The sequence below is a fragment of the Anthonomus grandis genome, chromosome 5 (assembly GCF_022605725.1).
Source record: "Anthonomus grandis grandis chromosome 5, icAntGran1.3, whole genome shotgun sequence".
NCBI lineage: Eukaryota > Metazoa > Arthropoda > Insecta > Coleoptera > Curculionidae > Anthonomus > Anthonomus grandis.
Genome location: NC_065550.1, coordinates 25,123,182 through 25,228,135, shown reverse-complemented (window position 1 = coordinate 25,228,135; position 104,954 = coordinate 25,123,182). Strand labels below are relative to the sequence as shown.

General features: G+C 30.9%; 6 protein-coding genes across 7 annotated transcripts in view; 4 read left to right on the top strand and 2 right to left on the bottom strand.

The window, feature by feature from the left end:
• LOC126736306 (uncharacterized) overlaps window positions 1–9,578 on the top strand; it is a 15,097-nt gene extending 5,519 nt beyond the window's left edge. The window contains exon 2 of the mRNA XM_050440598.1: window positions 7,455–9,578. Coding sequence (XP_050296555.1) covers window positions 7,455–7,901 — 447 coding nt within the window. The 3' untranslated portion in view covers window positions 7,902–9,578. The remainder of the gene's footprint in view (window positions 1–7,454) is intronic.
• A 12,548-nt stretch (window positions 9,579–22,126) lies between these two features.
• On the top strand, window positions 22,127–26,021 carry LOC126735953 (uncharacterized). Its single transcript, XM_050440077.1, has 2 exons — window positions 22,127–22,952; window positions 24,440–26,021. The coding sequence occupies exons 1-2, from the start codon at window positions 22,164–22,166 to the stop codon at window positions 24,878–24,880; spliced, it is 1,230 nt and encodes a 409-aa protein (XP_050296034.1). The 5' UTR covers window positions 22,127–22,163; the 3' UTR covers window positions 24,881–26,021.
• Window positions 26,022–27,774: 1,753 nt separating this feature from the next.
• Window positions 27,775–35,280, top strand: LOC126735954 (uncharacterized). Its single transcript, XM_050440078.1, has 2 exons — window positions 27,775–28,957; window positions 34,400–35,280. The coding sequence occupies exons 1-2, from the start codon at window positions 28,172–28,174 to the stop codon at window positions 34,829–34,831; spliced, it is 1,218 nt and encodes a 405-aa protein (XP_050296035.1). The 5' UTR covers window positions 27,775–28,171; the 3' UTR covers window positions 34,832–35,280.
• On the bottom strand, window positions 34,937–77,530 carry LOC126735952 (cartilage oligomeric matrix protein). Its single transcript, XM_050440076.1, has 16 exons — window positions 77,315–77,530; window positions 51,218–51,388; window positions 43,781–44,004; window positions 43,486–43,723; window positions 43,177–43,431; window positions 42,947–43,114; window positions 37,754–37,854; window positions 37,490–37,705; window positions 37,182–37,436; window positions 37,023–37,127; window positions 36,805–36,970; window positions 36,573–36,750; window positions 36,341–36,516; window positions 35,968–36,283; window positions 35,312–35,733; window positions 34,937–35,257 (listed from the first exon to the last, which is right to left on the bottom strand). Exons 1-16 carry the CDS (start codon window positions 77,394–77,396, stop codon window positions 35,148–35,150), a joined length of 3,183 nt encoding a protein of 1,060 aa, XP_050296033.1. The 5' UTR covers window positions 77,397–77,530; the 3' UTR covers window positions 34,937–35,147.
• A 3,482-nt stretch (window positions 77,531–81,012) lies between these two features.
• On the bottom strand, window positions 81,013–85,005 carry LOC126736297 (venom acid phosphatase Acph-1-like). Its single transcript, XM_050440587.1, has 7 exons — window positions 84,852–85,005; window positions 84,690–84,794; window positions 84,406–84,639; window positions 84,171–84,356; window positions 82,376–82,496; window positions 81,255–81,460; window positions 81,013–81,198 (listed from the first exon to the last, which is right to left on the bottom strand). The coding sequence occupies exons 1-7, from the start codon at window positions 84,942–84,944 to the stop codon at window positions 81,043–81,045; spliced, it is 1,101 nt and encodes a 366-aa protein (XP_050296544.1). The 5' UTR covers window positions 84,945–85,005; the 3' UTR covers window positions 81,013–81,042.
• Window positions 85,006–93,973: 8,968 nt separating this feature from the next.
• Window positions 93,974–102,532, top strand: LOC126736524 (uncharacterized). Of its 2 annotated transcripts, none has more exons than XM_050440913.1 (2): window positions 93,974–94,775; window positions 102,011–102,532. In XM_050440913.1, the coding sequence occupies exons 1-2, from the start codon at window positions 94,017–94,019 to the stop codon at window positions 102,455–102,457; spliced, it is 1,206 nt and encodes a 401-aa protein (XP_050296870.1). In that variant the 5' UTR covers window positions 93,974–94,016; the 3' UTR covers window positions 102,458–102,532. The 2 variants fall into 2 exon arrangements, with proteins under 2 accessions (XP_050296870.1, XP_050296869.1); XM_050440912.1 differs by having other exon boundaries at window positions 102,008–102,532.
• The last annotated feature ends 2,422 nt before the right edge of the window (window positions 102,533–104,954 follow it).

Below are 104,954 nucleotides of genomic sequence, written 5' to 3'. Positions count from 1 at the left end.
AGTAGGCATACCGCACTCCATAAAAATTAATAATTATTAGATACTGAAATATTGCATTTTTTAATTTTCCTATTCTAATATTGCTTAACAGATCAAATGCCAGCAGTATATATGCATAAATGACCCTGGTCCAAGCCAAGTGCATTCCAATTTAATGTTTACCCGTGCAGCTTATGCATATATAAAATAGATTCAGGAAATGATTTCTATTAACCTTGGTTGTAAATTTTCTCGTTAGTTACAACGATGATAGATATTAGGAAATGTACACATACCGAGCAAAACATGTTAAATTAATACAAATTGAGTGTTTTTTTTTTGTAGTAATTACTAATAAATTAGTTATTACAAGCATTACGAAAACCTATGGGGTGCTATAACTATAACGCAGTTTCTTACTTGGTTCTTTCACTTCACGAGTTTCGACTAAGAGAATTTTGACTTTCATCTCAAGGGCAGCAGAACCTAATACGAGTAGTCATTCTATTTATCTCAGTGTTGCATCAAAGAGGTTAAGGGAAACAAAAATATTTACTGTTTCAAATTTTAAAAACACTGCTAAGATCAATAAAAGTCACTTAGTATTAGTTATACAGGGTGTCCGGAAAAGGGGGCCAATCCGCCGGCCACATATAGGGTGGACCAAAATAATGCGACTTTCGTTATGCAATTTTTTAATTGGGCGCTCGGTATTCAATATACAGGGTGTCAAAATAAGAAATATAAAATCGTTTTTTTTTTAAGTAAGTGATGTGTTTCATAAGATATTAAATTAAAATTTGGTGTGAGGGGGTTTTTTGGAACGATAAATTGAAATCCGTTCACGGATTTGCTATACTGTTATGATATTTGTTTAGTAAAAAATTCTAATTATCCAAACTTTTCTTGTAAAAAAAGTATTTTTAGTAAATGTTGGCCTGAGAATCCGTTTATTACATATCTTAATTTTAAAATCTAGATACTTCTTTCTAAACAAATTGGTTGACCTCGGGCACCAGTAACTTTTTACGTACTGTCAAAGTGACAAATTTAAACGCTTCTGACTCTCTTAATAAGCTTCTCAATTACTCCTAAAATAAATCTACATTTTTTAATTACATATTTGAATTTGGTGTGTTTTCTTACAACTTATAAAACCATAATGGCTCATAGACCAAGAAATGTACCCTTTTCCGAAATGGCGGATATGGTTTTGATGTCTGGTAAGTTTTAAATATTATTGTAAACAGTAAACACCTGTCAATTCTCAACTAGGAAAATGTGACTCCAATGCTAGTTTAGCCGCTAGACGCTATGCCCAGACATTCCCAAACCGATTTCATCCCAAAAGAAAATATTTGTTAAATTTGATTAACCGCCTAAGAGAGGCTGGAAGTTTCATCGAACGACGGAAGGGTAATTGCGGCCGACCTCGTGCGGTTCAACCAGGGTAAGAGGAAGAATATTTAAGAATTGTCGAAGAATCACCAAACATTAGTACTAGGGTTTTAGCAAAACGGGTGAGAAATAGTGGAAAAACCGAGACACATAATATTTTACGGAGTCAACAACTTTATCCATTTCATCTTCAAAAAGTACAGGGTCGTTTACCCGACGATCCTGATGCAAGACATGCTTTTTGTAGATGGTTATGTGAAATGAATAATAGAAATGTGGATTTTATAAGGGCGATTCTGTTTACTGACGAAGTCACGTTCACGAGAAACGGCATGACAAATATCTATAACGCACACATATGGGCTGAAGAGAATCCTAGGGCCATAGTTGAGACACATCATCAAGTAAATGTTAAAGTCAATGTGTGGGTAGGTGTTGTGGATAACTTTCTTTTAGGACCTGCCATCTTACCAGGTAATTTGACTGATGATTTATTTCTGTTGTTTCTACAAGAAATACTGCCCAATTTGCTTGATAATTTGCCTCTTAATGTAAGACAAAATCTTTGGTTTCAACTCGACGGTGCTCCGGCTCATTTTGCCATAAATGTTATGAACTATTTACATCAAGTATTTCCTAATCGCTGGATTGGTCGGGGTCGAGATGCTCCTGTTCCGTGGCCACCCCGTTCGCCCGACCTTACCTCTTTGGATTTTTCAGTCTGTATGTATGAAAGACTTTGTGTATATGGTTCCGATTTTAAACGGGGGTCATGTAAGGGAGAGAATCATTGCAGCTGGAGAGCATTTCAGGTTGAAACCAAATATTTTTCAAAGCCTTAGATTTTCTTTAATAAAGAGAGCTCGTATGTGTATACAAATGAATGGAGATCACGTAGAACAAATAATTTAGGGTCATTATTCTATGATTTTTATTATACTAAGTAATTTAGAAAAAATAATTTACGTTTATTTTGTAAACTTGTTAAAATGTATCTAGATTTTAAAAATAAGATATTTAATAAACGGATTCTCAGGCCGATATTTACTAAGAATACTTTTTTTACAAGAAAAGATTGAAAAGTTGGAATTTTTCACTAAAACTTTATTATACAGGGGTACAAAAAAGTTTTGATATTTTTAACACATGCAATATACCGCAGGTGGCACCCTCTGCAAGGTATAGTGAATCCGTGAACGGACTTCAATTTCTCGTTCCAAAAAACCTCCTCATACCAAATTTTAATTTAATATCTTATGAAACACTCGACTTACTTTAAAAAAACGATTTTATATTTCTCATTTTGACGCCCTGTATATTGAATACCGAGCGCCCAATTAAAAAATGGCATAACGAAAGTCGCATTATTTTGGTCCACCCTATACGTGGCCGGCGGATTGGCCTCCTTTTTCCGGACACCCTGTATATTGTGAGATCGTGATTGTGTATTTTCGTTAATTTTGTATGTTGGTCTTTTTATGAAAAATGGATGAGTTTTTTGTATACCATTTAAAAGTTACTACTTCCCAGGCGGTGGGAAAAACCGTAAGGGTCTGCGTAAATCACATGTTATCATTAAACATTTTCTCCAAGACAGTAACTAAGAAAAATATCGATTGATAAAATTTTAAAATCACTGATAAGATACAAATTCAGTATCATTTAAGTAAACAAAAAAAATTTTAATTTTTTTCTACTGGTTTCCAGTGAATAAACACCGCTGTAATAAATATGTTATGGCATCTCTGTTTTGATATTTTTGTAAAATTTTATGTCTATCAGCTTTAGCAAGTCTTTTATAGTAAATTGGTATAAAAAAGGTATCATTAAGTGGTCAAAACATAAAGTTTTCAGGGATAAATAAAAATATAGATATATCGTTTTCTACTTTTGGATAGGCAAATTGTAGATGACATAAATTTTAAATGACGTATAAGTCGGTAAAGAAAATAAACACAACTTAATTACTTTGAGTTAAAATCACTGCTGAGATAAATATATTATTGCATCAATGCTGTTGAGAGAATAAAAGTTTTAAAAATTTTCCCGGGTCAATAACCCTCTAAAAATATTGCATTATCATATGTCATATAATCGATAAAACCTTAAAATTACGCACGTTATGCATTTACAAACAAAAAATGTTCCTATAATACTCGAATTGATAAATCATTTCAAATTGTTCAGATAAATCTGTAATTAAATCAGAGTCTATAGGGAAAAAAAACAATGTATTTACTGGTTAACAAATGATGAATTCTTTAAAATCGCTGATGAGGTAATTATTTAATTAAGTAATTTTTTAAATAAGTTTTTATTAGTTTTAATTCAGAAAACAACTAAAATGCTTCTAAAGAAAGTGTATTACCCTTAAGAATTTTTTTTAAATATAGGGTTATTTTTTAATCCAAATTAAAATTAAAAAATTAATAGTTTTCTTTAATAAAGATATCGGAAAACTTTAATACCGTCTATGAGATTGGAGTTAGCCTAGAGGCAACATAGGGCCTCCTAGTTAACATACTAAAAGTTCTGTTCGATCCCGCCATGCCAAGTTTGAACAAAAAAAACGCCATTGTGTTTTTTTCTAATTTTTTAGCATAAATTTTTCATTTATTAATGTATAAAAAATATGTCAAGACTTTATTTTTAAGGTTTAATCGCATCCGTTGGGACTAAAAAAAACGCAACTTTAAAAATAATATAGTAACAGATTTTTTAGATAATGGATATTTTAATCACAAATCAAAAATTATAGTTTAAAGTAACTAGAGTTACAGATTATAGTTTCTTTTCTGAAAAAAAATCAAAATTGTCTACAACTCTTTCATCTATAACTACCAATCCGGCATTAGCATAACTTATTCGAACCTTGGCCGTACTTTGGAGAGCACCTAATGCCTAATTTCTTGCACGAGCAATTTCTCCCACACGCACTTTCTTTGCAATTACAAAATATTTGTTTTAAAAGATCTGCAGGTGCTATTTCTTGTACTGTTTTTACGGAAGATCACCATTATCACATTTTATCCAATCCCATTCAGTAGGACATTAACCAGCCATTCTTGAACCTTAAAAATGTACAACTAAATTAATAATCGATAATAATTTTAAAATAAGTATTATCGATTTAGTCCTATGGTTGGAACTTTTGGTCTGACTCTCAAATTACGAAACAGTTTTACCAGTAGTCCAAAACTCTTTATTTTTACTTTCGACACATGTTTCGCTAACGATATTAGCATCTTCGGGAGAAGATTAAAACTAAACTAAAACTACTTACAAATGGCTTTATATACTAATGATGTAGCTAATAGAGTGGAAAACGCAATGAAGCATTGCCGAATAAATCTTAAACACTAACTAAACTATATAATTGACTATAAGGGACTGGACCTTTACCATATTTCACATGAGCTACATGTTCTTTAAATCTCACATTAATTGATCTACTGGCTTGTCCTATGTACTTTTTATCACAATCATTGCAATTATCTTATAGATCCCAGACTTTTTATTGGTCTTTATTTTATCTTTTGGGTTTCCTAAAAAATGTCGTAACTTGGCCGAACTTTGATAGACCATTCTTAGACCTAAGTCTTTAAAAAACCTATCAAGGCCTCTTGTCAATATTTTACCCGACAGTTTTAGAACCCTTATATTTTACGAGACAGTTTTACCACTAACCATTTAGTTAGAGTTAGTTAGTGCTCAAGCAACAGCGCCTTGCTCTAGTCTGAACTAAGGGTCTAGAGTATTTCATTGTGTCTTGAATATAAATTAATTCTGTACATCCAGTAAATATGATACCAGTTCAGTAGATGTGGTTCTGGCTGTGAATGAACAAGCTGGGTAGCTCTATTAGCCCCCTCATATCCGTATGCCATGACTATTCTGCACCTAATAAATTCTTGTTACGTCAGAAAAAAAGTGTTTCAAAATTCTGCAGGTAAAGCCATATGCCATTCTGCCCTTGTGACTGTAGTCGACAAACATTGTACTCAGGTTGCAGTCGGGGACACATCAAACCTGATGTCAGTATTTGCGTCCGCAATGTAGAGACCGAAACTCCCAAAGGATCACGCATATCTCTTTGAAGTGCTGGTATTGTCAAAGTTGGGTTTCTTCTGATGGTTAAGTAAATATAACGGTTCTGTTACTGATTAATTACACACCTGCTGCTACTACTGCTTTTCAGTCTATCATGAAGAGATAACTATTCCGAGTGTTCACACATCACTTTACCAAACCGCAACGCTATTACACACGTATCTTTTAGAGTGGGCTTCTTCAAGTAAAGCCACTATTCTTGCATGGTCAATCTCACTTATGACTTGTCCAGGCATCTTTTTATGTGAACTCGTAAAATATAAATGTATTGACTCTAATAATAGAACCAAAAATGAAACTTGAAAAAAAAATTGTTAACATTTTTGTCGCAACAAATTTGCGATCAATACAAAAGATAAACATTTACAAATAAGCCTACAAAAAGTTACGGACGCTAAAGAATTTTCTTGTATAAAAGTAAGGTGATGCAAAACTGTTAACTCTATTTCTATAATTTTTTGCTAGTTACCAGTAGGTAAAATCAAAAAATCACAAACTGTGTTAAATATGTTTATAACACATTTTGAAAAAGTTACTTTAATAATTTTATACCAAAAAAATCTGTCTTTTACCTGACATAAATATTTAAAATCCGTAAATTAAATAGTTTATATTTTGCTAATTTTAATAAACTTTTTTAAATCTTTTCTCTATAAATAGATCTTGAAAATCACTGCCAAGATAAATATATTTTGTAAGATTATATATAAATAATGTTGGTGAGGTCTAAACATTAAATAGTGGCTATGATAAAAAGGTATTAGATGTACTCAATAGTTTGATTTTCGTATTGATCCCTTTTTTTAATCACCGCTGTGATAAATATTCTTATCACAGCGGTGCTCATCTAAACCAACAAGAAAAAAAAAATCTTGTCTGGTAAATAATTCTTAACAATCACTACTGAGATAAATAGGGTAACCAATCGATGTTTCTTTAAATATTATTATATTTATCAAGATATTCTCATACTGTATATCTATATGTAAAAATTCTATTAAAGTAACGAAGTAAAAAAAAAACAATTAAATTAATTATATAAACTGTGATTAATAAACAAATATGTATTTTTTAAATCGCAGCGTAGAAAATAACATCGTGACATACATCATAACCATTTTTAACGAGCTATAATTTATTTAGTATTTACTTCTCCATAACGATATATTAACTTTTAAATATAAGTATAAAATATAGTTTTACTGAAACTTTTACTTTTTAAATATAGTTTTACTGAAAAAATTACAGGGCATTAAATTCGGGGAGCGTGCAAGCCAAAAAGGGATTATCTTAAATTCTGTTGTCAAAGCCACTGACAGAAGGCAACTGTAAGATAATTTTCAGGTTATAACGTTTGTACCTGTTAAAAATTATTAAGATAACACTGTTCATGTCGACTTACGTCCAGACTTTCTTATGAGAAACCTTACATGTTAGTTTAGTTGCTAAGGCTATAGTACTAGTTTTTAGATCGCCTTTATTATTTTGAAAATGTTTTCTCAAACTTTTAACATTTCAGGTCGAACCTGTTTTCCTGCACGACTTTCTCTTTATTCTTTTAATTATGCTGTGTAAACTTTACTTTAAACCACATGTCTAACTGAAAACCACAATAACGCATAATGCTAGCCATAACCTTAATTAGCCGTATAATTCTTATTGATTGAATTCCCGTTAATTAATTAATATTTATAATTTCGCATATCATTTTTCGCGGAAATAATCACACCTCAGGATAGAAATTTGCATATTCTATATGTTAACTGTAATTACGTATTAACTATATAATTAAACTCAGGTGGTACTGTATATTTTATGTTTCATTACATTATAATATTTTTTGCTATATCATAGGTTCAACCATCATTACTTGTGAAGAATATTATTCAAGTTTTCAAATGACCATCATCCTAATTGGTAAGCCCATAATTAAAACAAATATTAACACGCCATGTGTTTACTTTCAGGACAAAACAAAGAAGATACCATCTAACGTATGTTTTATTGACTGGCAAATATCCAAGTTGGGATCCCCGGTCCTCGATCTATCTTACTTTTATTGCGCGTGTGCCTCTCCAGATGATTATCAAAATTTAAAATCCAACTTAAAAACTTACCATGACACTCTGTCACGATATCTTCGAGAGTGCGATTGTGATCCGGATGAAATCTACAGTTTCGATCGTTTTATGGATGAATGGAAAAGGCTTGTTAAACATGGTATATTTTTGGCATTTGTAATCATTAAAGTTATGCTAACTGATTCTGAAGATGCTCCGGATATCACACAGAAAAGGGAGGACGGAGGAGGCATCATGGACACCTTTATGAGTTTTCAATCGTCTCAAGAGGATGAATATAATAAGCGCATTTGCAAGTTGTTGGAGTTTATGGATGAAGAAGGTTATATATAAAATGATTTATTAAAAAATTAATTAAATACATAAAAATAAGATTCAGCTATAATTTGACATATAAAATTACTAATGATTATTTTATACAAATTTTTTTTTTTTAATTTGGATAATTTAGTGATAAAAAGTATTAAGATTTTTCCAATTATTCTTGTGATTTGGTGACCAAAGATTGTAAATTAGATATTGTGCTTTATAGGTGATTTGGTCAAATGCAAAAAAAACGTTTCGAATTATATTGAGTTCATCTTCAGGACTCAAATTTTAGGATTTAGAACACCATCTCGATCTATCTGTTGTAGAGCTCTGAATATTAATTAAATATAATTTAAAACGTTGGCAAGAAACAAATAGTTTTCTTCAGCATTTGATCAATTTACCCACGAAACACAACACCTAACTTTTTCAATTTTCATGATTTTGCAGAATTTTTTTTTTGTTTTATTAAAAAAAATTGGCAACTATTCTAATGGATTATACAGGGTGACCCAGTACAATCTACAGACTCCGATTTCTCCCAAGATACTTAACCTGTAAAAAATTATTTAGACATAAGTTGTTCATGACGCTTGAGTCACCTTTTAATGTCATTAGATTTGGTTTCAAATATGAGTTTTTTTTTTCGTCTAACTTATTTATGAAAAACATTTTATTTATGAAACAAATTTTTGAGATTTTTTTAGCCTAAAATTTATCAACAAGATTAATAATTGCAAGGTTACAAACACGTTTGCGATTAATTAAATTAAGACAGAAACTTGCAGCACTTGCTTAACTTAGAATATCTCTAAGATTTAAAATTAATAACATCTAGAACTTTTTAAAAATTTTACTTTTTAGTTGATCTCGAACATGGAAAATAAAAAATAAAATTATTTTGCATGTAAAATTTTCCGCTCTTTCCAAATCTTACGGCAGAAATAAGGATTTTCTTTTTTAAAAATTACCTTGGCTTTCAAATAATCTTTAAAGTTAATTTCAGTTAAATCCAGTAGTACCAGAAGGTGACCTCCATCGTCTTAAGCCACTTATGTCTGAACCATTTCTTTGCAGGTTAAGGATTTTGGGAGAAGTCGGGATCCATAGATGAAATGGGTTTGTAGTTTAAAAGCTAATAAAGAGTTGGCAGCAAACAACGTTTAGAATAAGAATCAATATTGGCAACTTTTTCCTAAATTAGCCGTCCTCCTATCATTTATATTTGTCCAGATAGCAATAGTGGCATATGATATTTTACGGTTCTGTCACCGTATATGTTTATTAAAAGTTTTAATTAAATAGATTCACACGTTTCAAAACGTGGCAACATTGCTTTTTATTAAACTCCACCTTATGACGTCCGTCAACCAATCCGCATGCATTTGAAAGTCTGAATGGTTGCCTATCTTACTTGGTAAATAGATAAAACCAGTGGTGCCGTCTTCGTTTGCCATTAATAATTAATTACCACAGTAAAAAAAATTATTTCTTACGTGAATTTATAATTGTATTTTTAAGTATCTAAATAGCAAATTTTGTAGTTTAAGTAGTCGTATGAACTATATAAATATATGTTTTATATGTATATAATAATAAAAATATTATATTACTTTATACCATTCCATTTTGCAATGTAGTCATTAGCTAATAAATCTTTTTTAAAACTATATTAATAATAGAAATATTAGAAAATATAAATTTTAACTTAAAAAGGACATTTAACTTTATAATGGAAAATTTATTACAATTTGTATATATTCACATCTACATTTTTATGTATACTTGAAACAAAAATGTAATATATTTTAAATAATTACTGACTATATATATATAGGTATTTTTTAATTAAGTGATATTCAGAAGTGATAAATTAAATATTTTGTGAATAATATTCAAAAATAAAATATTATTGTAAAATACACATATCAAATTAATTGTCTTTTTCAAGAGTGTGTACGTTTTATTTATTGTTTATACGAAATTTTGATTTTTCAGGGAATGCTTTTTATTTTATGAAAAACAAATATCAAATATTTCAATTAAAAAAATAACCAAATATTATGTTTTGTCCCGTTATTTTCACATATATGGTTTAATTAATATGTTATGAATAAACTGTTGTATATAATATTTGTTTAATTATTTGAATTATAAGCGTTAAGCAAATAATTAGGATTTCATGTAGAATTAAAGATAAATATTTTGCTTCAGGTGAAATGTATGAATATAAAATAAATATTTTTAAGGTTTTTTTTTATTTTTCGAGCTGTAAGAAGCAAATTATAAGAAATTGTCCTTTTGAGGTTAAAAATTTAAAGTTTTTGCTTTATTATGTGTGTACTAGAAGGTTGACAGACCATTGTGTAAAAAAATCCTTATAATCCTATTCAATGTTATGCGTTTTCTTGAAACAGCAGATCTAGTCAACTGATTTGTTATGCCTACGCACCAGTCACGCATATTCTTCAACCACATAAGTGACGCCGTCTTTCGACACTTCTTCCTTGAATGTTCTCCTGTAGTATCAGTTGTAACAAGCTGTATCTTGAAATGTCTGCTCATGAAATGTCCCTCATGAAATGTCCCAGATACTGTATCTTTCGTTTTTTAATTGTCAGATTTTTCTTTTTTCATTCGCCTTAGCATTTAGTAGTAATTAGTTATTTTTTCTATCCAGGTAATTTTTAGTCTTCTGCAGTATGTCCAGTGTTAGAAAACCTCCAGTCTTCTTATATCTACTTTTTCAGGGTTTATGCCTCCATGCCATAAAGCAGCACACATAGCACATAGCATCTCAGCAATCTGATTTTCTAGGCAAACTGATATTTCTGACGCTGATCTTGCCTTTTTTATTCAATTTTTTTATTTCCTGGTATCAGTCGTTGTCTTTGTTGATAATGGTATCGAAGTATTTCTATTTTTCTACTTATTGTACTCGTTGGTTGTCTATGTAGATTTATCGGACATTGCTTATTCTTTTGATGCTTGATCAATATGAATTTAGTTTTTTCACGTTCATGGTCAATTCATATTCTTCTCTTTGATCATTTACTTTGTTCACAAGTATTTTTACATTTTGGAGAGAATTGTATCATCAGCATACCTCAAGTTCTTAATGATGTCATGTCTAATTTTTTTAATTTTAAAAGTGTAATGAGATAATGCATCGTGGTTCCGGTAAAACGGTATAATGCTTCTCTTGTGCCTAAACCTTCTCGAAAAACATACTGCGTCTCGCTGATATCTTGTTCCAAGTTTCTATACTGTATACATTTTGATCACCCTTCTTCCCATCTTGGAAAAGGTACTATAACACTTTATCAAAAATTAGATTTTAGATGCTGCTGAAGATAATGGGGGTTTGCATCACCAGAATCAATTTGGTGATGTTCGGAAAAACATATTAATGAGGTGGCTCTTGATGCATTATTAGATCACATATTAAGATAGATTAGATAAACAGAAATATAAAACTGCTATATTTTTAGATATTAAGGGAGCTTTTAATAATGTTTAGTGGACTGTCATTGTAGAATATCTTAAGAATCAGTATTTTCTATTAAAGCTAATTTTCTGTTAAATTAATTTAATATGATAATTAATTATTAAGATAATAGAATGGCTCAGTATAAATTTGATAGTAATATACTAGGTGGTCCTTAGGGTATAGAAATTTATTCAAACCTTGGTATAAACTTGTGAAATCTGTTGGTAGATATAATCTTAGATAAATTTCATAATGTTGAAGACGCCTTACTTTTGGCGTACATAGATGACCTGGTCTTGCTTACTGCGGAATGGAGCCTCATAATATGAGGCTATTATTATTATTATTATTTTATATTATAGAAAAATCGATTGCCGGCTATCGTAAAAGAATGGACTTTAACATATAAAATAGAATTATTTTTAAATAAAAATGTTTACATGAGTTTTGGGGCTAAACTAGAAATCCTTTAGTCAGATTGGCTAAAACGAGTTAAAAATTTTAAATATCTGGTTATTACAATAAATAAAAGTTTTACCTTTAAAAGGGATATTAATATTATTTGTAACAGAGCAGGTAAATGCTTTGCCTGGCATAAAAGAGCCTTATGAAGAGCTTATAAGTTCGAGACAGAGACTTTTATAAGGAGTAAACGTAACCTTTGTAAGGACTAAAAACAAGTTCGACGAAGTAAGAAGTTGGATCTGGAGAACTGTCTCTGGTGCATACTCTACAACATCTATAGAACCAGGGGAGGTTTTGACTAATAATGTTCCATTAGAAGAATTCATTACTGAGAACCTAGTTAAGAAGATACACAAAAAGGGAGTAGATATTGTTAGATATGATTAGCAAATTGTGGCTAATTCGACGCTTTCTAAAAGAGTTCTAAATAGTACTCTCAAAAATCGTACTATTAATAACCGGTAAATGATAACGAAAACGACTTTAAAGTTTATTTATTTATTACCAGATTTTATTTATGAGGGTGGGACTTTTCTCTTTGTTTCTTCTTATTTCTATACATTTTGCTGGAAAATTGGAACTTTTGGGGATAACTATAAAGAGTGATAACAGCCATTCATCTGGTATAATTCCTCTAATATATATTTTGTTAAATAAGTCCAGAAGAATACCTGTATGTTTGCATTCTATCAGTTTGATTATTTCGGGAGGTAATTCATCCAGTCCTAAAAATTTCTCACATTTTAGGGTTTTTAAAGTGTACACGACTTCTGAGTTTGTCATCAAGCGTCCCCTTTTTACTTTTATTCAAAGTAGAATGGTCCTGCTTAGCCTGTAGTAATTCTGTTTTTTTTTTGTTTTTGTACCACTTCTCTTTGGCTTGCTTTATTTGTTTGCAAATTATTTTTTAGATATTGCGGTGATGTTTATTCAAAAGTTTATTCCCGATTTATCTTCTTGGACACAAAAGTATATTGTAACATTGGTTGTCACGTATTCTCCACAGTTTGGCCAGCGTGTATTACTAATTCTTAATGCTCTGCTTCCCAGGTACATGGAAATTGCTCTCTGGACTAATCGTTTTATTTGGACACCGTTCCACTTTTCGGCTTAATTTTATTTTCTATATTTTAGATAAAAGATTGATACATGCCTAAAACTATATGAGAAGTGTAGTAAAATATAAGAAATATATGAATTTTTCACTTAAAACATAATAATAAACCTGACATCATATTTTAAAGTATTTTTAGGCATCCATCAAACCTTTTTTTGTAAATTGGTACAAAAAATACTTTAAAAAAATTACATTAAAAAAAACGATTATTTCTAGACACATTTTTAATCACCGCGATGTGGCGTCCTCTACAGATTATTTAAGTACTTGGTTTTTAAGGTAGCGTTTTAGCGTTAGTTTCAAGTTTTTAGACCCGTATTATATTTTATTTAAAAGATGCTTTTTTAAGTAAAATAATGATGGTGAGGTCAAAAAATTTCAATTTAAATATAAACATTTTCTTAAACAGAAATATTTATTTGTACGAATATAAAGCATTTTACTAGTGTGTATTTAAGTCAATCGGTTTTCGAGAAAAAAAATTGTTCGTGTTTTTTGTTTAAAAGCAGAGGATAATAATTGTTTATTTCTCAGCCATTTTAATTCCTAAAAAGCTCAAATTCTCAACATTAGTTTAATAGCTCAATTTAATTAGCATTATAAGGGGTCGTCGAAAATTCAATTAAAGTTCTTCATTTACTAAAACAGCGACATTATTATTAACTACTCAAATGAAGTTTTAATGGGACTACTTATGTTCCATGGAGAATGTGCTCAAATAATAGCAAGAACATAAAAAACTTAATTCATTGTATCTAGATTTACAAGCAATAGATAACGAAAGCTTATTTATACTACAAAATACTTGGTTAGTTATACATACATTAAGTAACAAAAGGAAAATGTATTATTATAGGAAATTTTTGAAATGACTATCATTATTCTCCTAAAATTTATAAAATCGTTTTCTGGTGGATATATTTGTCGCTCTTTTAATATCAGCTTTATCTAGCTGTTCAAAACAGGTAATAACTTGCTGACGTAGCTCTTCTTCACTATTTACTGGTGTTGTGTACACACTTTCCTTTAAATTACCCCACAAATAAAAATCAAGGAGTGTCAGATCTGACGATCTCGCTGGCCAATCCCATGGTCCCATATGCCTAAACCATCTATCATCAAACAACGATTGTACCAATGTCTGCCACTTTTAAAAACAAATATATTTTAGGATTAACCTATGGATATTTTTTTTAATAAATTCATAGAAAATAGCTTTTATATAAAGAACATATTTTGCAACATTCCAATTTATTCTGCAATTTTTATAGTGGCAATAACATTTCGAACATAAGGTGATATTAAATATATAAAATTTATGTTTTAAACCAAAAAAGTCGTAAAAATAAATTACTTTCATTCTAATGAATTATGTTGTTTAATAATTAATGTTGTTGAATTATGTATTGTTTAAGTTTACGTTGCAAAAAATATTGTATTTTATTTAATACAGATATTTCATTGTAAAAATATGCATATTTATATAAATCTTTATGTATGCCTAAATCGAAATATAAAATAAGGCTAACAATAAAAAAATAAAAATTTATATTTAAATTATTTTTTACGTAATTGTTTCTAAAAATCCGTTTTGTGCCTGTCATTATTTTTTAACTAAAACTACGGTATCTGAAATTATGTTTATTATAATATATTTTTCTAATCTTAACATTTTAAACGTAAATACAAATGTTTAATAAATTGGATTATTTACTTAATAATAATTTATTTAAATAGGTAAGAATAGCAAAGTTGTTTTTTATTTAAATCTAGATTTTTAAATAAGTAACTGATTTATGTTATAAATGCTTTTAAACATTTGCTTATCAGGTGTCAATCAAAATTAAATTAAAGTAGTTTAAGCAGCGAACTTATGAAAAATAATTTAGAATATCCATATCAAATCATAAATTTAAAATTGGAATAAGGATTATATTTTATACTTAAAATATTTATTAAAATAAATATATAATGTCTTCTATAAAATAATTATAAAAATACTACGAAATTTAAAAAATCTACAATTCTGACGACATCAGTAAGTTATTTTTTTACAATTTATATACGTTTAATGAATTTATATATTTTATATTGTAAAAGGAAAATAAAATATATTAAGTAGTAAAAAATTTAAAATAAATTTTATACTTGTTTATTTTATTAATTCTCAAATCCTAAGTTAAAGTTTCAGGAAAACATTAACTCTATATACTTTTTATATATCTCTTTACTTAAAAAATTGTAGTTTTAGGCAAATATGTTATTTTTATTTATTTTTTTTAACTAACTGGTAAAAAAGTTATGTATAACCATAAAGTAAATACAATTGAAATGCCGTTAAATATGTAAATTAGTGTTTAAAAATGTTGACTATTAGATATAGAAATTGCAGCATAATATGGATCAGGAGAATAAAGGATAAAGTCCAATTTTTAAAGCTTGGTAATTAAAGGAACTGATAAGAAATTTTCCAAATGAGTTGCAGATTTCTACCAAACATTACGTGCATGTTGATTATCTTAACTAGACTAAAGATAATATAAATAAAAATCTACTAATCAAAGATTAGATAATTTTAAGTTTATTTAAACGTAAGTCAACAAAGTATAATTATACTTAGTCATGCTGAAAAAGCCTATTTAATTTAATAATAAGCATCATTATCATTATACTAAAATTTTAGAATCCCGTTCAGCCCGTTATTTAATCGTAACAATCGGTAAAATTTTTGTATAAATAATAGTACAGTAGTTTTAGACAATTGTTTTAACAAAAAATGTCAAAAAGCTGAAATCTGCTTGAGTTGACTGTCTAAATTCATATGTTTAGGAACTTACTACATAATTGTAATATTTATTTTTTGTTTTCTTTTTAAGAAATTGAACACTCTTAAATTAAAATAAATAAAAATTAAGAGGTGAAAAATTCTTCCACATTCTTGGTAATTTCAAGACGTATTTTTAGTATGATAATTTACCATGTTAATATTTTACACTTTTGGGTATGTAAAAGTTTCTTAAATGTTTCTTTTATGTTGATTAACAAGCAAGAGTTTTTCTGTAATTTTACTATGTTTCACAGTAAAAAAAACATAGCAAAAATTTTAATTTATGTTTATTGCTATTATTCACTAAGCTAACATACTTGTTCATAAATAAATTTGAATGCCACGATAAAAAGGGAAAAATTTCCAATTTTTTTTGTGGTAAATTAACTCACACAATTAAATATGTATAAAATTTACATTACAGGTTATGTAAACATTATTTTATATAATTGTCGCAAATGTAAATGTTTTATTATCTAATTAATATGTAATATAAAGAAAATGAAAAATTTTTTCACTAAAATTAAAACCTCAAATTATCTTTGCCAAATATCGTCACTATAAGAAATATGCTTCAAAACAAAGTTTTACTTTAAATATATAAGCACAAAATATAAAATATAATATTCATGATCAACGTATATCTGTATACTATGAAAAATAAATTGCTTTCAAATGTTGACTGTAAATTTACCATAATGTTACCTATCAAAAAATTGTTATTTAAAAGTTTTTGTAATATAAATTTACATTTTCATTATATTAAATATAATTGTAATTTACAATTACATTTAATATAGATTTACATTTACAATTTTACATTTTATACCACATATAAAAAGAAAAGTAAAAAATATAAAAATGGCATGCCCTATTCACAATTAAAAATGAAAATATTTCTTTTAAAATATTTATTTCAAATGTTGGCTTTATTTTATATATAGGCTAAGAAAGAAAGAAGGAAAGAAAGAAAGAAAATGTGCTATATTACGTAAGAATAATCTTGTGTACAAGCATCCTACAAGCAAAAAAAAACAAAACAAAAATACAATTCCAAAAATTTACAAAACAATGAACAAAATTAAACACAAGAAGACAAAACTTTTTGAACATACTTGAATTAAAGATAACTAAATAAAACAATCAATTACTAGATAAAGGCAAACTTGTTGACAAAACTAGAGAAGAAAAAAGGGGAAAAAAAACTTTCTAACATGTCCAAGGTTAAAACCTCATTATTAAAAATCATTAAAAAAGTCATCCAGGTTATAATATGCCTTAGCCAATAAAAGCGTCTTTAATTCTCTTTTAAATTTCTTAACATCCGATATATGTCCAACACATAGAGGAACATGATTGTAAATTTTTTTACTTATGTAAATTAATGAGTTTTTGGTAAGGGAAGACGTAGGAATAGGTAGGGGAACATCATTTATACGACGAGTCAAATGGCCAGTGTCAGAGGGTAGTTTGGGAATTTTGTGAATAAGAGCAGCTGTTTCTAAGATAAAGAGTGAAAAAAGAGTTAGGATTTTTTCAGAAATGAAGAGGGGTTTGCAAGAATCTCTTAACTTAGCAGAACACAGGTATCTAACTGCTTTTTTTTGAATAACAAAGACAATGTTAAGTAGCCCCTTATTAGTTAAGCCCCAAAAAGGCAAGCAATACCGAATATGAGATTCAATAAGTGAAAAGTACACTGAACGTGCAACCACCCCTCCCAGCTCTTGTTTTGCCATTCTTACTGCAAAACATCCAGAAGATAATTTCCCAGCTAAATGTAAAATATGATCTTCAAACCGAAGGCGACCATCAATGGTAATTCCTAGGAACTTGCAGCACTCTTTATTCTGCAAGAGGGAATTTTCGTCAAACATCAGACCCTGAACATCGCACTTAAACCCCATAATAGACGTCTTTCTTACATTAAATACGAGCCTGTTGGAAGCACACCTAAAAAATGCTAAAAATGCCAATATGTAAAGAATTGTTTATGGCAGAAACTAAAGCATTTAAGGCTGAATCAGGCAAAAAGAGTAACAACCTCGAAGATATCCCATCAGCTCCAGATGATTTATGGTTTTTTAGGCGTTTAATTTCATTTTTTACTTCGGTAAGATCGACAGGATGAAAGAAGAATGAATGCTCAACCGACACTTGTTGAAGATAGTGTAAGGGATCAATGTTACTACGAATGCCCTTGAGCAAGATATTAGGTATATCACAATAAAAGTCGTTTAAAATGTCAGGTCTTAACTCCGGTTCAGATACTTTTCTATGGCAATGTCTAAAATCATTAATAATCGACCAACACTCTCTTTGCCTATTTGATGACATATTTAAGCGATCCCTATAATAATTAGATTTTGCTGCTTTAATTGTCTTTTGTACAGACTACGGTATTTCTGATGATATACAAGGATACTTTCATTTGTGGTATATTTGCACAATTTAGTCAAAAAAAGGAGGTTTTTAGCTGAAATTCTAAGGCCTCTTGTAACCCATGGCTTTCATTTCTTAGTTTTAAGCCTCATTTTAGGAAAGCACTGATTGATCTTATCACACAGAACTTGAAAAAATAAAGTAAGTGGGTCAGAATCCGTTTCAAGTGCATTCCAATTTACCGAAGCTGTAGCAACGGAAAAAGCATTGAAATTTTTCCTGCTGAATGAAGAAGTTATTCGTGTGGGAGAAAGAACGTGCATTTTCAAGTCGTAAGAATTTAAGATACCTAAAAGAGAAGTACGTGGCAAGGTTTCATCAGTGTAGTTGATATTAAAGTCACCAGCCAATATAATGTAACTGTGTGTACATACGTCTATTTCATGATTGTAAATTTACAAATTTTTAATAATAATATAAAGTTGGACAAAATAAATGTTGCGTTCGCATAAAGACTTTAGTAATAATTTAACATTTCACTGAGGAAAACCACAAATGTTTACAAACAATATGTCTAGTATATATGAGATATCGACCTCACTTTTACCAAAAATTCTTTTTTTTTTCTTGATTGAAAATTGAACCAGCTATACGAGCGGCTTGTTCCAATCACCTAAATCAGGAAAAGATCGAGTTATAATGGGATTAAAGCAGATTTAAAGGAATGAGGGCACTTTAAAAATTTGGAAAAAGTCAATTTTCGACCTCCAAAGGTAAGGATTTTTCATTTTTCGGGTCGACCTGGTATATATAAAAATGTCAAATTCCATCTGTTATAATACTTACTTTTAGTGTTTTTTTTTTAATTAATTTTATTTAATTTAGTGTAAATTTTTATTTTATACCATGCAAGGAAAAAAATTGAATTTGTGTTTTCTATTTACAGTTAAAAGTGAAAATGGAATATTTATTTCAAATGTTGGCTTTATTGCCTGCCTAGATTAATGTATTTTTACATGTACGCATGTCTATTCTTTACAATGTAAATTTACAAGTGCATTTTTACATAATAATGAGCAATTGAGGCAAATTTTATAATTTAATGTAAAGTACATATTATATTAAGATATTTTTAAAAAAAGTACATGGGTGATTACATAATAATCATCAAATATCTACATTGAATGAAGAACAATTTTTTTTGTACTATGTAAATTTATAATTCCTTAGCATAAGACTAAGGCCATATAAGCTAATTTTTTGATAAATAAATAGGCAAAACTACCACGCCTACAATCAACAAATCATACATAAATATTTATAAAGAAAGACGTGAGCAATTTACATTATACGTTTTTTGCACTTTTAATTAAAGCTTTGTAGGACGGGCAAAAGAGATATTAGTGCGTAGTAGAGTAAAGATTATTATTATTATTTTGAAAAAGATAAGAGGAAAGTATATACGTAAAATATCATCTATAATAAATGTCATGTATGGATACTGTTTACCTATACAGGGTGTCTCACGACGAATAGACGCGATCGATATCTCGGAAACTAATTTTTCAAAAATTTTGAAAATTTGGCAACATGGCACAGTCGATGGGGGCTACACAACTAAAATATTTTGACAGTTGTGACGTTTCCGGTTATACCGGAAGTATGTGTCAACTTCGTTATTTTAAATGGAACACCCTGTATATTTTTACATTTTTGGCTTCCACGTGAAATTCTAGGTATATTTTGTGTATAATGTCCTATACCTAAGTGTAACCGTTTTTGACATATTTTTAATTTCATGTGAAAAACTATGTTTATAAGCCCTAACATAATTACCGATTACTCCCTTTTAGTAGCCTTTATTTATTGGTTAGTTTTGCTTTTATTTTAAAGGAAGGACCACTTTAAAAGACTATTTTAATATTTGGCTAAAAAAAAGATACAAGGGGTTCAAAAACTAGCATTAAAAATTAAAATGAAAAAATCATTAAAAGTCAATTTTTTTAAATAGAAACCCCCTATTTTTATTATTTTTTCATAAAGATAATTAAAAATAAGGTTAACTTTGTATAAGGTTATCTAGTCCAAAAATTGATAGTTTCCGAAATATTGGCAGTTTAAATTTGGCTAATATTAAAACCCGTATAGTAAACACGGCTCAAGGATTGTTAATTAGTTGGGCATGACGGTTGTCATAGTAACCGCTAGAAGCGGCAATAAGACAATGGATTATATGCATTAAATTTATAAGTGACTTGCTATTTAAGTGTTCTTCGTAAAAGTGTAATTTAGTGTCTAATTTATTTAAAAAGTGTACATTTCTGTTATAATCCATTATATTACTGCCGCTTCTAGCGGTTACTATGACAACCGTCATGCCCAACTAATCAACAATCCTTGAGCCGTGTTTATACGGGTTTTAATATTAGGCCAAATTTAAACTGCCAATATTTCGGAAACTATCAATTTTTGGACTAGATAACCTTATACAAAGTTAACCTTATTTTTAATTATCTTTATGAAAAAATAATAAAAATAGGGGGTTTCCATTTAAAAAAATTGACTTTTAATGATTTTTTCATTTTAATTTTTAATGCTAGTTTTTGACCCCCTTGTATCTTTTTTTTAGCCAAATATTAAAATAGTCTTTTAAAGTGGTCCTTCCTTTAAAATAAAACCAAAACTAACCAATAAATAAAGGCTACTAAAAGGGAGTAATCGGTAATTATGTTAGGGCTTATAAACATAGTTTTTCACATGAAATTAAAAATATGTCAAAAACGGTTACACTTAGGTATAGGACATTATACAGAAAATATACCTAGAATTTCACGTGGAAGCCAAAAATGTAAAAATATACAGGGTGTTCCTTTTAAAATAACGAAGTTGTTACATACTTCCGGTATAACCGGAAATGTCACAACTGTCAAAATATTTTAGTTGTGTAGCCCCCATCGACTGTGCCATGTTGCCAAATTTTCAAAATTTTTGAAAAATTAGTTTCCGAGATATCGATCGCGTCTATTCGTCGTGAGACACCCTGTATAAATAGTTTACCTATATAATTTAACATGTAAAAAATTGATTTTGCTCCTGTAAATTTTTTATTGTATATTTATATTTTAGCACAAAAAATACATCTGAGACAGAAATAGTTAATTGCAATAAACAGGAAGAAATAAGGCAAATAATATAATCCTACATGGCTGGGTTATAATATATAGAATATATTTTTTAGATAACATTTACTAAATGCATTATATTAGTATGAAATTAAATAAGAGAATATAGATAATAATGTTATATAACACTTTATACAGCACATTATATAATCACGTAACCCTAAAAACATATCACATAAGATGGTCTACATCATTTAAGTTTGTAAGCAAAAGATACTTTTTCATGCTTTCTAAATTTTTTGCCTCATTGCATATGATGCTAAATGATCCTTTATTTAACTTTTTAACAATATCACACTTTTCTTTGCTCTAAAGTTTATAAAAATATCTGAAAAATATGACTTTTTTCTAGATATCTTCGGAAAGAATCGAATCTTTTAAAAATGTCAAACCACATTTCAATAAGTATCAACTTCGTATTTTTTACGGGTTCTGAGATCCCAATGGCCATCCCCGAATTTAAGACACTCTATACATGTGTATAATACTTGATAATATCCTAAAAAAATAACACATAATAATAATATATAATGAAATAGTATATAATAGTATCTAAATGTATCCAAATGTAAATACCAGTAAAAACAGTTGTAAATATATATTTAAATAGTTATCGTGTCGTTAAGTTTTTTTATCACCCCTATCAAAAACTTAACATTTGAACACTATTATCATCTAACTTAACTACAATCATTTTCTTGATTATGAAGATTAAAACCCCAAAACTACTGTACTATAGGCAGTTTTTTTTTCACCGAGATTATAAATAGCTTAAAAACCCATTTAAATTTATTAGTCAGTCTGCGATTTCATACGTTTAATCATGTCCTCCGTCGAGTTAAGTGCCAGTCAAAAAAAACTTATTAAAAACGCAGTGGAGAAAAATGGAATTTCCAATGCTACCATTACCGCGGACGTTGGATCAATCAAAGGTGATAATTATTTGGGAATCATACATACGGTGATTGCAAGAGCAGATAAAGGTGATGAAGGTTTACATTTTATTCTTAAAAGTGCCCCTAGTAATGAACATTTCAGAAAACGGGCTAAAATTAACAAACTATTCAAGCATGAAGCTTATTTATACGAAACAGCCATTGGTAGTATACAAGAATTCCAACAAAAATTTAATTTAAAACAACCTTTTACTGGGGCTGCTAAATATTATGGATGCATCCTAGAAGATGGTAATGAATCAATACTTATGGAAAACCTTAAAGAGTACGGCTACAACTTATGGGAAAGAACAAAACCAATGGATGATGCCCATATTACTGCGGTGTTTACTGAATATGCCAGATTTCATGCAGCCTCAATGGCATTTAGGCATAAGGAACCAGAAAAATTTAATAACATTACAAAAGAAATAGATACAATACCAGCTCAAGCAAAGGAATATGAGAATACTACCCAATTTCTTAAAGAATTTATAGGTGCCTGTTTTACTGCTGGATCTGGAGCAGTTGCAGGTAATGAAAAAGCAACAAAAGCATTGGAAAGATTGAAAGAAATTATTATAGATGTTTTTGAAGCTTGCCAAAAAGTAAAGCAGGAAACTGTTGTGATATTACATGGAGATTGTTGGTGTAATAATATATTATTTAAATATAAGGTAAGTTTAGACAAATATATATATTTTTCCAAATTTTAATAATTTCCTAGAGCTTTTCTAACTTCTATGATTTTCCATAAGATATCATACTCAATAGATCATTTTTCCTCTATACATCATGTTGTCATGAACTTTACTATTGCTTATGTCTCGCTGAGAGCAACGGACAATCATAGAAAAATAGAATGGAATCTCCAATTACTCCTTCAGCTGTCTCACCAAACAAGGATTCAATCAGTAACTATAATGATCTTAACTGATTGGATAGAAATCAGATACGACTATTTTGATTTTTTGGCAGAGATAGAAAATATCTTCCAGATACTGAAACAAATTTGAAAATTGATCAAAGAAAACTCAAATTGCTTGGAATTTGCAAGATCTACTTCTACCAACTGAAATAAATGAATTTCGGTGATAAAAGCTATGTATTTATTTTCAGTAAATGAATGTTTTTTGGGATTGTTATTTTTAAAAGGCATTACCGATCTATAATCCCTTCTATACGTGAGTTGTTCATAAATTCTGTTGCTGTCTTAGGTCCCTTTTGTCGATAATTCAAGACAAAATTCTTGATCTGATATCACTTTTCGTTATAGTTCAGATCAAGAATATTGTTGAAGAACTTGAAACAAGGTAAACTGGTACTTTTTGTGCCTCATTGTATCACCTTGTAGGTTTTTGGCCACCATGTATTCTATTTCATAGATCTTTATCCCCGAAAATCTATAAAAGTTACTGTAGAAGTATTAAAGCACAAAACTCCTCTATACAAAAATCAACTGAAAGTGATGTTTTAGATACAGAAATTTCTTGACAATCATAGTGTTTGATGGCAGCAGCTAAATGCAAAGGATAGTCATAGAAAAAGTTACTTTAAATGGCTGAAAAAAAATGAGAAACTACTTGGATTCTCTGTTAAATAGAATTAACCGGAGAAATAAAAATGTGTGCTAGTGATAAAAGCCACAAATGCTTTCATTTCAAAAGCTATGCTATCTGACGACAAGTGAAATGAAATCCAATACAGGAACTTGTCTTCATACTGAGGTTTCCTAACATCCAGAGCTATCACGTATCCAGTGCAAACTATATAAGACAACTGAACGTTAGAGAAATGAGCACAGAAAACTAGATAACAAGCAAGACAAGTCGAAGCTAGTCTGGTTGCCACCAGAGCAAAAAAAAACAAAAAACAAATTTATGATTTTAACCTTTTCTAAACTTGAAACTTTAGAAATTTGGCATTACCAATAAAAGACTTAAGTGCATTTAACATATTTTTTGTGTATCATTCTATTATTGTTTTTCTAGAACATAAACCCAAATCAATGCAAGTCATGCACAATCATTAAATTAATGCAAAACATGACTATGTTAGCACACTCATCCTACAACATTTTCACAGTATTTAACAAATATTTAAATATAATCAATGATTTTGTTTAACGTACCGATACTTACATATTATATTTCTCTATCCTTAGGATGAAACTAAGACTAAACCCTCCAAGGTCTGCTTCATTGACTGGCAACTATCGAGGCTCGGATCCCCAATTATAGATCTCGCATACTTTTTCTTCTGTGCAACTTCCAAAGAAACCCTCCCAAACCTGAACCAGTATCTAAAAACATACCATGACACCTTATCGGAATACCTACGGGACTGCGATTGTGATCCAGAAGAAATCTACAGTTTTAACAGCTTTATGAAGGACTGGAAGAAGCTTTGCATGCGTGGGATATGTGTGTCTTTAATCATGATCAAAGTAATGCTGTCCGATTCTGAGGAGGCTCCGGATTTGACTAAGGAAAATGGTGGAAGCTTTCTGCAAGCCTTGACTAATTTTGATACGGCCAAGGAACCTGCATATAAAAAGCGTGTTTGTGATATACTTGAGTTTATGACTGACAATGGATACTTCTAAAAGAATTATTTTGTTCATAGTAGATTTATTTATTTATTGTATAGTTAGTCAAAGTTTTTTAATGAGCCACTGGAGTACAGATCCTACTTCATTAGGATTCTATTTTCTTCTTGGATGATCCAGGTTTAAAGATTGTTTAATATGTGTATATATTTTAGTATGTGATAAGTCTTGTGACTGTCTCTTATCAGTAATCACATCCAGCCAAAGGAAAAAAAGACGTAGAAGAAAACACATTAAATTATGATTGGGTTGGGTTTGGTTGCATTCAGACCATGATCCTAATATTGTTTTTAATTTTTTGTTTTCAAAGACCATTGCTTAGGAAGTTAATGAAACACTGGTGAAGGTTATTTGATTCAAAACAATTTTTCGAAAAGAAATGTGATTCCAAGCAGATGTTAAACCCAGCATTTAAAACTGAACTAAGCTCATATTTAGATACGTGTAAAAAAATAAATCTTGACCAATGGGAAGCCAGTATTGTGATTTTTTAAAATTTTTAGTTACTTATATTGAATTTTAGATTTAAAATTGTATATAATATGTCGATATTTCCAAACAAAAAAACTGTTGTAAAAATTGGCATAAGTTTTTTATTTCGATATTTCCATCTATTATCTGGAAATATCCACTTCATCTTATTTTTAGGTCATATCTGAAAGGTTTGCTTATTATTCACATATCTCTCTTAATATAGAGAGATTCTAGAAAAAAATAAAATTCCAGATAGTAAGTAATTGGAAATTTCGAGATAGTAAGTGGGTGTTTCCCAATAAAAAACAAAAACCTGTACTTACTACCCACGCATTTTCATTTAGCTGCAAATTGTGAGTTAATATAATAAAATGTTCACCTATTATCTGAAATTGTCTACTTGTTACTTCTAAATATTCTAGTTAACTCTACTCTACTTCATTTATAATATTGCCAGTGTCCAGAAACTAAGACTTATTACCTGAAATTTTTAATTTTTACTGGAAATCTTCGCGCAGTAGCAATTTTTAATTTTGGCAACAGTTAATGGAAATATCCACATAATATCCAGAAGTAGACCTTAGAGGATTCAGTCTTGGTTTCATCCTTAGGATAGAGAAATATAATATGTAAATATCAGTACATTAAAGAAAATTCTATATTATTTAAGTATTTGTAAAATATAATGATTACTTTAAAAACGGTATAAGATGAGTGTGCTCATATCGTAATTTTTTGCATTAATTTAATAATTTTGCATAACTTGCAAGGATTTGGGATTTTATTCTAGAAAAACAACGATGAAATTATACGCAGAAAATATATAAAATGCGCTCATTTCAAAAGTCTTATGTCAGAGAGTTAAACTTTTAAAATTTCTAGGAGTTCTTAAGTTTAGATCTTAAGTTTATATTGATAAGTTAAGACTGAAATATAATGATATGTAAAATCAGATTAAAAATTTTGTCTTGATTTATCAATAAAACAATGGTAGAATTTATGAACAACTAGCATATAAAAGGGAAATATATTTTAGATTGATGAAGGAATAAGAAATGATCCTTTTGAAAATTATAAGCCCAGAAATCTTTCATTTACTGAGAGTAAGTTTAAAGCTTTTTCCACCGCAATTCGTTTATTCCAGTTGTCAGAACTGTATTTTTGCTTATTCCAAGGAATTTGAGTTTTTCTTGAGTTATTTTTAAATTCTTTTAAGAAATTTTAAGATATTTTCTACCTCTACTTGAACTTGACTTTTATTTCTATCCAGTATCTTGTTGTAATTTTTTATTTCCCTCAATTATTGTAGAACCATTGGTTACTGATGCCTTGTTTGGTGAGGATGAGACTGATTCCTTGTTTGGTGAACAATCGAAGATACTTCCATTCCATTTTCCTATGATTCTATGAGTCCTTTGCTCTTAGTTGATTTAACCACAAAAAATAATAAATAGCTTCAGATCAAGAGTTTTCTCTACAACGAATATTAATGTTAATAACCTCCTCAGACCCCAGGTATCAAATATGATACCTGAGGATTTAATTTTTTTTTCGACGCGCTGAAGCAATTAGCCGCCAGTTCCCGATGGTATCATAAATGATACATAGCCAAATATGCGCACACATTTTTATTTCGCCGACGCACGCTGTAGTGGTGAGGAGAGGTTAGGTTAGTGTATTGTTTACATTTGCAAGTGCACGTTGCATCATTATGCCTTTTGAAATTACCTTACTCTGACGAAAAGAAAATGGCATTTAATTACATCACCAAACAACAACTGAAAAAATTGACTTACACGGAACTCATATTAACGAGATCATGCAAGAACATGTAGACAAAGCCGCGACAAACTATTGCCTCGTCAATGTTTCCTGAAACAGAGAGTCTACTATTACTTATACAAGACCAAGTAATATTTACTCGTACTAATTTAAAATTTATATCAAAAGATGTAATCAAACTCTGAAACCATCTTCTTTTAGGAAAGGATAACTACAAACTCTACTGGGATCACACCATATTGACCGATCAAAAACTGTTTGATGCCTGAATGACTAATAGACCAGACATAATTTTAGTGGATATAAAGTATAAGAAATCTACGTTGATGGAGGTAGCTATCCCAAATACAAACAACTTGCTTTAAAAACATGCAGAGAAAATTTATAAATATCGCGACGTATTAACTGAGTATTATTACGTTTAGCTAAAGGAGAACGAAAAGAAAAATTAATCAACTAATGTAATGTAGTGCTTCACGTAAAACTCTTACTTCGAGAAATATTTACAGAACAAACCATTAAACGGATTTTTAGTTATTATTTGTACATACATTAAGAAATATATTTTCCTAATTGCTTGAATTTATTGTGCAAAATTTGTCAATTAATTGTTCCAAAAAAAGAGATACCCACACGGGTTCATAGGTTAATAGCTTAACCATTAACATATTCAAGCAAAAAGAAAAAAACAAGCACGTTTTCACCTAAATAAACCCACAATAGTCAGTGTTATTCAGCAGAGAAATTTGCCAATCATTGTGCTAAAACGAGAATGAGAAACTGGGGTATCCCCCCATCCAATTACATGAGACAACAAAAATTGCAAACAATATCTTTCACCGACCATACAATTTCCGTCAACTTACCATCAAGGTAATCTTACTTGATAATGGCATAGTTTAAGAAAATTAGCAACCACATACCATAATTACTCGAAATTATAATTTGTATTCAGTCACGGAAAGTTGTGCGCGGTATATTATAAAAGTACCATCACTTAGATAATATTTCCGGTAATTTTTCTGTGTAAACATGTGCGAACCAACATCCGATTTAAACCTTTGGATCGAGGATTTTTTGAGGAAACGACGATTTTCCAAATATGAGCTGGAACTAATCGGCAACACCACCAAGGGAGATGGATATTTGGGAGAAGTGGCTTTCGTAAAAGTCCTTACGGGCATCGGGAGACAAGAGGAAAAAACATACAACTTGGTAATAAAATCTGCTAAAAAAAGTGATGAACTACGAAAGAAAACCCCAATTAAAGAAGTTTTTGAGCGCGAAATGTTTATGTACAACAGTGTTTTTCCTGCATTTCTATCGCTGCAAAAAGAGAACGCCGTGGAGGATTTATTCATGAAGTTCGCCAAATGTTACAGTGTATACAAGGAACCGCAACGGGAAGCTATTCTTTTACAAAATCTTAAGCACTTAGGGTACGAGATCCATGATAGAACAAAACCTCAAAATTTGGATCATGCCCTCTGTGTGTTTACCAACTATGGAAAATTTCATGCTCTGTCTTTAGCGATGAAAAAGCAACATCCAGAGCTATACAGTAAATTAACCAAAGACATGTCAGACTTGCTATTGAACTTCATTATTCAAGCTAATATGCTTGATAATATGACAGATACATATAAAGCTGCTTTAGAGAAACTAAAAAAAGACGATGAGAAAGCTTATAAAAAGCTTGCAAATGTGGATCAAGATATGATTAAGATGAATTTAACCAAAATCCGTGATCCAAAAGATGGCTTGTCAGTGATTTTGCATGGAGATTGTTGGAATAATAATATGATGTTTAAATATCAGGTAAGATGAAATAGTGTATTTAACATTAAAAAGTAGAAATACATTTAAATAAATAAAAAAAACTAAAAATTAAATATCCATTAGCTCTTAGATTTGTCAAGGTTGTCATAATATATAAATTGACTGGACATGTTATTTTAATTCGTTTTATCTCAAAGTTCTTAGTGTTTCCAAATCGGTTCTGGACATTATTCTTTTTGTTGTTAATGTTTTAGCTCTGGTTTCTGTGGAGTATGTTAAAATCGGTTTTACGTATATTTTGTAAATCCTCAACTTGCTTTTTGTACTCTACTCATTTTATTTCGCCATATGATGATCTCTCAGGTTTCTTTTGCCTGATACCTCCACTCATTAAATTTGTGTGCTGTTGCTTTCGTCTTATATAACAGGCATTGTGGGTCATCATCATTCTTTGCTACGAGGATTTCATTGTTAGCGTTACATAATTCTTGGGTAATGCTAATTGATGTTCTGGTCCAAAATCTTGATCACGTCATCTAGTCGGACCCTGTCAGATACCTTGGTTAAATCCACAAAACAGAGCTTGTTAGGTTAATCTATTGGACATAAAGTCTTGCTGTTTTTGGGTATGGCTACCTTTTCCATGAGCCTATTATCAATGGTTTAAGTAAAGAGTCTGAGACACGATGCTAGTAGCGTAACATTTCTAAAGTTATTACGGTTACTTTTCTCTCCTGTTGTATTTATAGATACAGATATTGTAGCGTTTTTCCCGTTGGTAAGGTGTCAATTAAGACAATTAAAAATAGTTAACTCATTTATTTATACACTTCCCTACAAAAATAGAATCATTCACGTCTACTAGACACGGGTAATAGAGATTTTTATTTTTACTGTATTTATTTAAATCTTGTGCCAATATTTCGTACCTTACTTCACTGAACTGAAAACTGACTAATATCGGCGATGCGTCTCCTTATATACTCGGCAAAACGTTGTGCCGGAAGGTTCCCGCTTAAGCTTCGAGTTGTCGTGTCGTGTACCACTTGTGTCATTCCGAAAAGACCAGTCTAGACCGAGAAATCAACTGGTTTCTCGGTGTTTATAATATCATTACAATATGCTTACTCTCCATTCATCTGGTATGGTTCCGGATCTAAAACAGCTTGGTGAATTCTTTTTATAGTTCCATTCCCCGTATTTGATGAGTTCATTATTGATGTTAATGATGTCAGGAGTTTTCCAGTTTTTCAAGTTCTGTATTATTGCTTGAACTTCCTCTATTGTTATTTCATTTTCACTGTTATCGTCATTCGGGAGAATCTGTATTCTTGATGTGTTTGCATCAGAGGTATATGTTTTCGAAATGTTACATCGTTATCGAAATTACAGCCTAGTCAAAATAAATTTTAGGTTTGCAATAATTCAGGGAAAGCTAAAAATTTACATAGATGTTAAAAATAGTATTACAAATAAAATGTCAAAAATCCTTATCAATCCTCCTTGTGCTAAAAATTTTATTCAAGGTCAAACGTCAAAAATATTGGTTTTTCGCGTTTATCTCGTAAACGGTAAATTTTATCATAAAAATAGGTTAGATAAAAATTGTAGATCAGAAAATTACCTACACAAAATGTTTCTACATTTTTTTTCGTGCGAGTCACGATTCTTGAAATATTACGGTTCTAAAAGTTGAAAAAATCGTATTACACATAATATTATGCACACATTTCCGCACCACCTGTACTATACGAGGTAGTGTGGTCGGCGCGTTTTTTTTATTTATTTACTTAAATTCATCAAAAACGACGTCAGCAGATAAAGATGTTTTTGTAGTTCGACGAAGTTGCTCTGCAGCTTTAATATTTTTTTATGATCATTGTATCAATTGAATATAACGATCACATTATTATCAAAATGTCTATGTACATATTGAACGTACTTTTCAAAAAGAACATTAAATGTTTCTTCTCGATCCCACACAACACGATGTAACAGATATCCTCCGTCTATGATATAGGTACCGTTTGTTTTATCAATTTTATCAAATCATAAATTGCTGACTTCTGTGTTTTACGCATTCCAGCATCATCGAAAAGAGATAACGGGTAAGGGGATAATTCGTATTCAAAGAATTTTTCAAGTTCATCCTGAAATGCCTTGGTAACACTCATGGGTTGAAATAACAACACAGGATCTACAGGTACCTTTTCGTCATGTATTTTTATCGTACTACTCATAGTTTAAAAAGGAAGTACTTTGTCACTGCGTTTAAATTTAATATTATTAAATGTTTGACCAGTCATTTTAGTTATAGAAGCAACTCCAACTTCATAAGCATTATGGCAATTTATTCTATCATCGCCGACGACTTCAGTTGCAATGGACGTGATTTTGTCAACCTTAGGAAAAGGGTCATGTAATAGTAATCAGTCAACAAGTTTTTTAACGTCTTCAATATCCTTTTCACTCGCGAATCACTTGCGTCAACATGCTGATCTGTTGTATCCATTCTGACATTAGCGAGATTTTTCAATCCTTTATATACAGCCTTTAGTGCATGCATATTCAATACAAATTTACTCATGGCACTATCTTGAGTGTTCCTTCCTCGAGAAAGACCTCCATCTGTCTTCATGCATCTCATCATTGATTGTTCAATCACCATATCTGTCGAAGTTCCACAATTAAATTTTTCAGAACGTCGAACAGTAAAAAATCCTTCTGTAAATCTCCTGTAAATACTAGGATAAATAGAATCCTTTAATTGTGTCATATCCTGTAGGTACAGGTGTGCAGATTTAACATAAGGAAGGTGACTTGATGCATGAAAAAGACAGTTACTTATTGTATTGAATGTTTCATAAGATACACTGTGGAGTAAGAACGTATGTCAGTATTTTTGAAGAAAGAGCGTATATCAGTATATATATCTCAAGAATGGTGACTCGCACGAAAAAAAGTGTAGTAAAATTTTTTGTAGATAATTTTATGGTCTACAATTTTTGTCTGATCTATTTTTATGATAAAACTTACCGTTTACGAGATAAATGCGAAAAACCAATATTTTTGACGTTTGACCTTGAATAAAATTTTTAGCATAATGAGGATCGATGGGGATTTTTGCCATTTTATTTGCAATACTATTTTTAACATCTATGTAAATTCTCAGCTTTCCCTGATTTATTGTAAACTTTCATTTTGTTTTCTACTTATTTTGACTGGACTATTATACCAATTTATTCACTTTCATCTCTTCAGTAATTTGTTTTCCAATTTCGTGGTATGTTCCACACCTTTTTTTGACTGCCGCATAGATGTCTCTCCATTTATTTTTATTTCTTTTTTTTTAGTTATCTTATATCGTTGTTTGTTCGATTTCTAGTTATTTTGTATGTCTCATACTCATTCCGTCTTCACGAATTCACAATTCACATGCACAAGTTCTTTTATGTCGTTGGTGAACCACAGTTCTCTATTATCATTGTTGTTAAATGTTGCAGTCATATAAATAATAAATATATAATTAATTTTGATTTCTTTAATATTTCAAAAGCAATAAATTTCCTTATATTTGCTAATTTAAATGCTATCTTAAGAGATATCCAAATCGACCTCCAGGTACTTTTGGTTTCTTATTTCTTATACTATTACGGCTAGGATATAAAAAAGACTATGCTTTCTTCACATATTTTCTTTTTTCTGTGCTTAGACTTTTAAAGGAACTCATTCTCTTCCATCCAGCTTGTTAAAAACGACTGAAAAGAGTTTTCGAGGGTCTATGACACAGTTAATCATGATATAGTTGTTGAAAAAGAAGGCATTTCATTATAGAAGCGCTTTGTAAAGATAGATTTAAGGTTTACTGAATATAGTGAGTTTTGAAAGCTTCTGGAATTATTTTTGACGTATTTTTTTAATGTATTCCAGGCCGTAGGAACAATTTTCTGCGTTTTTTAGGCAATTGAAGAACAGATTTAGTTTTATTGTCATAAAGTCATGATTTTCTTCCTTTTTGACTAGGCGACTCTCTACTATTCATGTATCTTCATTAAAGAATCAACATCTCCAAATTTAACACTGCTTTAAGAGGAATAGGATATGACATATTTTCACTTGACACATGTTCTTTTCTAGATGTTTATATTTTAAGCTCTTAACTAATAAAGATTGGTTTAGTATTCACCTACAGCCATTACCGATAACGTCAGTATGAAGCTTTATGACTATCTTGATTTGGTTTATTTAGACTTTTCGAGAACCTTTGACAAAGTAAACTATATTTTCTTATAAAACTGAGGTACTTCATGCCGATGGTTTCACAGTTTCAAATAGATTTCAATATTTCTACTCCAATCGAGGTGGTATTCAGATTCCTTCATTAAGATTCTGTTAAGGACCAATTCTGCTTAATATATTTTTACTTGCTCTTTAACAATTCAGGGTTTTAATGAACGTTCTTATTTTGTTCAGTTGCATCATATAAGAGTTTTATTGTTTTACGAGGGAGCTGGGAAACCTATCAGTATTGTGTATTTTAATTGAACTTTGAATATCCAAGTCCATCTCTATTTTCTTTATAATAAATATTTGTTACTTTTACTCGGATCTATAGTCAAAGGTCTTTACAACATATATTTAGAGCACGATTCTTGATTTGTGACTGTTGTAGATACAGATCTTGATATTCATTGCTCAAATTTTTCACTTATCAAAATTCAATTTATTTAACTGGTGCCGTATCAAAGAAAAAAAAATTAATGGAACTAAAACTGGCGCTACTTCATGATAGCGAATCGGTTAATTTTTTAGCGTGCAATAACAAAATAGAACAAAAATCAACCGTAGTGAATAGGCAATACTTTTTTTTTCGTAATCAGTTTTCTTCGAACATATTTTTATCCTAATCTTACCAAATTCTTGCATTGATGATCCAGTCAAAATCCAAATTCAGAACCAAATAAATTGTGATCTTAAAGTTAATCATAAATCATACTACTTTTAGGACACCACAACTTACGCAACTATTACTATTCAGATTTTTAATAATGCATTCAATATTGAACTGTTAACTACAAGGGTTTTAATTCAGTTTTGCGAAAGATTCCATCGCTGTAGCCGCTCTAAGTTAGTTCTAGACTCAAAGTTCTATTGCAATGTCGATTATGCTCAAATGCTCTGATTTTAAAGAAAATAGAACACATTTATTGTAGTAGCAAGTTTATATGCGATTCTAATAAATACTTTAGAAATTCGTTTAATTTTAACTGCTAGACCATTAATTTAATGGAATCAATCAAAGCAGATGTTTTATCAACTGCTCTAGTCTGATGGCAGTACGACTAAAGCTTAATTAGACTTTATTCGGTTTCAGGTTATCAAGACGATCTTTTCATTTATTACTATAAATCTTATTAGTTTTCTCTTAATAAAAGAAACAAATTCAGCAATCAAAATATTTATCAAAAGTATTTTTTTTAGGATGCCTCCAAGAAAAAACCAACCGATATGGTATTTCTCGACTTCCAACTTTCCACCGTGGGATCTCCAATCTACGATCTTTCTTACTACCTTTACTCCATAGCAGACGAAAATCTTCTCAAATACCATGACTTACTCCTGCAGACTTACCATCGATCATTAGTGAGTTTTCTAAGAGAACTTAAAGAAGAATCTATAAATATTTCCCTAGAAGATATTAAAAGACATTGGATCGAATATGGTAAATTTGGTTTGACTATGGCAGCCCTCATAGTAAAGGTGGAACTGTCTGAAGTTGACGAAGTTGTGGATATTGCTGAAGTTGCTGAAGCTGGTGATTTAAATGATACATTTAATGTAGAAATTAAAAATATGGATGATTATGACAGTAGAATGAAAGCTGGTTTTAGGCATTATGCGTCTTTAGTGTAAAATCTTAACAGTAGGTTATTGATTTAAGTTACGAAGTTATAAATTGTACCTAAGTAGTAAGGCCGAATTATTAACAGTTCTTATAAATAAAAATATTATTTAACATTTATTATAAACATTATTCATTTATTATATTCATACAAAATATTTTTTATTATTTGACTTATTTTAAATACAAAGAGTTAATAAGTCTCCTAGCACAAGAACATTGAAAACTGTAAGAAAATACATTAACAAAAATGTACAACAAAATTATCTATTCACAAAATTTTAACAATTAAGTACAAACATGTTAATTAATAGATTAAAAGATAAATTAAGCATAGGGATTTGGATCCTGAATATTTCTATAAACCGTGTTGTCAATATGGACCCGGCTTTTAAACCTTTCAGGCAGCTCATTCCAGATTTCTTCACGAAGATTATCTTAAATAAAAACCTCATTAGTATTTGCTCACGTTTGTACTCATTTACTCTTACCATTACACCTATAAGCCAAATCAGACCAAATAATTTGCTCCTGTGAAAAGCACAACACTCCCAACTGGCCACCCTTCAAAGTACTATCAAAGATATTTCCAGAATCAACCAGCATTCTTTCACCTTCAAAGATCTTAAGCCTGATAAGTCCGATCTTTGGTCTGTGAATTAGGAACCAACGGTACGGAGTCCTCTCTTTCCATCCCTGATTTCTTGGATCAATCCAGAGTAATCTTACTTGATTCTTAGTGTCTCCAGAATGCCACAGGGAGTTTCTCAGGTATGTTCCAGGTCCAGTTTCAGAGTCAACCAACTTAATTTGAATGCCCGGTTCTGCGACTGCTCTAAATGGTGTTGGTTGCCAGTAGCCTTGTCCGTTCTTTTTCCACATAACTGTATAGAAACGACGATTGTTTTGATAACTGCAAAAATAATTATAAAATTTTTAATTAGAACTTATAAATCAGCAAGTAGTTAGTAATGGTTAAAATTTGAAATCTTTACTATGGTTGAGTTTAGAGTTAAAAGAGAAGTAATTTGAAAGACTCTTTTTTATTTGGTGTATATTTTCATTGATATAACATGAAAAAAAGCATCTGCATCAGACATTAACTATCGCTTTTCTTTAGACTCTTAATTTACTTATTGATACATACCTGAAAATAAATCCAACATAATCATCATCAATATCAGTATCAACAAAGAAGGTGCCTTCAAAATCAACGCCATCCAATTTATCATGACCAACAGCTAATCCCGGATCACTATTCATAGTTTGAACAATTTCGGCACCATGATTATAAATTTCCCAATGTGGATCGATTTGCGACTCACCTTCCGGATCTAACACTACTGTTTGGAATTTACTGAAATCAGTTCTGTAGATGAGGGAGTTATTCGGGCAATTATCGAATATATTATTTTTTGGGTCATTGTCATAGTTGTCTTGGCAAACATCTCCATAACCATCACCTAAATTATATTTATCCTTACAAATGGAATAATATGTCATTTTATCCATGAGCTTACCATCACTATCTGCTTGATCTGGATTATAGACATAACGACAATTGTCTACATTATTAAAAACTCCATCCTCATCGATATCGTTATCACATTCGTCACCTTTGCCGTCTCTGTCGGTATCCCTTTGATCTGGATTTGGTTTATGTTTGCAATTATCTCTATCATCACCAACACCATCACTAAAATATATATACAAATTAGTTTGTAATTTAACTTTAATAGAGACTTAATTTACTGATCAATATCGTCAGGGCTATCGCATACATCTCCCACTAAATTATCATTAGTATCTTCTTGTCCAGGATTGTATATTTTTGGGCAGTTATCACAAACATCACCAATTCCATCACCGTCAGCATCATATTGATCTCTATTAGCTTTTTTCGGGCAGTTGTCACGGTCATTTGGAATACCTAGGAGTTGAGTCTAAAGTGAAATAAATTCAATAATGATCTAAATATTATTACCATCATCATCAATATCAGGATCACAGGCATCTCCTTGGCCATCATGGTCAATATCAGACTGATCTCGATTTGGTACATAGGGGCAGTTATCACAAGCATCTCCAACTCTGTCAGGATTCTGTTCAGAGTCTCCTTGATCAGGGTTTTTGTGATAGGGGCAATTATCCTAATTATGTAAATTGTTATAGTAGCCTAGTTTTTATTAATGTCAAACTTACCCCATGGATGATTCCATCACCATCTGGATCTGGATCACATACATCACCAATTCCATCACCATCAGCATCTTCTTGTCCAGAGTTTGGTGTTTCAACACAGTTATCCTGAAACATTATGTATTATATGAGCTTTCTCTTGTATCTCAAATTAATACTTACTTGTTTACAACGGCTTTCTCGGCATGGCAGTTGGTTATCTGGCCAGTTATCCAAATCTCTATCAGGGCCGCAAAATTCTCCATTACCAGCATAACCAGTAACACATTGACAAGCATACTTATGCCAACCTAAGTCAACACATCGGGCATTTCTATCACATCGAACTCCGTTAGGACAAAATCCTTCGCCCTGATGGCAACCGACGCTTTGATTGCCAATGAATCCGTATTCACATGGGCCGCACTGATAGCTACCCTAAATTAAAAATATTTGTGAAATGCCTTTATTAGGAAGAGATATAAACTTACCATAGTGTTTATGCATCTTGAGTGTTCTACACAAATCCTACTATCAGCGCATTCATCTATATCAGAACAAACTTGACGATTTCTTCTAGCGTCTTCTAGACCTATGCCTTGGCTTCCATAACTTCCTGTGAAACCAGGAGGACATGCACCACATCTGTATCCGGGCGATAAGTTAATACACTCTACGTTTGGATCACATGGATGAATTAGGTCACACTAAAAAGACTTTATTGAATTTTTGCTTCCTAAGCTAATGCTGTGTACCTCATCAATATCTCGACAGTCTTCTCCATTTCCAGTCATTCCTTCTGGGCATCCCGAACATTGATAATAGGGATCTTCGCTGAGTGGAGTGCATATTGTTCCTATATTAAATCTTAGCTTAAGAGATCTTTTGTGTCATGTAACACACAAGTTTGTATTAAGTCACAATTGTTGCTATAGGAAACTGTTGAATTTTGCACATGAGACACGCTTAGGTTATAAATATAGACAACAATTATATTATTTTAATTGAAAACATCGAAAAATTTATTGATAAAAAATAGTCTAAAACTTGCGACTATTGAGGCTTTAGGTAAAATGCTTCTAGATATCATCTATGTTGGCTTATTATTAAAGATCACAGGGTATTTGAAATATTAGTATTCAGTTTAGGACAAATCATTGTAGAAGGTACAGACTCAAAGGACTAGAGGGTAAAGACTTAAAGACTAGAGGGTAAGCATCTGAAGGAAGATTAGTAAAAATCCAGCATTGATTTACTTTCTTCCTAAAGGATAAAGTCGTTTCCAATATCTGCTCATTAGACTTTTCACCTCTTCTAATTATTTTCTTTACCTTTAATGTGTTATTTATCCCTTTCATGTTCTTCAATCTATGACTAAAAAATTTGCTCTTTTCTCTTTTTTTATCTTTTTGTGAACAAAGTAGAAAAGCCAAATGATTAATAGATGATTCCTATCCAGATCATAGAAGCTGACTGACTTTTTTTGATAATTTGTCTGTTTTAACATCATCAGCTCTACCGTCTATGGTACCTTAAGGAAACTTCCTTAAAATCCACAATTAACTTTGTTTCAAAGTGTGATTTCATGATATTCATTCCTTCATTTAAGTGCATCAATTAGATTCTTTTAAAATCTTCCTAATTATTACTTAAAGTTATCATTATCACCTCCTATCTATAACTAATTATTATTTACTCTGTTACCATGTTCGCATTACTTATGTATTATTTGGAATATAGATCTTGTAATAATTATTCAGTACATTCAAATTCTTCTGCTTCATTTCATGTCTTTCACTTATCCAGTTATTAATAATTAACTCCTTAGAAAAGCCAGAATATATTCTGACAAAGAAGCAGATTTTCAATTCATTGTTTTTAATTACTTCTCTAAAATTTAATTGAATTCTTGGTCCTTGCATGGTTCTTTTATTGATTCATCATGGATCACCGTTTTCAGACAGCAAATACAGACCTACATAGATCCTCCTCAAAGGCCAACTGATGCTTTAAAGATGATTTGTCTACTATGACTATTTATTTATTAATTTATCACTTTGAATCATTAGCTTTGAACTGCTCTTCAAAAAGGTAGTCCATTTTTCTCAAAGAGACTTCTTAATAATAAAAAAATTCAAAGATTGGAGGGACACAAAGTTATAGTCTGATACCATTGACTTTGTGTCTCCAATTTCTGAATTTGAACTGCTCTTGCTCTATTATCTCCTAGAACAGACTTCTTTAAATCCAAATTCGATTTTCTATTTCTGTTCTTCTTAGCAATCATGATATAAATTATTATTGTCATGAATCACCATCATTTTCACCTCCTTCTCAATTTCAAATTCATTATCGTTGACTTTCTCTTCCATGATGGTCATAATTCTTATTTTGCTGCGTTCATTTAGATTTTATCTCAGTTCTTTCTTAATGCTGGTGATATGATCCATGGCTTTTATTCTTTAAAGCTTTTAGAATTCTGTGTCACTCTATTGGCAAAAATTTTAACTATTGTGGTATATCTTCGATTTATCTGGTTCTCATCAAAGTGAACCATTCTCTAAGTTTTTCATAAGTTCATCTAACTTATCTTCTAATTCTCATTTTTGCATTATTTGATTGGATTGCATCCACCATTTTCACCTTCTTCTTCAATCACATTGACTTTTTGAGAAGAGATTATCCAACCTAGGCAGATATGATAACTAAATAAGGGTGGTTTCAAGTATTTTTCAGAAACCTGAATTAGTGAACTTCAGTTTCATAAGCTTCGTTCATTTCACAGAGTTATATTTTATTCTAAAAGATATGAAAGGATGAAGAGGAAAATTGTAGCTATCTAATATATCAGATATCCAGAAACATACTAACGGAAAAAAATCTGGAACTTTCGAAGAGTGTATTGAAAATGTAATTGAAAATAGTTAAACAAAGACTAAAATTCTAAAATAAATAGTAATAAAGATTACCTAAAATAAATATATAACATAAAATTTATTAAAATAAAAAAAACAGAATAACATTAATAAATTTTAAATATAGAAAATAATATCTACGTTAACTAGTTAGGTACATATTTATAATACTGAAAACTTAATTAAATACAAGAAAACGGTTTTTTAATGAATTGTAAAATTTCAATTGTCAAAAATTACATTAGGTTTATGGTGCGGGTGTGTACGTACATTTATACAGTAATATAGAGTAAGCAGACCAGTATTGCAAGCGGATCTTCCATTAAAAACTACTGATGAAAAAAAAGGAATATGACTTGAAAAATATTTACCCTAATTTTTTACTTTTTAGGTTTGTTTCCCCATATAAAAAATTATTAAATTTTAAGACTATATAGAAATACAAAAATGTTCCTATTTTTGTTTCTCTACTACTTGTATTATTATGTATTATGTAAATATTAGTAGCTTAAAACAGCATTGTTTAGTGATAGTGTAAGTGTGTGTGGTGCAAAATAACAGAGCAACTAATCAAATTAATTAAACCGTAAATTAGGTGCAATTAAACGAAATCTCAAATCTGCATCCTAGGGTATCCAGTAACTGGATATGTTCTTAAACTTTCGAGCTTTGCTGTCTATTCCGATTAAGCCATGTTCTCCAGACAGGTGCGCAACCTGTTTTAAAAATAAAACAATCCATTTAATTGTAATGCTATATTAAATTACTATTGGTTTTGTTACAGAGTGTACTACAGTGTTCTACTGGATCTACTCACTATTATAGTTAACAAGTCTGAATCTATTAATGCTGTTTTAACAATATCCATAACTAATACCATAGAATACAGTTAGGGTGTTTTTTATGTGCAAAGCCAATGGTTACAGAAAAACTATTCATGCTCAGCCATTTTGAATAATTTATTAGTAGGTATAGTATATGCTAACGATAATTGAGTGAAAGAATTAAAAAAAAATTAATATACACTTATGCACGATATCCCAGGTGTCTGATAAATAATGGTAAAGAATTTAGCAGCAGATTTGTTTTTAAAAAAAATGAGGTTAACTTAAATGTTCCTAGTCCGAGAGTCCAAGACAACCAAGGTAGACGGTGATAAACTTTTTAAAACTTTTGGCCATAAATTTAGCATTTATTCTTCGTTTTGAATAACATTTGGACAATGGGTTTTTGTTATATGGCAAATATTAAAATTAACCTATTCTCAAATTATGTCATAGGACGCCACCAGCAACATTTTGATTTTTTTTAGTTAGTTTTGCTTAAAAAAATATACTTTCAAAATCTCTCAAGATTAAACCTTTTATATATGAAAGCTTTTAATGTAATGTTTAATTTAATTTTTTTCTTTTATATTTTTATTAATAATTTTTATGTTTTTCTTTAAAATAGGATTCGAAATTTTAAAGATTTCATTCGATTCAAATTCAGTATCAATTATACTAATAAAAATTATTGGCAATAAAAAAATCGAATCAAAATCCTATTTTATTTCCAAAAACCAGTTTTAATTATTATACATTTATTTATATCTTATCAATTTTTATTGAACCTAGAGAAATATTTAAATTCTTATATAAATTAAGAGAATATGTTGCAATATTAAAATATGATATAGAATAACTAAATTCTTAAAATTTATTTTTTGATTTAAATATTTTTGAAATTATTTAAAATTTTTATATTTTTTTTTTATATTTGACAAGATTTTTTTGAGGAAAAAGTTCTAAAAATTCATATCTCAAAACTATCAGAACCCTAATAAACATAATCAAATGGTTTGTTAAAAATACCAAAAAGTATATGTATATTAAAAAAGTGCTTAAAATTAAATGTTAAAATTAAATAATTTAATTAATTTTGACTAACTATAATTAAATTCAATAAAATAAAGAAATACTTTAAAATTTTATATTAGCCATATTTTTATTAATATCCAATTAGTATACTAGATTTTGCTTTGTTGGGAAAAAAATTAATTTAAATTGATTTGCATGATTTCTGTTTTAACTAATTATCAATTTATTTAATTTAAGCTTTACAAAAAAAAATATATTTTTATAACATTTCTAAATTTTTTTCACATTTTCTCCATGTAAAATAAAGAATTTTATTTTTAGTTGATAATTATTCAACAAATATTTATATACATCTTCTTTATTCGAAAAAATAAGAAGAGTAACTCTACAAAATTTAAATATTTTTACCAAACATTTGAAATATTTGGGACATTTTTAAATTCAAAAAAAAAGTAGAAATTAAATTTTCGCTAATTTTTTGGAAATTTTAAAATATTTTATTGTAGGTTCTTGTCAAAAAAAAAAAAATTTATGATATTCATGGGATTTCTAGAAATAAAGGGTTTTACCAGTCTATAATCATAGTTTACTATCTTTGTATAACTTAAAAGCTAAAAAAACTTAACATCATGAGATAGGTATGATGGGGTTATCATGAGATAAGCTAAGCCTGTTTTCGCTAAATGCACAGAAATACAATGTTTTTCTTTGGTCAAATTTTCCAGTTGCTTTTGGACCAAAAAAACGCTTATTCGTTTTTTGACAAAATCTCTATAGTTTTCTATTTATTTTTCTAGGTACTTTAACATCATATATTAATTTATATAGTAATTGCCTTATAGCAAATAGAAAAACTGTTGCCAGATCATCAAAAATTTCCAAAAAATTGCCAATAAAAAAAAACTTTTATTTATTATTAACTCGATTATCGTTAGATGCTACTATATTAATAAGAACTCTTAAAAATTATATAAACGCAAGTTAAAATCCATGCTTTAAGCTTAAATATTTATATTTATATTATATTTTAATATTTATTTCCGTCTTAATATATAATTCAAAACACTTTTTTACTATAAATACCAACCCAAGTGCAACTAGTTCGCGTTAATCTAACATAAAACTAAATTAATTCCTCATAAATTGATTTATTGATAATAATACTCTTGCATACCTGGAGCACAAGGATTACGCTCGCAAGGGTTACGCCGGCATTCCCTTCCATTACCCTCAAATCCAGAAGGACACGGGCCGCATTCGTATCCACTTGGTGTATCTCTACAGTTGGCTCCTGGGAAACATGGTCTGTCATTGCAGGTTATTAAGCGGGTGCAAGTGTATCCTAAAAAAAGAGAGACACACGTTAACTTTATTTTCTTAAATTCCTATCAGAAGTATACTGACCATCACCGCGGTATCCAGAAGGACATGGTGCGCATCTAGGTCCCTCTCTGGTATCCATACAATGACTCTCAGGTGCACAACCTGGAGGATTTGTGCTACAAGTTGGGTATACCACAGGCGCTGGTCTATTTCTGCACAGTTCACACTCTTCAATCAGCCGTCGTAAGTTATCAAAGGCCTCTGCTTGCTTTTCACACCTTTGCATTTCCAAGTTAACTACTTTAATCAATTGGTTGAGGGCACTAATCACGCCAACTATAAATAATTAATTTATTTTCTAGAGAAAATTTAAATAACAGGATTGCTCACCATCTTCCATTGTGGTTACAATAGGGATGTCTGCTCTCTCTCCTGTATAACTGTATCCAGAGTCATAAGGTTCCTGAGCCTGGATATTGGGGTCATCCCTAAGGGAGTTACTAAAGAGATCATCACTAAATCCTTGATCTACTATTTTTTCTAAAGGTAAAGGACACTCGTTTCTGCTAAGTACAGCCCGTAAGTCTCTATGACCATCTATGTCCATAGTGTACTTCCTTTCATGAAACTAGATAAAGAAGAAATGTGTATCGATGATCATAACTTCAGATAGCTTACTACTTACAACTTCTAATGTAGGTCTCCTCATACTGGTATACATATCTCTCATAGATTTAGGGGTGGCAACCATTCCATAAGCTATACAGTCTATGTATAAATTGGCATGTGGCGTTGGTTCAGTCTGGTTAACAGCTAAGATTAGGGATTTTATAACAGTGTCATCATGGAGGATATCTACAGTGAAGTTTTGTTCTCTGTATCTACTATCTTCTAATGTTTGGACAATAACTGAAAAGAAAATCTTAATATTAGCATGTTTTTAGATTATATTCAAATGCATCAGTAAGCGAGATGAGATTATCAGAAAAAGTACAAAAATTCTTTCCAATTAGCTATTTTAAATCGTTATAGTTTTGGAGGACCTCAGGTTGGCAAAAACCAGACTGTGTCTCCAAGTATTTCCTCCTTAAATATTTCTATAGTATTCTTCTTTTTCATATTTCATTGTAAAGTCTCATGAATAATGAAGTCTCTCTCTTGTCTCTTCATTATCTGCAGTGCTCTTGTAAGTATTGAAAAGGTCTAAGAGTTGTATATCAAGGCTATGTCAACATTAAAAATGATGATCAGGACAATAGGAATAGGCCAACAAAAACATTGGAGAAGCTTATCAGAGAGCTAGTCTGAGAGATTTGATGACGCTGAGCGAACTGTAAGTGTTACCCAGATATGTCAACCTAGCCAGGGGTAGTTGGGGTTGTGCTATAAAAGTATTTCTTTTCATCGATGAGCGATAGACATTGACTGTTCCTCACAGGGCACCCATATTCTCACTTACGGTTCCTTGTGCGACACCCTGGGCAACTGCTTCGACCTGCAGGCTGAAATAAGTGAGGATAGCCAGATATGGTGAAAATCTGTTGCTGAGCAGTAGCAACAGCAGTACCATGTAGCGATGTCCAAGATGTACCTCACGCACAGGATCACAAGGAATATGGGAGGTGCCACTGTAGTAGCTGCAACCGCTTATATACTACGATGCACAAGGGAAAAGAAAATTCCACTATATTATCATTCTATTAATTCAACATAGCTGAAATAAATATTTTTTCTTTTTTTTATTAGATTTTCCCTGTTTTTTTACTTTAACCTTTAATTTTATTTTAACGATTAATGTTGTCTTATTCAGATTTAGGTAATAACTGAGAAAAATATTTAAAGAGAAACTAATAGTGAAGTAACAAACTTCCTCAAATCAATAATTGAGCAGGTATAAACTTATGTCTCTTTCTAACACTGCTAAATCTGTTGCGCTATTTTACCGTTCTATTACACCGTTCTAAAACAGCTAAACCGATTGTGCCCTTTCGTTTCCATGACCCTTTCTTTACTTCAAATCGTTTATTTATAAGTCTTGCTCAAATTGATGGCCATTATTTCTAATACACGCGTAACATCGCTTTCTTATTTCTCTTGTGGTATACTGTAACGTTAGTTTTCGTCTCATTATTACAAAAGCATTAATTTTGCCTATTGATTGTTCCCTTGTATTTATAGGTTCGAAATACACAAGTTCTTTTGCATGGCCCCAAACATAAAAATCAAGCGGCGTCAAGTCCGGTGATCTTGCAGGCCATGGGATGGGGCCATCTCTGCCAATCCAAGTATTGGGAAATGCATTGTCTAGATGCTCCCGGATCACCAATCTCCAGTGCGCTGGGCACCCATCGTGTTGAAACGTCATTTGTTCTTCACTGAGAAAATTTGGAATCCCGTTCAAGAGTTCGGGCAGATAATTTAATAAAAAATCTAGATAATTATCCTCATTCAAATTATCCGGTAAATAATGTGGACCAATAAGGGTATTACTAATTAGGCCTGCCCAAACGTTTACTGAGAATTTCCTTTGAAAGGACACGACTTTCTTAATTTTTGGGTTTTCTTCTTTTGGGGCCCAATAATGCAAATTATGAAAGTTGGTAATTCCCTCCCTTGAAAACTTGGATTCATCTGTCCACAGTATGTTTTTCAAGAAATCCACGTCCATATGTAGCAGGAGGCGGCAAAACCGAATGCGTCTTTGGTAGTCGTTTTCTTCAAGATCTTGCATAGGAGTGTAATGAAAGGGATGCTTTCCGTTGGCATGAAGAACAGACCAGACCTTTCATAGGTTTAGATTGCCAGCTACAGTCCCGATACTCGTTGTGGGATCTTCGTCAAAAGCTTCCAGAATTCGTTTGTCATCAGCAACACTACGTTATCTGCGAACTCCAGGTTCACGGCGATTTAGAATACCAGTTTCTCTTAAGCGTCTAAAGGTCGTTTCAAAAGTATGACGATTAGGTTGGCGTCTATTGGGAAAACGCTCTTGGTAAATTCTTTTTGCTTCTCGTCCATTTCCATCAGCTCTACCATATGCCATTAGGATATCGGCGTACTCCTGGTTTGTAAAGGCCCCAGTCATAGTAGGCAACAGTAACAATAAGTTAACGAAAATGAACAAAACTTAACGAAAATGAATAACAAAAACAATATGCGTAGAGCGGAGTTAAAAATACGTGAAGTAGCGGAGAAAGACAAGTCTCGAATAAATAATAATCGTATTATGGTTAGTGACAGGTAACAGTTTAAGGTAGCAGGGCACAAAGGGTGTGTCGCCGAATAAGGTTATAGCGTAACAGGTTTAGCTGTGTTAGAAAGAGGCATAAGTTTATACCTGCTCAATTAGGTTGCTTTCAAGAAATTGGTTCACGCGTCCTTGAAGACAAAGTGATTTGTTTTTTCTAAGGTACCTAATTATTTTTGTTACATGTGCAATATCGTTAGAAAGACTATTAACTAGAGAGATTTTTTAACATATCTTAAAACCCCACGACTTTTTTTATTATTATTTTTTCCATTGTAAAGTTGACGTAACCTTTTTTTCTATTGATTTGAGGAAGTTTGTTACTCCACTATTAGTTTCTCTTTAAATATTTTTCTCAGTTATTACCTAAATCTGAATGAGACAACATTAGTCTTTAAAATAAAAATGAATTGTGCGCCATTTTGGCCAAAAATTTTAAAAAAAATGAAGGTTAAAGTAAAAAACCGTAGAAAATCTAATAAAAAAGGAAAAAATATATTACTCCTTAAATTTGAGGAAAAACAAAAAAATACTATGCGTTTTAAATAGCCAGTAACCTCACGTATTCACCATTTCCGTTTGACTTTTCACCTTCCAAACACCCTGTATAGAGAAGAAACCAAAATTGCAACGTGGAATATACGAGGCCTAGGTATGCAAGAAAACTGGCCAATGTAGATGCTGAAATGTATAAACTAGGGATCAAGACAACAAACAAAAGGTCACTAACGAGGAAGTTCTAAAGAGAATAAGTCAAGATAGCCCCAATATATAAAGATAACTTATAGAAAAGATAAAGAAAGCTCCAATACATCGTGCACGTTATAAGTGGAAACGGATATGAGTTGTCCCGATTCCTCATCAACGGAAACAGAGGGCAGACGATTGTGGGCAGATTGCAGAACTTATGGCACAGATGTAAATAGCTCCGCACGGGACTTCAGAACTCAGTTCACCGAGAAGGCTGAAAATCGCTGAAGGTCTTTAGAATGACCCCCTAAATGTGAAATGTGAGCTATTTACATATGTGCTTATGGCTAAGGGAAGTGATTATGGCGAAGTCTCAAGAAATTTTCATAGATGCGTTTTCACACACCATTAAAGCCAGTTGGATCGTCACCCTTCGTAAGTGCCAGTTTCCAGTTAAAACACTCATTACTAGCCGAACCAATTTTAAGCCTTTAGGCAAAGTGATTATCCCATGAGATAGACAAAAGGCTTAGCTATGTATGACTTGCATCTCTGAGGAACACGACAGCCACTCCGAATGAGACGAAATGGCGGTAGGTTTAACGGAGTCAGGTTTTAGGAGTTAGGCGGAGTCCTGAAGACTCTAGATAGAGCCATTCGCAGAAATGCTTTGATGCTTAGGTTCGCGAAGCGTTATACTCTATTCGGTAGCACTCGAATTTTTGCTTTTTTTGGGCTGGCTACCAAACGATGGCATAGTATGTAAAAAAAGGTTTAACAATAGGTAAAAAGATCCTATGAAGGACAGACCCCAGGTGTTACCGAAACTCTTCCTTTAAGCGCAAAGTATGCAGGCGGGTTTCTTAATCCTGATATCTGCGTAGACGTACCAACAGAGTGGATACTGTCACTCTGTCATACGATCATACTGTCTTGGAGTATTTCAGCCACACGCGTAATTAGTTCATCAACCGGTAGATACTACAGAGTTAAAGACAGTACTTTTCCCAGTGTAGCCTCTAGTTGTTATCGTTTTAGAAACCTCACTACTAAGCTCGGTAGATATACAGGGTGGTCCATTTAACTTGAGACATCGCAATATCTCGAAAACTAAACATGTATCCCGAAAATGTTTCATATGAAGTTTGAATGGTTTCCAGAGGGTCATAGAATGACGTCATTAGTTTGACCTTGAGTGGAAGTCTTTAAGGTGAAATGAAGGTCAACTTCCCTTTTTTGCATAAAAACCTCTATTTTTTTAAAAGTATCTGATTTAGCGTTAAAAAATAAGTAGCTTTCATCTGACACTTTTTTACATGCGACCTCTCCTTTTTAAGATATTAATTCTTGATTCTTTTACGAATTTTTTCCTTGACAATGACAATAGAAACAGAAATATCTTTGGTTCAGCAATTATTCAATATTCTTGTGACAAGGCATTGTTAATCAATGATCAATGCAAGTTGTTATGATGCGAAAATTTTCTATAGTGAACAGATCTCACGTATTTATCCCGTTTTTAGGTATTTCAGGCGATTGTAAACAAATACTGATGAATAAAGTAAATGAGAGATTATTTTGGTTCAAAGTATCCGTTCAGTTATCAAGTATTTGACTATTTTATTGAGTGACTATGGAATGTCTAACAATAAATAAAAAAGTTGAAATGGTCCTTATCTATGGTGAATCTGAATGGAATATTAATAGAGCCATTGAACTATATACCAAGCGTTATCCTAAACGGCGACTTCCATCACGAGCATCATTTTATCGTGTAGTGAACTACTTTATAGAAGATAGAAGTGTGAGAACGATAAATCGATCACGAAAGAGAAGCATTACCAGTCAAAATAATGAAATTTCCGTCTAGCTGCAGTTGCTCATAATCCTGGAGTCAGCTCACGATCAATTTCTTCTGGTTCTGGAATCTCCAAAACAAGTGTCCTGAGAATTTTGACACGCCACAAGTATCATCCGTATCACTTGTCGTTACATCAAGAGCTTCACGGGAATGATTTCCAAAATCGAGTGTTGTTTTGTGAATGGGCCCAAAATCAGTTGCATGAAAATAACAATTTCTTTCTGCGCGTCTTATTCACCGATGAAGCTTCATTTACAAACTATGGTGTAGTTAATCTTCATAACATGCATTATTGGGCAGTTGAAAATTCCAGGTGGTTTCGAGCGATAGAACATCAGCGGCCATGATCTGTAAATGTCTGGTGTGGCATCATCAATGATAAATTCATAGGACCTTATTTTATTGATGTGTCCTTACAGGTCAAAAATACCGTAATTTTTTGCTGGAGACCAGTATTTTTGGAAGATGTGTGTTTTAAAGTGAGACTAAATATGTGGTACCAGCATGATGGTTGTCCTGTACATTATTCACGCGCCAAGTATTGGATCGTGACTTTAATGGACGTTGGATAGGTCGCCGTGGAGCAGTCCACTAGCCGCCACGGTCATGATTTGACGCCCTTAGATTTTTTTTCTACGGGGTTATAAAAAAAAAAGAAGGATATCGTATATTGCGATCCACCAACGTCTCCCGAAAATATGAAGCTGCAAATCACGGAGGTTAGCTGACAGATAACTCTACAGATGCTGCACTCTGTTCATCGATCGTTTAGAAAACGAGTCGAAAAATGTATAGAAGTGGAAGGTCAATACTTTGAACATTTATTGAAATAATTTTCTGTCTTTTTTTTCAATTTCTTTTAATTGAATTTTCTACGTTTTATTTTTTACGTTTAATTTCTACGTAAGTTTTCGATACTCGGTAAATTACTATGAAGAGAGTATTATCAAACGTTTTGTAATATGTAAATGCACCAAGATATGCCTTTTTATAGTCCTCTCTACCTTCCTCTCGAGGTGACGTAGAGCTGGGCTTGTTTAATTTTTGTTGCATTCAAGGCGCATTCAACCAAGATGGTGTTTCTTTATTTTCTTTACTATCAGTCAGCATTTCCATTGTCTTAAGTAGAAAATAGGTAAAACTGATTGATCAGAGAGAAGTAAGGTAAAAACTAGAAAGTAGAAATGGAACCTACGAAGGTGCTTCTCTTACAGGAGGATTATTTATTTGGTAATTTTGTTGTTTCATTAAAAAAAGTTTTTTTAAGGAGATCTTAAAAATAAGAAAGTAGTACAAGTGGAAGATCAGGTTTGCCCACATCTACTGCTCTTATATTAATATTCTCATCTAACGAATAGATTCTTAAATTTTCTGATCTTTACATAGGTTGATGAGTAGTTGACTAGCCGTCTGCATTTTTTTTCCATGTACGTTAATAACTTTTGTGTGTATGACTACAACTATCAAACGCAGATATTTTCCAACTAATCAGGTGAATATAAAACTCTTATCATCACACTTTGTTTTCGCTTTTAGCAAGTTTTTATTTCTTATATCTCAATGTTCCAAATCAATAAGACATACTACTTAAATGGATCAAGACCATATGCTCTCAAGCAAAAAGCTGTATCCAAATAGCAGTTTTTAACTTGTCTTTATTATTTTCTTTATGCGATTAAAAACTCTCAGTGAAATGGGTCAATGATGCCCTCAAAACATTTTCTTTTATCTCTTTTTTAATGTATTCTTTTACTTTTTGGTCATATTTACATAGGTACGTGAGTAGTTCTTGAGAAGAGCTTTAGTAGTACTGTTTCTGTAATTATCTCACGTCTTCTGAGATACTTAGATTACAATCCCAGCATAGGACTAATTTTAGGGACATTTTAAGACCTGAGGAAAGTTTCGATGATCAACTGTTCATACCTATATTATTCACTTTCTTGGCTTCGATGGATAAACTGGGCTTACCATGATTATTGACTATGTTCATCAATATTAATTCAATACTTTTATCTGGCTATTTCGAAATTATATTTCATTGGCGGCTTCGGCGTCTTTTGATTTTATTTTGATGCTTAATCTTTTTCTTAACACCTTTAATCATATGTCAATCCCATCAATCATCCTTCTTAAAGGTCCCGAAAATATTTTCTTGGCAAATTTTACATACTTACACGTAAATAGATAAATCTATTTTTAATGACCTGGTTAGGTAATAGACCAATGATCTTGAAACTTTGCAAAGCACACCGGATTACTCATCAATCTCGTATATTCTTATATTAAAAAGATAATAAAAGTTTCACAGTAATTTTACTTACCTCTTTTAGTTTTTCGGTCAATTTGCAACGAAAATTTGTTTTCTGATCCAGGAAAGTCGACGGAAAATAAAGTTTCTACGAACGCCCTCGACCTTTTCTTTGGTTTGATATGTTTCATGGAAATGATAAAGTTGTCTTTTTTCACCACATTTTCTAGATCTTTTGTAATATCTGAAAATTAAAAAAAATATACATAAATTAAATAGCATAAATATGTCTCAAAATTAGCATACATTTTGTTATTGACCTGATTGATCATCTTGGTCTAGACAGATACGACAGGCGTGGGATATTTTAGCAGAATTTATCTTGTACTTAAATTAAAAAACCTATAAGCATATTATGATAATTCTGGTTTTATTGTCGATTTACATCTAATTATCTGCTTAAAGTGGTTTAATAGCTTTTAAAGATGTGTTGCTTTTTTTTTAACTGAGTTACAGGATACTTTTCAATCATAAAATTTGTTTTTGTATGGGAAATTAACATGCTTATTATAAGAGTTTTTTTTTTTAATTGTTAACATTTTTTGTTTATGGTATTTGACTATGTACAAGCAGTAATTCAAGATAGTGTTATGACTCTTTTCATTGAAAATTTAAATTTCTATTAAGGAACATATTTATCCTTGTTGCTCTATAAAGACGCACTTTTAAAGTTGCAATTTATTACATGCATTCTTACGAAAATTTAAGACAATATTATAGCTCTCCATAAAATAATTTAGTTTCTTGTCAATATTTTTTTATAGTTGCTTATAACAGAGGTATCTTTTTTTAATTTTGCAAATTTTTTCCATCCTAATTAAGTATATGCCTTTTTATTGAAAATAACCTTCTAGGCGAACGTTAACGAAACGAAACAGCAAAGTGAGCCGGCGCTTCATCAATTTCAGCTGAAACCACATTTGCTGTCTAACGTTTTGTGGAACATTTTCAAGGAGTTCTGGGAGAACTTGCTCCAAGAAACGCAGATAAATAGGTCCTGTTAACCGTTCCGGTAAAAGGTATGGCCCAATTAAATAATCATCAACAATGCCTGCCCATACGTTGACAGACCAACGATTCTGATGTTTTCTTGGAAAAATTGCATAAGGATTTTCTTCGTCCCAAACATGGCTATTAAAAATACCGTCTCTTGTGAAAGAGGCTTCATCGGTCCACAAAACATATCGTAAAAAATTTGGTTGTGCAATGATGTGATCCAGAAGCCATCGACAAAATTAAACTCTAGGATGATAATCGGCTGCAGTCATACCTTGAACTTTCTAGAAGTGGTAAGGATGGAGTTGTTGCTCGTGTAGTACCCGCCAGACAGAAGCGTTACTCGTATTCATATTCTTAGCGACGTCACGTGTGCTATTTGATGGTTCATCGGCAACTCGCTGAAGCGCCTCTTCTTCAAATTCGACCGTTCTTACGGTTCGAGCAACACCAGTATCATGCATCTTGGTCTTAAATATGCCTGTCTCAGCGAGCCGCCGATGAACCGCAATAAACTTTTTTTTATCCAGGATGCTGTCGTTCGGGATAACCATGATACAACCGCGATGCTGCTCGTGCATTACAGTTTGTTGCTCCTTATCCAAATGCATATCCGCCAATTCTTGATTGGTAAAGTTTTCCATTAGCAATAAATGTTTAAAAATTGTAAGCTATAAAATTTTTAAACATGACATTGATAAGCGTTGATTTTAAACAATTGTTGTTATGGTATCATGTACAAAAGGTAAAAATAAATGCAGCAGATCCTATTTAGGTAATTCATGTTTTTTATAAATTTTAACGCGTTTTAGGGCCGTAGTGGCGTAGTGACGCTTTTTCAGACATGGGTTCCTATACTCAAATGGATTCTTCTGTTGCACTGAACAACCCTCAGAAGTTTGATCCCATAGTTCTGAAACACCCTGTATATACTTTCATTCAACTATAATGCTCTCAGTGTTGATTTATTGAATTTTTACAAAAGTAATCGGGTTATACCCATACGTAACTATTTCTTGTAACATATTACTCTAGAGACAGCAAAAGAAGTTTTGGTCAATATTAGAAGTAGAGCTGTTGGTTATGATATTTTAAATATAAATTTAATTATGCTCCCTTGTCCAGCTATATTAAAAGAACTTACACATGTTATTAATGAATGCCTTAAAAAATCATATTTTCCGAAAAAATGCAAGCAAGTAATTACTGCCTGAAATTAATAATTCGACTGATTTCGGACATTTAAGATGTTTATAAATTTTACCTGTATTTTCTAAGGTTTTTAGAAAAAATAATAGCTGCTCAATTTTCTTATCATGTATAACTGATGACATATTGAGTGGTACAGATAACAACTTGGTGAGTTTTACTAGACTTTACGAACGTTTTTGAAATCATTCATCTTGCATTATGTTGGTTGTAACGGTGAGTCTGTAAATTTAATAAAATCTTTTGTATTCAAGTAAAAGCAGCAGCAAACTTGATGGTTCCATGTCCGACTTATTGGATCTAACTTATGAAGTACCCCAAGGGAACATTCGTGGCTTCTTATTATGTTTAACTTACACGTCGTAATTTCATAAGCTCTTGGAAGTATGCAATCATTATTTAGATTGAAAAGTTAGCAGGGGAAATCTTTTCTCTACAAATAAAATTCTAGTCCGCTAATTACAGGAGTGATGCATTTCGGCAAGTGTTCCTGCCATTATCAGACTCTAAAATATACAGGGTTATTGCTGGTTGATGGTACATTAGACGTTTACGGAGAACGGAAATACACGTAGGTGTTTCTTCAAAAAAAGTTACCTAAAAATTAATTAAAATGGAAAGTAAAAGTAATTCAAATTAGGTTTTGATAAATCTATTTATTATTCATAGACAATATAAATTGTAGCAAGAACATGCCGAAAGTTCAACGAAATGTACCCCAATTTACAAAAATGGATTAAAGAAAAATTTTGCTAATACAAAATAACTTTATACAATTTGTTTCATAACTTAAAAATGATTTAATTAGTTATCCTAAGATTATAAGTAATTTACAATAAATTTTTAAAATGCATGCCATTGATTTCTAAGCACTTCAAAATCCTGCATTGTACAGCATGTGTTGTTGCTGCTTATATTTCAAAAGGATGTTGTTGACCAATGCAATTGATAAGTCGTTGACGTAGTTCCTGTTTACCGGAGTCTTGTATACCATTTGCTTCAAATGACTCCAAAAGTAAAAATCAAGTGGTGTAAGATCAGGTGATCTCGCAAGCCAATTCAATGTTTCCAAACGCCTAATTCAGCGGTCATCGAATTTCTCAAATTACTTACGTGTCACCTCCTCAGTGCAATGAGCGGGCGCCCCATCCAATTGGAACCAGCAAGTGCGAGAATCTTCAAGCGTTAAATTTTCCAGAAAATCTTCTACCACTGACCGAGAAAATCTGAAGGTATTTATGGGAGTTTAATGAAAAAAGCTATTTGATTGTCTTTTAGTAAACAAAAAACATTAATTCCTTCCCTTTAGATTCAATAATTTAAAGGGAACTACACAAAGTATCGGCCTCAAAAGTATTTATCAATTCTAACAGTAGGTTAGAATTGATAAATAGGGAAAGTCCCATTTCCTTAACCGCATGTAGATTTTGATTAGCCCAAAAATATTGATTTCTTCTATTAAAAATACCTTCTCTAGAAAACTTTGCTTCATCTGTCCATATTATTTTTTTAGAAAGTTTGTATACTCTTGAGTGCGTGTCAGAAGTATCATACAATATCGAACGCAACGTTGGTAATCATCGAGTTTTAGCTGATGTACTTTTGAAAATTTAAAGGGATTTAAATCATCTGCTGCACTCCGGATGGAAGCTTGTGGATATGCGTGAAAGTAGGCTAAAACATTCACGATGTTGTCCTCATCAGACGCTACCGGCTTGAGTAAACTTGTATCATTTTTAAGTTGAACCAAATTGTATAAAGTTATTTTGTATTTGCACAAATTTTCTTTTATCCTTTTTTTTGTAAATTGAGGTATATTTATTTGAACTTTCTGCATGTTCTTGCTACAATTTTGTCACATGAATAATAAATAGATTCATCAAAACTTCATTTGAAAAACTATTTCTTTCCATTTTAATGAATTTTTAGGTCACTCTTAAAAAAAACGCCCAAGCGTATTTACCATTAATCAACTAAATGTAACTGTCAAACATCAATAGCATAGCATTTTTGCGTCATGACCTTTCATGGCCAGCTAAAGCAAATATGTTAAAATATTCCGATTTTTACAGAAAATTACTTTTAATTCAGCAGCCGAACTACTTAGATATAGGAACATGAGACCTTATTAGAAAGGGATTTCAATTTTCTTTTAGAATATTTTATAATATATAGTGTGTTCTATTTAAAAAAATGCACATATCACAATTTTTGTTTCTAGCGGTAAAATCACGAATTTTGAGCAACCCTGTAAAACGTAGAACAAACTTTTATAGTGAAAACTAATGTACAATACTTCCGTAAATTACGTTTATAATTTCAATTTTCTGCCCGTTCTAGTGCCGTAGTAATAAAAAATTATTTGGAGCTATGTTTTGGTCAAAAAATAAAGAAAATAATTAATTTTTCGAAAACCACTAAAGATAGGTATAGGAACAAATCATACAAAAACAATCATAAAGTGGTAGCGGGTCGGAAAATAAAATAATATACAGGATATTCCTTTTAAAATAACAAACTATTTTTTGATATAAGCGGCAACGCTTTATCGCTAAAAATATTTTTAATCGTTAGACCACCAGCTAAAATTCTTTATGCCACATTTTCAAAAAATTCCATTTTCCGTTCTCCGTAAACGTCCAAGGTACCACCAACCATCAATGACCCTTTATAAACAGTTCCAAAACCATTTGCGAACATTTTTTTCTGATAGGTGATATAAAAAAATACAGACTAAAATTGTGAAATTTTCTTACTTACACAGAGTTATTTAACACACACAAAAATTATAAACAATAACAAATCATTCTTAAATGGTACATTGCATGACATCTAGTAAGCAGTTAAAATTACAACAAATTGAACAATTTTGTTAACCGTAATGGTCAAATTAAATACTGTACAATAGAAGAAGAAAAGAGGAGGATGCAATAAAGAAAACCAGAATCGGTAATCAAAGTGTAAGAGTGGTTTAAATATAGCAGTATATAACGAATAACAAAATTATTAACGGAAGAGTAAGCAGTAAATCACCCACAGGATATGAATGCGGTCTAATGTATGTGGAGTAAATGCGGTCGTTCATAACCTTTCACAGATCCTATTATAGTGTAGACGCGATTTTACGCATTTCATTTTTTAAAAAATTTACATTTAATATTTTGTAATTTTTTCCAGTTTTATAAAAATTCGATTTCTTTACACGCTTGAATGTCCTTAATTTTTTTTTAATATTTTTTATTTATCGACTCCATACTTTTTTCTAAAAAAAAACATAGTAAGCTTAACTTTTGATTACAACAAATATTTTTCTTAGCAGTATTACATACTCATCCCACTAAAAAGAAAAAAATGATTTAATCTAACCAAATTTATAACAGGAAACATAATTTCGTAACTGATTAGCGAAACTCGGAACCGGTCGGAAAATAGTACTGGACCTGAGCCAAGATTTGATTCAGGCTCTCCCAAATGAATCGTTTGGTTTTTAAATTAAAAATATACTTTAGAAAAACTTTACGCTCTCAGTGGATTTTACGATGAGATAGAGTTTTTTTAGATATTAGTCCCCTAATAAAGTTAGCCATCATAAGGTTTTATAGAAATTTGACTATTTTACAACCAGGATTTAACTATACATTTTAAATCATTATATTGTGCCTATGAGGAATGCCTAATTCGCTTTTCATATTAATCCCCAAAATTAAAGGTGTAGACTCTTTTTAGACCTAGAGTTTTTTAGACAAATTTTCGGGTTTTTGACGTCTGGCTTCATTAGAATATGATAACTAAATCAATAGTATTCTTATAATAATTGAAAAACTTCTCTAGTAATGGATATCTTTAAATATATAATTCATGTAAGCACAATTAGGATTTAAATAGAATTAAAACTTCGGAAATTAAAGTTATATCGGCAACATCCCCTTAAATTTTCAAGCAATTTTTATCGTAGCCCGTGTGCTATCAGAGATCATATTATCGACGTTGCCGACTTGTCAGAGTGCCAGAGTTTCTTTAAAATTGGGATATTTATTGGCAACTGAACCAATCCAGATGTAGGTTAGATCATCCGGTGGCATGACAATATTTTTTTCTGTATATTTAAATTTTTTTAACTGTACTTTATTGTGTTACGGTCTAATCTTTATCTAAGTATTTGAACTAATTATGTGACCTTTCCAAGCAGTAAAAAAAATATTTTAATTTAAAAATGAAACAGCTTCTCAAATATATTTTTTTTATTCTACAGTCTACAGTACGCGGCGCAAAACCCACATTCTGCTGAACGCTGCGCACGTCCGTTGAATTCAAACGTGTGTAAATAAAAAAGTGTTTTGCTTAGGTAGGCGCTTTCTGTTCTGCTTAGGTAGGCGCACGACAGACAGCGTCGACTGTGTGCGCTGAAATCAAACCGGGTTTGATTTTGACGCAGTTGTTCAGTTAAGCTGAAAGTGGGCAGATAAAAAACACATTGAAAAATGGCAACCAAATTTTCTTTAGAGGAAGATGAAAAGTTTCAAGAAAAATAACACGTTTCCTGTATTGCATATATAATATTTTGACAATAATAATATTACTCGACACGAGACATCATATTGCCTTGCCATGGTACAGCCCCAATAGTATTAAAATAGATTTTAAAGTTATCTCTAATCTCAAATGCTTCATATGATGCTCTTTTGTCGCAAGTAGCGGTTAACTTTAACATACTTTCTTTTGGAAAATCCGGAACTCTATTGGCATTTTCGTTCGGACAAGAAATTTTTGCCTTTCGAAGCATGTTGTGCAATATACAAGCAGAAACTATTATGTTGTCAGCTACCTCTGGAGCCACGGCTATGGGTGTGTAGAATATTCTAAAGTACTGACACATTATACCAAATGCATTTTCTGATGTTCTTCTGGCCCTGGAATGTCCGTAGTTATAAATGGCTTTTGTCTTGTCATGCTTTGCTTGATTTTGTGAATATGGTTTCATCATATTTGTTGTTAAACTGAATGCCTCTTCCCCCAATATTACATGAGGTTGCTGCATATTAGTACCAGGAATAACTCTTGAAGGAGGTAAATTAAAACAGTTAGTAGCAATCTGCTTTCTTATGTTTGATTTTATAAATATCCCCACATCGCCCTCTCTGCCATAGGATCCTACGTCAATTGCCACAAATTTATACCTTGCATCGACGACTGCTAGCAGAACAATTGAATGAAAGTTTTTGTAATTAAAATAGAGAGATCCTGCATTGGATAAACAACGAATTCTTATGTGTTTACCATCAATCGATGCACAACAATTTGGGTAATTCCATAAGCTATTAAAATCTGAAGCATTTTCCTCCATTTGTTCTCTACTAGGCTGAGGTAAATAGATATGAAGCATAAGTTTAACAATACTTTGAAGAACTTGTTTTACACATATTCTAATCCGACTATGGTGAATTCTGTATTGAAAGGATAGTGACCTGTATGACTCTCCAGTTGCCAAGAACCTGCAATAAAAATATTGCGCATTAGTGTACTAAAATCCTTCTTCCGATGACTTATTCTTGATTGGTTTTTAGATGTGAAATGTAAAAATAGGTGGAAGTCTATAAGAGATTACTACCAAAGAAAGAGAATGGACTACACCAAAGGCACGGGTATAGGATCTCAAAGAACAGATGACACTGAGAACTCATTCCTGAAGAAATTTAAACACCTCCGCTTTTTGGATTCTACATCATTGGATGAAAGAAGGTATTTACTCAAAACTTTTAAATCCTTAAAATCCCTCTGCTTTGATAGTGGAAAACAATTACATTTTTTTTATTCCAGCACAATAAGTAATACCCAAAATAGTATTCAACAAGAATCGGATATTTCGCAAGATGAAACACAATCTGAGCAGCTGGAAAAGGAAAACCATGAGGATGAAACCCAATGTGATATAGAAACAGCAATATCTGAACATACTGAAACCTCAAATAGTTCAAAGCGATGTTAGGATACTGAGGAAATCAATATTGAAACTCCACAAAAAAAAAGGAACCACACATTTAAAAGACAAAAACATGATAGTTCTAAGCGAAATTAGAAGGAAGAAGAAAGAACTGCTCTTTTACGCCATTTATTAGATAACGAAAAGACTGCAACTCAACCAACCGAGTCAATGGACCATGCAATAAATATGTTTTTTAATAGTGTGGCATCAACAGTTTCCAAATTTTCACCAATCAATAAAGCAAAAATCAAAGCCGAAATTATGTCTATCGTTTCAAAATATGAAATTGATGAAATGCAACAAGATATTGAATCCTTTACTAATAAACAATGGTCCAATACATCAGCGCACCAAGGATACTATTCCGAGTCAAATTCAAATTCAGCATCATTGGCCAATTTTCGCAGCCAGACTGCCGCATCTGGGGCCATCTCGAATGTTTTTTCAGAAGAACCACAGTATGAACTTTTATGAATATTGTTAAACATGCATTTAACATAAATAAATTCTCTAAATAAAGTAAAAGTGCTTTATATTACTTTTATCATTTACCTCAAAGTCAAGCTGAGTTTTTCTTCTGGACTAATTGGATTTTGACGCCTGTTGTAAGGATATTTGGTAATATCAGCTCTTTTATAATCTAACACTAATTGAAATAATTCTGTGGATAGTCGGAAATATTCCCAAAATTTGTAGTCGTTTCCAAATTGTTACTATTGTTACTTTTTACTATTGTTACTTTATAAGCCCCTTCCAAACATCTATTAGAAAACATTCGATTTTCAGTTTTGTTTTGGCGACGACAACTAATTAAATTCAGAAGATACAATTCATGTTCTTCTTCATCAATAAGCATCGCCAGCAAACATTTTTTCGACATAATGATTATTCTTATATTATACACTATAAATATATGAAAATGTGACAAAATACGTTTGTCTCCATCTGCACCCACCAGCATACAATTAGGAACTAACAAAACACTTGTATGAAAACTACCGTGCGTCGATCAAGGTAGATTCTGTTGAACGTTTATGCTATGCGTCGCGCAGTGTTCTAACAAACCGTAGCTTGCGTTAACACCGCTATGCGTCGTAAAAAGTAGCTACAGCCAATTTCTCTTGCCGTAAATTAGATTATCTTTAATCCAGTTTTATTATCGAGATTATTAGCATTTATGAATCAAATATGTTATCTTTTACTTCAAATAAGAAGGAGCCATTTTCTTTTTTCCTATTTTAGATCACTTTGAATTTTTAACACAGTGTTATGACCATAATTATTACTTTAATATAGGAATGAAAGATGTTGTTTATTACTTTAGATGACTTTAGCTTACAGCCTACAAAATGTGTAATACAGATATTAGCCATAAAAAACAGTTACTGCCAGTTTCTCTTTTCCTATTTCAGATATCTTCTGATAGATTAACCCAGTGTAATGAACATAATTAATATTTAATTTCAATGGTATTTGCCATAAAATGAGGCCAATTTCTATTTTTTGTATAAAATATAATTTTTGATAAATATATCAGATAATTTTGCATGAGTTTAATTCAGTTTTATTACTAGATGTATTATGACATATTGTATATTACTTTAAATAACTTTTTTTTATAGTCTATAGAAAGTACAAACGATATCTGCCATAAAAAGAAGTTACAGTCCGATGAGATCATAGGAGATTAAAAAGAAAAACAATATATTTTTTAGGAAGTTTAACAAAAAGCAGCAACAGCCAAGTTTTTGATAAACAATCAAAAACGCAATTAGTGGAATATTGTTAATAAACTTCATTAAAAGCAAATTTTAGAAAAATTACCTTTAGATTCAACATCCGAAAAAAAACTATTTTTGATTTTTACAGTTTTGCACCCCTATCTGTTCCAAAAATGATGGAACATATCGATATTACACATTTACATTATAAATTATCCCTAAGCGAATCATCATATTGGAAGGTATTGGACGAAATTAATCATTGTAAAATCGATAATTACTTCTTACTTTTAAAGAAAATTATGAAGATAAAAAAATACTGCATGTTCATACAATTGCAAAAATAAAGCAAACCAAGACATAAAGGAAATTGTTACGATTTAGTTTATATATTCAAGTCGACAGGTCTTATATTAATAAATGAGATCAGTAGAGACTAAAAATGAGAGAAGAAGAAGAAGAAGAAAAAAATTATTAACGAAAAGTCGTAAGAGCCATTTTAATTTAAATATTCCAAAAAATTATATATTACGCTATCCATAAAAAAACACCATTTGATTAAAACGTGTAGCTTTAATCTTAGTGACTTTATTCTAATTGACTGATTTTTGCAATAAAAAAGGAAGCTACAGCCATGGAAACCATCGACAATCAAAAACCTAAGATGTAATTATTGTAGAACTGCCTAAATCAATCACTTTCCAAACCATTTTTTAGCAGCAAATATTTTAATTTCTAAAAAAAAAACTAAGAAATATCTCAACATTTTCAAATGCACGCTTATGTAATTGCAAAACAAGGTGAACCAAGACATAAAGTAACTTGTTATGATGTATGCCGCCCATTGATCAAATCCAAGTCTCAAGGTCTTATAATAATGAATGAGATCAGTAAACATTGAAAGGAAGAAAAAAAAAAGGAAAAAAAAATGATTAATGAAAAAACACAACATCCAGTTCAATGGAAAGATTCTACAAATGTACACTATATACGAGGGTGGTCCCAGAAGTACCCGGTCTGACCTAGAGATGTCGGTAGTAGTTTGAAAAATATCAGTGTATTAGAAAGTATACAGTCTATAAAGCATATGTTTCAAGTTTGAATACGCCACGTTGTTTAGTATTTGTTTGGCAGCCATCAATAGTAAACGGTTTCAATGAATTTGTGAAAATGGAGAAAATTGGTCATCGTTATGTGATACAATACTTCTATTTGAAAGGCCTCAGCCCAACCAATACAAAAGCTGAACTGGATTCTACTCTGGGTGAGTCTGCTCCTTCGTTAACAACAGTAAAATATTGGGTAGCAGAGTTTAAACGAGGCCGTACGAGCTGCCAAGACGAGCATCGCAGTGGTCGACCAAATGGGCTGACGACTCCAGAAATTTTAAAGAAAATTCACAAAGTGGTACTGGATGATCATCGACTGAAAGTGCGCGAGCTAGCGGACATAGTAGGCATTTCAAAAAGTGCGGTACATCGCATATTAACTAAAAATTTTGACATGAGAAAGCTGTGTGCAAGATGGATGCCGCGTTTTCTCACACTCGAGCAAACATAGCACAACAAGCAAGTAAACAACAAGCACGACACTGTTCGTGAAGATGTTTCAATTGAGTGTTTAGCGAAATTTAATAGCAACAAAGCAGAATTTTTGCGTTGTTTCATAACCATGGATGAAACATGGGTCCATCACTTCACACCTGAGACAAAAGAATAATCAAAACAATGGACTCAAAAGGGAGAACCGGCTCCAAAGAAGGCGAAAACCGTTTCATCTGCAGGCAAGGTCATGGCGTCGGTTTTTTGGGATGCGCGAGGGATAATTTTCATTGAATATTTATTTTTTTATTTATTTACGCCATTCAACAGAAATACATCCAATTACTGAATGGAAAAATAAAATACATTTACCATCAATAACAATAAGGAAATGCTTAAAAAGAAAAACAATGAGAAAAGTGAAAAAAAAAACAAAATTTTACTAAGAATAGTGCACTTTTTTGATATCTGCTATGCTACAGTTAAATAAGTCACATTGACCCTGAACAGAATTATATGTGTTACAGGCTCTGCGTAGTGGAGAAAATTTGTTAATGTTAGTCCTTGGTCTAGGTAGATAAAATGTTTGTGAGTTTCTGGCTGATTTGCGAGGTATGTGAAAGTTCAGATCTTGTAATAATTCTGGCAAGTCGATTAAGTTGTTCACTAATTTATATAGAAACTGCAAATCAGCAGATTTTCTTCTATCTTCTAAAGAATGAAAGAAAAATCTTTCCAGTAACCGTGCATGTATTGAAAACCGATTTCTGGGTACACTCCATCGCATTTATAGCAAAGAAATTTTAGAAATTTTCTATGTATACCCTCAATCTCATTTATATGGTTTTGGTAATAGGGGGACCAAACTTGAGAAGCATACTTAAATATGGATCTGACATATGAGAAGAATAAGATTTTTAGGCTGAGGATATTATTAAAATTATGAGAGTTACGTATTACAAAACCTATCATTCTGTAGCTACGTTTCACAATATCTGTAATATGTGGCTGAAAAGAAAAAGAGCTATCAAATGTTACACCTAAGTCATTCAAAACTGTTGATCTAGGGACTGTGACATTGTCTATGGTATAGTCATAAATAATTATTTTTTTCTTTGAACTGAAAGAAACAACATTACATTTAGCAGCATTTAGAGGCAGGTTATTATTTTTACATCATGCATTAAGTTTGTTTAGGTCACTTTGAAGTAAAATACAGTCCAAAATGCTGTTAATTCTATAAAAAACTTTATTATCGTCCGCGTATAATAGACTATTTACAGAAAGTTCATCAGATATTTTATTAATAAATGAGTTGAAAAAAAGCGGTCCCAAAATTGAGCCCTGTAGGACTCCAGAAGCGGCAACAATCTTTGCCGAGCTTCGACCATAGCACTCTACGTACTGGGGGCGGTCACTCAAGTAGGATCTAAAAAGATTCGTTAGGCCGGAAGAAAATCCATAAATTCGATCGAAGTTGTTAACGAGAATGCCATGGTCGAGTCGGTCAAAGGCCTTAGAAAAGTCAGTATATATGACGTCGACTTGAGAGTTGTTATTTATTGATTCAGTTATAAATTCAGTAAGAGAAACTAGATTTGTTGTGGTAGACCTGCCCTTCATAAAACCGTGTTGTCTACTGTCAATCAGATGTTTCATTGATGGATATAAAGCAGTATGCAGAACACGTTCAAAACATTTAGAAAAGTTATTAATTATTGTTATAGGGCGATAGTTTTCTATAAGATTTTTGTCACTCTTTTTGTGTACAGGGATATATTTAGATATTTTCCAAAGATCAGGAAAGCTTTCTTGTTTTAACGCTAAATTAAAAAGGAAAGTAAATGGTTTAACAAAAGCTATGGCACAATCATAGAGAAGGAAAGCAGGAATTTTGTCGGGTCCAACAGTTGCTTTTGGTTTAATCGTTTTAAGAGCTCGTAATACTTCATCTTCCGTAAATCTGGATATAATGATGGTATCTGCAAATATGTTTTAAGCATTGTTGCCCGGTTGTGTAGCAGTGGAAGAAATATATTTCTCACTTTATCACTTTTAAAGAAATCTGCGAATCCGTTTGCAATAGCTTGAGGATCAGACATAATTATTTCCTGTTGGTCAGTCATATTTTGAAATAACAAATTGTTATTTTGTGAGCTTTGAATTAGCTTCCAAAAATTGTTTGGTTGGGAAAATAAATTATTTTCAAGATTAACACAGTATTGTCTGTGTGACAGTTCAATATCTTTTTTGATTTTCGATCGCAGCTCTCTAAATTTAGTTAAATCATATTGTTGATTAAAACGCCTATATTTCTTATCTTGAAAAAGGTAAAACTATCAACAGCGAGTATTATGCGAACTTATTGCAACGTTTGAGCGAAGAAATCAAGCAAAAGCGGCCGCATTTGGTTAAGAAGAAAGTGTTGTTTCATCAAGACAATGCACCAGCTCACAAATCAGTTATTGCAATGGCCAAAATTAACGAATTAAAGTTTGAATAGCTACCTCATGCACCCTATTCGCCAGATTTAGCCCCCTCAGATTATTTTCTGTTTCCAAATTTAAAAAACTGGCTCAGTGGTTACAGATTTTCCAACGATGAAGAAGTGATGTCTGCAGTTAATGGCTATTTCGAGGCGCAAGACAGTTCTTATTATAAAAAGGGTATCGAACGTATAAAACATCGCTGGGAAAAGTGTATAGAGCTGAAAGGAGATTATGTTGAAGAATAAATATTTTTTTTTCCAAAATTTTCGTGTTTTCTTTCTTGGGTCGGGTACTTCTGGGACCACCCTCGTATATATTAATATACTACCCATAACTGAATCATTATTTGACTAAAAGGAATTTTCTTTTAGTTTTAGTGCCTTTGTCTTACAGTTCGCAGTTCGTATTAAACTAATTTTTGTAATGAAAAGAAAGCTATAGCCATAAAAACAATCTACAATTAAAAACCCAAGGACGTAATTCCTATTTTTTATTCCTATTTTTTCTATAAAAGCAATTTTTAAATTTCCTTTTCTAAGTTTATTTTTTAATTTTGCTGTATATAATGGAAAAATTGATCCAAATAAATGAAATCATTTTAAAACTCTAAAAATCTACGTATATGAACCCAAACTATGTAGGAGAATCATTATATGAATGAAACGTGTTATTCTACGGTCTACAGGTTGTCTTAAACTGATCTTTTTTAATTACAAAAGAGGAACAACATGTTCAATGTAGACCACTATAATCAAAATCCCAAGGACTTATTAGTTATTTCTGACTGTATCAAAAGAAAATTAAAAAATAATTAAAAATTTTGCAAAAATGAAGTGAACCAAAGTGAACCACATAAAGGAAATTGTGATGATGGTTGCAAGGTCTTATGGTAATAAATAAGATTAATAAACATTGAAAGGAAGAAGAAAAAGATAACGATGAAGATGATATTGTGGAATTTGCAACAGAGAATCCAACAACAAGTGTTCGTCGCATAGCAAGACGTTCGGGACTTCCCAAATCCACAGTAAAAGAACAGGGATATTTAATATACACAATTTGCATTATTGGGACTATGTTAATCTTAATATAGTGAGAAATGATCGTTTTTAGCATCAGTTTTCAGTCAATCTATGGGCAGGGATCATTGAAGGCAAATTAATTGGACCATTCGAGCTACCAGGAAGACTTAACGGCGAAAATTATTTACATTGCTTGCAACAAAACTTGAACGATTTACTTGAAGACGTATCTGTAGCAATACGGCGAGACATGTGGCTGCAACACGACGGAGCTCCTGCTCACTCTACCCGAATCGTAAAGCAACATCTTGATACTACTTTTAATAATCGATGGATTGGAAGGGGAGGAACCATCCAATGGCCGCCGCGTTCGCCTGACCTGAACCCCTTAGACTTTTTTTTATGGGGATATTTCAAAGAACTTGTTTTCATCAATGAAAGCCAGACTGAAGTAGAACTGCGAAGAAAAATAAGACAAGCGGCCAACGTTATTACCAACAATGACAGAGCCTTTCGGCGTATAAAAAGTAATTTCATCCGCCGTTGCCGAATGTGTATTAGGGCAGGTGGTTCGCATTTTGAACATTTATTGTGATGTTTAATAGCAATAAATTCTTTTTTTTTTCATTATTCAGAATTAGATTATTTAGTATTACAATATTTTGATTTTTGTCCAAAAACGATTAGTTTAATAAAAATGTCAATCAAAAAAGACTCGTATCACTTATCTGAAAGTATTTCACCATATGAAAATCTTCATTAAATAAGTAACTTTTCCTGATAATTTTTAACTTTTTGTAGTAAATTTGTTTCTGCCAGGTTCACTTAAAAGGCGAATAATTTTTAAATAAAAATTAAACATATTGAGAAATTATTTTTTTCTTACTAGTAAAAGAAACAAGTATGCATCCAAATCATATTTATGAAAGGATGCACTCCTTAGGATCACACTCGCACTAAATACTAAGTAAATAAATTATAATATTTTTGTAATAAATTTTGTGCATGATGCGTGAAGCGATTTTTACAAAAATGAGAAAAATGGAAATAACTTTTAAACCATCAACAATCGGATAATAGTATATAGGGTTTTTTTGATTGCAAATGATCTCCTCTATCACCTCTTCTCGTTTGGACGTCTACTTTTGGGACATAAAAGAATCGTCATTTACTTTGAATGTATTGTTTTTTAGTTTTAGTGACTTTATTCTACAATTTACAGTTCGTTTTAAACTAATTTTTGTAATAAAAAGGAAGCTACAGCCATGGAAACCATCTACTATTTAAAACCCAAAGACGTAATTATTGGCAAATATTCCCCTTTTTCAAAAGCATTTTGTTAAATTTCCTTTGTATTCAAAATATTTTTAAAAGCCTATTATTTAATGTTGATGCATATAATTGGAAAAATGGTTCAAAAAAATTAAATAATTTCAAGACTCTACAATACTTTTAAAAATCTACTTATAAACCTGAAGTAAGAGAATTTTCATATAAATGAAGCGTGTGGTTTATTAGTTTTAGTAACTTTGCTCTACAGTCTACTGGTTGCCTTAAATTGATTTTTTAAATAAAAAGCCATTTCAATGGAGACTATCAATCTATAATCAAAAACCCAAAAAATTAATATTTGTAAAATTGTTAATTATTTCTCAATGCATCAAAAAAAAATGAAAAGTAATTGATTTTTTTCAAATGCACATACATATAATATGAAAAACAAAGCGAACCAAGACATAAAGGAAGTTGTTATGACGTATCACGCCCATTGATCAAATTCAAGTCTCAAGGTCTTATGGTAAATGAATGAGATCAGTAAACATTGAAAGAAAGACGAAAAAATTAATAAAATGGAGAAAAAGAAGAAGAAGCAAATTGCTAATAAAAAGACGGTAACATCCCGTTCAATGGAAAGATTCTAAAAATTTACCTAATACATTACATCAAAGAGTCATCATTTAATTAGAATGTATTTTTTTTTAGTTTTAGTGGCTTTATTCTACAGTCGACATACAACTACATAGTTCATTTTAAACTAATTCTTGAAATAAAAAAGAAGCCACAACCATAAAAACAGACATTATTATTGTAAAATTGCTAAAATGTCCCACTTTTTCAAAAGCAATTTTTTAAGTTCCTTTAAATTTAAAATCCATTTAAATGTCTATTTTTTTAAGTTTCGCTGCATAAAAAAATTGACCAAAATGAAATTTCAAAATTCTAAAAAACCAACGTAATTAAACCTAAATTATGCATAGAAGAATCATGATATAAGCGGATCGTATTGTGTTTAACTTTAATAACGCCGTGGTATATAGTCTAGAGATTGTCTTAAACTAATTTTTCAATAAAAAGAATATTCATCAAATTTAAGTCCAAAGATCTTATGTTATTAAATGAGAACGTTAGAAAAAAATGAAGAAATGAAGAAATTAAAAAGCTATTAATGAAAAATTAAAACAGCCAGTTTAATGGAAAGATTCTAAACATGTATCTACAGAATACACTACTCATAAGAGAATAGTCAGCTATAAATGGTTTTAGATTTTCAAAGTCAGCCTAATAAACACCATCAACTACAATTAAAAACCCAAGGAATCAATAATTGTAAAATCGTTAATTATTTTTCATTGCATCAAAAAAGTATGAAAAATTTTTAGATGCACGTGCATGTAATCGCAAAAACAAAGTGAACCAAGACATAAAGGAAGTTGTTATGATGTATGCCGCCCATTGATGAAATTAACGTCGCAAGGTCTTATGGTAATGAATGAGTGGGCTGAGAACACACATGTTTAGTAGGTTCTGTTTAAATGCAACAGTGCAAAAATCTCAACTTAATCGGATATCATGTAGTTTTAATTGAAAATAAAAATTGGGTCATTCCTATTACCCTATTAGTCCTGTCGTCTTTGTTACTTAATCCAATTATACCCATTAAGATAATTGTCATTTTTAAAACTCTTACACAATGTAATTTACTATAACTAAATTCGTTATGGTTATAAACATGTCGAGATGGGTGTGTTGGTGCCCCAGCTAGAAAAAAAGCCCCAATTAAGCAGCACATATGGCTATAAGAGAATCATATTTAGATTTTTTATGTTTCATTATGATCCTGCAGGCGTATAATTTGATAGCGATTAGACATGTTAATTAAGTGTTTTTTTAGTCATCTGTTTTCTAAGAATAATCATGTCATATAGCCACCAAATAAAATCTTAAAATCTTTCCGAGGCACGATCGTTTTATTTTTAGTAACGCAGTCTTGATCCCACTCTGAACATATGTATATCATTATGATTTTAGATGCACCGCTACTAATTATTGCCGATGAAGCCAGTTTGCTGAGAAATTAAATCAAGCTATTTCGGAGAACTGTTTTGAAAACAAAAACATATTTTAAGAATCTCTTTTTTGGATCTGTGAGGATCTTGAATAAAAATAGGAAACAGGTCAGTGGGCAGCAGAACACACTTTCGTGTTTTATCTAATTTTAATGTAATAAAGGAAGATTTAACATTAAATTAGATTTGAAGAAAATTGTATGCACTAATGCCACAACCCATTAAGGGACAAAATTGTCTGAAGTTGTGAAGAAGTATGCAGTGATGCCACAACCCTTTAAGTAAAACGAAATTGGATAAAATTGAGGAAAAAATATTACCCCAGCTTGTATTTGTAGCAATCAATACTTTATGATCCAAGTTCTATGGTATTAATAACTCCAAAAATTTAGAGATTGTAGAGCTATTTTAGCGTTGCATAAAGAACCTGGAGCAAAGAGGTGCGAGGAATATCGCAGCATATGATGAGTCATAGTTCATAGTCAACGGAATTCAAGTTCTAATCAATAGATGCAGAGACGTCAACTGTGATGTATACGCATGTTATGAGAAAGGATTTGATTGCGTTCAATATCATACAATCAATATCTTGGAAGAGGCCGGCTTGGACGATAAAGATATCAGATTAATTTTAAATCTCTACTGGAATCAGAGTAAATATTTAAAGCTTTATGGAGATCAAATGGAACAGATAAAAGTACAACATGAGATCAATACAATAGACAGGGATATTTAACTTATATTCTGAAAAAAATTTAGCAAAGCCCCTAACAAAGTAGAAGAAGTCAATCAACGGATTCATAATCAATAATATTCGATATGCCGACGATGCCATGGTGATAGCAGATAGCTTGGAAGTACTGCAAAGATTAAATGATCATATCGCGAGGTACAGTCAACATTCTGATCTCAATATCGACGGAGCTCGAATTAAACTTGTTCAATAATACTGCTACTTTGGAACCATTATAAATGAACAATACACAAGAAATTAAATGTCGTCTAGGAAAAGCAAGCACTTAGGAAGTTATGTTTTTTCTGATTTATTATATGGTGTAGAATTCTGGACACTCATAAAAACCAGCACTAAAAATCTGGAAGTATTTGAGATGTATATATAGGAGAATGCTCAGAATACCATGGATTACATTACAAACATAGAAGTGCTAAAAAGAATGAAAAAAGATCTAGAACTAATGTGCAACATTAAAAAAAAGAAAACTATAATATCTGTTCGATTAGTGGTCTCCCAAAAAAATGCATTATTTAAACTGAACCTGCTATAGAATTAGAAAATGAAGGAAGAAACTTAAAATAACTCCTAAAGCCTAAAAATGGTTAATAAACATTTTATATCTCTGAAAGGCATGAAAAATAACTTTAGTTGTAAGATATGAAAATTTACGTGAAATATCTGAAATTACGTGAAATAAAGAAAATGTGTTTCTTTAAAACTGTATCCACTACAATACCAAAAACTCTAGGAAGAGACGTAAGATGACTGAAATTTCTGAAGGAAATACCTAAAAATATACTTCAGAAGCCTCAAACACTTGAAAAATATTGTCAGATGTCTAAAAAATTAAAAAATTGACTCCAGATGCCGCAGAAAGAGCAAAAATAATTTTTCCATGCCTTGGAAGACATAAAAATTGACACTAAAAGATCTATTATCAAAATTATTTTAGTAAGTAAAAGTAATAATACAGAATAAAAGTATTCCCAATGATTAGAAAATTTAAAAAAGAATGGTATGTGCCTTAAATAAATAAAACCGTAAACGAAATTTAACTGCCTGAAAGAAAAATTATTCAAAATGTCTAAAAGATAAAAATAATCACTTCAAACCCACAAAAACATGATAAATAATGATTTATTTATGGAAGACTTAAAAACTAACGTGGAGTGCTTAAGAGACGTAAATGATTAGGCACAAATGCCTGGAATAATGAATATCTGAAAGTTATGTTAAAGATCTGAAATTCCTGTTTCAAATGTAGTACATACATCAAGATGAATACTCACGAAATTTAGTTCCAAATGAATATATTTTCTTAAAACAATATCAACTATAGCACCAACTATATTAGATGTCTAGAAGATTAAAAATTGACTCCAAAAGCCGAAAAGAAGAAAAATACCCCATACCTTAAAAATTAACAGCAAGAGCGCTGAATACGCGAAAAACATGATTGAGTAATAGATTCTTCCAACAACCCTGATAAATGTATGTGGAAAATTAAAAATATCAAACAAGGTAAATCAGAAAACAAAGGTGATATTGACCGTGATATGTCCCCAAGATTTCAATGATTATTTTGCAGAGTTAGCTCATAAATTGCTAAATGACATCCCAACTTTTGCCACTCCAGTACTTCAATTATTGAGAAATGTGACTTCTATATCTAACACATTTGAATTTAAAGAAACATATATTGAAATGAGAGATACAGTAAATACGAGAGATAACTTATGAAAAATTAATGTATATTTATAAAATATAAATTAAAAATATAATTTATGTATATTATAAAAATTTATGTAAAAATTTTAATGTATATTCCTCACACAAAGGTTTTTAATCGGTACACCCATGCATCTGTCTAAGGATTCCAAAGAGAGCTCTTATCACACTTGTGTTTAAAGAGGAAGATGAAGATCAAGTTACAAATTATAGACCTATTTCATTGCTGTCCATTATATTGAAAATATTTGAAGAAATCATGTCAAAACAACTTGTTCAATACTTTGAAAATAACAAATTATTCAGTGACCATCAGTTTGACTTCAGACTGGGGAGGAGCACAGTTGTGGGGGATTCTTGACCTCGTGAATGCGGTGTTGGCCTTAGAGTACTTTAATGCCCTATTTTGCGACTTCAGCAAGGCTTTTGACTGTGTCACGCACTCTTTTTTATTAAAAAAATTAGATTCCTATCATTTTAGTGAAAATAGTACAAAATTGACGCAGTCATACCTTGTTGTAGGTTGTTGTCTGGGAAGACACTTTTAGATATTTGTATACAATATATTCAATATTGGCCCAATCCTATTTCTTATTTTCATGAATATCTGTCTCTTAGTTTTAAAGGTTCTAAATATATTTTCTTCGCGAATAATACAACTGTTGAAGTGAGAGGTGAGACTGTGTCGGATGTAGACGTAAAATTAATGGCGGCTTAAGAAGCTGTGGGGAGTGGTTCCTGCCTAATAGCTTACTTTTAGAAGCTGAGAAAATCCAAAGTATGGTATTTTCATTGAGAGAAATTAATGCTTAACAATGCGAATCTGTCAGTTTATGAAGCCAAGTCTGGAACCAACGGTCAGGCGTTTAACTAAAGTGCAGTTTGTGGATCAATTTGGGATGGACCGTTATAAATACATTTAATCCTGAACAATTTGGTTTTATAAAGAGCAGATCAACAGGTTCGAATATAATCTTTAATTGTTCTTAGAATCTTTAAAAGATTAAGCTTGAATCTATTGAGATTTTCCTAAGACATTTGACGATATCAACTTCTGTCATACCTCTAACTAATCAGTATGTTTTAGAAATTTTTTATTCTTTCCTTTATAGATTTATGACTCAGCGGAAAACTTCTAATTAGCGTAAACTCTTACTTATCCTAGATATAAATGTTCAACATCAATCATTCTTATAACCATTAAAGAATTCTTACGAACATACCTTTATAGTACAGTTATATGTACGTTCAGAAAAACCTTAAGCCAATTTAAATTATAACAGAAATGGCATTAAAATATCGCAATACGTACTTAATTCCTATTACAAAATCTGTTGGATTATCTGAAGTTAACAGTCAATTTATAGTAAATGCAACTATAGGGGACACAATGTGCAAGTGCAGCCAGTAATATATCATGCATAATGTAAACTCGCCAAATATAGAGAGAAAACATTAAAAGAATGAAGACCAACGAGTATTATTGTTTCACTAACCTACATTGGACGTACTTTATATATATATAATGTGGTTGATCTTAACTTGATAAGAATGATGTTTTTTTTAAACATTATTATGGTTTTTAAGAAAATGACCCTGGGATTAATCAATGAAACATAAAATACTTATTGTCGATAATTAATAACTCAATCAATTATTTCCAAAGAGATTTATTAAGATTATACTGTCTTACAAGCATAGGCATAGGCGCCAGTGTGGGTGTATCAAATAATGAAATCTCATATGCAAGTAATTTAACATTCTTAAGCAAACTTCCTATTGGGGAATCATGTAACTGGAAAATGAGATACTAAAATCTATTAGAATACCAAGATTAGACATTTTTATTTAGAGTGGTGAGTGTCTGCGGAATTAAATACTAGTAAACAAAGTTAATAGAGTCTCTTTTAATGATAATTTTTTGTATTTAGGCAATTTGCTTTTCCCTATTCTTGTAAAAATTGCAGTATTTTATTTAAATGAGTAAAAATTAATATGGTTACCATTTAAAAAATATGATTTTATATCATTTATTTATATTCTATTAATGATATTTCAAACTATACTGTAAATTAGATTTTGCATAAGGTTCAAGGGTGCAGTTAACAAATATGAACTTAAACTTGATATTTTTCAAATGGAACTCCATACTTTTAAGGTCATAAAATAATCTATTGTTCTAATTTAAATAATATATATAATAAGGAGTTAAAGTAACAACAAAAGCCCTCAAAGAAGATCTCTCATTTAAAAGCGACCACTTGCATTAAATTCTTAAATCTCACAAACTAATGGAAAAAAGTCTCGCGTTTAAAATATATTTAAAAAGGTGACACGTGTTTCGCCGTCTTCCACGGTATCTTCAGACCTATATTAAACAGTCACTAAGACAACTTAAACAGAAATTCAAGAGGTGCACATTATTTCATATAACAACAAATAATCCGATTACAAATGTTGCCGTTAAGTCTTAATTAAAGCCATTTTCCTTTTTCTTCTAAAATCTGATTTAATTAGAAATTTTTTGATGTATATGTCAATATTTGACAAGCGATCTAAGTCGTACTAAGGTTGACATAGTTTAGATATTTCAAAATTAAACCGAAACTATAAATGTGGTTTGAAACCCAAACCCAAACTTTCGAAAACTATTTAATTATTAAACAATTCTTATAATTTGTTTTATTCTCGTTATGTTTTAATAGTTACAATAAAGAAAGTCAAGGTCTCACAAGTAAATAAAGGCTAAGCCAGATTACACGTGTTTCGCTCAACTGGGTATCATCAGATCTGTTAAAATTGAAGAATTTAATTTAGTTCTTAGTTTCTAATTTTTTAATAATTTTTTAATAAAATGCATTTATCTGAGAAAGAAAAAAAAAGAAGAAGCAAAAAAAAGAAGCTTCTCCTCACTTTGACATCGCCGTTCTACAATTTCTCGATGAAACTTTTCCTAACAGATGGATTGGACGAAGAAGACCGATTGAGAGGCCACCAAAGTCACCGGATATAATCGCATTAGATTTTTGTTATGGGGCTATATAAAGTCCAAAGTTTATGTGAATAGACTAAATAATGTTGATGATTTAAAGCAAAGAATTCGACAAGAAATTAGACTATCGATCCGCAAGTGATTGAAAATAGCAAGTTATTTACTGACTTTAAAAATGCATTGAAGTAAATGGACAAGAAGTTGAACATCAGTTGCAAAAATTATCTACATTTTCATTTTTTAATGGCGTATGTTTCATTAGTCTATTATATCAAATTTGACAAACCGCTTTTAGGCATATGGTATGCGATACAAAATGTACTCAGAATATATCAATATATAGAATTGTAAAATGTCATGATATACAGGGTTTCCCATTTAAAAAAAATTAATTTTAACGCCATCGTTTCTACTTGAGGTACCTTATATAGAAAACTTTTATTGCAAAAAAGACGCAAGTGACAATGCTGATCGACGATCCAAAAAAAATGAAAGAAGAAAGAAACAACTGAATTTAAAATGAATTTGTCTCTTTGGTCATGAATGTACTGTATATAAGACTCTTGTTAAAAGCAATTCATTATTCTGTTCTCAAAAACTTAAAAATGACGGAAAACATAAAAAAACATTAGAAGCAACCGAACATTTATAGGATAATAAAACAACACATAATGACTTTCTCAGAATGGAAAACCGGCATAACAAATATGTTGTTAAAACACAGGAGATTACATAGAGAAGAAGTCATGTTGGAAAACCTGAAACTAGTACACAATTTAGAGATTAATGGACTATTTGGAGATGTGAGATAATTTACTTTATTATTTTAATATAAGAAACGTTAACGTAACTGAACTGCTACTTAGCATAACTGCGCTAGGTCTTAATATTTATAATGTTGATTATAGATACGTTAATTAAGCTCATCACGGTATGCTTACTGTTAGCAACATTTTCAGGGTTTCACATTTCGATTCCATGATTTGAAATCTCAAATTCAAAGGCAGCAAGCTCGTCATCCGACCAAAGGACAACTCGGCTAAATATTTCATAAATATAACCACCAATGAAGAAGTTATTAAAAACTTGGAGATTGGAAACCATGAATTGTACGTAAGGAAATGGAAACCTGGCACACCAGAAATAACAAGGATGATAAACTATATATAAACAACGACTCAAAGATATGAAATTTGAAATGGAAAGGAAACAAGTAAGTTTATTGGAAGCAAAGAAGACTACAAGATGAGAAAATTTTACAAATAGAAATGATCCTTCAATTCCTACATATTGTTATATGTACAACATATTGTATATTATTACATTACAATAATACATTACATACATTACATACATACATTACATTAATATTTTTAGCAAATTAGAAGAGCAGCTAGAGGACGTAAAACGTTCAAAAGAAGAATTGGAAGCGCAGCATGTTGAATTGCAAGAAATGTTGATGGAAAAAAGTAAAACCATGGAAGCCGAAGAAAAGTTAAAACTAGAAAAAGAAATAAGAGCTAAACCTGAAGGAGTACAAGGGATACTTTTTATATGAATTAATCATTTAACTAATGAATGCCATTTCTTCCAATGCAGGTTGCTAAAAAAGATAAAGAAACACGTCTTTTACAAGAAGCAATTGAGAAAGCTCAGAAAATTAAGGAGGAGGCCAGATTGAGATAGGAAGAGAAAGTTTTATGATGAAGAATTGAGACAGAAGAAATAACGTCACCAGATGGAAGTAGAAGAAGCTGAAATAGAACTGAAAAAGAATTTGAGTCGTTGCAAGATACTTATAATACTTCGCCTGGGGTAAAACTAATTAATGATCAGTTAAAAGAGCATCTAAAGGTTCGTAGGTAAGGTTCGCTTGCGCCACTGAAAAATTCCATTATTTCCAAAATTCTCAAATTTTTAAACTGAATAATTAAACGATATATATTTTTTTTTATGGTTTTTGTTGATATTTCTAGTCTACTATTATGTATTATTTTATACAGAAAAAATTAAATTTTATTTAAAACATTATAAATAGGGTGCTAGGGATCAAGTTTGGGTCTTGTCTCCGGGAAAATTACCAATTTTTTTTTAATGTTTTTTTTTCTTTAAAGTCAAACTTTTTGTTTTGACCCTATATCTATAAAAAAACTAATTTTTGCTTGCCACATTAAAAGTTGAAAACGGTCGACAGTAGATCTTTGGATAATGACAAAATAGGTTAAATTATACCCGCAAGATCGCAACTCTTTGCCCATTTAAACTATTTGTATTTCTTTTTATAAACTTTTTTATAATTGTGTAAAACATTTTATTTGAATAAAAATTATTATCCAAAAAACTTACCTAAGTCCAGAGAAATAGCGTCCACAAGTAAGACCGACCCGAGCAGAACCCAAAGGGCCACACTAAGAGGCCCGCAAGCCATCCTCGACCACTCTTACTACCCAAATATCAGTTTATCTAAACTTAAACTTAAAAGATGCTGCTGAGCGGCTTCACGACTGGACACTAACGGAACGACAACTCGAGTGGCTCGTACTTTACTAGGACGCCAAGCGATCTATACACACAAGAGTGTATTAATATGTGGGTTTCGTCGGAATCCGATCTGCTCCTTATTTGTCACACAATCGCCTTTTTTCTTAAATGACAAAGTGCAGAATAATTGCTTCCTATACTCGTAAAAAAGAGTGAAAAATTGGCGACTAGACGGTTTTCTCTATGATTCTATTTTAGCACCAATAAAATGAATTCTGGTGCAAGAAAGAGTACAGAATATCTTATAAAACCAAAGACTCTTAAAAAAAAACTCTCTGCATGATTCTTTTAGTTTTTAATACCATTAATAATTCCAATCATCATCATCACCACTAACTTCACAATAACTATCAGCAGGCAAATAATTGGAAACGAGTGCCTTAAAAGTAGCAATAGGGCAGAATTCGTCAAAGCCAGGAATTATAATTAGCACTGGCTCTTCTTTCCTATAGGTTTGATAAGAAACCAGTAATTAAATTATGTATTAAAAAATAGTACTAGGTACATAGAAACTACCCACTAATTTTCAGAAAAATAGCTGCAGGAATGTCAAATTTTTCGTGAAAAATAAGATTTTTTCTTAAAATTTTATCACCCTGTATCTCAAAATCTAATGATTTTTGGATAGGGGTTTATAACGTAGACTTGCTTATTGGTTTGGAGTTACTACGATAGTAGATACAAAAAGAAATTGTGACAGTGCCAAAGAGATTCCGGATTAAAAGAGAGGATAAGTGTTGAAAGAAATTTAATTGATTTCAAGTAACTACAGGATTCCGCTATCTCTAATCAAGATCATTTTTGTACCAAAATTTGATAGTCCCAATCATATCTCAATAGAATATTTTATTGCAACACCAAGTCAATAAAGATTTGATAAAAGTTAACTCATAAATTGTTCAATAGACACGAATTACATAACAGTCCTCTTATAAGACTAACTTAGTAGACATCATTGAGAGATTGTGGATTAAAAGAAATTTATTTATTTGAAAAGTTTCAAGTAAAGCCAAGAACTTTACGTTTTCTAATCCAAACCCTTTTTGGTGTGGGAAGGGTACTTCATAATACATTTAATTGCAATGGCAATTTCATCATAATATAATTGTTCTGATATATTGAAAAAAATTACCCTATTAATGGTTTTTTACTTAGCGGGAACGAATTGCATAAGTCATCTTATACGACTAAACGACTTAAAATTTCTGTCATTATTGATAAAAGAATTATTGGATTGCTAAAAAGATTCTAGATTAAGAGTGATCATTACAATTTCTAGAAGAAATACATTTCGCTGACGACACACAGCTTGTATACAATTTTGGCACATCTAACTATGTCGATGCGGCGCAGCAGGTCAATCTGAACTTTTGGATTAATCCTCGATCAAAATTTACGTTACAGCGATCCCGTTAAGCATTTAAATAAAAAATCTTTTCTTTCTCTTAAATTAATATACAGCCAAAGATATTCGCTTAATTTTATATTCAAAAAAATACTGTGTGATAGTCTCGTCCTGATCCATTATTCGTACTGTGATTTTATATACATGCCATGTCTTCGATTAGTAGAAAAAGAAAGAATCCAAAAAATGCAAAATTCTTGTTGCAGATTAATATATGGTATTAAAAGGAATGAACATATATCACATAAAATAGTGACTAACAAGTGACACAAAAAAAGAAACTAAATGGCTTAACATGTCAAATAGGTGCAAGCTTCATTCAGCAAATTTTGTACACAAGATTGTTATAGTACCAGTATCAACTTCTTCAATAATAAAACTAATAAAAAAGTTTATCCCTAGGGGTAAAGTACATAATTTGAACATAAGAAATAAAGGATTCTTCACCATGCCTACATCTAAATCTACTTTTTACAAAAAATCTTTTCTGTTTAATGATATTATATAATAATATACCTAATGAGTTTAAACTTTTAAATGTAAATAAATTTAAATAAAAATTTAGGGAATATCTATTTTAAAAACAACCGTAGGAGGGCATGCCATCATGTAATTGTACATACATTCCTTTAGCCTTAGATTATATTTGATTTTAAATAGGCTCCTGCATCTATAACCTTATATATTCTTCATATATTCTTAATATTAAATTAAAATACGTATTACTTTGTTGATCTCTCCCGGCAAGACTCTATAAACCTCATTATTGTTATGTTTAACCTATAAGTATTATATTATAGTTTTATGGAATAGAATCTTAATTTTATTATTGTTAGTTTATGTAATTAAAAAAACCATATGCTATTTTTTCTTTTTGTAGTTAAGTTAGAGTAGTCTTTAGGGCCAGACTTCGCCATTACTTTAAAATCTTGTATTTATAATGTATATTTATTGAAATAAATATACATTATAAGTCTTTATTATTATTATTATTATTATTATAGAAAATATCCTCAAAAAAATATCTCAAAAATATATCAATGGTATGCAAAAAAAATATGGCAATACAAGATTATGGGAGATCTTAAAAGAGAAAGTATTTGCTTTCTCTGGAAGACTTCTAAGCTAAAGCAACTTCTCCAGAGGAGCCTCGCTCAGAGATGCCTTAAACCAACCGTCAGTTCCTATAAAAATCAATCAAAAAAACACTTTATTATAATAATTATAATAAAATTACACTCAGCAGAATGTTCTTACTTCCTTAATGAACTTAGAGGTACGTTGAGGTATTCCTTCAAAATTCTTAACGGATCAAAATTTCTCATAAATCTATCTTTAAATCTAATGAGAATGCTTTTTCCTTTTTCACTAATTATCATCATGTAATATTAAAATGAGAGCTTACATTCGAAAATGTAAGCCCAAAAGATTTGAGTGCAATTGATGCGAGTAACTTTGCCCCTATCAAAGATCAAGTATCACGTAAATCTTCAATAACCTAAATCTGGAACTCACGTATGTAGCAAGTCAATAGAAATTAAAGCAATATTTCCAGCCTAGACTCATTTCTGAATCGCCCAGGAAACCAACGTTTCTGAATAAGCGTCCCAAAATCTGTCACAAAAAATGGTACTTCTGATGAAGCATGTAATATTATTAATAATGATAATAAAGATAATTTTAATATCTGATGTACGAAATAAAAAGCAAAATGCCTTGTGATCATGTAGGACAAGTCGGATCAGTCTGGAAATTCTGTACAGATATTTTACAAGATATTGCATCCAATTTAAACATCAGTAATATGCTGGAATTTATAACTTATGCTATTGAAGAGCTACAAAAGGATAGTCACAAACACAAACTCTTCAGTTGATTTTTATTAATAAAGAAGACTTGTTTCTCGAAAGAGACTAACAGAATAAGAAGAATATAAAATGACATAAGTTTCAAAGATTCATAGATGACACATCTTTATAAGTTTAGTGTAAGTTTCCAAAGACCTATTGTAGATTCTATTGTAGCACCAGTAAAATAAATTCAGATGCAAAAAAGAGAATATTTTACAAAATCATGCACTCTTAAAAAAACTACATGATTCATTTATTTTTTAAAAGAATTTATTATTCTAATCATCATCATCGTCACTACCAACTTCACAATAACTATCAGCAGGCAAATAGTCCGAAACGAGTTCCTTAAAAGTAGCAATGGGGCAGAATTCGTCGCATCCAGGAATTGTAAGTAGCACTGGCTCTTCTTTCCTGTAGTTTTGATAAAAGAACTGTAATCAAAATCAAAATTAGTAATTAAACATTCAGATTTAAAACCCGCGTTTACCTTAAATCCATAAACGTTATCAATCAGGTGTAATTCGATTAGTACATAACTTCCGAACGTTGGAATCATATCGTCGAACAGGTTTAAAGTCACTAATAAGTTGGCAATGTTTTTCTCGTGTGCTGAATACAAATACATTTTTGAGGGTGATTTTGGGTTAGTTATAATAGTCTCTGAGTCTGCTATGATTTTCTTTAAAAGATAACCTAAAAAAAATAATTAAAATAAAATACAAATACAGTTGAAGTCAAACTAACACCTTCTATGGCTTGCACACTAAACTCCAAATTGTTGAATGAATTGATGATGTCGAGTAGAAACTATGACTGGTTTGCAGTGGGATAGTGGATACGAAAAAGAAGTGTGGCATTGCCAAAGAAATTCTGGATTAAAAGAGATGGCAAGAGTTGAGAAAGATTCATTGATTTTGGAAACTTCGAGGAACTACAGGATTTGCTATCATTAATCCAAATTATTTTTCTACCACTGATAGTCTAAATGATATAATTTGGAATCTGTAAAAAATATTTCTGTGCAACACCAAGTCATCAAAGATCTGAGTTAACTCATAAATTGTTTTTGTACTCAATAAAAAGGAATTGCATAACAACTTATACAAAATTAGTAGAAATTTCTGCGAGATTCTGGATTAAACGAGGTTTGTTCATTTGGAAAGTTTCAACTAAAGCCAAAACTTAATAAAACATATAAAATTAAGTAATAATAACGATATTTCTATAATTATGGTATATGAGATAAAATACAAAATGCTGGATTAGTCTGGAAATGTTCTAAGATTATTTTACAAGATATTGCAATCAATACAACCATTAGTAATATGGTTGAATACCCACTTGAATATTAGTGAAGGAAATGTAGCCAATGATGATTCTAATAAAATTTCTGAAAGGATACTCACAAACTCTTCAGTTGATATGCATCAATGAAGAAGACTTTTTCCTCGAAAGACATTAATAGAATGAGAATAGAAAATGCCATATTACATAAAAAGACTCATAGAAATTACATCTTTATAAACGTAAGTTTCCAAAGGCCATAGTTTATGTGTAAATTATATGACTTTTAGAGTTTTAAAGTATAATTTAAATCGTTATTCTTACCAGCGGAAAGACGTTTTAATTTTTTTGTGTAAGCCAATAAATGATAGTTGTATATTGTAATGTTATACATTTGGTCCATGTATTTGCTGGTCCAGTCTTCCAGAGGATAACCATAGGCTGCCTAAAATTAGAAAAAGTGTTCATTAAGTATTTTTTGAAAATCATTAAAAGATGCCTTTTATAAGTTATCTTTTATCTTCTAATTTAACTTTGATATACCTGGCCAACGTTAAAATATCTGAACAAAAATTGATAAATATAAGTATAACTCAAAGTTCGATAATTCTCAAGACCCACTACTAAAAGAAAATTTCTTTATTCGTCAACATGATCTCCTTTAAGTGATACATGTATCGCAAGGCTCCTCTAATTTTTCGATTTCTTTTTTTAGAATGATTTGGTCAAAGTAAGCCTGAGTTTCTGCAATCACTTCTTCATTACAGCTAAATTTATTTACCGGAAGCATCTTTTTGAAATCTGCAAAAAGCCAGTAGCTCCTAGGAGATAGATCTCAAGATACCATACTATATAATGTCTTCAGGAAACCAGCTATTTATCACGACTATCCATCATGATTTTAAAGATTTTTTTGATGTTTTAAGATGTAACAGCCTTATTTGGACTACCGAACTATTAAGAGCGTTCAGCATCAGTTAAGTCTGCACGATCGCCTTTGAAATCAGTATTTCGCCAATAAATTGTTAGTTTTCATATAGAAGAGTCTAAAATAAATTAAGCCATTGCTAAGCTTGATTGGTATTTTTTTCATTGAAAGGTAAGCGATGTTTCAATATAATAATAATCAACACACAAAATTAAGTTTCATTAATTTTGTTAACCTAAAAGTATCACTGTATTGCGAGTTACATATTGTGAGCTAATGGTCAAACTGTCGTAATATTTTAATCACTTGACGGTTAGTACTGCTTGAAAATCATATGAATAGTGTCACTATCATAGGATAGGTTGGTACTCACTTTGGTGCTCTTTGATAATCACAAGATTAGAATTTGCTCGCTTAACGTCCATTTTATCTTTGAATCAGCCAAGTTTTACAATAATACTCATTAAATCTTGTACAAATTGAATTAAGGATGGTGAAGAGCCCTTGAAATGTCTGATATTGAATCATTATAGTCACAGCAAAAGTCTTTTATACAAACTGAATCTATGAACATATTCTACTGAAGAATCAAATTTAGCTATTTACAATGCAGATATATAACTATTAACAAAAAAAATTCTGTCATTCTAAATAGGCATATAATTAAGTGTTGCATATCTTTCTAAAACTATAGAAAATCCTCTTCAGATATGTAATACTAAAAAAAGTAATTAACATTTATCAACCAAGTTAGTGAATTAGGAATATTAAGTTTTCGAATTATCATTATGGTTTCTGAAAAGAAGGAAAGTTTTTTTATACTTCTTTGGGAAAATGTTATCTATAATAACATATTCCATTCTATTAATACTTATCATAACGTGAATGAAAAAAAAATCTTTTTTGCTAAATGGAATATATAAGTCAGGTCAGTTTTGGGACAAAGGGCTTGAAAAACTCCTTGATATTTTTAGAGAAAAAACTTAGGAAATCCTATAGCTCTAGTTTGTAAGAACCAAGAAGATTTACTGAATTAATGTACTGAGTTGAAATTATGTAAGTTGGAGAGAGTTTTCTGAATAAACGAGATGAATACTGCTTCGGCAAATCTAATCTATGATAAATTCCTGCTGAAGAACCTTTTTTTGCTTAAAATAGAACTAATAATAATATAAACAAGTGTAAATTTACCTGTGTAATTAATTCTAAATAAAGGTCAGCAGCCTTCTTAGCCTTTTGAATTTTCTTACCAGTTTTTTCAGTAAGGTAATCAAACATTTCTTGATAAGGCTTTAGGGTAGACAAAATCTCATCTGTCTTCACTAATTTCTTGTAAGCTTTTTTGTAATTTATGCAAACTTTTCTTCCATAGATTTCCTAAAATGTCCTGATAAATACATGCTCTGAACTGATGAAATCTACATACCTTATCAACATCAAACGTATTATATGGAATAGGTTGCCAGTTAAGCTGATCGTTCCAAATCAATTCACCAGAAGGAGGATATAAGCTGGCTAGTACTAACAACAAAGACATTTTTGTTCTATTTGCAACAGTACTTCTTGCATCTATTAAGTTAATATTATACTCTGATCCTAGCAGATTATCATAGCGTTCTCTAAGTGCTTTTCCAATTTTAAATTCAGTACGTTTTCCTTCCTAAAATAATATTTTATAAATAAGTCTAGACTTATTAGTGAGTGTTCCACCTTTGTTAGCTGATTGTATCCATAAGGGGCGTAAAAAGACTCATCCCCATAAGGGTTTGTATCATAGATGTTATCCTCAATTGTTCGGTTTCCATGTCTAAATAGCTAAAATTTATGAATCTGAAAATCTATATATGGTAATAAATGTTTAATGGTACTTACTGTATGTACTAGAACCAAGGAATTATTACTATCATCGGTTGATGATTTTACGAGTGATACGAGACACAAAATGAATAATGTTTTCAAAAGCATGGTTAAAGCTAGTATTGGTAATTTTGTTGGATTTTGATTCTATATATTTCCCGTTATCATTTTTTTTTCATTATCGGCTTATGTATGGATTATTTTAATTTGAAAGGATATAGAGTATATTAGGAAAGTGCGAAAATCTATTAATAATATTTTATTAACTACAAGTAGTATATTAAGCTTGCTGTCAGTTCAACCTCAAAATAGCGGATTTAAAAATAGTCTTATTAATATTCCATGAGGTGGAAATTAATAATTTGAAGTATTCGTCTATGAATTTATACGAAAAAGTTGTAATGTAATAATAATAAATATATGTATTAATAATAATGTATTTATTTAGCATATGGGTGATCCAATGATATTACAAATGAATTACTTAATGCGATTTATAAAGAAAAAAATTTAAAACTTTCATAAATAGGCATTAAGAACTAGGTTTTTTTAAGGCACATAAAAAAGTTTAAAACATTAAAATAAAATATAAATTTATGTAAGATGTAAGCTTAGGTTAAAATAGTGTACTGTTTTTACCTTTCAAGTCAACTGATTTATTTACACTAAACACGATACTAGAAACATTTATTTACACCATATTTATTTACTACTATATGTCCAATTTAAATATCGCGCCAATATTCCTAACAGAACTTGAACTGTGTGAATTTAAAGTGTCACTTGCGCTTCAGCGACGACGCGCCTCTTTATGCCGGGTCCTCACTCACATGAACAATGTTCGCTAACACATTGCTCGCTAACAAAAAGTTTACGAAGAGTTTGGTGAAATTTGTTTTTCATAAAATGCTAAATAAAATCTTCAAAAAACAAACGCCTTAAAGATGATTTTTTTATGATTTATCGGTTTTTGCATTTTTGCTCTTCATTATCTAATCATTATGCATTCATTATTTATTCATTTTATTATACATATCTGAAGCTTCTTTTGTTTTCTTGAGTCTATTTATGTCGTTCAAGAACTGCATATGCTTATAAGCATACTATTTGGGTATATAAATATTATCAGTCCCAATGCCTGATTTAGTTGAATCAATCACTTTTTTCTTTTCTCTGCAATCAGCAGCTAACGGAGATTTCATTTTGTTTTCAACATCTTCTGCAGTTAATTAAAGGATTACCCGCATATCATGACAGGTGCCTCTCTTGTTTAAAACGTTTTCACATTCTTTAAGGTGTGCATTCTATATACACTGGTTTTTTTTTACTCATTTATTAAATGTATGGATTTTTCTGTGCTCCACTCCATTATGGCGTAAACAAACTAAACTACGAAACTTAACTCTGCATAGAACTAAACTTCAATAAAAAAGGAGAAAGAAAAACGCGAATTTTAAATGTCGAAAATGCCAAAATAACTTTGAAGTCTACCGCAAATTTCGCGAACCCGTATTTTTGTAGGAAATATTATCTAACTTCAACTGTCCTCAATCGTTAGCGAACACTGTTAACTAACGAGTCCGCATGCGAGTCTGGGAATTGCTAGGCCTCTCAGATCCTGGGCAAGCAACTTCCCCTTTAGAGAACACAAAGCACCCCAAACGTCCTTATAGATTGGTTCCTAATGCGACGCCTCTTTGGTAACCAGGTATAAGGTCTTTCTTTATAAGATCTTTCTCCCAGTCTAGTCATCGGTTTTCTCGAGCGCTTGCCCGACTCTAGGGTTAGATCGACGCAGCTCTTGAATTTTTTCCCAACTTTCTAAGAAAAGAAAAACCTCAGTAATTCCTCCAAACATTTGTAAATCCTTAGCCACACAGTGTGTCAAAGCGTACTTAGGTGAAGCAGTAAACAAGTCTTACTGCAGCTTACAGGCCACGCCGTACCGACTCTTCCGGCCATAAATGATGAGCCATGAATTCATCGAATTTTAAACTTGCAGCAGTTCACCGTCAGTACTTGAGTGGCTTTTGTATTCTTTAAAGAATATCGTTCATGGCTTCCAACTTGTTTGAAGTTTCAGTGACAGACCCCTCCGTCTCTTAGGGACGTAGAGCTGAACCAAGTCACTGTTATTCTACCTCTGGTTTTTGGCGTTGACATCATACGCTTCCTTCATTCGATCTATATACTAATTTATTCCATAATGCCATCTGATTGCGGGTATAATGCAGTAGTCCCCGTTCGATTTCAAGCGCCTTACAATTGGATTCAAATTTTCGTCCTTGATTCAAATATAGTTCTAAAAGTACACCAAAGCGGCAGATATATTCTTTCATTAAGGTGTTAACGTTAGTAGAGGCTTATTGGTTTGGTAGAGGGTATACCTTAACCCATTTACTGAAGTAGATCATCACGACTACAATGTACTTATTCTCTGCTTCTGCCGGTTCAGAAAACGGACCGGCAACGTCATTAGCAATCTTTTCAAAGTGTACTGACTCATAAAAACCCTCTGCTTTCTCTGCGACATGGATTTCCTCTTCTCCAAAATCCGAAATTTATGCACAAATATTTGCTTTCTTTCTTCTTTGCCGTCAATTAGAATTATCTGTATATCGGGATCTTCCTCTTGGCCTTTTATAAGATCTCTATTTTGCAGCAAGTATCATCGACGATGTAAAAGGGTCCCTCACACGATCAGTATTACTGACAGTCTTAAATACTGACAGTATTTCGTCAGTATTTTTCACGCGACCTCACACGATCAGTATTTTCTATCAGTCATCAGTCTGCTCGAATCGTCTCTTGAAGTGTGTTCAGTCACCAATCTGCTGATTTGCTCCAATCCTATGCTGCTTAAAGCAGTTAAAGCGTGTTCGTTCGCGTCATTTATCTGTTAGTTATTTTGCTATGGATTATAAAAAAAAGCCTGCGCTGCTATTATGATTTTACATTTAACAAGTGCTAAACGTAATAAGCAAAAGAGACGCTGGATTAAGCAATGGATTAGTCAACGTGAAAAATATACCTATCTGAATTTATTAAGTTTTATTAAGACACAAACCCCGAGGATTACAAAAATTATTTTCGAATAACAAGTGTAGTCTACAACTAACTTTTGGACTTGGTTAAGCCTTATATTATAAACAACGAACAAACATGAGGGATCCTATATCAGCAAATGAAAGATTAGCAGTAACTTTGCGTTTTCTGGCAACTGGAAGATCATTCGAGGATTTAAAATATTCTGCCATAATTTCTCCCACTACTATAAGTGAAATTAGGCATTAGTCACTATATTTTGGGTAAACTAGGCTTAAACAACTTTTAAACTTTTTTTACATAGCTTGTTTCGATTCATGGATTTTTTTCCTTTATCTGGTATTTCCACGTCAGATAAAAATTGAAGTGCATGAAAAGTCCACGCGCTTGGTTCATACACATCGTCTGTTGCACTTCCAGTCCGTTTGGAATTCTTAATTTTTTTTAACTCTCGCCTAAATTTGCTTTTTAGCGTATTGATTTGTTTTTTTACATCGTCAATGGTCGCATTCGGTTTGTACTGCACAAAAATTTCATGCAGAGCTTCATATCCTCTTCTTTTCTTATCTCTGTCAAAATATTCAGATATATTTGAATTCCACAATTCGGGCATAGACCTATATAGGTCTATAAATTGCGTTAAAATATATTTTTTTCCTTTTTCTTCTGCTTCAAACAAATCAGGTGAAGCTATCGAGCTCAGAACGGTTGTTTCCTGAGTTTCTTCCATTGTGCACGGTACTCAACTTATCTCTGCCTCTGTCTCTGCACGGTGCACGATGCAATTCAGACTGATGACTGTTGGAATGATCGACAGTCTCGCCCTCACACGGTCAGTATTTTGATCAATCTTTTGACTCCGCCCCCAATGACTGATGTGATTTTCAGGATCCCGAAAATCCCCTCAGTCATTTATTCACGACTGACAGTCTGATCAGTATTTGCCCTCACGCGATCAGTATTACTGACAGTAATACTGATCTGAAGAAATATAGTATAAAAGAGTATCATTCTCTTCTGCCCACTGACAGTATCTGCAGTCCTCTGGACAGGGTCTTCTTAATAGGGCATCTGCATTTCCATGTATTCTCCCTGCTGGGTATTCAGTGTAAAAGTCAAACTTCTGTAGCATTTTCCTCTAGAGGTGCTCTAGGAACTAGAACTAGGAACTCTCGGCGGGTAACGCAATATTTAATAAAATAATCAGTGACTCTGTCTTCTTGGTCAACCTAGATTTGGGACAGCACGACTTCTATACTTAGATTGCTAGGCTAACTCAACTCGCCAGTATCGACTTTTTGAGTAAAGCGTTGAAAAGATGTCCAAAGTGTTATCAACGCGAGGAAGAGGATATCTGTCCTTTTTGATCACGTTATTGATCTACCGGTAATATACGCAGAATCTGGTTTTTCTTCTTTATTAGTACCACCGGTGAAGACGCCCTTTTTTGACCATACTCTCAACAATGTTATCAGCCTCCTCTCTCTTGCCTATAGTGGTAGCTTTCGAGATGTCTGCTGAATGAGATAAGCATTTTGTATATTGATCCTGTGCCGGACTATATTACTTCACCCTTTCTTTCCCATAAAAATAAATATTTCAATCAAATGCCTCAGCCTCTTTATTTAAGCTGACGTTAGACCAGTGCCTGATCACCATACCAGCTTCCCGATTGGTTTCCAGATCTACAACTTATCGAAGTATTGCTGAAACTGTACAGCAGTATCCTAATTCCGTGCCCCTCGTATCCCAACCTCTCCAGCTCCCTTGTTAGCTCACGAACTTTTAAATCCACTAGATTTAGCATTCATACACACTTTTGTACTGACGTCCAATTTACATTGCACACCTGTGCAACAATGTACAAGGAAATCAATCTTACAAAGAACTTGATTCCCAAAAAATTTGTCAACTGATTTATTTTACACGTACAGACTAGCTGACCTCGGTAGTACCGTGGGCAAGGTGTTCGCGGAGCGATCGTGTGGTCTCGGGGTCGAATCCTGGCATGGGCATGGTTGTTTGTGTTTGTCTTATAAAAACATAGCACTTGTCGTTCGGAACCCACATTAAACTGTAGGTCCATAATAAACAACCAAATTGGGCGGCCGTCGAAATACGATGCAAGTCCATTGTAATTGAGGAAGAAGAAGAAGAACGTACAGACTAAACACGGTCACTTAAGACGTTAAGTATTTATTTACTACTATTTATGTCGATTTGAATATCGCGCCAATGTTTCCGGATCCTTATATACTCACCAGACCACGGTTCAGGAACATTCGCTAACCTTGCACGCGTCTCCAAAGAGGTCGTGCCTTCTTGCGCCACCGCGATTATTCCGGAATTATAATATTCCGGAATAGCTGATTTTGTTTGTTTTACTTGTTTTTTTTTTAATTGTGCCTAAAGAAAAGAAATATAAAATTGTAAAAGTTTAAAATTTCTGATTTAGTTTGAGAAAATTGCTTATTTAGGGCACAGAACACAAATATAGAGAAATGCGTGTTGCCTAATCAACAGACATTAATTCTGGTGACAGCTTTATTGACGTTGTTGACAAAGACGGGAGCAACCGTCTTGGGTGGCGTGTGGCGGGAAATTTAAGCCTGATATTTAAATTTCAAGTAATATGCAGAATTACAAAAGTTGATGCGTTAACTGACGAGTGATGGGATATATTTAAATAGAATTTTATTTTATTTAAAAAAAAATGTTTACCTGTTTAGAAATACCCACATTTAATTAAAATGATTAATTTTAAATGTTGAGAAAAAATAAAAATATTGCATCTCAGGCATCCCTCATCACTTTAATCAAGAATTATCACATCAACTATAATAATATATTATTTAATTTAAATTTGGTTCTCAAGACATTGCTTATTTAGGATATTTAGCTATAGATACTTACCAAGAATTATAAATTGGCACGATAGATATAGGACCAAATTTTAAATAAAAAAAACAAAACTAAATTGTCTTTTAAATGTTTTATTTTAGGATAAATTAAAATAAATTTAACAACGGGTTTTAAAATGCATAAAAAAGTTACAATATATTCTAAAATTAAATACGACAAACTGATAGTACTAAGACCATTTATGTAAAAAATAGAATTGTTGCAGGTATAAAGCATATTTTAACTGAAAATCCTAATTTCTGGAGTTTCAGAAAAAATTACCTGTTTTTTTTTGCTTCCATAAATGTATAAAACATTATAAGAAATATGTAACAAATATACCTAAATAAAAAAGTAAACATATATATTTTTTAACCAACTATACAATTGTAACAAAATAATATATATCCACAAATTATGGAAAACAAAATATAAGCTCTTATAAAGACAGAAACTAAATCTATCTCTTGAAATAAATCTGGCTTCTCATTGTAAATAAGTTAATTAATAATAACTAGATATAACACAAATACATATGTACAAGTTAATATTCATGTTTTTTTCCATTTTATTTTTTTAGTATAAGCAAATAAAAACAAAATATGACTTTTGATTTTTGATTAGTCACAATCGGGTAGGTAAAGATGTCACAAGTCAGTGAGGTTGTTTCCAGTAAGTATGGAACATGAATCATAAGAAAACAAACAGATGAAGACAGTGTATTGTGTATACAATATTATATTCTAATCAGGTTAAAATTAAATCTTCTAATAAGTATTTGATCCTAATGATCCAAAATACATAAGTTTTTATTATTAGTAAGTATTGATTATCACATTAGTTATGATTACAATTAAGGTTCTAAATAATACTTTAAAGAATTTTATATTAGTCTATAATTTTACTTTAAGCTAATGACATGATTTTAATTATGGGTCAGTAAATAAAATAAGACTGTAAAAAGCATAGCATTTACTATCGAAATGTCTCAGGTAATTTAGGTATTTTGAAAAATAAGATAGTACATACTAAAATTTTAGTATCATTAGCTAAAAAGTTAAAAAACAAAATTATTCTGATTGTGTATCGTGGGTATTAAATGAGGATATTCAAAAAATTTTTTTGTGTGAAGGCATTTTAGATTGTCAAAACTTTTTCTGTTTTCTAGAATGACCAACACTTAAAGATTGTTGTGGTTTTGAAGTTGGCTTTTGATTTTATAGAAACGTATCATCCATTTTTTTCTAAGAGACCAAACGAAAACAAAACAAAGGTAAGAACACAAAGTCACGGTCTCATCAATTTTTTTTGATTTTATCCTTTAAATATTTATAAACCAACCAAAACTTTTTCTCTAAATTGACTAAATGACCACGGCTATTCAAAAATGTGCATAACTTAAGGTGGATTAAGTCGATTAGGAAAATCAGTTTTTGAGAAGAATATGTCAATCTGGATGTATTATCATTTTCGTTAAATTAAACAAATAGGTGTTGTGTTTCTACTCCATGTGAATACCATTTCTACTCAAGAACCAGAAAAGTATTTGGAGCAAACTCGATAATTGGTGACATTTTTAGTTGGACTTACATGATAGACAAGATTTTTATAAGGATGGAATCAACGGAAATTTAAAAAATCTATGATTTCTGTGACTGTCTGGGCAATTCCTAATATACAAACTAGTGAATAAAGGATATTTGCAGGAATATCTTAATTTAGGTGAAGACAAAAAAAAGGAAATACTTGATATTTTCCCAGTGAAGGTTCAAGAATTAAAACTGAATTGTAAAAAAAAGTTAGATTGAGAACAGTGATGATTAAATCTATAATTATACCCTTGAAAATAATAATACATCCAAGATGCACCTCATTATTAGAAACATTATTATAAAACATTATTAGAAAACACTTGTATGTCATAATTGAAATTTCCATGTCTCCTGCTCTATGTAGTTGCGCGATGATTCGATGTTGGCACGTTTGTAAAACAATGTATCAACCCAGGACTCAAAAGAACTACAAAAAGCTATAAAATTACTTAAAAACTTTAAACTGGAAGAAAATCATGACGCTTGGCTTGTTTTCCACCCAAAGAGAACTTAAAAAAGATAATCATCAAATTCGACAGTTAAAATGTCATTAACGTCACTATTGTCATATTTGATGTACGTCAAAAATTAGACAATCAGAATCAATCGGCCATCTTGGGTGGCAGACTATTCCGCCCCGCCACATTCAACCTTCATACCGGTGATTTAGGGTAAAAAGTTTATGGTGATTTTCTCCCACAATATCTAACATTAATCAAATTTAACCTCATTATTAAATTTTAATAAATTTCAATAAAATTAGGTAAATGTAGTAAAATTAATAGGAGCGATAAAATAATTTTTTTAAAGCTGTATCTATTAAACAGAAACTCTAGTCAAATCTTAAAATAGCTCCAGATATATTTAAATATAAAAAATTACTCCAAAAGCTTTAAAAAAATTAAAAAATATTTTAAATCACCGGTCAAAGGACCAAAAGCGGCCTAATTTAGGAAAATTAAGCCTGGAATAAAATAAAAATTTTGAAAGAACTAAAAAGTACTCCAAATACTTGATAAAACACGAAAAGTATTTCAAGACAATAAATTACATCAAATTTAAAAAAAAAAATTATTTGCAATTCGTGAATTAACAAAAAAATACCCAGAACAAAATTAAAAATCTGCTTAAGAGCCTGAAACAAGAATTTCTTTTACGACTATCAAAAATTACTTCATATGCCTGAAAAATATAAAAAATTGTTGAAAACCTGAAAATGTTGAAAAGTTTCATCCAACAGTCTGGAACACACAAGAAATTGTTTAAATCTATGAAAGATGTAAAAGCTACTTTAAAATACCTGAAAGATAAGAATGTCTTTCACAGCTTATCCCATTAAATATACAATTATGGATAACAACTTTTAGTTTATACAAAAAAAAGTTTTAGATCAAAGCATAAGATGACTGTGACCTTAAAACTGTTTTTCAAGATCATTTCAAATTATATTTTTAAAACCATCTAAACCTTGGCACTTTTATCGAAAACATTACATTATCTCTAATAATGATTAAGTCATTACCTTATCATTTTTTTTATTTTTATCAAAAATGTTCGTGATTATTTAGATAAAATTGCAAATAATTTGACTGTTAGATTTTGATATCATTCGCAGTAAAACAGTCAAACCGATAATACGACTATGTCCGACAAAGCTGAAAGGGTGAAATCCGTTTTAGAGCAAGTGGCTAACACTTTAAAAATTCAAAATTACGAAATTATAACCGACAATGAGTCGAAACGGGGCGAGGGATTCCTGAGCGAGTGTTTTACTGGGAAAGTTCAAGATAAAGATGCCGATAAAGTCATCGAAGTGTACATAAAAACACCTCCAATATACCATATGCCGTATGAAGCTGCTGTTTATAGAAATGAGTGCGAGTTTTACAGCAATATATTTCCAGAATTTGATCAGTTTCAGAAGGAGAAAGAAGTTAAAGAGCCTATAGATCATTTCGCCCGTTGTTTTTGTACTAACTATGAAAAAGGTGAAGAATATATCGCTTTAGAAAATTTGACCGTTCAAAATTTTATTTTAACTGACAAGGCAAAGCCCTTAGATGAGCAACACCTTAGGGCGGTTTGTGAGATTTATGGTAAATGGCATGCTTTGACTTTTTCCTACAAAGACCAGAACAAGGAGAAATACGAAGAACTTATTAAACCAATAAAAAATATTTATACTTACTTTGCAAACGATTCATTTTTCAAATGGTTAAAAACTTTACTGGAAGTAGCTTATAATAAAATTAAGCGTACGGATGAATCTCGTGCTGAAAAAATTCAAAAAGTTATGGATAATTTACCTGAATATTGGAATAACGCAATTGAGTATACTGGAAGATATTCGTGTTTCATACATGGCGATTGCTGGTCTAATAATTTTATGTTTAAATATGATGTAAGTATGAATTTTATGATATCATCTAAAAATCTGATAAATTTAACTATTCATCACGAACATCTTTGTTAAGTGGAGAAAGGTCTTTTTTCTTCCAAGCTATTAAAGTATATAATATATTAAAATATATAATAATGTTCATATCAGTCCATGCATTTACATTTTAAATTCTAAAAAAAGTAATTTTTATTCCATACTTTTAGACATATTATGTTTTTAACCCAATATATATTCTATTATTTTTTTTTACAGTAAGAAAGAATCCCATCATCGAAATACGGAATTTTCTAAAAATAGATGAAAAATATAATTTTTCTAATTTAGGATTTTATTCCATTTTTACGAGTGTTAAACACACAAAAAAATATTGTAAATAATTTTCTTTCCTAATGTTTTATACAAGAGAAATAGGAATTCCCATAAGAGAATAGGAAAATTTTTAAAAATTCATTAATATCCACTTTTTGACTTTTTCTCTACTTATTAACATTATTATATATAATCACTGACTGTAAGTCTAAATTAAGGTAATAAAGTGCTAGAAAATAAAAAAAATTAATTAAATTAAAAAAAAATTAAAACGTTCATAACGTTGGCTCAAAAATATTTTTTTTGCAAAAATATTTAAAAAATGCAAATCTTAAGCTTAATTCGCGTATTGAGAAAATAAAATGTTGTTATTTTTCTAACTCATAAAAAAAAGTCATGGTCCAAAATCTCAAATTTTGAAAAATTAGGTACAGGTAAAATAGGTAAGTATTCTGAAAATTCGATATGACATTAAATTTATATGGCATATTTTTCTGCAAATTTAATTAAATTTCTTAAAAACTCTAAATATTGTCGTTTTTTTAGGGAATTAAATTTACTTTTTTATTTTTTCAGCTTTTGTGTGAAAAAAATTGTCTTTTCATAATCTAAAAAAATTCAAGAAGGGTTCTTAACAACAGCTTTTAATAACATAATAAAAATTATATTAAAAAAAAAACAAAATAATTAAAATTAAAAAAAATAATTGTTTTAAAATAACAAGCCCAAAATTTCACATATACAGGGTGATTTTCAACCTATGCGCATAAACTTGGGAAATGAAAGCTGATGAGTAATAATGAAAAAAAAATGTAGTAAAATATTTTTAGTTTTGGAGATTTTTTAAATAAAAAACGTGTATTTTTTAACGTGTTTAATTTAAACTAATTTAAAGCAACTGTTCGAAGTTGTTTCCATTATTTTCGATACAGACTTGAGCTCGTCGAATCCATGAAGACGTGCACGGGCCAAACCAGGCTGTAGGCGAATTCCGTCTCTGGCAGCGTTTATGCGATGTCGTAGCTCTTGCTCAGTATCAACTTCGTTTACATACACCATTGTTTTCATATGACCCCACAAATAAAAGTCTAATGGATTAAGGTCAGGCGAGCGAGGGGGCCACCCAACTGGACCATCACGGCCTATCCATCGTCCGGGAAACATACGATCTAAATGTTGTCGCACTCGTCGTAAAAAATGTGGTGAAGCACCATTATGAAGAAACCACATGTTCTGCCTAACGTTGAGATTCACATTTTCAAGGAGCACTGGTAAATTGTTGCACAAAAATTCTAAATACCGAGCACCAGTCAAACGATTTTCCAGAATAAAAGGTCCGATGAGCATCCCGTTCAGAATTGCAGCCCATACATTTACAGAAAACGTTGTTGAAAGTATGTTCTCTGTGTAATATGCGGATTTTCCAAAGCCCAGTAATGAGTGTTATGAAAGTTGAAAATTTCATTGCGCGTAAAATTTGCCTCATCCGTAACCAAAATGTTCATGGTAAAGTTTGGGCTTAACTGCTGGTGATGTTGACTGGCTGACCACTCACAAAAGTGTACTCGAAGCGGCAAATCTCTGGGAAGTAGGGCTTGTACCCTCTGCACATGAAACGGGTACAGCAACTCGTGCCTTAAAATTTGCTAACTTGTAGATTGCGATATTTCTAATCGCCCTGCAATTGTCCTAGTGCTAATTCCAGGTTGTTCTTCGATAACTTCTAAAATATCCTCCTCCAGATTTAGAATGTGCCTAGGTCTAATAGCTCCTCCATCTTGTCAAGGCCGCGGCCGCAAATTGCCAGTTTCTCTACCCCGCTGAATAACACGTAATAAAGCCCCACGTCTCGGGTGGTATCTTCGGGGAAATCTTTGGTTATACAGATCAGCTGCTGCCACTGCATTCTGATGCGTTTCTCCGTAAACCAAAACCATATCGACAAGTTCTTCGTTTGTAAAAATGTGCGCCATTACATTTGACGCTTTTATTTTGTTCGTGTGAAAATAACGATCGAAAACGATCACAGCCACCAACAAGCTAAGTACTGCTAAAGATTGCAAACAACAAATTCCAAACATTATGACTTGTTTACTATCAGTTATTAATAAACAAAATAAGTTCGTCTGAGACATGTTCTGTTAACATTTGTTTAACTTTATTTCGGAAACCAAAAATATTTTACCACATTTTTTTTCTCATTATTACTCATTATTGATCTTCATCTACCATTTCCCAAGTTTATGCGCATAGGTTGAAAATCACCCTGTATTTAGAAAATATTTCTAAATTATTATAGGTTTTTTAATTTTCTACCACTGAATAAGAACGGGATAATTTTTTAATAGGTGATTTAAAAAAAAATTGATTATAAAGAAATCATAATTTTTTGTCATTTACTCTTTCCTTGCTGTTTAATGGAAAATTGGGAATGATCATTGTGTCTTCATAAATCGCACAAAAAATTTGCTGTTATTAATTTCATTCGTATGTAAATCATATTATCTACTTTGTTTTTATAAAATAATATTCGAAAACATTCTTAAATGTCTATAGCACCGACTCTTGTCATTGACATGCCTCTTATTTATGTAAAAAAAAAATTTTGCCTTTTTTGACTTTAATTTTTGGTTACCGAATTTATAAAAAGTGGAAACTAGTAAACCTTTTAAAAGAGTATTTCTTTGTACTTTTTTTTAGCTGTTTAGTGGGAAATTGAGACTTTTCATCCTCTTTTTATATATCCTTCAAATCGATTAATTTTGGTTACATTTTCAGTACATGCGTTCTCATGAAAATTATCTACTTTCTTAATATAAAATGAATTTTGATTATCTAAAAAACTTTTTAAGTGCCTCTTCTCAATCAAATGGCTAAGGTTTATTATTGCTTTTTTTACTTTAAAATTTAAAAAAATTCAATCTATTTTATCTGACTGATAAACATGTTTCTTCTTTATTTAGGTAATCAAAAAAAAAATAAATAAATAAATTTCACATATATTTAAAAAAAAAATCAACTCAGTATGACAAAAAATTTTGTCATCAAAATAATTCGTTCAATTGCTTTTGCATAAAAAGTAAATTTGATTTTTCTATGACTAATTCGCCTTATTTTTTTAATAACTAACTTATTATATTATAAAATAGAAAAAAATATATATAAAGTCGATTCTGGTGATTTTTTTTTATTTGTACAAAATATGTTTAAAGCAATTTCTTTCATGGAAATCTTATTTATTTATTATTTTTTCTTAGAAATTGTAAATACAAAAAATCACGCTATAATGTTACTTAAATCTAAAAAAATGAATTTTACTTAAGATCGTGTACTTGATAACATTATAAGAGACTCCTAATTAATTGTTTATAAAAAATATATGGAGCAATTACTTATGGCGTTACAGATAACTTAAAAAAAGATATATTAAATTTGATTGCACTTATAAAGATATTAAAAAAGATAAGAGGGTTATTTTTTGTTTTTAAATTGTTTGTGAGTAACAACATTTTACAACATATGATTAGGTTTTTTTTTTGAAATTTTGATCCACTCAATCCTCATATATAGGAGGCATAAGTGGTCAAAGAGAACTAAAAAAAAAATGGAAAACTGGAAAACAGAAATTAAACATGATTTTAAAAAAAATTGAAATTTATCACTTGTGAAATATTTGAGATCTAAATGGAATTATCAAAATTAAAATATAAGAGATTTCAAAATTTCGATTTAAATTTTTCTGCGAGTCTTTTAATGTTTTTGATTTTTTTTTACATCTTTTTGATTGAAATAATAGAAAAGTGAAACTTCCAAATTTTGCAACTTTTGAAATTAGATTTAGAATACCTTCTTCTCATAGAGGTCTCATAAAAAGTATCTAAAATAATTATTGTTAGCGTTACCGAAATCTTAATATTTTGGTAATTTTTATGACAATTTTATTGATTTACATTTTAAATGATAGCTGTGGAGTTTCTTTAACAGAAATATTCCCATAAAATTCCTTGTATATATAGGAATATTGTTTTAAAAATTATGATTAGATTTTCTGTTAATTAAATTCAAATCTTGATAGTGTCAAGGATTTGCAAAAATATAAATATATGGAAAACTTAGGTAATGATTTTATTGATGTTTCTTTAATACAAAATCTGCTTAGTTTTTTTATCAAAAATGTCATAACAAGTAACCTTGTAAGTTTTCAATTGACTGGAAAAGATACTATCAAAGTATTTACAAAAATTTTATTGTTTTTTAAACTTTATTTTAGTGATTTAAGCTTCATATGAAAGCTGATGAGTTTTTTTATAGAAAAGGTTATTACAAGTTTCCCTGTAAATACAACCGACTTCGAGTTTTTGTGTATTATTTCAATTGATAAAAATATAAGCCAATGACTGTACTACATCAATGTAATTATATTGAAACCTCTACCAAATAAGATTATTAAGATCTTCGAGTTGTCGGGTATTTTTTTAATGTATTAAACTGACTGAAACAATCACCTTATAAAAAACTAATTAAACTCAAAATTCTTCACCAAAAGAATTATTAAAAAATTGTAAATACAACCATTTTCAAGTCATGTAGTAGTTTTTCAATTAACTCAAAAATTTTGATGGTGTCAAAGGCGTTGCATAAATCTAAATGAATTGAATACTCATATAACGATTTTATTAATTTTTCTTTAATTCGAAATCTGCTTAGTTTCTTCATTAAAAAGATCATTACAGGTTTCCTAGTAAATACAATCGCTTGAAATGTTCTTAGGTAACCTTTCAATGGACTGCGAAAAATTTGATACTATCGAAGGACTTTCAAAAATATACTAAATATTTTAAATACTCATGTAACAATTTTATTGATTTTAGTTTTATATAAACGATAATTTAGTTCTTCATCAAAAAGTTCATTACATGTTTCTTTCTAAATAAAGCCGTTTTGTTGTTTTTGAAGAGTTTTTCAATAGATTGAAAAAATCACTATGCCCTCAAAGGCTTTACAAACAAAATATTTTTAAGACTTTTTTAATGCTCCTGTTAACTTATACAGGGTGTTTCAGAACTATGGGATCAAACTTCTAGGGGTTGTTCAGTGCAACAGTAGAATCCATTTGAGTATAGGAACCCATGTCCGGAAATGTGTCACTACGCCACTACGGCCCTAAGACGCGTTTAAATTTAGAAAAAATATTAATTACCTAAATAGGATCTGATGCATTTATTTTTACCTTTTGTATATGATACCATCACAACAATTGTTCAAAATTTGTTCCTCCTACCTCACTACACCGATTTAAACGCCGTACATGATTTCGGCGGACTACACTAAAAATTTGATCCTCGTTTTGAATGATTTCAAATGCTACTGTTATTAGTCCAATTAAGTCTAGCTCTGATTCTACTGGAGTTTCGTAGACTAAAGACTTTACATGTCCCCACAAGAAAAAATCGAGCGACGTTAAATCGGGTGACCTAGGAGGCCAAGAAACTGCTCCACCTCTGGCAATCCAATGGTGCCCAAACTGCTGAGCCAAATACTCGCGTACTTGTACAGCAAAGTGAGCCAGCGCTCCATCATGCTGAAACCACATTTGCTGTCTAACGTTTAGTGGAACATTTCCAAGGAGTTCTGGGAGAACTTCCTCCAAGAAACGCAGATAAATAGGTCCTGTTAACCGTTCCGGTAGAAGGTATGGCCCAATTTAATAATCATCAACAATGCCTGGTTTCGATGGAACGATTCTGATGTTTTCTTGGAAAAATTGCATAAGGATTTTCTTCGTCCCAAACAAGGCTATTCCTACTATTAAAAATACCGTCTCTGGTGAAAAAGGCTTTATCGGTCCACAAAACATATGGTAAAAAATTTGGTTGTGCAATGATCTGATCCAGAAGCCATCGACAAAATTAAACTCTAGGATGATAATCGGCTGCAGTCATACCTTGAACTTTCTGGAAGTGGTAAGGATGGAGTTGTTGCTCATGTAGTACCCGCCAGACAGAAGCGTTACTCGTATTCATATTCTTAGCGACGTCGCGTGTGTTATTTGATGGTTCATCGGCAACTCGCTGAAGCACCTCTTCTTCAAATTCGACCGTTCTTACGGTTCGAGCAACACCAGTATCATGCATCTTGGTCTTAAACATGCCTGCCTCAGCCAGCCGCCGATGAACCGCAATAAACTTTTTGTATCCAGGATGCTGTCGTTCGGGATAACGTTCATGATACAACCGCGATGCTGCTCGTTCATTGCAGTTTGTTGCTCCGTATGCCAAATGTATATCCGCCAATTATGATTGGTAAAGTTTTCCATTAGCAATAAATGTTTAAAAATTGTAAGCTATAAAATGTTTAAACATGACATTGAGAATTGACATTGATAAGCGTTGATTTTAAACAATTGTTGTTATGGTATCATGTACAAAAGGTAAAAATAAATGCAGCAGATCCTATTTAGGTAATTAATGTTTTTTTATAAATTTTGGGCCGTAGTGGCGTAGTGACGCATTTTCGGACATGGGTTCCTATATTTCTATTCTTCAAAAGTTGACGACGATCATGGTCAAATGACAAAACGTCGCTTAAATAATTTTACGTTACTATCCAACAAGGCAAAACCTTGTAAATATGTCATTAGTTTTGGCCTACAGTTTTAAAAACGTCGAATAAAAATGTTCTTTTGAAAGTTTTAAAATATTTAGAAAAAAGTTTTTTTTTTATTTTGACAGAAATCAACTTTTGGATATTTTTTAAAATTAAGTTCGTCTCTAAATTTCCCATTATGATTCCTAGGAAATTTCTAGATGGTTTTCTTAAACACTTTTGATCAAAGACGTTTAGAAATTGAAGGCGGAAGAAAACTTTAATTATAAGTTTTCGCTAGAGCATTTATTAACGTTAATAAAACTTATCTTTTTTAGAAGGATAACAATATTGAAGAATCAAAAATACTCGATTTTCAACTAATACGAGACTCTACACCGGTCCACGACCTCTCTTACTTCTTCTACTCAGGTGCATCTAAGAAAGACTTAGATAAACTTGATGAGTATCTGGATCTCTACTACGACACTTTCTCTAAATTCTCTAGGGAACTTGGAAGCGATCCTGAAAAACTACTACCATACGAAGCTTTATTAGCCGATTGGAACACCGCTTCTCTTCTTGGGTTATTAATGTCTATAATCTTATGGCAAATTAAATTAGTACCAAGAGAAGTTATCCAGAAAATAGGAAAAAACGGGAAAAGTGGGCCGAAAGACGGTAATACGGAGATTGGAGGTGCATTAGGAGAGATTAAAAATTTAGATATTTATGCCGAAAATATTTGTGACGTACTAAATCATGCTATTGATAGGAATATTATTTAAATTGTGTTAAAAAGTATATTTTTTCAATTTTTTGTATTTTTGAGGATTATAAATAAAATTCTACATACTTTCGCAGTTCCATAGACATTTATTTTCAAATTTAATATCAAAAACTTAAAAAACAAAACGAGAGATAATAATATAATGTTTCAACAAGAAAGAGATTATTCTTAACGCAAAAGCTATTTATACGCAATAGTTGGCACAACAGTTGGCAGTAAATATAAATTAAAACTATAATAAACTAGAAAACTAAAAATAAACATAAATGCTTGGTCCCGAAAAAGTAACTAAATCCAAATTAACAATAATGTTTTTTTTTAATATTCTATGGGCTATTCACAACTATAACATTTATATACTAATGATTATATAAAGTTAAAATTATTGTTACACATCAGGTTTACAACGATATAATAATTATATAAGCATTGTCAACAACTATCATTTTTTTTGTAAGTTTTTCAAAATATTTGTTACAAAATATTTCCCTTTAAAAGGGACCTGTCCCCAAGGGAATGAACATTTAAAGGAAATTCCAGGATCTTTTACCCTGATTTCCGATTTGTTTCACAACAACCAACATTTAAAACTCCACCTATAAGCTAAATAATAAATATAAAAGCATACAATTATTTACATGCAATAAAACAACTTAATTTTAAACTAAGAGAATGTTTGTCACCGCTATAAAATAATGATTTAAAATAGTCTTTAATTAGTTACGTGTATAATTAAATTTATAAATAAATAATAAATATTAGTACGATTATATATGAATAATAAATTGTTAATATTAAGCATTTATATTATATATAGTGCTAGAAGCGTATAAGTATATTTTATTGTTGTTGTTGATACAAGCAGCAAGCATTCGTCATACATATATTTTTTTTCTTTAGAAATAGTATGCAAATAATAAATATTTTACCTAATAAATAGGTGGATAATATGTGTTAATTTACAAATAATGTAAAATATGTATAATATTAAATAAAACAATAAAAAAATGCAGGGTAAATAAATGCCTTTTTGATCAATTTTGTGTCTTCTTTTCTTTTATTTTTTAATTTTTTTTTAACGATTCAAGTAAAATTTTTTAAAACTACTTTTTTTTCTTTCTGTTTTTTTTTCTTAAAATAGAGAAGAATTAAATAGTCTTTATTAAATAATCGAAAATGTATATTATTTATACTCAAAATACTGAAATAAATAATTTTTAACCATAAAAAATTAAAAAAAAATCAATGCTTAGAATTACCATTTCTATATTATAAACATATGTTAAAAAACTGAATTTTTAACCAAAATATAGAAAAATCTTGCAATATCCAAAAATACCAAAAAAAAATGATTTTGTATGCAAAATTCGGCAAATGTTCAAAATCACATCATTAATCCAAAATAGAGAAGAATCATGAGATGTCCAAAAATACCCAAAAATTAGATTTTATAAAAAAATAAGGCATAATTTGATAATGTGCAAAACTACGCAACAAATAATTAAAAAAAAAAAAAAATCAATTGAAGAATATATATTAGTAATAATAAAAAATATGTCATGCCGAAAAATGATTAAAAATTGATTTTGCTTGCCAAAATAAAGGATAACTTAATAGCGAACCTTAATAAATTCTTTAAAAAAATTAGTTAAATATATTAAATATCTATGATTTATACTTAGTTAATTTTATTCAAAAATTTAATTATGTAACATCACAGCAACGACATTTTGCCAAATTAAACTCAATAATATGTTTTTATGTAGGAGCAAGCCTCATAATCTTTTTTAAAAGTTTTTACAATGCCTATTTTTGAGTTTAGATTTTTTAAGAGGTCTTACTTTTAACAATATTAAAGTGTATAACCAGATTTCTGACTAATTTAAAATTCTCAATATTGATAAATAAATATAAAAACTACATACCGGTGATTGAATACTTGGGAGTTGGTTGTTATTAAAATATTGTCAACAAAAAATAATAGAATAATAAAATACAAAATATAGTAAAATTTCTCAAGGTCCAAAAATTTTGGCAATGTATAAAAATATTTAAAAAAATCATTACCTTATTTTTATACAAAATGGAGAAGAGTTATGCCATATCCAAAAATACCCAAACAATTGTTTTTGTCACAAAATGAAGCAAAATTTTACAATGTCTAATACTACGCAACAAATTGTTAAAAAAAAGAAAATTAATAGGAGAATCTATGTTAGTAATAATTAGGAATACGTCATGCCGAAAAATGATTAAGAATTGATTTTTTTGGCCAAAATTGAACAAAATTTGATAAGGTTTAAAAATATACAAAAACTTAATTTTTAGTCAAAATATAAAAAAAATTCATGTCCATGAAGTCTTAATGTTTTTACTAAAATAAACCAATTTTAGCAATGTATAAAAATATTTTTATAAATATGCAGAAGCCTGATTTTTATCCAAAATAGAGAAAAATCACACAATATCCAAAACCTATTCTGGTCAAACAATAA

Coding starts and splice junctions, on each gene's coding strand:
- LOC126735952 (XM_050440076.1), bottom strand. CDS start 77,396: ATGGCTTGCGGGCCTCTTAGTGTGGCCCTTTGGGTTCTGCTCGGGTCG. Junction 44,005..51,217: donor TGACCGAAAAACTAAAAGAG/GTAAGTAAAATT, acceptor TTTTCTTTTCAG/TTATTGTCCAAACATTAGAA. Junction 43,115..43,176: donor TTCTGGATACCGCGGTGATG/GTCAGTATACTT, acceptor CTCTTTTTTTAG/GATACACTTGCACCCGCTTA.
- LOC126736524 (XM_050440912.1), top strand. CDS start 94,017: ATGTCCGACAAAGCTGAAAGGGTGAAATCCGTTTTAGAGCAAGTGGCT. Junction 94,776..102,007: donor ATTTTATGTTTAAATATGAT/GTAAGTATGAAT, acceptor TATCTTTTTTAG/AAGGATAACAATATTGAAGA.
- LOC126735954 (XM_050440078.1), top strand. CDS start 28,172: ATGTGCGAACCAACATCCGATTTAAACCTTTGGATCGAGGATTTTTTG. Junction 28,958..34,399: donor ATATGATGTTTAAATATCAG/GTAAGATGAAAT, acceptor TATTTTTTTTAG/GATGCCTCCAAGAAAAAACC.
- LOC126735953 (XM_050440077.1), top strand. CDS start 22,164: ATGTCCTCCGTCGAGTTAAGTGCCAGTCAAAAAAAACTTATTAAAAAC. Junction 22,953..24,439: donor ATATATTATTTAAATATAAG/GTAAGTTTAGAC, acceptor CTCTATCCTTAG/GATGAAACTAAGACTAAACC.
- LOC126736297 (XM_050440587.1), bottom strand. CDS start 84,944: ATGCTTTTGAAAACATTATTCATTTTGTGTCTCGTATCACTCGTAAAA. Junction 84,795..84,851: donor CCTTGGTTCTAGTACATACA/GTAAGTACCATT, acceptor CATAAATTTTAG/CTATTTAGACATGGAAACCG. Junction 82,497..84,170: donor ATTTAGAATTAATTACACAG/GTAAATTTACAC, acceptor TTCTAATTTTAG/GCAGCCTATGGTTATCCTCT.